Below are 144,179 nucleotides of genomic sequence, written 5' to 3'. Positions count from 1 at the left end.
TTAAACCATGGGCACCTGGGTGACTCGGTTAACTCTCCGACTTTGGCTCAGGTCATGATCTCACGGCTACATGAGTTCAAGCCCCACATCAGGGGCTCTCAGCACAGAGCCTTCTTTGGATCCTCTCTCTGTCCCTCCCTCGTTCGCACTCTCACTCTCTCTCTCAGAAAAATAAACATTTTTTTAAAAATTAGAATTTTATTTTTTAAATTTTTTTAATGTTTATTTTTGAGAGAGCATGAGCGGGGGAGGGGCAGAGAGAGAGGGAGACACAGAATCTAAAGCAGGCTCCATCCTGGCTTTGAGCTGTCAGTACAGAGCACCACACGGGGCTCAAATTCACAAGCCGTGAGGTTATGACCTGAGCCAAAGTCGGACGTTTAACTGACTGAGCCACCCAGGCACCCCTCAAAAAATTAAAATTTTAAACCATGAGATCATATGGTTAATACAGTTCCTAGTCTAGAGCTAGTATATGAAAAATAATATATGTGTGTTTATGTGTGTTTATATATATAAACACATTAACACGTATAAAAATATGCATATAAAGAAAGATACATAAACACACACATATATAGATATGTATATCTATTTCCATATATCAAGGTGCAAATTCCAGTGGGTTATCTGGCTATTCCTCATTTACCAATGGATGAACTGAAATATAAGATGAGGTTCACCTAAATTTACTGAGGAAAGATCAGAAAGGACATTCTGCTTCTTGATTTCACTTTTACATTACTAGGCAACTCTATGTTTTCCAGTAGTAAAAAGTTAAGGATCACTAGACTCTCCTTAAACAACTCTTTGATCTTATAGAGTGTCAAATAACTGATTCATTTTGCTTAAAAGAAACTTCCCACTGGGCAATTCTTTGATCTTCTGCCATCTGCGGAAAAAAGAAACATATATAATGCTTTTGTTGGTACAGACTATAATAGGTTATACTTCTGGGCTTACTTTTAGTAAAAGCACCAAGAAAGTATAATTAGTTCTAGACTAAAGCAGACTAAATTGTTATGAATGTGATACCACCTGCAGTTACAAAAGGCAGCATATTTCTAAAAATACCAGGGAGTTTCATATTTTTTCCATTTTGTCTCATGTAGAGCACCAAAGCAGAAAAACTTAATGATCTTTATTGTCTCATGTTTGCAGATCTCAATCTATGAAATCAGTTACTAGATATCTTCTCCTGTAGGAAGTAAGGAGGGTGGCAGAGTGTAACACTGGAAACCTAAGAAGTGACATTAAAATCACTACTTTTTTTAAAAAAAGGTAATGGAATTGAACTTCAGAGTATTAGAGTATTTATTCACAAGGAAATGCAATCTTCCAAAAATATATGTAATAAATATCCAACTAACTATAATCAGTGAACCTCTCTTCTTCTCAGTGGTAGAGAACAGATTAAAACCACAATGGCAACTAAGCATTCTAAAAATCCTATCTATTATGTATTTTAAAATGTATAAGCAGTGAATTACAACATTTAGATGAAGAGTAAACATTCTTTTAGCCTAGAAGATAAGTCTCTTTGCTTTCCCTGTGCATTGCACTGACTATCCATGAATATGAATTGATTTACACATTGTTCCCTTTCATTCATCACCATTTTCCAGAAACGGATAGGGATATCATAGCAAGGAGCTGAGTTTGAAATGAAAAGCCAATTTTAACTATCACCTCACCCTGGAATTTAAAACATATTCAGGAGGTATTCTTTTTCAATGATAAATTTCTAAGCAAATGAAAAATTTTTTCTCTATAAAATTTAATCCTAAAGTATGCTTGTATACAAACACATTTGCATACACAGTATTTATTGTTTAAAGGGATGTGGGTTTCACTTGAGACCTAGAAATAGAGGAGATTCCCTTTCTAGTGTTTTCTATGAAGGAAAAACAAAAATGCCAAGAGAGTCTATTTCTCCTGTCAGGTATTTATTTCCCCAACCATTTCTTTATGAAGTTCTGTGAGGGCTGACCTGATAAAATCGTAGGTAGGAGGGAGGTTAGGTCTGTAATTCAAGGGACTGGTGACCAAAAAATGAATTAGATACCCATCATTTCATTCATTCTATGCAGGTACATAGAATGAGATAAACATGACTCAAAGAAAAGCAAAAATAAGCAACACTGGGCATCTGTTTTCCCTCTAATTGGATCCCTGGATCCCCTGGGAGAGAGTGTAAGCAAGGGCTCTGCCAGTTCTAATATTACCATTTTGTTAACTAAAAAATCAATCAATCAATCAATATATATATGTATATATGTATGTGTATATATATATATATACATACATATATACATATATATATATATATATGTACACACACACAGAGAGAGAGAGAGAGAGAGAGAGAGAGAGAGATGGATGGATGGATGGGGACTATTTAATCCCTGAAGCTCTTTCCAACACTATTTTATTATTTGAGTTGCTGACAGAGTCAAACTTCAACAGTCCACTCATCTTGCTTCTTTCTTTCTTTTTCTTTTTTTCTTTTCGCTTTTTAGCTGGCATTTCTTTCAACTGTGATTACCAAGATTTGGCACAGCGGGTGAAGCCAGTCTTATTTGAAAATCTGTTGAAGGCAGTCCGTGGGAGCTGGTACAGTAGGAAGCAACTCAAGGGGTGACTGCCTTGTCCCAGTTCTCAAACACAGAGGAAGGCATCCCCAACAAAAAGAGGAAGTGACCTGTATCACCTCACCTCAGCCCCACAGAAGGCTCCTCTCCCAAACTGCTTTTCTGCAGAGCTCTAGCGCCTGCCAAATGACCCTTTTTCTTGAGATAAAGAAATACCCAACTGTAGCCTTTAAGAAGCTGATGGGTGAGTGGGAGATGATGGTCAACAGAGAAAGAAGAGAGACATGTAGCTCCCAGGAGACAGAAAGTTGGAGAAAGGAAGAGCTGTCTCTCTTCTGGGTAGTGTTCCATTTCCCACTTCCAGACCCCAAGGCTCAGCTGAATTAGAAACCAGACTAAAGAAGACATTTGTGGTACACCTTGGGGCATCCCAGTAGGACTAAGCACTTCCTCATATAATAGCAGGGTACTGTTAGTAATGAACTTAAGTCCAGAACCTCCAAGAAAAGGTAAATCTGTATTCACATAATCTGTTAAAGCAAGAGAATACATAATACATTTGAGAAAGCTTTATATCAAAAAATAATTAAAATATTGTAAAAGGGAGGTCCTGCTTTTAAGTATTGCAGTGCAGAATTTTTTGTACCCTCTTCACACACACAAACCCTATATCATCCTCCTCCTCCTGAAATTTTAGAACCCTGGTGACAAGGAGTAAATCTTCTCATTTATTCATACTTTCAACAAATAGCAAGAAAACATTATACCCTCTAAGAAGGTAATGAGTGTTATGGTAAACAGAAAGGGAAGTAAGGTCAGAAGACTCAGAAATGGCAGGGTTCCGGTTGCAGTGTTAAACAGGGAGATCAGGGTAGACCTCATCAAGAAGCTGAGACCTGAGCAGAGACTTGCAGGAGTGGGAGTTAGCCAAGTGGCTGTCTGGGGGAAGATACTGACTTGGTTGCTCCTCACCTCCTTCAACGCAGAGGAAACAGCTAAAGCAAAATGATAAACAATATGTTTAAGGACAGCAGGGGGACCGATGTGGCTAGATGAGAGAAATCAAGAGAGGGAGTGGAGCAGAAAAGTTGAGAGAGGCAGTAGGGGCCAGGTCCTGTACAACCACATGGGTCATTGTAAGGATCTTGGCTTTTATGAGGAGCTACTAATGGGGTTTTGAGTAGAGAAGTGACATGATCTGGCTTATATTTTTTAAACTTTTTTTTTTTAATGTTTATTTTTGAGAGAAAGAGAGACAGAGTGTGAGCAGGGGAGGGGCAGAGAGAGAGGGAAACACAGAATCCAAAGCAGGCTCCAGGCTTGGAGCTGTCAGCACAGAGCCCGATGTGGAGCTTGAACCCACAAACTGTGAGATCATGACCTGAGCTGAAGTCAGATGCTTAACTGACCAGCCACACAGGTGGCCCTGATCTAGCTTAAATTTTTAAAGGATCCCTCTAGCTGCCATGTTGAAGAGCTTTTTATAGTAATTTAGGCAAAAGATGATAGCTCAGCCCAAGGTGGTTATCAGTAGATGAGTGATAAGAAGTTTGATTGTGGGTATATTTGGAAGGTAGAGACTACAGGATTCCTAATGAATTCAATGTGGGGTGTGTGAGAAATAGAGAAGTCAAGAAAGATTGGGCAAAAAGGAATTGCTACCCCGTGGGAAGTCCTTGGGTTGAGGAACTTTTTCCAGGGTAGGTCAGAAATTCAGCTTGGGGGGCACCTGGATGGCTCAGTCAGTCAAGTGTCCAAGTCTTGATTTCAGCTTACGGCATGATCTCATAGTTTGTGAGATAGAGCCCCAAGTCAGGCTCTGGGCAGAGCCCGCTTAGGATTCTCTCTCTCTGTCTGTCTCTCTCTCCCCCTTTCTCTTTGCCCCTCCCCCGCTCTTGCTTTCCCTCTCTTTCTCTCTCTCAAAATAAACTTTAAAGAGGTGCCTTGGTGGCTCAGTCGGTTAAGCTCCCGACTTCAGCTCAGGTCATGATCTCACAGCTCATGGATTCAAGCCCTGAGATCAGAGCCTAGAGCTTGTTTCGAATTCTGTGTCTCCATCTTTCTCTGTCCCTCCCCAAATCACGCTCTGTCTCTGTCTCTCTCTCTCAAAAATAAACTTTAAAAATTTTTTAAAAAATCTTAAAAAAAAATTGCTCAGCTTGGAACATGTTGAGTTTGAAATATGCTATTAGATATCCAAGTGAAGATGTGGAATAAGCAGTTGGATGTATTAGTCTGGAGTTCCACATGGAGGCTCTGGGCTAGAGAGACAAATTTGGGAGTTTTTATCATACATTTGAATATTAAAGTACATAAAGAATTAAAGTAAAGTATCATACATTTGAGAATTATCATACATTTGAGACTGGATGAGGTCACCAAAATTAGAGAAGAGGAACAAAGACTGAGCCCTGCAGTCCTTCAACATTAAGTGGTGGAAATGAGGAAATGGTGAAGACTGAGAAGGAGCAGCTAGTGAGGCAGGGAAAGAACAAGGAGAACATGGTGACCGGGAAGCCATGTGAAGACAGATATCCACACGGAGTGACCAACTGTATCATGTGCTGCTGATGGGTTAAGAAAAACAAGGACAGAGATCTGGATTTAGCAAAAAAGAGGTAGAAGAGCAGTCTTTGTGGAGTCAGAGGGGCAAAAGTCTAATTAAGGTGGGTTATAAGGGCAAAGGGGAGGAGGAATTGAAAACACCAAATAGAGACAACTATTTGAAAGAATTTTTCTGTTAAAGAGAAGAAATAAATACAGCAGCAGCTGGTGAAGAAGTAGGGTTAAAAGAGATTTCTTTCTTTTTTTTTTTTTAAAGTTTATATATTTGAGAGAAAGAGAGGGAGAGGGAGAGGGTGAGAGAGTAGGGGAGGGGCAGAGAGAGAGGGACAGAGAGAATCTGCACTGTTAGCATGGAGCCTGAGTCAGTCTCTAACTCACAAACCGTGAGATCATGACGTGGGCCCATATCAAGAGTTGGACGCTTAACTGACTGAGCCACCCAGGTGTACCTCTTTTCTTTCTTTTTCTCTCTTTTACTTTCTTTCTTTCTTTCTTTCTTTCTTTCTTTCTTTCTTTCTTTCTTTCTTTCTTTTTTAGAATGGAATAATGTTAATGAAATGATCCAGTGGAGATCAAAAATGATTATATAGAGAAAGAGGGGACAATTGTTGGATCAATGTCCTAGAGTTGAGAAGAGATGGAATCTAGTATGTAAGTGTTTTAGTGTAAGAATATGAATTTTCTTCCTATGATAATTGGCAGGAAAATTGATATGAAAGTGCAGATAGTGGATGGAGGTGCAAATGTGTTAGTGGAAATCTAGAGGCTTCCAAAGAACACATAACAAAAGGGGGGGGGGGGGCAAAGAACACATAACAAAAGATAAGGAATAAGAATAGCTTTGAATTGCCCAGTGGCAACATTAGAATCTAGCCGACTGGGTGGCTCAATTGGTTAAGGGTCCGACTTTGGGTCAGGTCATGTTCTCATGGCTTATGAGTTCCAGCCCCAAGTTGGGCTCTGTGTTGACAGCTCAGAGCCTGGAGCTTGCTTTGGATTCGGTATCTCCCTCTCTCTCTGCCCCTCCCTGACTCTCTCTGTCTCTCTCTCTCAAAAATAAATAAACATTAAAAAAAATTATAATCTAGCTGACACGGGGTCAAGGCCTTTAAAAACCTAAGGGAATATAATTAGCAACATAAGAATTTTATACCCAGCCAAACTATCACAAAGTGAGTATAGACTAAATGCATTTTCAAACGTAAAAGGTGCGCTGGATATCTTCCATTTGTCCCTCCAGATCCACTGTCTACCCTTCTCTACCCTTCTTTGTGCTCTTGGAGTTAGACTTGCGTGGACTGCTACACTTGAATTCTCTTGTCCTACACCTTCTGGTTAGATTTGCCCAACATGAGACATTGGCAAGATACCAGGGGGCAGAAACAGAGAATTCAGCACTGTGTTCCTTTACTGAAGTCATAGATCTCATTGAGCAATCCCTTCCTATAGCTGCAGCTCTTTCTGGATTCTAGTCAACATTCCTTCCTCTTTTCCCTTTAGGCTTAAATTTTCCTGCTCTTGCTAGCCCCATTTTGATACTGTTCACACCTTTGCAAATAGTTCTTCTTTAAGCTTTCATTCAGCACTGCCTTAGTAATGCCATTTTTTCCCTGGCTAGACCTTGGCTGGATACACAGGTCTCCAAAAATGTACCCATACACCTTTTCTTACAAAACTAGTGAAGTTCTCTAATAAAATTAGAAGAGAACACAGGAATGCAGCAAAGGGAATCCCCAGAATAATGGCAGGAGAAGATCCCCAGATGACTGCTGTGTATTAGGCACATAGAATAATCAATTCAAATTGAAGCAGTCCAGAATATTCTTAAAGATGTCTTTAAGATGAAATTGTTTGAATACCTAATGAGAAGTTTTACACAACTGGGACAAGAATTTGAAACTGAATTATAGTTAAGGGCATAGAAATTTAAGCAAATGAAAATCCAAATATTACATGTAACAAAAAGTTGGGCAAGAAAGAAAAGTAATCATAGTACAGGAAGTAGCTCAGTTGTAAATACCATTCATGTAACAAAAATTCCAAGGGACTTCTTTCCTTTTATAGTCTTCCTTATATTACAAAGGTTCTCTATGTTTGTTATGTAGAGATTTCTATACAGGCTATTTACCATGACAGCGTCTAAAGTTGCCAGGACATTTATCCTAATGTAATTTGACCTAACCTCTTGGTACAGTGGGAAGTCAAAATCTCAGTTTATCTACCGCCAACCTGTGGGGTAAATTACTTAATTTCACAGATTCTTTACCATGTATGAGGATTGCAAACCATAACACATAGTGTGCCTGGTACATAGTATGCACTCATAAATGACCACCCTTGTCAACCATCTTAATGGGAAAATGCTGCATAGGGATATTATAAAACCACAAGAAATACAACTTTGACCTCAATATAAGTAGGTAACTGGGCATCTAGACGTCATGGGGCATTAGAAGCCTGACACTATTATACACTTGATACTTCCCAGGTTAAGTAAATATGATATGGAACTGACAACTCTGTATATGAACAAAATTGAGGGGGAAAAATGCTCTGACAAGAAAAGATGACTGAGGAAGTAAAGTACAGAGAATGAATCAATTCTCAGAGGGCTAAGAGAAGTATACAGCTCTTCTTTACAGCAGTGACTTTAACAACCAGTTTCCCCCAGAAGTCCCTGTCCTTCCCTCTGTCCCTTACCATAGAAAGCCTAGGATCCCAAGACTGGGTTCTAGTTCCTTTCCTAACCATACAAACTAACAAAAAATGAAGAGTTTTAGCTGCCGGAGTTCACTAGGCCCATCAATTCTAGGGATTGGTCAGATATGAATGGTTTGAACAGTAAAGGAAAACATTAGTCATTAATAATAAACATGTATCAAGCACTCAAGATTTGTCAGTCACTGTTCTAAGCCATTTTACATGAATCATCCCGTTTGATCTTCATAAATTTTCTAGGTCCTTTTATCCCCATCTTACAGATAAGGAAACTGAGACTCAGAGAGGTTAAGGAAATGGCCTATGGTTACTGATAACCTGTCTCCAAAGCCTTCTAGGCTTCTAACTGTACTGTTAATGTAGAACAAATACAGTCTTTAGCTGTGGATTTTTTCACTAGCCTAAGAGCAACGATCAGATTGCATATCAGCAAGTGATCTTCAAATATGACAGCAATAATGTACAAAGAGCTGGACTATTTTAAGCAAAGGCTCTGACAAGGTGTACCAGGACAGAGCCTTAAAACCACCAACTCTTCTGGAGGCAGGGCTCAGACATTCAAATAAATTCAGCCAGTAAAGTTATGATAGAGAGGGGGTTATTTTAGGGCTACTTTAGGTTCTTTTCCATCTGCGTATGCCCAGTGCCAACTGTGCCTGCCATAGTAAGTGCTGAATAAACGTCTGTTGACTGGATATATGGATGACTCACCTACTGGGTCTTGTCAAATCTCACACGGAGCATCTCCTACAAAAACTTCGAGATTATTATTAAAGCAAGCCCTGTCAATACTTTTTCTGTCACGCAGCTGCTCAGGGGCTGGGAGAATCTGCTCCAGATGTGGGGTCAAGACGGAGGAACACGGCGCCACGTGAGATTGCAAAGTAGAGAGCCCAGAAATCTGGGACCGCAGTAACTCTCCGGACACGGGCTGCACAAAGCCTCTTTTGCGGCGGGGCGGCCCGTTCCCATCTTGGCACGGGGTTAGTGTCGGTGTAGGCGGGTGACCGCCGTTCAGTCTGAATCGGGGGTTGGGGGGGGCGGGGGGACAGCAATGACAGTGCAGGAATTCCACGCCGGCTGCGGGGTTTGTAGACCCGACTGAAGAGTGGGAGGGAGCACTGCTCACCTGACACACCCCAACCGGCTGTGCTGCAGCCCACGGCTGCGGGTGGGGGGCGGGAGACTCCTCACTACTCAGAGTTCAGAACTGGGGCTGCAGCGCAACCGCCAGCCTGGTCGCCCGCGCACGCGCATTCCTTACGCGCGCCCGCCAGTCAGCAGCGCATGCGCAGTGCGTCCTCCCTCGCTCCGTCAGTCCCTGCAGGGCCCGCGGCTCCACCTCCGCAGACCCCGCCCCGCTCCCGTGTGCCGAACGCTCCATATCCGGGTTCCCGCCGCCGCCACCGCCGCCGCCGCCGCCGCCGCCGCCTAGCTCATTCAGCTTTGCCGGGAGTGGTGTGATTCCCGACCAAGATGGCGGCTGTGGGGCGAGTCGGCTCCTTCGGTTCCTCTCCGCCGGGATTAGCCTCCACTTACGCAGGCGGCCCCTTGGCTAACGAGCTAACATCGGGCAACGGCGGCGCCGCAGCAGGCGACGACGAGGACGGGCAGAACCTTTGGTAACGACCCCACCCTTCCCCGGGTCCCCGCTGGCACTCCCGGCCCTGCGGATACCTCGGGATCCCGTGCCCGCCGAAGCTCGGCGCCGGGCCCAGGCCACTGCGTTCTCGGGCAGCCCCCACTCAAGCGCGCCGAGGCCGGGTCGTCCCTCCCGCCGTGGGGTCCCAGCCCCCGGCCTCAGCGTGCGCCTTGCTCCCCGCTAGGTCCTGCATCCTCAGCGAGGTCTCCACCCGCTCGCGCTCCAAGCTCCCCGCAGGGAAGAACGTATTGCTGCTGGGTAAGTGTCCCCCGCCTCGCTCCGCCCCGCCTGGTCCCCACCCCGGCCCGGGTCAGGGTCCGCCCGCCCGTTCGCTCGCTTTGTGCGAACTCCCGGGCCTGGCCCCGCCCCGCCCCGCCGCCGGACCGGTCGCTGACAGCTGGAGGAGCAGGGGAACGGGGACCCCGGCCCCGGTACCTTTGGGGACCGCCCTCCCCTGAGCCCTTCCTCCTCCCCTTCATGTGGAGGTGGCCCTGACAGTGTCCTGTGGGAAGGACAGAATGCGATATCGCATCTGAGGGATTGTAGGGGCTTGTGGTTTCCCTAGAAAAGAAGGACGGTTTTTCTTTCATAACAAAAATTAGTAGCAGGAGGCTCTTTTCAAGAGCTCCAGTGCAAATGGCATGCCATTAATAATTAATAGCTGGCTCTTTGTATAATTGACAGGGAAGCTAGAAATTGAGACCTGGGAATCGTGATAAATGTTCTTATTTGATTCAGCTTTTCGGGTACAATGGACGCTTATTGCAGATGCCTTTTTAATTGTCACTTATACTTCTGATATTTGTAAAAGGCGATAGAACACCTTACTATTCCAGTTCCTTCGAGCCAAATGATTGTAATAAGGAGAAATGGTCTAATGTCTCAATTCTCCTGTATTTCCTCTGCTCTCTGGAAGTTATGTATTTTGTTTCTTTACTGATTCTGAGGGTGGGCACAGAGGATATTGAGGGAGAATAAATCACTGATTCACATTTTTGCAGGCTTAGCTTCTGAGTCATTTACAGAAAACCTTTCTTTCATATTCTTTAAATGTGAGATATTGAGTCTTGGCTTATAAAATGATGGTTAAATTTTAAAACTTTGGTGTTGGTGTCTCAAGACTAGTTTTATGTACATCTAAAACAGGAAAGGAAACAAAGAAGTCAATTGCTACTTGATAGGTTCTGCTTTTAATAGAAATGTGTAGGTAGAAACAAATTATTTTTCATGAATACTGCCAATCTTGAATATATGATTCTTGATGTTCTTTAAAGTTGCATGGAGCTAGTTGAAAAATTAGTTTTTACTTTGTTTTTAATGTGATTGAAAGTACCTACTGCAGATTAACCTGGATTCAGTCACAGCCTTATAATCTTAAACAAGTTACTTGATGTCTACAGACTTCAGTTTCTTCATCTTTAAAATGGATATTATAGAAATAATAATGCCTCCCTCTTAGGGTTATGGGGAAGACTGAATGAGATAATACTTGTAAAGTGGTAGCAGCACAGTGACTTTTGTGATGGATTTCTGTCAACTGAATTAGAAGATATTTTATCAGAATTCTTTTTTTAAATATTCAATTAGTGTCCACGTAAGTGATATTTAATAGGGCAGAGATAGATTAGGTTCCAAAAGCAAAAAAAAAAAAAAAAAAAAAATCCCCGAAAGTGTTTTAAGTTTACTAATTTAAACAAATTACTCTTAGTTACTAAACTGAAATGGATTTGCTGTGACCTCATTGAAGTGGATTATTTTTAATTACTCTAAGTTAAATAAGACTTCTTTTCAAATACTGTCATTGTGAGGATAAGATTCCTGCATTTTGTTTTCATTTTGCAAGTTCCCCCTAATTATTCGTATGTGTTAGATACTATTAGATGGTTCTGTTTGTGGTGAAACAAAATTGACAGTTTTGTTCATTTTTGATGTTCCTAATTTGTGCTGAGGTTGCACCATGCTTTTCTTTTAACCCCCTTTTTAACCTGCCTTTGACACTGGATCAGTGTATGCGACCGAGTGTACTTAGAGGCCCCAGACACTTCTATCCTTCCATACTTAGAATAGATTAAATTTCCTTCCTTATGAGCTTAATAGTTTGTAAGGCTCTGTCTAGTATCAGGTTACAAAAGCTTGAAATTTAAATTTTTTCTTTGAGTACTATTGGAATTTTCATCAAAGTCCTTTTCAGCTCTGGAAGAGCAAATTTTTATACTGATTACATAAATAGGATTAACTTTTTAAAATACCTCTAAAGATTTCTTAAAGATATTTTACCATCACATGTTTGGCAGCATTCAGTCTGTGCTGGTGGAGGGAAGAAATGTATAAATAGGGATTGTGGTTTTCTTTGTTCTGAGTTTGAGGGTGCTAGGCAGGAGGATGCTTGGCCCTCAAGTGTTTTTCATGAATTATGGCGATCTCTGGAATCCTGTATTTAAAAAACACAAAAACAAAAACTGAGACTGTAGCAAGGTTTTGCTATTCCAGAAACAACCTGAAATGGGAACAATGATCAAGGTTCATTTATCGCAATGCAAATTGCAGTTTACCTTAGCTTGCTACATGCTTTCTCCTCCCCCTGCCTATGGGAGAAAAGGATTGGGACCAGAAGTGTATACATGTCTATGAGCCATTCTCAAAGCATTTTCATATAAATAAATCTTAGTTTATCTCCTCAGTTGCCCCCTTCTTTCACCACCTCCAAATCTGAGACGTAGATGTTGTTAGCACCAATTTGTAGATGAGATAATGAGTTTTAAAGACCTGTTAGGTGAGTTTTCCAAGGTCACACAGCTTTTAAGACCCTGTGTTCTGTGACTCTGGCATGGCTTCCCAACTTGATATAAGTCCTTGCAAGGGAGAGAGTGCCACATATTCTTCCTATTGCATAACTTTTTTTTTTTCTTTTTTAATTTTTTTTTTCAACGTTTTTTATTTATTTTTGGGACAGAGAGAGACAGAGCATGAACGGGGGAGGGGCAGAGAGAGAGGGAGACACAGAATCGGAAACAGGCTCCAGGCTCCGAGCCATCAGCCCAGAGCCTGACGCGGGGCTCGAACTCACGGACCGCGAGATCGTGACCTGGCTGAAGTCGGACGCTTAACCGACTGCGCCACCCAGGCGCCCCTGCATAACTTTTTAAAAAGGCTATCTTTGAGTAAAAGCACTAGTAATTGTTATAAAGTAAAATCCATATATTTGTTGGATTCTAGGCTGAAGCTTCTTGAGGGACACCACTGGGCCATGACACTTGTGTTTAAGGGGTCATTTAATCTACTGAAGCCAGACCCTTAGTGAAACCCAGAAACACTGTGACATTAGTGTTTAACCATTTTCTTTCTTGAAAGATTTTGAGAATGAGCTTCAGTGAAGTTTTTAATAGTAAAGGCAGAACTTCTAGTGCATGTACTTTAAGTAGGATTTAACTTATAAATTGTCCTTTGAAAAACTATTTTTTCCTCTTTACCCTTTATATTTAATCAACTTTTACTACAGTGATTGCAATTATATTTTAATAGCTGCTTTTTAAAGGGCACTTACTCCATATCTTGGTTACTTTCCTATGTTTTGTTAAGAAAACTCCCTAAGGAAAATAATAGTACCTAACATTATAGAGCACTTATATGTACCAGCTATGTAAAGATTGTTTCCAGAATTTGATTATCCCCTTAAAGATCAAGAAGCAAAACAGAGCTGTAAAGTAAATTGCCCTAAGGTTACACAGCCAGAGCCAACATCAAGAATCTAAATTGTGTAGCCTACCTCCAGAATCAGTATTCTTTTTCTTTCTTTTTCTTTTTTTAATGTTTATTTATTTTTGAGGGGTGGGGCAGAGAGAGAGGGAGATACAAAATCTGAAGCAGGCTCCAGGCTCTGAGCTATCAGCACAGAACCTGACATGGGGTTCGAACTCACAAGCCATGAGATCATGACCTGAGCTGAAGTCGGACACTCAACTGACTGAGCCACTCAGGTACCTCCCCCCCCTTTTTTTTTTAAATGTTTTTATTTTTGAGAGAAAAATAGTATGAGCTGGGGAGGGGCAAAGAGAGATTGAGCCGCAGAATCTGAAGCAGGCTCCAGGCTCTGAGCTGTCAGTGCGCACAATGCAGGGCTTGAACTCACAAGCTGTGAGATCATGACCTGAGCCAGAGTCGGATGCTTAACCGACTGAGCCACCCAGGCTCCTCCAGAGCCAGTATTCTTAGCCTATACATTGGACTGTCTCCCTAAAAGAAAGGAGAGCTTTCTTTGTAGGAAAAGTAGGACGTTAAACAGTTTATATAAAAGAATTTTATGTGATTCTCTGATGCATGTGTTTCACTGCAAAAAAAAATCTCATTGATTTAGATTAAATGAATTCATCATTTTACTAAGATACATTTGTAATCTTGGCCCCCCGGCCCAGTGCCTGGCTTATAAATAGAACATCAGTGTAACTTTATGATTTGAGGCCAACATAAATTAATGAAAACTAGTTGGCCCTTGGGTAAATCAGGTAAGCCTCATCTGTTTCATCTATAAATTAATATATTTGGATTTAGTGACCTCTGAAATCTTGTCTGATACCACATTCTATAATTTTTTTTAATTCCAAAGCTGTGGGTTATTAAATATTTTTAAGTTTATTTTTATTTATGTATCTTGAAAGAGAATGAGAGAGAGAGAGAGAGTGAGCACAAATGGGGGAGGAGCAGAGAGAAAGAGATACAGAATCCCAAGCAGGCTCTGCCCCATCAGTGTAAAGCCCGATTCAGGGCTCACACTCACAAACAGTGAAATGACGACCTGAGCCAAGATCAAGAGCCAGGTGCTTAATGAGTATGCCACCCAGGTGCCCCAGGTTATTAAATATTTTTAAAGAAATATTTTGAGGACTACTGCAGTTGAGCTTAAAGTATTGGGGCGCTTGGCTGACTCAGTCTGTAGAGCATGTGACTCTTGATCTCCTGTTTGTAAGTTTGAGTCCCACGTTGGGTGTGGACATTGCTTAAAATCTTAAAAAAAAAAAAAAATTATTTTTCCTTGTAAATGTGGCTGTTTGATTCCACCCAGGGAAGAAGCCTAGAGTCTATTTTTCCCTGAAGGCACCATTCCAGGATTGTGTGCAGCCAACAAAGCCCCACAAAATGCTGAGCATCTTCAGGAAGTATGTTTGAAACAGTCATTCTTTTCAGGAATAAAATAGCTTCTATTATGCTTGAATTATTGGTAGGAAACCTCAAGATACATGGTGGAACCAGAGATCTGTTCAGAGAAGTAACTTCTGTGTGAGGACTAAATTTGAAAATAATGAGACTATTCAGTCTGAAACTCTTAACTTGTGAGGAGCTGGGATCAAAGATCATCAAAGTTCCAGGACTTCTAGAAAACACAGATTTTTATCAGTTGGAAGTATGTTAATGCTCTTTTTAGGAATGACTGGTTATGGGAATATGATGCAAAGAGTGGAATGTTACCACGTATTGGGTACTGATATGGATGATATTGGATTAGTAATTTTTCTTTTTCTTTTTTAATTTTTTTTTAATGTTTATTTATTTCTGAGACAGAGAGAGACAGAGCATGAGTTGGGGAGGGGCAGAGAGAGAGGGGGACACAGAATCGGAAGCAGGCTCCAGGCTCTGAGCTGTCAGCACAGAGCCCGACACGGGGCTCGAACTCACAGACTGTGAGATCATGACCTGAGCCGAAGCCGGACGCTCAACCGACTGAGCCACCCAGGTGCCCCGGATTAGTAATTTTTCAAGAATTAACAAAATTATTTACTGCATGTTATGTGTTACCACTATTAAAAATATGCCAAATATAGAGTGTTTTGAGACTCCGGTGGCATATTGATATTTTACAGTAGTCAGAGTCAGCAACCTATTATGTAAAGGGCCAGATACTAAATAATTTAGGCTTTGTGAGCTATATGGTCTCTGTTGTAACTATTCAATTCTGCCCTTATAGCCCCAAAACAGCCATAAGTAATTCATAAATAGATGAATGGGTGTGGCAGTGGTTAACAAAACTTTATTTTCAAAAACAGGCAGCAGACCAGATTTTGCCTGTGTGCTGAGGTTTGTAGACTCCTGCTTTAGGGTATTATGGGCATCAGTTTTGTCAGTAAGCACAGATGCCAGTTAATAGAGGTTTCTGGCTGATGGAATATGATGTTTGGTGCGTGATAGGGGCTCAGTAAATAAATGTTGAATGAATGATGAACAGCTTTTATTTACGTATCATTGTTATTCCAGCTAGATGCATAGTCTGAACATAGGTGTAAGAGGTGTTAAGAGGAGTTCATGTATCTCTTCCAGCGCTGAGAGAGAGCTTGAGCACAGGTGAATAAGGGGGTACAGCTTGAGTTAGGAAAAAGAAAGGACCAGTAAGTGAGTGACCATGGTCTGATCTTTTGAGGCTTTATTTTACTTAAAAAATCAGGGGTAAAAACAGATTATGTCTTCTTTCATTTGTTTGTCAAACATTATTAGAATGTGCTACGTATAAAATGCTTTGCTGAATTATTTGTGGAAAATACATAAACAGGACTCCATCCCTGCCCTCTAGGAGCTTATAAACTTCTGTGGGTAAAGACTCAAAGTGAAATAAAATATGTCAGTATGAAATAATTACTAAATAGGTTGCTTAAGATTTTGCAGGAAAGCTGATATCTGAATAAAATTTTGCTAAGAAACGGGGGGGGGTGGGGCGGGAAGAACACTGGGGGCTACAGACTAAGGAAGCATGTTACAGTAGCCAAAACCTAGTGGAATAGGCCAAGACAGCTCAAGTTGATGGAACCTCACCTAGAGGCACCAGGTAGAGCAGCCCCTTCTACCATTTGAAGCTGTGGGATTGTGGATAAATCATAACCTTCTGATCTGTTAACTGAGGTTTTTTTTATACTTGGATTAAAAGAACTAAAAGAGGGGCGCCTGGGTGGCGCAGTCGGTTAAGCGTCCGACTTCAGCCAGGTCACGATCTCGCGGTCCGTGAGTTCGAGCCCCGCGTCAGGCTCTGGGCCGATGGCTCGGAGCCTGGAGCCTGTTTCCGATTCTGTGTCTCCCTCTCTCTCTGCCCCTCCCCCGTTCATGCTCTGTCTCTCTCTGTCCCAAAAATAAAAAAAAAAAAAAAAAAAAAAAAAGAACTAAAAGAGGGGTGCCTGGGTGGCCCAGTCAGTTAAGTGTCTGACTTTTTTTTTTTTTTAATGTTTATTCATTTTTGAGAGAGAGAGAGCGCGCCAGGAGAGGGGGGTGAGAGAGGGAGAGAGAGAATCCCAAGGAGGCTCTGCACTGTCAATGAGGAACCCGGTGTGGAGCTCGAACTCAGGAACCGTGAGATCATGACCTGAGCCAATATCAAGAGTCAGACGCTTAACCAACTGAGCCACCCAGGAGCCTGTGTCTGATTCTTGATTTCCGCTCAGGTGATCTCAGGTTTATGGGATCAAGCCCCACATTGGGCTCTTTGCTGAGTGTGGAGTCTGCTTGAGATTCTCTCTTTCTGTCCCTCCTGTGCACTCTCTCTCCCAAATAAATAAACATTTAAAAATAAATAAAAAGAACTAAAAGAAATTATGTCTTAAAGCATTTTCTTCTCAAAATTGGAAGTCACTATTTTATTTATTTGAGAGAGCACTAGCAGGGAGAGGAACTGAGAGACGGGGAGAGAGAGAGACAGAGACAGAGAATCTTGGGTCTCAATCTCATGACCCTGGGATCGTGACCTGCACTGAAATCAAGAGTTGGATGCTCAACTGACCAAGCCACCCAGGCACTCCTGGAAGTCACTATTTTAAATTATAAAGTAATACATGTTTCTTGTCCCAGTGAGAGAAAAAAATTATGAAGGTAAGAAAATAACACATGATCCTACCACCTGAAGATACCGTGTTCATTTTTTCTATATGTGTGTGTATTTGTGGGGTTTTTTGTTTTTTTAAGTACGCTCCCCGCCCAGCATAGAACCCATCGCAGGGCTTGAACTCACAACCCTGAGCTCAGGACCTGACCTGAGACCAAGAGTCAGACACTTAACCAACTGAGCCACCCAGGCGCCCCTTTATATTTGTTTTTTAAACAAATAGGCTCATATCCTACATACTGTTTTGAAAAATCAGATTTTTTAATTTATGTATTTTATGACAATAGACTTGGTTTCTCCCTTTTAGTGACTGAATAATATATTTAGCTATGCCATAATTATAATTTATGAGAGATTATTATTGTTACATCTAATTTTCTGCTTGCCCAATATTATCTTTGGGATAAATTCCTGTAAGTGGAATGGCTAGGTCAAAAGTATTTATCTTTTGAGTCTTTCTTTATATTGCCAAACAGTCTTTTTCTATTTTTATTTTTTTTTAACGACTCTTTTAGGAAAGTTGTACCATTTGACATTCTTACCATCAGTATAAGAGAGTTCTTATTTGTCTGGCACCATTGCTAACACTAAGGATTATTCATTTTAATCTTATTTGGTAGATAGGTTAAAAATTGGCATCTTAATTTAACAGCAGTTTAACTGTAGAATGTATAGCATATTTGTTGATTAAAAACTATTACTTCAGTGTGACTTTGACCTGGAGCATAGGAACTGTTAATAACCATTGGTATTAGCATTTATTGGCTGTTGTAAATGTTTATTGAATTAAGCTCAGTGGTTTTCAGTTCATGTCTAGTCAGTGTGAAAGTGAGAGAAATAATAAAGGATAAAGTCTATCAAAAAAAAATTTTTTTAATGTTTATTTGTGAGAGAGAGAGAGAGCACAGACGAGCGAGCAGGGGCAGGGGCGGGGCAGACAGAGAGGGAGACAGAACTCCAAGTAGGCTCCAGGCTTTATACTGTCAGCACGAAGCCCAATGTGGGGCTCAAACTCACAAACTGTGAGATCATGAGAACCTGAGCGAAATCAAGAGTCGGATGCTTAACCAACTGAGCTACCCAGGCACCCCAAATTCCACTTTTTAATGTGAATTACTGAATGCTGATACTCAAAAGTAGGACTTTGGCCAACAGATGGGATGGGAACATCGTGTGTTATGCCTGTTACTTGGGTGTTTTGCTTTATTATGTATCATGCTTACTTTTTTACAGAAGAGGGTTTTAAGCCCCAGGTTACACAGCTGAGCTAGGATTCAACTTTGGGCTTGTCTAACTTTCCACTACGCATGTACTCCTTGATATTATGTTAGAGGGATGTAGTCCTGAACAGCCATGCATAAATGTTTACTTACAACCACTGGTTCAGATGCTACAGCTGATTAACAGCATCTCCTCCCTTGCCTCAGCTGGCAAGGGTCATCCAGGTAACCTCTGAAGGCCATGCAGAAGGTAGGAGTCCAAGAGTAGTTCGGTGAAGACCCCTTATGGCTCTTGTCACCAGAGCTTTCAGACAAAATAAGATGATTTACTTTACATCATGCAAGGCCAAATTAAAAAAAAGGTTAACTTCACAATGTTGATATCTCACCTGGACAAAGAAGGAACACGGCAGGCTAGATTTCCTTCTGTTCTGATTATCATGATGCTGTAGACCATGGTGGATCCAATGTAGGTGTGGAGACGTGCAACAAAGCTCTGTGTAGAAAGCAGGTATCGGGCACATAAACTTGTGCAAAGCAAGAAGAGCAGGCACAGTGTGTCAGCCTTCCATGCCAGCAGGAGAGGAGACTGGGAGGAAAGGGAGGCAGAGTACCGCTTATTTTGCCTTTTGGCATTCCTGCTTATCTTGAGTGGAGACGACTAGACGCTGCTCCAGGAACAATGGCAATGTCTGTAGTGTTCAGGAGCATTGCTGGATTCTAATTCTGCCCCTTCTTTAACACACTGCTTGATCTTTCAAATTATGCTATTTACCTTTTAGGATTACCATGTGGATTATATGAGATGATGTTTGTAAAAACACTTCAAACAGTGGCAAACACTGGAAGTGTTCAAGATGGCTATTACTAACGTGTTGTGAGTACGTAAGTGTTTAGCTTTGATAGCTCATTTTCGTGTGATTCATGTTTTTATGGTATCTTTTAATACACTGTTGATGTCTTCTAAAAGAACTTTATTTCTGGTGTATCACTAACCAAGAAGTAATGAAGGATAATAGTTACAGAACTTTAAATCCATCACCATAAATTTTGTCTGGTTTTACCCTCGTCTATTTAGAAGATGGGAGCAAATGGAAATACTTGACTTGTCCAGGTTTACACAACTAGTTATGGTATTGTTACAGTTAGAAATCACATCTTCTGACTCATCCCATTTCTAAGTCTGTTAATCAAATTGTCATTATAAAATTTATGGATGTTACATCTGGTGTTGAATTAGAGATCTGTTGGGGAGATAGAACAGTATTACAAGCACACCTTTACCCCTATATGTTTTGGTGGAGTTTATGGAGATTTTCTTTTATAATCAATTTGGTTTTCTAATTTGAGCTGAAAAGAAGTAAGAATTGATGGCCATTATTGCTTTATGCTAAAACTGAAGTTCTTTTGGGGCACCTGGCTGGCTCAATTGAAAGAGCATGCTACTCTTGATCTTGGGATTGTAGGTTTGAGCCCCACGTTGTGTGTAGAGATTACTTAAAAATAAAATTTTAAGGGGTGCCTGGGTGTTTCAGTCTTTTAAGCATCTGACTCTTGATGTTTGGCTCAGGTCATGATCTCACAGTTTGTGAGATCAAGCCCCGCGTGGGGCGTCGGGCTCTGCACAGGCAAGGAGCCTGTGTGGGATTCTCTCCCTCTCTCTGCTCCACGCCCACTTGCACGTGCTCTTTCTCAAAGTAAGTAAACTTAAAAATAAAATCTTAAAAAAATTAAAAAGTAAAACTGGGTTCTTTTAGTGCTTGGATCTTACAAATCCAAGGGCTCACAGAGTGACTTTTTTGAACAGTTCTCAGACAGATAATGTGCAATACAGGCTTATTTGCTGTGGGGAATTTCACTGTAATCAAATCAACAGATCTTTCTTCCTTTGGTTCATCCACTAGGACAGGGTTTGGCCCATAGGCTATTTCTGTATAGCCACAAACCAAGAATAGTTTATATTTTTAAAGAGATGGAGGGGGGAAAAAACAAAGATGAATATGTGATAGAGACCTTATGTGAACTGCAAAGCCTAAAATGTTTGCTATCTAGGGGCGCCTGGGTGGCTCAGTCAGTGGAGTGTCCGACTTCGGCTCCGGTCATGATCGAGTTTGAGCCCCGCGTCAGGCTCTGTGCTGACCGCTCGGAGCCTGGAGCCTGCTTCGGATTCTGTGTCTCCCTCTCTCTCTGCCCCTTCCCTGCTCACGCTCTGTCTCTGAAAAATGAATAAACCTTAAAAAAAAATTAAAATATTTGCTATCTAGTTCTTTACATAAAAAGCTTCCCAGCACCTGGATGAGGACATGAAAATAGCTCTATTAGAATATAATTAGATCTAATTAAATAGTTCTGTTTGCTTTAAAAAACATCTTTCAAATATGTCCTCTTTAAGAAAATCTAATATAAACCGCAAACTTAGATGAAATATTTAGAGAATAACTTTAACATCATCGCTAAAGGGCTCTTTATAGAAGGACTTTCATCTTAGTCTATTTAAACAGGAACTCTCAGTACTTGTGTAAGTGTATGTTTACAGATCATTAACTGTTTGGCTGGCACACTTAAAGCTAGTATGTCTGTTTCACTGCCAGCTGAAGGCGGAGGAACTGAAGATAAAGCTTTCTTAACAGTTTATTCATGACAGGTAGATGAATTCTTTCAACATTTTTTGAAGTCACACAGGCCCCATTGCCCTACTTGCCACCTTAAAGATATATTAATTGCATAGAATGAAGGACATATGTAGTTATTTTTCTTTTATTTTACTGCTCAAACCATTAGACTCTGTGTTTTTTCAAAAATAACTTGGAATTTAGTGACTTTTGTTTCCTCAATGGTTTGGTCATTAGAGAGAATTTTTATTTTATTTGTTTAGTTTTCTCCATGCTCTCCATGGCTTAGAATTTTAAGCTTTCAGTCTAAGTGATTCTCAGAAGTGTTTATGTGATTTGAGTAGTTTGTGTCATTGATTTATGTACTGTAATGCCCTTTTAGTGTCAAAAAAGTCACCCGAAAATTCCTATATTTCTGGGGAGGTTTTTTTTTTTTGTCTTTGCTCTTTTTATTTATGTATTTAGCATTGAGTACTTTTTTTTTTTTAAGTTTATTTATTTTGAGAGAGACAGAGACAGAGAGTGGGGCAGAGCAGAGAGGGAGAGAGAGATCTCAAGCAGGTTCTGCACTGTCAGCTCAGAACCTGAGTCTCAAACTCAGGAACTATGAGATCGTGACCTGAGCTGAAACCAAGAGTCGGATGCTTAATCAACTGAGCCACCCAGGCGCCCCTGAATGCTTGTTTTTTTTAAATTCACTTTTTGATGCCCTCCATCCATAGCCCCACCCCCACCCCCGCCCCATCCCACAACCACCAATCTGTTCTCTGTATCTATGAGCTTGAGGAGTTTGGGGTTTTTTTTTAGATTCCACGTATAAGAGAGATTATACTGCATTTGTCTTTCTTTATCTGAATTATTTCACTTAGCATAATGCCCTCAAGGTCCATCTATGTTGTCACAAATGGCAGAATTTCATTCTTTCTTGTGGCTGAATAATATTGTGTGTGTGTATCTCACATCTTCTTTTATCCATTCATCCATCAGTGGATACTTAGGTTGTTCTCTTATCTTGGCTGTTATAAATAATGCTGCAGTGAACATAAGGGTACATGTATCTTTTCAAGTTAGTGTTTCCATTTTCTTTGGATAAATTTCCAAGAGTGGAGCTGCTGGATCATATGGTCAAAATACCAAAATTTTTAATTTTTTGAGGAACCTCATACTATTTTCCACAATGACTGTACCAATTTATACTCCCACCAACAGGGCACAGGGGTTCCCTTTTCTCCACATCCTTGCCAACATTTGTTTTTTCTTATCTTTTTGATACTAGCCATTCTAACAGTTGTGAAGTGATATCCCATTGTGGTTTTGGTTTGCATTTTTTTTGAATACTAGTGATGTTGAACATCTTTACATGTGCCTTTTGGGTCTTCTTTGGAGAAATGTCTGTTCATGTTTTCTGCCCATTTGTTAACTATATTGTTTGTTTTTTTGCTAATTGAATTGTATGCATTCTTTATACATTTTGCATGTTAACCCCTTATGAGATATAGGCGTTGGAAATATTTTCTCCCATTCATTTGGTTGCCTTTTTATTTTGTTGATGGTTTCCTTTGTTGTGTAAAAACCTTTTAGTTTGATGTAGTCCCACTTGTTTATTTTGCTTTTGTTGCTTTTGCTTTTAGAGTCAGATTAAAAAAAATAATAATTGCTGCGGCACCTGGGTGGCTTGTTAAGTGTCAGTTAAGTGTCTGACTTCAGTTTAGGTCACAGTCTCACGGTTTGTGAGTTCGAGCCCCACGTCGGGCTCTGTGCTGACAGCTCAGAGCCTGGAGCCTGCTTCTAATTCTGTCTCTGTCTCTCTGTCCCTCCCCTACTCACTCTCTGCCTCTCTCTCATATATAAAACATAAGAAAAAAATTAAAAAAAAATAATTGCCAAGACCAGTATCAAGGAGCTTACTGCCTGTGTTAACTTCTAGGAGCTTTATGGTTTCGGGTCTTATGTTCAGGTCTAACCCATTTTGAGTTAATGTCTGTATTTGGTATAAGATAGTGGTCCAGTTTCATTCTTCTGCATACGGCTGTCCAGTTTTTCCCAACATCATTTATTGAGGAGACTACCTCTTACCTATTGTATATTCTTGGCTCCTTTGTCATGTGTTAATTGACTATATACACTTGGGTTTATTTCTGGTTTCTCTATTCTGTTCCATTGATATATCTGTTTTTACGCCAATACCTTAACTGTTTTAATGACTGTAGCTTGTAATAGAGTTCAGAGTCAGGGAGCATGATGCCTTCAGCTTTGTTCTTCTTTCTCAAGATTCCTTTGGCTTACCCAGGGTCTTTTGTGGTTCCAGACAAATTTTAGGATTGTTTGTTCTATTTTTGTGAAAAATGCCACTGGAATTTTGATAGGGATTGCATTGAATCTGTAGATTGCTTTAGGTTTAAAGCCACATAGTCCCCATTGCCCTAATTGCCACTTTAAAGGTATATTAATTGCTTGGAGTTAAGTATGTAGATAGTTATTTTTCTTTTATTTCACTCTTCAAACTATTAGGTTACTGTTTTGTTTTCCAAAAATAACTTGGCATTCAGTGACTTTTGTTTCTTGAATGGTTTGGCCAGTAAAGATGGTTTTTAGATGTCTGTCAATGCCAGATAGAGGTATCCTGAATTTTAATATGTTTTAATCCTTCTAATTGCATAATAGAATAAAGAGAAAGGGTTCATGATGGACTTTTTAGTAGTGTCAAACATCGTTCATCTTGGCTGGACCAAGGCAGCTGAATACTGCCGGCTCCAATGACTAGAAAGCTTTTCTAAGTTTAGTGAAGGAGATATGTATTATGAGCTTACACAATTAATTGATGTGTTATTGTTGAGAGGTAACCACTTGAGTTTTATAGATACGAGTGAATAAATTATTGTAATAGATTGTGGGTAAAGGCCCAGGACAAGCTATTATAGATGGGGTATAGTTATGAAAATAGAGACTATAGCCGTGATTAAGAGATAATGAATATTGGTAAAGGATCTTCTGACTATATGGTGCGTGCTACACAGTGAATGTGTACCTCTCAAATGAATAGGTTGAAATTGTACCCCACAGGGCGATGGCATTAGGAGGTATGGTATGGTCTTTTATAGATGATTAGGTTATGAGGGCAGAGGCCTCATGAATGGAGCCCTCATAAAAGAGACACCAGAATGCTCTCTTACCTCTTCTGATGTGTGAGGACACGGGAGACAGCTGTTTACGAACCGAGAAATAAGCCCTCACTAGACACTAGATCTGCCAGTGCCTTGATCTTGAACTTCCTACCCTCCAGAACCGTAAGAAATAAATTGTGTTGTTTAAAAGGTACCTAGCCTATGGTATTTTTGTTATAACAGCCCAAAGAGACTAAGACAACATGGTTTTTGTTTTTGTTGAACAAGCAGGGACAGTGCCTGTTAAGAATGGGATAATTTCGGGGTGCCTGGGTAGCTCAGTCAGTTAAGCAAGCGTTGGACTCTTGATTTCAGCTCAGTTCATGAGATCAAGCCCTGTGTCAGCACAGAGCCTGCTTGGGATTCTCTCTTTCTCTCTCTGCCCCTACCCGCCTCATGCTCTCGCTCTCTGTCTCTCAAAATTTATTTTTAAAAACTTTAAAAAAAAAGAATAGGATAATTAAGTATCTTAAATGCAAGGACTTTATATCCTGCTTACTGTTAAGAGAACTTGCTCAAAGAATATTTGTTGAATGAAGGGGACAGACTTGGCAGACTGACATTCCCCTGAAGGAAACCCATAAATGAGCTGACACATTACACTGAAGTGTCTTTAAGTGTGCAGTGTGTTTTTGCGAGTATGAGGAAGAGTGCTTAACCAGACTCGTGGAGGCAAAGAAAGCTTCCTAGAGGAAACTAAATGGAGACCGGAAGGATAAGCTGGGGTTCTCCCAGATGTGAGGGAAAGGGAAGAATATTCCAGAAAGAAGTGACAGCACGTGTGAAGACTCAGAGTTGGGAGACTGCACCCTGTCTGGCTCTGCAGGACCTGGAGACTAGCATGTGGGTTGTGGGAAATGGGATATAGCGAGGGGCAGAAGGATTAAGTGGCTTTTGTAAGGAATATTGGGCTTTATTGCAAGGGCAGCAGGAAGGGGCACCAGGGTGGCTTAGTTGGTTAAGTGTCTGACCGGCTCAGGTCACGATTTCTCAGTCTGTGAGTTCGAGCCCAGCATCGGGCTCTGTGCTGACAGCTCAGAGCCTGCAGTCTGCTTTGGATTCTCCCCCTCTCTCTGCACCTCCCCCCACTGTCGCGCGCGCTCTCTCTCTCTCTTAAAAATAAACATCAAAAAAAAAATTTTTTTAAGGGCAGCAGGAGGACCCTGAGGGTTTTTTCTGACATCCTATGGAAATTCCAAGCGTGTTGGAGGAATTTTGAAGTGAATAGTCATATACCCAAACCTAGATTCTACCGTTAACATTTAACTGTATTTGCTTTATCACTTAAATGTTTCACTGCTCCACCCTTTTTTATGCATTACAAAGTAAGTTCCTGATATTAGTTTACTTCACTCTAAATATTTGAGCTTTCGTATGTTATTAACTAGAATACCCTGAAGGGTCCTAAGAGGCAGAAGTGGCATGAGGAAATTGTTTCAGGAAGATCACTCAAGCCGCAGGATGGGGAACGGATTGGAGTGTGCTAAGAATTTAGTGAATGTTCACTTTTGAGTAGCATGTTTATATAGTGAGAAGACAACCAGGCAGAGGCCAGGGGTTAAATGCTTAAAGATCTAAAAAGGGAGAAAAAGAAAAAAACCCTAACAAATAATGTGATTAGAAGATGTGTATAACAGTAGCACAAGACTACATCTTTGTAATATCAACAGCATTTTCACAGAACTAGAACATCGGTCCTAAAATTTATATGGAACCACAAAAGACCTCAAATAGCCAAAGTGGTCATGAAAAAGAAAACCAAAACTGGAGGTGTCACAGTTCCAGACTTCAACTTATATTACGAGGCTGTAGTAATCAAAACAATATGATACTGGCACCAAAATAGACACATAGATCAATGGAATAGAATAGAAAACCCAGAGATAAGCCCACAATTATCTGGTCAATCTTCAAGAAAGGAGGGAAAAATATACAAGGGGAAAATGACAGTCTCTTCAACAACTGGTATTGGGAAAACCGGACAGCTATCTGCAAACTGGACCACCTTCTTACACCATATGCAGAAATAAACTCAGAGTGGATTAGAGCCCTAAATGTGAGACCTGAAACCATAAAATTCCTAGAAGAGAGCACAGGCAGTAATTTCTTCAACAGCGTCTGTAGCAGCATTTTTCTAGATATGTCTCCTGAGACAAGGAAAGTAAAAGCAAAAATAAATGTCAAAATAAAAAGCTTCTACACAGTGAAGGAAATCATCAAAACTAAAAGGCAGTCTATCAAATGGGAGAAGATCTTTGCAAATGAAATATCTGGTATTAGGGGACATCCAAGTATTGATGACCAGTTAGCAGTTCAGGAGAGGCTAAGGCTGGAAAGAAATCCATGGGTCACCAGATTATAGGAAGTACAGAAGTCGTCGTCAGAGCTTCTCCTGGAATTACATTCAGAGGGAGAAGAGTAGAAGGCTGAGGAAGGAACCCTGGATTGTACAGACGTTGGGTAGGGATGGAAGAGCAGCCTGCAAGGAAGACTCAGGACCAGCCACCTCAGAGGTTAAGTGGTAGAGTAGCAGAGGGCGATGTTCCTGAAGCAGTGACGAGAGAGAGCCTTCTCTGACTTCTGTGTCTTCCTCCTCCTCTCTCTGCCAGCTCCCAACCAAGTCTGCCTTGAGTACAGCTGTCCCCACCGCTATTAACCTTAGTTCAGGCCTACCTCATTTCTTGCTAGGACTCCAGTAATACCGAGTTACCTAGTCTCCTAACTCCTAAACTTACCAGTCTCCCATACTGTCGCCATAGAGGTCTTTCTAAAATACTTAAATACTGCCAGTGGCCCCCTGTTATCTTCAGGATAAAGTGTGCCCTTCTCAGCCTGGCATAAGATGCCCTTCATGATCTGGCATTCTGTACTTGTTCTCACTTTCTGGCTTCTGTTCCCCTCACATCCTAACATTCTTCAAATTATCTGTCCTTTGTAGAAGGACAAACACTTCTTTGCCTCCAGGCCTCTGTATATGCTTTCCTTACTTCCTGGGATGATTAGCTGTCCATGGCTCATTAATACTACAAGACTTGGCTATAGTGTTACCTGCCACCTCTACAAAGTCCTTTCTGACTTCCAGGCAAGACGAGGATATTCCCTGAGGGCTGGCCTCCTGGTTGTTGCGTATCTCCAGTATAGACCTAATGATAGTATCTTGAAATCATCTATTTGTTTTCCCTCTCCAGTTTGTCAGCCTCCTAGAGGACAGTGACTTTGACATAAGGATCTTTGTACTCCTGGTGCTTAATGTAGTAAATGTCTAATGGAGTGGTTCCTCAGAGTGTGGTCCCCACACTAGCAGCATCAGCAGCACTGGTTGCTCGTTAGAAATGCAGATTGTTGGACCCCACCCCAAACTTACTGAATCAGAAACCCAGGAGGGGAAGCCCAGCAATGTGTGTTTAATAAGCCCCCGGTGAGTCTGGTACATTTTTGAGAATGATTAGTCCAGTGAAATGAATTGAAAAAATTCAAATTAGCAATCAGTATAACAAATTTTCTGCAGAAATTAAATGCCAGTGTTGGGTTTAATAGTAGAAGTATTTATATATTCTCTTTTTTACTGGTTAACTTTATTATTTCCATTTAAGCATGATGGGTCATCATGGGTATAATCATTGGCATTATCATAGATATTACTATTTTCAATCCAGTCTGTTATTTTGACGGACCATTTTAATAGTACTGCAAAAATAGTGCTGAAAAAGAAGTACTCATTTAATGACGAGTTCTTCATTGCCTTTTTAAGGTGACAGTTTTTGCTATGAAGTGTTGGAAAATAGTTCATAAAAAGAACCAGTCTTGCCAGTTCAGTTGAATATAGTACTCTCTACTCTAGGGTACTGTAAGTTTGACAGGTCTGTGTGTCTTGTCTCTGTTCTGTCTGCATTACTTGGCCTCAGCTTGTCACCAGTAGGATTATAAACACCTATGCAGAAGTGACTACTGCAGTCTGTGGCAACACTTAGTTATAAAGATGGTCATTCAGAAGATCCAAGACTTACATAGTTTTTTTAAGTTTAACATGAAAACAATTTTTAAATTTTCAAAGAACTCGTGAATGTTCTCCAGGAATAAGTCCTTAGATCTAAGAAACTCACATTTATGAGTACTATTAACATGATACTGCTAATAACGAGACAAGTTCACGGGGCACCGGGGTGGCTCTGTCGGTTAAGCGTCCGACTTTGGCTCGGGCCATGATTTCGCGGTCCATGAGTTTGAGCCCCGCGTCGGGCTCTGTGCTGACAGCTGAGCCTGAGGCCTGCTTTGGATTCTGTGTCTCCTTCTCTCTCCCTGCCCCTCTCCAGCTCACACTCTGTTTCTCTCTCCATCTCTCAAAAGTAAATAAACGTTAAAAAAATTAAAAAAAAAATAACTAAGTCCATGAGATGGTAATAGGTAGTATTTAAATAGATTTATGATATTAAAAAATCTTCACCAAAACATCAAATAGTAGCCAGCCTAGTTTTAAAGTTTTTAAACTTTTGTCAAGTTTAAATCACATAATTTATTGCTGTTAATATTTCTATTAAGTCCTTTATTTTTTTATTTTTTTAAATGTTAATTTATTTTGAGAGAGAGTGAGAGAGGGTGTGCAAGCGGGGGAGGGGCAAAGAGAATCCCAAGCGGGCTCTGTGCTGTCAGTGCAGAACCCAACACGGGGCTCAATCCCACGAACCATGAGATCAACATGTACCTGAGCCGAAATCGAGTCAGATGCTTAACCCGCTGAGCCACCCAGGCACGCTTTAAGTTGTTTGTTTTAATTCCACTATCATTAACATAACAATGTTATATTAGTTTCGGGTGTACCATATACTGATTCAGCAGTTTTATACATTTCTCAGTGCTTGTTATGATGCATGTACTCTTTTATTCCCATCACCTATTTCACCCATCCCCCACCTCCTCCCTTCTGGTAACCATCAGAACCATTTGTTCTCTGTGGTTAAGAGTCTGTTTCTTGGTTTGTCTCTCTGTTTTTTTTCTTTGCTCATTTGTTTTCTTAAATTCCACATGTGAATGAAATCATACAGTATTTGTCTTTCTATGACGTTTTTCACTTAGCATTATACTCCAGCCTCCATCCATGTTGTTGCAAATGGCAAGATTTCATTCCTTTTTATGGCTGAATTATATACATACACACCACATCTTTATCCATTCATCTATCGATGGTCACTTGAGCCACCTCCATAATTTGGCTATTGTAAATAATGCTGCAATAAACCTAAGGGTGCATGTATCCCTTTGAATTAGTGTTTTTGCATTTTGGGGTAAATACCCCATAGTGTGATTACTGGACGGTAGGGTAGTTCCATCTTAAGCTTTTGAGGAACCTCCATACTGTTTTCTACAGTGGCTGTACCAGTTTGCATTCCCACCCACAGTGCGTGGGGGTTACTTTTTCTCTACATCCTTACCAATACTTGCTGTTTCTTGTGTTTTTGCTATTAATATTTTTTCAGTCTACATTTTATTTTTGTCTGTTCTACGTTCCCTGTACCCTTATTCTTACTCAGTTTACTACCTCTACCCCTCCCTTATTAATATTTCTTACGACTTCATGGTTTTGGTGAGGCTATAGCCACAATTCCCCCCCTGGTCAATTTTGATGCATCTTCCATCCTCCATGAGTGGGCCATGGGTGGGCACATGACCCAAACTGGGCCAGTTAAGAGTCTTTACCTGAGATTCTTCAGACTGAAAGCCAATAGAGAGAGTCTTTTGTTCCTTTTAGATGAAACTGGAATGACATAAAAGTTGAACTTCGTGAAAAATACCCACAGAGGAAACCATTTGTAATAGGATAGAACTAGACTTAAAAGCAAGGGCAGAGACACCAGGACAAAGAATCCGGGAGGGGAAGTCAGCATCTTCAACTTTATAGTTACCTAGATGTCTTTCATCAAATTACCCTTTTGGTTGAAGCTAGTGCCAGTTGGGTTTTTCACTTGACACTAAAAAGCATCCTTAAATAATCCGTATTATAATTAAAAAGGATTGTCCTTTTTTACAGGTGAAGATGGAGCTGGAAAAACAAGCTTAATAAGAAAAATTCAGGGAATAGAAGAGTATAAGAAAGGAAGAGGATTGGAATATTTGTACTTCAATGTTCACGATGAAGACCGAGATGGTGAGTGTCGTTTGTATGTAAACCAAGTTTCCTGAGGCCTTTCTGAGGTGCACTGCCTGCTCATTTTAGTCTTTGACTTTTCTTAGTGTGTCATCTTTTACTAGGAGTCCTGCTGTGTCATGCCACTTATGTGTGGACATAACTTTTATTGGCTTGGGATTAGAATTCTTCTAGTGGTATTTTTTTAACATCTTAAGATATTCTAGTGTTCAGACTGTAGCTTCCTTGCCATCCTTCAAGAATCTCAATTTTTCAGTTCGTTTTCCCTCAAATAGTGAAATAATAGTATCCTGTGGTTGTTTTGCCAATCCCTTTTCACCTTCTAATTTTTGACACAAAAAAATGTCATCTGCCTCCCAGCTTTTTTCAATCTGATCAGCTGTTCTTTTCTTGTATACATCACGTGCCTTCTCATTTTTGTGTATGATATCTTGTACGTGCATGGCTCTCTATGCTGATGGTAAGAATAGAAACATGCTATTCAGCCTGTGATTTGGGACTGAGAAACAAGAAGTAGAGGCTGCTGGTGTTTTGTGTTGGCAGTTAGATTATCTTCCTGAAAATTTGTTAGGCCTTTATTAAATTGATAGATGTGATCTAAGAAGTTGAACCTTGTCAAAGGAGCCATCCTTTGTGGAGATGCCCTAGAATACCAAGTAGTATTGTTAGTTGGATAATGACATAACTTAATCCAGTTGCCTTGGTAACTTTTTTTGTCTCTTGTAGATCAAACAAGATGTAATGTATGGATCTTAGATGGAGACCCGTATCACAAGGGCCTCCTGAAATTTTCACTGGATGCCATTTCTCTGAAGGACACTCTAGTTATGCTGGTTGTTGATATGTCAAAGCCTTGGACTGCTTTGGATTCTTTACAGAAATGGGCAAGTGTTATTAGAGAACATATTGACAAGTTGAAAATTCCTCCTGAAGAAATGAAAGAAATGGAACAAAAGTGTGAGTAGTTTAGAAATACGAATATAGATTTCAAACACCTGATATCCTAGCTATTGTAATTGTTAGCAATTTTTGACTTTGAGTAAGATTCAATGAAGGAAACATAATGTGACTACTGTTTTTGAAATTTAATTTGATGTGCTAGGTTTTAATGTAGTTTTAAATTGGAAACCTGTACTATATATAATGGCAGACTCCTTAGTAGAGGTGCCTTTTCTCCTTTGCCAAAGGGCCATAAATGTTCATTTGGGAAGTAGATTTTCAGGATTAAAAAGATTTGAATCTTTCGTCAGCTGTTTATTTTCAGCAGTTTCATTTCTTGGTAAATAAAGCACTCTTATCAACGTTGTCAACATGAAATGTGCCCCAAAAATGTTAACAACGTAAATATAAAAATGTTAAACTGGTTTTATGATTTACAAAGTGTATATTTTGTACATACCCATGTAAATTGGAAGTTTTCAGATAAATTATGATAACAAGGGTTATCTCTAACAAATTGTAAGTTAGTTGTCACAGTTCTTAATTTCATTGAGAGTTCTTCATTTGCCAATGCCTTTGCTTAAGAAAATATGCAGATGGAATCTGCTTTTCTTTGTTATTGTTGACTGATAATAATTTTTAGAAGATTAACAGCTTACTGGAATTTATATGCAAGGAAATAGTAGAGACTTAGGAGAATCTGTGTCCTAAATTCCTGAAAAAGATGTCTAACTGCTTTTAATCTGTACCTCTCTTTCCCTGTTTGGCCATTGCCTATAGGTCTTTTTTTTTCCCCGCTAAGTTTATACTACGGTAGTGGTTCTCAGTTTGTGGTCCCAGGACCAGCAGCATCAGTATCAGTACAGCTGGGAGTTTGTCAGAAATACACATTCTGGGCCCCACCCTGGACTACTGAATCAGTTAACTCTGGTATATGCTAAAAAAAATCTAACACTGTTAGATTTCACCCTTTGATTTGATGGGTAATAGCTACCAGGTCTGCTAAGGTTGTATGCATGCCCCTGTGTTCTTGAAGGAACTGTACTCAACTATTCAAGGTTCCCTCTTCCTTGACCCCATGTAAGTTTAAGATCATTTTCTTCTTTATGATTCTGTATAGAATTCCCTCATACACATGGGGTGCTTGGGGGCTCAGTCAGTTGAGCATCAGACTCTTGACTTGGGCTCAGATCATGATCCCACGGTCATGGGATCGAGCCTCACGTTGGGCTCTGCACAAGCATGGAGCCTGCTTGAGATTTTCTCTCTCTCCCTCTGCCCCTCTCCCCTGCTCGTGCACACACTCTCTCTCTCTCTCTAAAAAATAAAAATTAAGAAAAATTTAAAAAGAATTCCCTCATATACAGTTTTAATCCTATGCTGTGAATCATTTGTTTCCAGATTTGTTATTTTGCTTTTAAACATGGAAAGCAGCCTTATATAGAAATCCTGTATCACTGATTATTTCCTTGAGAATTCCTTAAAGAGTAATCACTGAGTCAAAGTATACATTGTTAAGGTTCTTAATACATTTACATTGAATTTTTGTTAAGTGAAGGTTGTGACAGTCTTGCAAATGAGTTCTAAAAATTTATCAGTGCTGGTAATATCATTAATTTTTACCAGGGTTACAGAATGAATATGGCCCAAGATTGTACCTAGGTGAAAAGGAGAAGACCTGAGTAAAGAGCTTTAGAGAAAGGAAAGTAATATTAGAAAGTCATCTAGGGGCGCCTGGGTGGCTCAGTCAGTTAAGCATCTGACTTCTGCTCAGGTCATGATCACATGGTCTGTGGGTTCAAGCCCCGTGTCGGGCTCTGTGCTGACAGCTCAGAGCCTGGACCCTGCTTTGGATTCTGTCTCCCTCTCTGCCCCTCCCCTGCTTGCGCTCTCTCTTTGTCTCTCAATAATAAACAAACATTAAAAAAAATTTTTTTTAATAAAAAATAAAATAAAGAAAGTCATCTAGGTCTTTTAAATTGTGGAGCACCCCCCCACACACATGCACACCCATTTTTTTATCCTTTCAGTGAGCTTTGTGAATTAGAGAATATAGAGAGGCAAAGCTAGAGTGTGACTTGCCCAAAGTAATTTGCCCAGACAGAACCAGCTTACATTGAACCCTACTCTTTGGAGCCTACTCAATTGTTGTACTCTGCCTCCTCATAATTAATGTGAGTCTGGTGTTTCTGTTCTGTCTTTGAAACAGATTTCTCAAACCCTTCTTGTATCTTCTCTTACATAACACTAAATACAAACTCTCGTAAAATACGTATTTAGATTATGGCAGAAAAAGCTACCTGCTGAAATAAAGCAATTTCTAAACCATGTATTAAATTATTTACTTTGATTTTCAGTGATTAGAGACTTCCAAGAATATGTAGAGCCGGGAGAAGATTTTCCAGCCTCTCCTCAGAGAAGAAATACCGGGTCACAGGAAGATAAAGACGACAGTGTGGTTTTACCTCTGGGTGCGGACACACTTACACATAACTTGGGCATCCCAGTACTAGTAGTTTGCACAAAGGTTAGCTTCCTTCCTAGAGATTCTACTACTGGTGTTAACCGTGGATGAGCAACCATTTTGTTTTCCAGCCTTCTTTTGGAGTTGGCACATTAGCTTTCCTAGATAATTTTTCTTAACAAATAGAAATAATAGTTTAAAATATGGAATGATAATCACATGTTGATTTTGTGATCTTAATCATAGTGCCTTTGAAAGAAAATGTTACTTCACATATTCTGCTTGTGATTGAATTTCATATTCTTAATTTCAATTAGACTTCGTTGTACAGTAAGTTGAGTAGAAATAATACAGGTAAGATGATAACTTCAGTATTAATTTTTATAAAATGTATTTTGCCACATTAAATTGTGATACACTGATATCCTAATATCGGAAGATTATGTACTTAAAATCAACTTCAGTGTCTACCACCACTCATTATGTAAAGTTGATATGCAGTTATCGAGGGTTTTTTATTTATTTACTAAAGAGGTTGTGATAGGATTGCTATTATCAAAATTCTGTTAACTAGTTCTGTCACTGTATACACTTTATAATAAATCAAAGAGGGAAATAGGGAAATGTACAGACTCCCTGGCTATAAAGAGTGTTTTATAGAACTAGAATAGATTTTCGATCTTAAAAACTTCGTTTAGGTCCTAAGTGGTTGGGTCAGCAAGTATTGAGCATCCATTTGTGGGTCCTGTGAGTCTTCATTCTCTATGTACTAAAACTTTCTCTTTGGTATTTTTGCCACATTCAATACACCATGGACGTTAATACTTTTTAAAGAAATAAAATGATTCCTTAGTCTTATCTCCACCTGAAAGAATCTTAGACAGGAGTAATTGATGTTCTGATATTTTGATGGTCACCTTATCAGTGTGATAGTTTTGTGATATTCCCCCACCCAAAACTGAACTATCGAAATCATTATATTTAACTTTGATTATTTAAAGTTAATGCTGTTATTATTGGGGTTTTTTTTCTTTTAATTATTTTCTCCACAGTGTGATGCCATTAGTGTATTGGAGAAAGAACATGACTACAGAGATGAACATTTTGATTTTATTCAGTCACATATCCGGAAGTTTTGTTTACAGTGTATCCTTTTACTACATTGATTGGTGCAGTGTACCTTTCCTGTTTGTTTGCTTATTTCAGTTAAGGGAATTAAATTGATGGACTTCAGAAATTCCATAGGCTTTTTTCCTCCCGCCCTGGTTAGGAATTTCATTTTAGCTCCCAAATCATTTATATCTGGGTATTTTGAGGTATAAAAGCAAGTGCTGAAATCTATTAACTTTGGTTTGCTGTGTTTTAAAGTACTGTGCTTAAGAAAAATAACTATTAGTCTTTTGTGGAAAATTCTAATGAACTGGCATTGAAAACATTCTGATTACAAAGCAGGGCTCATTTATCGGAAGTGGCGGTGGGGCAAGATCAATATTCAGGTTTGTGTGTTCTCATTTTTAATATGTTCAGTGTGTTACCATCTCCACACATAGTCCAAAGCAGTGGTTTCTAAATCTAGCTGTGCCAGCTAAGGCTTGCTGAATTGGGACATTTCAGGGTGAGGCTGAACAATCTGTACTTTTAAAAAGCTTTCTGGGAGATTTTGATAATCACAAGGTTAGGAAACCTGTAAGGAATCTTGTCTAGGTTGCAAGGATTAGAGGAACCACTGAATAACAGACACCAGCAAAAGAAGGGTAAAATGAGGGTTGTACACGAATGCTTTTAGGAGAATTTGCTGTTGAAACCGTGGTCACAGCTTGCGTGCACTGAGGAGAGCTGTAAGGTCACTTGACACTGGCACTTTCCCCTCAGTCCTTTGTCTCTCCGCGGCCCTTTCTTTTCTCCTGTCACATAATGGTTGACTTGGGTTGAATTAAAGGGCATTTGTTTACATAAAGAGTCTTTTAAAAACTTTGTTACTGAAGATTAGCAAATTTAAGAAGTCGTAGTCTCTTTAAACGTTTATTTAATGCTGTTCTTGAAAATATACATGCAGGTATGTAATCAGGAAGGAAACTGTCCCCTAAAATAATCACAGACCTCTAGTAGAGCCCGTTGATTTAAAAAAAAAAAAAGAAGCACTGGGTGGCTCAGTCAGTTGAGCATCGGACTTTGGCTCAGGTCATGATCTCATAGTTTTCTGGGTTCAAGCCCTGCATTGGGCTCTGTGCTGACAGCTTAGAGCCTGGAGCCTGCTTCGGATGCTGTGTGTGTGTGTGTGTGTGTCTCTCTCTCTCTCTCTCTCTCTCTCTCTCTCTCTGCCCCTCCCCTGCTCATGCTCTGTCTCTCTCTCAAAAACAAACATTAAAAAAACAAATAAATAATAAAAATTTAAAAATTAAAAAATTCAAACTGTGAGAAATCACCTCAAGATAGTGAGTTGCATGTGTATGCACGCGTGAAGGCAACAGTTCAAAATCATTTTAATTTTTTTAAATGTTAATTGCAATGCAAATTTTTGCATTCATAAATCGGTTCTTCGTGAGAGATCATTAATGAAAAGTTCACACAGTTAAGCTTTTACTTAAGGTTAGGATGTTTGTTTCTACCAAGTTTTATGACAAGTGATTTTTAGCAGTACTATTAGATTCATAACCTTTGGTTCATGCACTAGAAAATACGAGTCTTCCAGTTCAGAAGTAGAAGTTCAACTATTCCCAGCATCTCCTCTTGGTCTAAGTTATCATCTCTCTTGGGACACAGTGGCCGGTGTTAGAGCATGGTCCTTAGCTGTGGCCGTAGAATTTCTGATGGCCACTCTAACCATATCATCTGTCAGTAGTCACATTACCCCCTTTTGCACAGGCCTTTCTTGATCTTTGGATCTACTGTATCATTTGGATAAAAGGTCGAAGTTAGGGTCTGCTTTGATTAATACATCCTCGTGAGGTTGTATTACCTCAAATTTTGGTCATGAAATCTGTTTTCCTTGAGTCATTCCTGAAAGTTTCTTGGTGGTACCTATTGGTTCGTCTTTTCTCCTTAGTAGGTCTCCTGAACTTTGTCCCTAAAGTCCTAATTCCCGGGACTAGTGAAAACCATAAGACACACTAGCACAAGCCATCTTTTTGAAAAATGCAAGCCAAACAGTCGTTGATAAGTAATATCCATTCTTCATGAAGTTTAGGAAGGTTAAAAACAAAACCAATACCTCTTCTCTTGCTTTAAATGCAGAGATAGTAGTAATGTCAATATTAATCAGTTTACCTTTCCTTTCTTGGCTTAAGGAGATTTTTGCCCCCCTAAATCAAGTCGATTGTGTAAAGATTGTTTTATTTGCATTTTAGTCTGTATGTATTTTACACTTTAGAATTTTTTTTTTTTTATACTTTTGAAATTCTTGAGTACCATATAATGTATCTCTGGGAGTTATTTTTGAAACTAATATGCATATAAATGCAAATGTTCAGCTGAGAACACAGGATTTTATGGCACCTGTTGATGGAGTTTGTCCAAAAGTTTCTTTAATGGTATTATTCAGATGGTGCAGCACTTATTTACACTTCAGTGAAAGAAAACAAAAATATAGACTTAGTATATAAATATATCGTTCAGAAACTGTATGGATTTCCCTATAAGATTCCTGCTGTTGTTGTGGAAAAAGATGCAGTATTTATGTAAGTATACTTTCAAATGTATTATTTTATCGTGTATTATTGCTGCAATTTGATGGTGAATCTGCGTTTTCAGTTTTGAGGTGAAACCAATAGACCTTTCCATGATGAGTAGATGAGAATTTGTTCCTAGATTGTTTTATTTATAACCCATCTTGATCTATTTATCTTTGCCTTTGAGAATTACTGCTGGCCTGAGTCTTTTCCGAAGGCCTTGCTGTTACATATAGCTAAACTGTTGAGTGCATATGTCAATATACTTACTTACTCTTTGATTGGTTTTGATAAATAAAGGAGCCAGTATATAATCTAGACATGCTTTTAAAAAGTTCTGTGAATACATTGAGAGAGAATAATAATTAAGCAGACCCTCCCCCCCAAAAAAACAGCAACAAAACTGCGTTTTTAAAATCAGGAAGATGGAGAACCTTTTTAGGTAAAAAGTAGTAAACTGTAGCTTGAGCATGACAATAAAAAAGCCGATTAATTTTTCATAATTGGTCAGATTTGTTCCCTTTAATATGATCATGGATTTAATGAATGACTATATATGTATATATATATGTGCATGCTTGAGATTTGTCATGTGCATTTCTTTCCAGCCCAGCAGGGTGGGATAACGATAAGAAAATAGGAATATTACATGAAAATTTTCAAACATTGAAAGCGGAAGATAATTTTGAAGACATTATAACCAAACCACCTGTCCGAAAGGTAACAGTTTTAGTATAAAGTCTCAATATTTAGCCTTTTAAACCAAAGGGGGAGTCCGTAATTTTAAGATCATAGATAGAAAGATAAGGGGGTCCTTTCCTATCAAGAGGGTTTCTAAGTGTAATGTGGGTGTTTCTAATGTTCAGTTCAAAATAAAGATCCGTGTTATCAAAACATGAATCAGCTATTCAGTCACAGAGTTCTTACTGAGCCTCTGGCATATTAAAAATACTGGCGCCGATTCCACATTCGAATGGAAATCATGGACTGGTGTGCGTAGTGAGCATATGGATCTTGAAAAGTTTGAATAGGTTGACGCTGTGAGCCTCCAACCTAGAACTCAGCCAGGAGTCGAGCAGACATTGGTAGGATAACTTTATTGGCTTCTATTTGGTGAGGCAGTTATGGGATCTTCTCTGTAGCCATTAGTTACCTGTGCTAGCCCACAACTGTCCAGGAGTTTCTGGCTTAGTCTTAACTGTTCCATGTCATTTGTATGACTATTAAATCTGCTTCCAGAAAGTACTTTCTTCCACATATTTTGATTTCATGTGAAGCAATATGTGATGTTCTATACTTAGATATTGCAGGTGTTTCTGGAAAGTTGTATAAAAACGAGTGTTTACTTACAGTATTTCTCAGTGACTTACTTGGACATGCTTCAGGAAAAATAATTTTGATTTAATATATGATGAGATTCTTTCTTAAAAGTCCAAGTATTGATATTGAGTATCTGTCTTCTCTTTGTGGGTAATTAGAAATAAGAAAAGTAATGATAAATGAAAAATCAATTGGCATGGTATTTGGTTTGAATGTCTATTAAAAGAAATGCTCACATCAAGGTGGGGGAAAAAAGCAACGGTTTTTCCCATTCTCTCTTTGACCAACAGAATTGTGCTATAAGTTGTTTTTATTCACCCCACAAATATTTACTGAGCCACTGTTGAGGTACGAGGTGCCAAATGGCATGCGATAGTAAATCCATGCACCTGTCAGTTCTCAAGTGCTGATAAGTCCTGTGGCAGTAAAGCCAAGTAAGGGGAGAGGGAGTGAGAGCAGTGGGGTGGGGAAGCGAGCTGTTGTGGGAAGTTTAGGGAATGTCTCTGATAAGAGGGGAGAATGCTGTGTACAGAGGAAGCAGAAAGTGCACGTGCCTCAAGGCAGGATGGGTGAGGAGAGCAGAGAGGCTGGAAAAGAGTGAAGAGGAGGGCCAGAGTGGTAGGAGGTGGGAAGCAGTGTTAGGGTCTTGTAGGGTCTTCTCATTTGGCTGGAGTCAGGACTTTGGATTTCATTCTGAGTGGGATGCGATCGGAGGTGGGGGTTGAGCAGAGGAGTGATGTAATCTGCTTAACCTTTTGAAAGGATCACTCTGACTGCTGGGTGGAAAATAGACCATGGTATGCATTGTATAGAAATAGTAGAAGGCAGGAGATACTTGTGCTGCTTTTTGCCTAATTATTCAGCAGGTAGAAAAGTCATTATGTTTTTGTTTCAGAGAAACCAGGGGCAAGTTGCTTTTCACTCAACTGGGATATTAGTGACCCTCTTAAAACACCAAACTGTTGGTTAGCATATTTTATAAGCATGATTAACATACCTATGACTCTAAGGTTGTGCTGTCCTGATACAGTAGCTACTAGTCACGTATGGCCTTTAAATACATATTAAGTGAAACTAAATAAAATTAGAATTTCAGTACCTCCACCACAGCCACATTTGAAGTGCTCAGTAGCTACAGGTAACTGGTGGCTACATTGGACAGCACAGAGACAGGAACATTCTTACTGTTGCAGGTAGTTACTGGCCAGCTGCACTGTAGGGGCTGGGGCAGGGCAGCTCACTCGTGTAAATGTAGGTAACGTTTATACTGAATTTTTTTTAAAAATTAGTCTCACCTAGAGAGTATGTGATTAATGGTTTTAGCATAATATGTTAGACTCGCTCATTTATGCATTGCTCATTTCAGTTTGTACATGAGAAGGAAATTGTGGCAGAAGATGACCAAGTGTTTCTTATGAAGCTACAGGTAGGTATGAAATTACATCAGAAGTAGATTTAGTATGGTTAATGGGTAAACTGTTCATTATATGTGTGTGTGTGTGTGTGTGTGTGTGTGTGTGTGTATATGTGTGTATATATATGTGTGTGTATATATATGTGTGTGTATATATATGTGTGTGTGTGTATGTGTATATATATATATATATACATATATATATATTTTTTTGTTTTGTTTTGTTTTGTTTTAAATACAGCAATACATGCTGAATGCCTAACCTAGAACTCTTTTGTGTTTTTTAGTCCCTTTTAGCAAAGCAACCACCAACTGCAGCTGGAAGGCCTGTGGTCAGTATTACAGATTTGGACAAAATTACTAAAGTGCAGTACATTCTTGGTTTGGCTTTTTTTTTTTTTTTTTTCTTAATCGTATACATGTCTCATATGGGTGTGCTTTGATATAAACTTGAGTTAAGAATTCTCCTAGAATTTGTGAAATTCTAAAGGATAAACTGCACTCCTTCTTAGAATATTTAAATCATAAAGAAGTATTTTGCGGTGTTTGTCATGCACCAGTTACTGAGTGTGGAACCATTTCTATGTGTTATTTTATAAATTGTCACCACCGCCCTGTGAGGCAGGTACTGCCAGCCCCATCTTGCAGGTGGGGAAATGGAGGCTTTGGAGGATGTTACAGCTTACCTGAGATTTTACAGCTGGTAGCTTGCAAGTCCAGACTGGAATTCAGATCTGACTCCCAAGCTTATACTCATAACCACACCCCATTATTGAATACATTCTTTTTGCATGGAAGGGGAATTTGTATTCTAAAATGTGATAGGTCTCTGGTATTTTCTGATCCTGAGGACACAATTACTAAACATTTTTGGCAGTGGCTTGCCGTGTAAAAGTACAGTAGTGCAGATGGGGGACAGTTAAAAAGTAATTTCATTTTCTAATAACTTTTGTGAAGTTGGAAGTTTCAGGTTTTTAGAATTACAGCTTTCCTAATTTTTACATAGGATGCCTCACCAAGAGTCCCAGGAGGCTCCCCTCGAACACCAAATCGATCTGTGTCGTCCAATGTTGCCAGCGTGTCGCCCATCCCTGCTGGGTCAAAAAAAATTGATCCAAACATGAAAGGTACATTTCTCTCTTTTCTTGGAGAAAACAGCACAGTGTATTTTACACTAAAAAAAAAAATCTACCTAGATTCCTACCTTTTCCGTAACTGTTTTCATTTTTGTGCAGTAGCTTCTAATCTTTGTTGTATAATCTCATAGTCATTCAGACTGCAAACCGTTTATTTTATAGTGTAGCCTTAATATATCCAATCTATGAGGTAAGCTTTATGAAAGTTTTGTGTTACATTTAATCCTCCTATGATAGGTCATCAAAGAAATCCGTATGTTAGTTAATAGGTTATTTGCAATCGACATAAAGAAGAAACTATATACATGAAAGTTATTTCAATAGAAATAATTGCCATAAGTGGGATTAGCAGGTCAGAGTTTGTACATTTTTGTGCCTTTAGTAATGTTTTTCAAATGGCTTATTTACATATCATCAACATTGAGTGTTGCAGTTTTGCCACAACCTAATCAGCATTCTTTAAATACTAGTAAGAGCTTTTTCCCTAGTATTTCTTTTCTATTTGTATTTCTCTCCTGTGAATTATTTCTTGTTATCCTGTACTCACTTATCTCTTGGAACTTCTACTGGTTTTCATACAGGATTAAGTAGCTTTTTGTAACACTTGAGGCAAATATTTCTCAACAGTTACACTTTGAAAGAACCGGTTTCAAAAGGGAGGTATAGTAGCATCTAACATTTGTTTTAAATGTTGTTGGTTGTTTTCTTTTTTAAATAATGTTCTAATTTTTCATCATTACCTTGTACTCTTAAAATTTACTCATATTTTGTTTTTATGGAAATGGATTAGAGATAAGTTATCCAGGCTCAAAAGAACAAACTAGACTTGAATTTGGAACACATTTAAGTATTCATTGCTTTCTGTGTGTGATTACTATGATAAAAATTTATAGAAGAATCTAATGTTTTGAGTGAAAGTGTTTTGGTTTGTGTTTTTTATAGCTGGAGCTACAAGTGAAGGTGTCCTGGCAAATTTCTTCAATAGTTTGCTGAGTAAAAAGACTGGTTCTCCGGGAGGCCCTGGTGTTGGCAGTGGTAGCCCTGGAGGTGGGGCTGGAGGTGGAAGCAGTGGTTTACCACCATCTGCCAAAAAATCAGGTATACTTACCTAGACCTTTTATTTTTCTTTAATAGCTTTATTGAGATATAACTATATACCATGAGATTAACTCCTTTGAAGTGTACAATTCAGTAGTTATATTTACAGAGTTGTGCAAACCATCATCATAATCTAATTTTAAAACATTTTAATCTCCCGAAAAAGAAACCTCCTGCCTTTTAGCAGTAACTTCTTTTTTCTCTCAACATCCCCAGTCCTAGGCAACCACTGATCTGCTTTCTGTATCTGTGGGTTTGCCTATCTGGAGATTTCATATAAATGGAATCATACAGTACGTGCCTTGTTTAATGTTTTCAATAACGTGTTCCAAGTCCATCCATATTGTAGCAGGTATCATTATTGCGTTTCTTTTTATTACTGAATAAAATTCCATTGTATGGATATGCCGCATTTTATGTGTCCACTCGTCAGTTGATGGACATTAGATTGTTTCCATTTTTGGCCATTATAAATTTTTTTTTTAACGTTTATTTATTTTTGAGACAGAGAGAGACAGAACATGAACGGGGGAGGGTCAGAGAGAGAGGGAGATACAGAATCTGAAACAGCCTCCAGGCTCCAAGCTGTCAGCACCGAGCCTGACGCGGGGCTCGAACTCACGGTCCGCGAGATCATGACCTGAGCTGAAGTCGGACGCTTAACCGACTGAGCCATCCAGGCGCCCCAGTTTTTGGCCATTATAAATAGTACTACTGTGAACATGGGGTTTTGGCACATGTCTGACAAATGACATATGTTTTCATCTCTCTTGGGAATATATCCGGAAGTAGAATTATTGGGTCATATGGTAATTCTACATTTAAGTTTTTGAAGAACTGCCAAAGTGTTTTTGCAAAACACTGCACCATTTTATATTTCCAGCAGTGGGAAATGAGGGTCCTAATTTCTCCACATCCTCTACAACATTTGTTATTGTCCATCTTTTTGATTAGAGCCATCCTAGTGGCTGTGAAGTCCTATCTCATTGTAGTTTTGATTTGCGTATCCTTAATGGAGAATGATGTTGAGAATCTTTTCATGTGTTTATTGACCATTTGTAGTTCTTTGGAGAAATGTCTATGCAAATCCTTTGCCCATTTTTAACTTGGGTTATTTGTCTTTTTATATTTGAGTTTTAAGTGCTGTTTTTATATCGTGTTTACTAGACCCTTACCAGGTATAGGGTTTGCAAAATTTTTCTCCCATCGTGTTGGTTGTTCTTTCACTTCTCAGTGGTGTGGTGTCCTCTGAAGCACAAAAGTTTTTAATTTTGATGAAGTCCAGTTTATTTTTCTTTTGTTGCTTGTGTAACTGCTCTTTAAACACTTTTTAGGGGCACCTGGGTGGCTTAGTCAGTTAAGCAACCAACTCTTGATTTCAGCTCAGGTCATGATCTGGTGGTTTGTGAGATGGAGCCCCCACATCCAGCTCCTGGCTTATGGCACAGGGCCTGCTTGGGATTCTCTCTGTCCCTTGCTCTCTGCCTCTCCCCTGCATGTGTGCTCTTTCTCTCTCTCTCTCAAAAGAAACATTAAAAAAAAAAAAGACTTTTTAACCCATTCACCTTTTTAATCCCATCTTGCCATCCTTTCCACAAATACCATTGTACAGCTACCATTTTTTGGAACCTTTTACAGGTTTCTGGGTACAAACTGAATTTCTTCTTGGCTTTTCCCACTGCCAATGTAAAAAGATTAAGCTTTCTCAAGACTGCTGATTTAGTTACCACTCATTCATCTTCTTTCTACATTCCAAAATTTTGTTGCTGTTTTCTGTTTTACTGTTCTTATTGCCCTGTGCCTTTTTAAAAGACGTTTTTATGAAATTAAATGATAGGTACTAGTTTTATTTGCATTTGGTAACAGACCCTGTAATTTAAAATGAGGGGATTTAGGGGTGCCTAGGTGACTCCGTCAGTTAAGCATCTTTTTTTTTTTTTTTTTTTTTAGTTTATTTTGAGAGAGAGCCAGACAGACACAGAGATCATGAGCAGGGGAGGGGCAGAGAGAGAGAGAGAATCTCAAGCAGGCCCTACACATCAGCACATAGCCTGACATGAGGCTCAAACCCACATACCTGCTTGGGATCCTCTCTCTCTCTCTCTCTCTCTCTCTCTCTCTCTCTCAAAGTAAGTAAATAAACTTTAAAAAAAAATTTTTTTAATAAATAATAAATAAAATGAAGTGATTTTTTTTTGAGGGGATTTATTTTTAAATTAAAGATGTTTATATAACTTAGCATGCTGGGTAAAGTTAATGAAACCATTGGCAGTTTTTAAATGAAGAAATATTGGTGTAAAAGATACTTTGACTTCTATCTAAATCTTGTTTCTTGTCCTTCAATGTAGGCCAGAAGCCTGTCCTATCAGATGTTCATGCGGAACTAGACAGAATTGCACGCAAACCAGTTACAGTTTCCCCTACGACACCTACATCTCCTACGGAAGGAGAAGCTTCTTGAAGATACCAAATAAAGCCATTTATTCAGTTTTCTGGGATAATGTAAACTTGCCTCTGCCTTCTCCTTCAAAAGTGGAATTAGGGAACTGGAGTGCTTTTTCAGATGGACTAAATTTCTTTTTTTTTTTTTTTTAATTTTTATTTGTGGTTGCCCGTTTTTTATAAAAGGAAGCTATACAGAAGAAAAATTATTCTACATTATGTAGGATTGCTGTTTGCATTGCCACTTTGCATAAGGAAATAATTTTGGATTTTGAAAAACTCAAAATTTATAGATCTGAAATACAGCCACGTGATCATACTCTAAAGGCTATTTAAAACATGGGAGGGTTTAGGAAAAGGCAGAAAATAATATGCTTTGGGCATTTGACTGACTTGGAAGTCCAAACTTATTTTAGTTAAGACTATTAAAATCATTTGAAAAATTATGTATTAGTTTTGCTGGAAAAGAGAAAATGATCAATTGTCAGATTTTCCACACCAACGTAAATATACCACCACACATGGAATATGCTGAGAAAACTATCAGATAGCATTTTATACACTAGTCATTGTTTCGATCCATGATCCTGTAAGTTGTCATCAAAATGGAATTTTAAAATATTGGCCAAGATTCATTCTTTAACTGAGAAGAAAGAAAGCACACTGCCTAAATGCATAAAAGAAAAATGCAGAGGTTATTAAAATGTAAAGAGGTAACAGTCTTTGGATTTGTCTATCTATATCTGTATTGATATATAGATATAGATATATATATGGCTCTGCCTTAATATACCCCTTTTTTGTTTGTGACTTTCAACTGTAATCAGTTAATAAAGTATTTATTCTCTGCATTCAGGTTCAAATAACTTGTTGCATTCTCTTATATATAATTTGTATTTATCAGACCATGCATAAGATTCATTAGTATTTTAAGGTATTTGACTTTATAGGGTTATTAAGCATTCTGATCTTTGTAAGAGACAAGTGAATACGTAAGATTCCTTAAGTTTCCTTAAGTTGGGAGTTTACCTTGATCAACACGTCTTCCCCACAAGCATGTCTTGAACTACAGAATCTTATGTCAGCATTTCTGGTAGATAAAAATATAGCCTTTTATCATTATTTATTGGGCAGAAGCTGTTTAAAAGCTTGGTGAATGCACTAACACGTAGCTCCTCTCTTACAGGTGAGAACACCTGTTGTTAGTAGTTCCACCTGAATTTTCAATACTGTTTTTAAATGCTTGTTGTAGAACCTTCATAAGAACAATTTGACTTCTTACTGAAGTTCGCCTAAAGAACATACGTACATTTAACTTACTGAATCATTACAGATAACTGGGAAAAAATGGCTACTGCCCTTATATTGGCCTTCATTATTACTTTAAAATATATATTCCAAAGATTTTTTTTCAGCAAAAATGTTTAAGGACAATATCCCTACTATCTAACATAATCCTTTCGTTAGGAGTTTAAAACCTTTACTTTTAAATAGTATTTGGCTCCTAATAGTTGAATATAAGTGTTAAAATAACATGAGAGGGTAATGATTTGTTTCAAGGTGGGAAAAACTTAGGTTGTTCATGGGCACGGAAAAACTAATTTGTAAAAACATTTTGTTTGAGGAAATGGAAGATGAAAAATGCCTCTGATAGAACCTTTAGTCTGGAAAGGGTTCTGCAGTCATGGTGTTATAAAGACCAGTTTTTCTGAACAGTACTTTAAGTAAAACTAATGACAGAAAGAAAATTGCTGCCTGTGCATCATGTCTGCTGTGTTTGCATGTCTAGACCAACTCATTTTTCTCTGTGTGACATTGGAGGTGTACTAGAATATCCTTGGAATTGAGTCATCAGCTGAAATAACTGTCAGTGTTCATTTTATATGGTATTCAGTTTTAACTAATCTAAAACCTTGTGTTTACCCTGTTTAAACCTTAAACCAATTTTTGACCCTATTTTTTGCAAGGAAATTTGTTTTTAAACTACTTAATTGTTTCTGTTTTGTTTTTAAGCAGTTTTTATTGAGGTATACAGTACAGAAAAGTGTGCAAATTCAGGTTATATGGTTTGAAATACCTCTTAATCGGCGCCACGATCAAGAAAGATGTTAGTGGCTCCTGTGTTCTTCTGTGTGCCCCTCGTTAGGACCCCTGCCTGCCAAGTGACCACTATCCCAACTTGCACAGGCATAGATAAGTTTTATTTATTTATAATCTTTATGTAAATGGAATCTTAGAGTTGGTATTCTTTTTGTGAAAGGTTTCTTTCAGTATTCTGTGACACATCAAATACATGTAGCAATAATTATCCCTTCTCATTGCACCATAATACTCTACCGTGCAAATACGCTACAATTTATCCATTATGCTACTGATGGAGGTATATCAGTTTCCTATTGCTGCTGTAACAAGTTACCAAATTTCAGTTGCTTCAAACACTACAGTTTTATTATTTTACCATTCTGGGGGTCAGAAGTCCAAAATCAGCCTTACTTGGGCTGAAGTTAAGGGGTCGGCAGGGCTGGTTTCTTTTGGAGGCTCCAAGGAGCATCTCTTCCTTCCTTTCTAGCTTCTAGAGGCTGCTTGCATTCCTTGGGTTCCTGGTCCCTTCTCCATCTTCAAGACATGGCATCTTCAACCCGGTGCTTCCGTCACATCACTTCTCGCCCTGAACCTGCTACCTCCCTCGTGCCAGCATCCGTGTGATTAACTTGGGCCCACCTGAGCAATCCAGTGTAAGCTCCCTCAACACCTCACTCACTCTCCTTACTAGCCTGGTTTCTGAAGAGAAACTGGATATAATTCTTATCTTTGCTTCTCCATAGATTTTTTTTTTCCTTTGGCTTCTTTCAAGATTTTTTGTCGTGCAGTTTGATACACCTAGGCATAGTTTTTTGGGGATTTATCCTTAGTGTTCTATGAACTCTCCGGATCTGTGGTTTAGTGTCTTGACATTAATTCGAGGGAAATTCTCAGTCGTTACTGCTTCAAAGATTTATTTTGTTCTTTCTTCTGTATTATGTATATGTTACATCTTTGTAGTCTTAACAGTTTTAGAATATTCTATTCCATCCCCCCCCCTCCCCCCGGCCTTTTGTTGCATTGCTTTTTCGTTTCGGAAGTTTCTTTTAACATATACTGTCACTCAGAGATTCTTTCCTCAGTCATGTCCTGTCAACTAATTAGCCCACGGAAAGCATTCTTCATTTCTGTTTGTTTGTTTGTGTTGTTTGCTTGTTTGAATCTCTATCATTTCTTTTTGGTTATTTTTTAGAATTTCCATCTTTCTGCTTATATTACCCATCTATTCTTACATGTTGCCTATTTTTTTTGTTAGGGCCCTTAGCATATTAATCATAATTGTTTTTCTTTTTTATTTATTTTTATTTTTTTAATGTTTATTTATTTTTGACAGAGAGAGCATGAGCAGGGGAGGGACAGAGAGGGAGACACAGAATCCAAAGCAGGCTCCAGGCTCTGAGCTGTCCGCACAGAGCCCGACATGGGGCTCGAACTCACAGACTGTGAGATCATGACCTGAGCCTAAGTCGGATGCTCAACTGACTGAGCCACCCAGGCACCCCAGTCATAGTCATTTTTTAATTTGTGGCCTGATAATTCATCATCTCTGCCATATCTGAATCTGATTCTGACACTTGATCTGTCTCTTCAAACTACTTTTTGCCTTTTACTATGCCTTATAATTTTCTGTTGATAGCTGGACATGATGTACTGGGTAAAAAGAAGTCCAGTGAATAGACCTTTAGTAATATGGTGGTAAGATGTTGGGGAGAGGGGAAGCATTCTGTAGTCCTATGATTAGGTCTCAGTGAGACTGTGCCCCTGGTTTGTGAACTTCACAAGTGCTTCTCAGTCCCCATCTCCACCCACAAACCCCTACCCCTTAGGTGGGACTGGATGGCTGGATGGGGAACACCAGGGAGTTTTTCTCTGATTTTTTCCCTTTGAGATCCTGATAGAACTCCTGGAGGTAAAAGTCACAAAAGTGGGGGATTCCCCTAGACCAGGGATTTTTAGTTCACAGAATTGTCTACTCTGAGCCACCAGCAGCTTGTCAACTATAGTTCAGGCTTTCCTACCCCAGTACTGTCTCCCTCAGAGGTTTCTGCTTGGGAGTTTCTAGTTAAACAAGTTGTTCTGTGTCCACTTACCAGTTTCCAATTTGGGGGACAAGGATTGGCCCTGGGACCTCACTTCTCTGACAAATCTAAAAAGAGTTGTTGAATTTTCAGTTCAGCATTTTGCTTGTTAGGGTGGAAAGATGACTTTCAAACTCCTTACTTGTTGGCTTGGAAACTGGAAGTCTGGTTTCACCCTCTCAAAATCCTAATCACATCTGCAAAGTCCCTTTGCCTAATAAGGTAACATTCACAGGTCCCAGGGATTAGGATATGGACGTCTTTGTAGGACCATATTTAGGCCTACCTATAGGATGTTTGGGTGACTTTTAATTTTTCAATTGCTATTGTGAATTGTGCTGTTACCAACACTCTCAAATGTGCTTTGTGGAAAATAAGTTCTCATTTCTACTGAGTATATGTGTAGATGTGGATTGCTGGGTCCATGGGCTATGTGTATATTCAGCTTTAGTAGATAATGCCAAACAGTTTTTCCAAAATGGTTATACGAATTTCCATTCCTGGGGTGCCTGGCAGGCTCAGTCAGTAGAGTTTAAGCCCCACGGTGGGTGTAGAGATTACATAAAAATAAAATATCAAAAAAAAAAAAGTCCATTCCTGGGAGAAAATATTTGCAAAATATATATCTAAAGAGTCTAGTATTCACATTACATAAAGAATTCTTACAACTTAATGGTAAGACCGGTAACCTAATGTGAAAATGGCCAAAGGATTTGAATAGACATTTCTCCGAAAAAGATACACAAATGACAAGCACAAGAAAAGATGCTTATTCTTATTAGCAGGTGAGGAAATGCGGATCAGAACCACAGTGAGGTACCACTTCACAGCCAAAACAAAAAATGAGTGTTGGCGAAGATATGGAGAAATCAGAACACCCATACATCTCTGGTGGGAATGTAAAATGTAAAACCGGCAGCCACTTTGGGAAACAATGTGGTGGCTCCTCCTAAGATTAAACATAGTTACCTTATGACCCAGCAATGCCCCTCCTAGATACATACCCCACAGACTGAGAACATTTGCATCACAGAAACTTGTATGCAAATGGTTACAGCAGCATTACTCATAATAGCCACATGGCGCAAACAACCCAAACATCTACCAACAAATGGATAGACAAAATGTGGCATAGCCTACAATGGGATATTTTTCAGCTATAAAAAGGAATGAAGTATTGATACATGATACAACATGGGTAAACCTTGAAAACATACTGTTAAGGGAAAGAAGGTAGTCACAAAATGTCACGATATAGGATTCCATTTGCATGAAATGTCCAGAATAGGCAAATGCATTGAGACAGAAATAGTGGTCTATTGTTAATTTTAGACATTCTGGCAAGTATACAGTAGGACCTCGTGGTGGTTTTAATTGTATTTCCTTGATACCTAATGCATGTTTTATGTTTATTGGCCATATAGATACCCTCTTTTGTAAAGTACCTCTTTAAGAATCTTAAGAGTCTTGTCCTTTTTCTTTTTCTTTTTTTGCGGGGGGAGGGAGTAGGGGGGAAGATGAGGGGGAAACTATCTGACTTTTTCTTACTGACTTATTCTTTACATATTCAGGATGCTTGTTCTTGTCAGATACATATTGTAAATATCTTCTCTCATTTTGTGGTTTGCCTTTTCTCTCTCTGGTATCTTTTGATGAGTAGGAGTTATTGATTTTAATATTCCATTTGTCAGCTTTTCTTTATGGCTATCGCTTTTATCATCTGTTTTAAAGAAATCCTTGCCTACCCTCAAGGTGATGATATTCTATAATTTTTTTTTTTTTCTAAAAGATTTATTGTTTTACTTTTCTACAATCCTAGGATTGATTTCTCCGCATGGTATGAAGTAGGGGACAAGATTCTTTTTTTTTTTTTTTTTAAACTGTGGGTGTTAAATTAATTCAGTACCATTGTTGGGAGACTCATCCTTCTTCACTTTGCTGTAGCCCCCCCCACCTTGGTCATAATTTAACTGTCCATCTATGTATACTTCTGTTTCTGGGCATTCTGTTCTCTTCTATTTGCCAGTTTGCCTAGACTGTACTGATACTACAGTCTCAGTTTCTGTCCTTTATCTGGTAAGCTAAGGCCTCCGGTATTGTTTCTCTTTAAGATTGTTTTTGCTATCCTTGACCCTTTGCATTTCCATTTACTGGGCCATTGCCCCCCCCCCCCCCACCCTACATTTTGATTGACATTGCATTGAATTTATAGATCAATTTGGGGATAACTGTCATCTTTAAAACATCTTCCAAACTGTACACAGAAATATCCTCCCACTTATAAAGGTTTCCTTCAATTTCTCCTAGCAATATTTATATTTTTCAATGTATCCTCTTGCACCTCCTGTTGGTACATTATTTTTTCCACTGAATTTTTTCGATGCTATCGTAAATGGCATCCTTTTAAAGTTTCATTTTATTTGTTGCTGGTGTATAGAACTACATCTTTGTCATATTATCCAGAAACCTTATTCAAATTCCTTTATTAATGTAATGGTTATGTGTAATTTATTATGTATTTTTCTACACAGAATTATGTCATCTGCAAATTATGAGTCTTATTTCCTCCTTTTTAATGTTGTCTTGCTTTATGACTCCTGTACCCCAGTACAGAATACTGTTGAACCAGTGAGAGGAAGCATCTTTATCTTGTTCCCCACCTCAGAATGAAAGCTTTTAATATTCCACTATTAAGTCTGTTTACTGCATGCTTTTTGTAGATACTCTATCAAAGAAAGAAAGTTCTCTTCTTTCCTAGTTACTTTATATCATGAGTTTTATCATGAATGAGTGTTGAATTTTATAAAATGCTTTTTTCTTTATTGAGATAATCATTTTCTTTTTTTTTTTTCTGTTAATGGTATCATTTACATTACCTTTTAAAAATATTAAGCCAACTTTGTATTCCTGAAATAAATCTAACTTGATCCTGATGTATTAGTTTTGTTATATTGCTGGATTTGGTTTGCTAACATTTTATTAGGATTTTGCACTCTGCACCTGAGAAAGATTGGCCTGTAATTTTCATTTCCCATCATGTTTTTGTCAGTGTTTGATATCAAGATTATGTTGACCTCATAAATCAAGTTGGGAAGTATTTTCTTTTTGTATTCTTTGTAAAGACTTTGTGAAAGATTGGTGTGATACTTGTCAATTTTGTTCCTCAAAACTATCAGACATCAATTTACAAGGCCCTTTGTGGAACTTAATAGCACAAATGGTAATATCCATTACAGTTTTCTTATTTGGGCTTCATTTTTTAGAAAAACTACTTTTTCAGGTTGCAAAATACTGGGATATGGAAGTTCCTCCTTCCCGTAACACCTTTTCAATGTCCTTACCAAATAGTTCTCTATGCTGGAATAGGATTACAGTCAGTGACATCCGGGAACTCTTGCTGAATATGTAGGACTTAACCCTGTGATCATAATTATTTCAGGGACTTTTAGGAAAACATGTAATCCATACATACAATAAAAAATACATGAAGTAATATGAAGAAATACATGGAATTCAAGAATATTTTTCAAGATATTTCTCAAAAAAAAAAAAAAAAAAAAAAGAGGTTAGAGTGGGAGAGAGCCAAAGCATAAGAGACTCTTAAAAACTGAGAACAAACTGAGGGTTGATGGGGGGTGGGGGGGGGAGGGTGGGTGATGGGTATTGAGGAGGGCACCTTTTGGGATGAGCACTGGGTGTTGTATGGAAACCAATTTGACAATAAATTTCATATATTGAAAAAAAAAAGATACTTCTCAGATAACTAGAGAATAGATGGAAATAATCACACTTTGAGACACAAAAGTTGTTACTATCCATTTTCTGAAACTGTGGCTATAGAGAGGGAGAGGAGGAAATACGCACACACGTATATACACACATATACATTTGGGGCAGAGTAGTACCTTGATCCCACTTTATCACCAAAATCTTTTTAGAATTAGTCTACTAATTCTGTCTTCTCTTGCGTTAAGATCTTTTTCTTGGGGTGCCTGGGTGGCTCAGTCAGTTAAGCATCTGACTTTGGCTCATGGGTTTAAGCCCCGCATTGGGGTCTGCTGACAGCTTGGAGCCTGGGGCCTGCTTCAGATTCTATCTCCCTCTCTCTGCCCTTCCCCTGCTCATGCTCTGTCTCTGTCCCTCTGTCTCTCAAAAATAAATAAACACTAAAATATTTTTAAAAATAAATAAGATTTTTTTCTAAAATTCTAATACCACAATTCTCAAATTTTTTGGTCACAAGACCAAAATATGGTGAAATAAAGTGGCCTGTTCAGCGTATAACTATTGAGTAGCACAAATGCTTTTCCTTGAGACACGATTATACTTCAGTATACAGCAGATGTAAGGTATGTACCCTTCCAATTCCCTCACACAGAATTTGAATAGGACTGGTACTAAATGGTTACAATTCAATAAGATAACAATTTTCACATCTTCATCAAGGGAATTCTTAAGTGAAATTGGCACTTCCCACCTCCCACCCTCCCCACCTGGAGTGGTGAAGAATACAATGACCACAAATTCAGTATGGTGCTACTGCCTTGCTTCGTAGTTTTATTCCACCAGCAGGGCAAACAAGTGTTCACACGATGAAAAAGGCAAATGACCTTCCTGTAGTCTTATGAGAATAGTTTTGACCTCGCAGAACCCTTGCAAAGGTCTCAAGACCTCTAGCAGTCCTCTGATCACCCTGAGAACTGCCGTTGGAATCCGATAGCCAAATCACTCCTTTGAGTCTGCCCCGTGTAGACTTAGAATGTAAACCAAGGCTTTGATTCAGAAATTTTGGCTGATGTTCCGTAGAATGTGACTCCTCCAAGCATTTTCTGTTAAAATACTTCTTGTCTGTAATACTGCAGCTTCGCCATAGTTAGCTTGAGTTAGTCTTGTATCCTTCTGTGTTTGGTTTGCGTGCACATCACTCTCCGAGTTTCACTCAGAATTAAGTACTGTCTAGATGGCAGGTATTGACCACATCTTTCGCTGCTCTTCCACTGCTTGATATTTGGAGCACACTGTCAACCTGCAGGGAAGAGACTTACTTCAGCCCTGCTCTGCAAGATGTCTGAGCATCTTGGCCACCACCTCCATGGGAATCTAAACGTGCCAGGCTCGCAGTGCCAAGATGCTGGAACACAGTACAAAGAGCCAGAAGAGCCAGGCTACCCCATTTGCTAATCACATGACTGTGGAAGAGTCATTTGTTGTCCTGTAGCCTTAGTTTCATCATCTGGATCGTGGCGAGGACAGCCTGCTCAGGTGTAGAGTTACGAGTGAGGATAAACAAGATAGAGGCTGTGGAGGTGCTTTATAGACTGTGAAGTGTTACATGAATTTAAGTTTTTATTGACACGAGGGAAGGAATTTTAATTTACATAAACTTCTTAAAATACTAGTCCCATGCATAAATTATTCAAGCAGGCATTTTTAGATATTACCCTAAATGTATTAGTGTAATTAGACCATTTCTGAAAAGCCAACTACCTTGTATGCTTGTTTCTACCCAAAAAAGCCATATATATGGTATTATATATACAGGGTGTATGTGTGTGTGTATATATATATGTATATATGTATATACACACACACATATACACACATATAGGAGATATATATATATATATATATATATATATATACACACACATATAGGATATATATATTTATATATATGGTGTGTGTATATATATATATATATATACATATAGGATATATATATTTATGGTGTGTGTGTGTGTGTGTGTGTGTATATATATATATATATATATATGGTATTAAATCAACTGCTAGCTATTTGTAAGGATGAAATTAGACCCATACCTGACATCAGTTACAAGAATAAACTCCAAATTATGTATCAGACCTAAGTATAAAATATGAAATCATACAAGTACTAAAAAATATATATAAAATATTTTAATATATATTATAAATATATATATATATATATATAAATTCTTTTGCATCTGAGTGGGAAAAGGCTTTCTAACTTTAACTCAATCCCCATGTAATAAGATAAAAATTTTAAATTCAGGGACATAAAAATGATTGAAGAAAAAACATGATGTCAAAAAGCGCCATAAGCAAATCCAAAAGGCAAATAAAATGTGGAGAGAAAATATTTGCAATTTATCACGGATAAAGGGCTAATATGCCTGAGACATGAAGAACTCTTCTTTTTTAATTTTTTTAAATGTTTATTTATTTTTGAGAGAGAAACATAAAGTGAAAGCGGGGGTGGGGCGGGGGAGGTGGGCAGAGAGAGAGGGAGACCCAGAATCCAAACCAGGCTCCAGGCTCTGAGCTGTCAGCACAGAGCCCGACGCGGGGCTTAAACTCACAAACTGTGAGATCGTGACCTGAGCCGAAGCCAGACCCTCAACCAACTGTGCCACCCAGGCGGCCCTATGTGAAGAACTCTTAAAATAGGTGTGAGAGAAGCAAAATCCCCCTAGACTATAAATAAATAGGCAAAAGGCATGAACAGACAAGTAAAAGAGAATGTAAAAATAGCCCTCAAACATATGTAAATATGTTTAACTTTGCTTAGAAAGAAACGCAAATCAAAACTACACTGAAATATTACTCCTTATTTGAATGAAAAAAAAATTCAAAAGCTTGACAGCACTTTGCTGCAGAGGTGATGGAGAAATAGGTGTCTTCATGTGCTGCTCCTGGGAGTGCAAAACAATACAACCTCTTAGTGAGGGACATTCGTAGTATTTAATAAAACTGTACACTCAAACTCAGCAATCACATTCCTAGGAACTTACCCTGAACATTCATAGCCGACAATACAAAAATAGTGTTCACACAGTTAGTCACTGTGGCATTATTTATAATTGCAAAGTATTGGAAACAAATGCCTGTACATAGGAAATTGGATGAATAAACTGTGGTACAACCACACAATGGAGTACTGTGCAATTATTTTGGAAAAACAATGAAGCTGATTTCCATGAACTGATACGGAGCAACTTCCAGGATGGTATGTGTCTCTTTTCACTAAAGAACCATGGGAAAGATAACCAGAAACAATCACAGTTTGTTACCTGCAGAGGGAGGTGGGGTGGGAATGAGATGGAAGGGACAAAGACTGAGCAACGCTTCTCTAAGTGTACCTTTTTGTATGTTTTTCCTTTGAGATTTTTTGTTAATGTTTCACATTTGCAAAAAATAATATTTAATCAAAACGAGGAAAAAATTCTCAGACGGTTTTCTATCATCTTTAATGACACTGTGAGGCATGTTTTTGTGTTAAGGGTTGCCTTGTGATGACAGGGACTTCCTGTTATCCAAATCCCAAACTGGACCCCACGTTCGTTCTCTCTTCCCCAAGCAATCGGAAGTTTCTCATTTCTTCATCGCCTCTCTCACCCAACTAATCAAACCATCCTGTACTAAAATACCCAACTGATGAGAGCAAGGAAGCTAAGTGATCCACAGTTTTTTGCCCCCCAAACATTACTGAGGAATTAACTGTAGAGGGGAGAAACCCTGGACCAAAAAGCATTATAAACATTCCTTTGCCCTTGCAGCCCTCTGCTGGTATAAATGAAATGTGGAGATTGACCATTCATTGCTTATCCTCTCTATTCTAGTTTTGTTGGGAGAGGAGCTTGAAAAGGTGTTATCCCTAGATCTCTGATCCAAACTTTTCTTTGCATATCTGGCAACCTCATCCACTCTGGGGTGTTTGGAAATGTTGGCAAGGAAAACGTTAAGACTTTTTCTTTGCCTTCCAATGACACCACTTAACTGTGTTCTCCCCCTGTGTAAACACTCCTTTATTTCTCTGCCTCCTCCTTACCTTCTCTCCCACTCCTTCCAAAGTTCTAGCCTCTGTAGGTGCTTCCCTTTAACATTTGTATGCTTCTGTCAGTTCTATGAGTGTCTCCCAAATGACTTATCTCTTCCAATGCTCCAGATCCATACTGGAAACGATTGGTACCAGGAACTCCACTTGATGCACTCTGGCATTAAAACCTCGGTCCTAATCTGAGTTCTTCATCTTCCTTTGGTTAAGACAAATGATCCAAAACCTGGAAATAAGGCCAAAGGATTATTGAGTGCCCTTTAAATGCCATATATCATATTAGAGTAGTGGTTCTCAAAGTGCGATCTTGGACCAGCGGCATCAGCATCACTGGGAACTTAATAGAAATACAAATTATTGGGTTCTGCTCAAGATCTGCCAAGTCAAAAACCGTGGAGGTGAAGCCTGTGGTGAAGTCTGTGGTTTGACAAGTCGTCCAGGTGACGAAGATCATCATTCAATTTAGAGAGATACGGAACTGGAACAGGGCCGGCAAGCCACGAGCCAAATCCAGCCCAGGGCCTGTTTTCTTAAAGTTTTATTGGAATATAGCTGCATTATGGCATGTAGTTATATATCATTTATGGCTGCTTTCAACCCACAACAGCGGAATTGAGTGGTTGTCACAGACTTACATGTCCCTCATAACCTGAAAGACCTACTATCTGTCCCTTTACAGAAAAAGGATCATCACTGGTCTAAGGAAAGAAAATTTTATGTGACTTACTATTTATTATTGAGTTAGGCCCAGAGTCTGTGAAGTAAGGTATTCATTATAGAAGATTGATAAGCTAGGGGCTCCTGGGTCGCTCAGTCGGTTAAGCATCCGACTTTGGCTCAGGTCATGATCTCACCGTTTGGTTTGTGAGTTCAAACCCCACTTCAGGTGAGCTCAAGTCCCGCTCTGGGCTCCGCACTCTCTCTCCCTCTGTCTCTGCACCTCATGGGATTCTCTCTCTATCCCTCGCTTACTTGCATACTCTCTCTCTCAAAAGTAAATAAATAAATAAGTAAATTTTTTTTAAAAGGTTGATAAGCTACAAGTGGATTTTGTCTGGTAGAGGTGAAAATGATTTCTCTCTGCTAGAGTTAATCACAAAGGCAACAATTTTATTGTACATTTAGTGATTTTAGCCAGTTTTGGGTCTAACCTAGAAACATATTCTAGCATTTTTTCCCTTTCACTGTTTACATATATACACACATATATATTTTTTTAATTTGAGAGAGCGTGTGTGCACGAGTAGAGGAGAGGGGTGTAGGGAGATCCCCAGGGATCATGAGCTGAAACTAAGAGTTTGACACTCGACCCACTGAGCCACAGTTAGGTGCCCCTAACTGTATATTTGTTAACACTGTATACGTATGTACATATATATATATACATATATGCACATACCAAGGCCTCGCATACCCTCCTCTTAAACAGTTAAATCTTTGAAGCATGCTTGTGTGAGAGTCATCTTTTTAACTCTTTTTAACTCTTAACTCTTTTTAACTTTTTAACTCTGAAGTATATACTTTGACACTTACAAGAGTTAATTACTCCTTAGGTTCTCTGTCTCTGTCAGTACCCTTCCTTCAGTCTCTTAGTTACATGGGCTTGAAACCCTAGCACCTGTTTCAATTCCTCCCTCCTCTTCAAACAAATCAGTCTCCATATCTCACTGGTTTTACCTCCCACAGCTTCTCTTCAAGCCAGCCCCTCTCCTTTGTGTCCATGACTACCGTCTGAGTTTAAGGCCCGGTGCCTTCTTTCCTGAACTTTTACAACAGCCCCTACATGGCTCTTTGTAACCTATCCAGTGTATATGAGGCTGCCAGAAAAACATCCCCAAGGAAGAGCTCTGGTCATTTCACTTCACTAACCCAAACCCCTTTGGTGGATCCTCAGTATTCAGCTAATAAAAGGAAAGCCCCAGTTCTTTAGCCTGATTTTTCAGGCCCTCCAAAATTTGACTCCAAGGTTGTCTTCCTTGACTAGTCTTTGTCCTTCCTCCCTTCCATTCTCTGTGCCTGTGTGCACTCCCTTTGCCTTCTTTCCCATTGCCTTTCTGCCTACAATACCTTCTGTCCTGTTTCTGCATGTCCAAATATAAGTATTCTTTTTTTTTAAGGTTTTGTTGTTTTGTTTTGTTTTGAGAGAGAGAGAGAGATAGAATCCCAAGCAGGCTTCATGCCATCAGCGCAGATCCTGATGTGGAGCTCAAACTCACGAACTGAACTGTGAGATCATGACCTGAGCTGAAATCCAGAGTCGGTTGCTTAACCGACTGAGCCACCCAGGTGCCCCCCAAACGTAAGTATTCGTTTACCCCCAGCTTGAAGCTCCACCATGCTGATCCTTTCAGCTGCAAATTATTTCTCTCTGCTCTGAATTCCCAGAACATTTAATTTGTTTCTTTTTTTATGGCATATATCACTGTTTTATGACATGGTCCTTTATGGACGTTTCTGTGGCCTCATTGTGGGACTTCATCTATGATCCAACTTTGTATCCACATTATTGCCTAACTGTACTAATATAGATAATAGGGACAGTGAATGTTTTTGAGTAGGGGCTGCTGAACAATCAAAATCTCAACTGAAAAAAGTAGCACCACATTATTTTTTGAATGTCTAAAATCTCATCAAACTATACTTTCCCAACCAACTCTTTTGTGAATATTTCCTAATTCTTCATTTAAAAAATTAACTACTTAAAGGAGAAAAATGAATAGTCTTCAAAATTGAAATGAGGCTTTTTTCTCTTTGGTATATCTTTTCTCCATAAATAAAAATTTTCAGTTCAGTGTGGCAAGTCTCAGCATTTAACTATTCAGTGTTGTTTACCCATGTACAAACATGACACTTTTCCATGTGGATGTGCCCATCAAATGGGCTCCCTAACACAAGCGTTTGTTCACAAAACCCTAAACTCTTCAGTTGGTCTTTTACTAAGAAAACATAAGTGATGCTCACGTTTCCTTTTGTTTGCTTTTTTTTTTTTTTAACCGGGAGGGATATTAGTGCCTTAATCTAATTGATTCGGGCACCCCCCCAATCAATCAAGACAAAGTAAGTTATGGTACCTCTGCCGTCTCCTACCTAATGTCTTTCATTCTTATCATACTTTAAAACAGTGTGTCTCCATATGCATGGATTTCTCACCAGTATCCTCTGGAGAACGTGTTACAAAAGTATATTTCCAAGACCCACCCAAATTCAGAAATTTGGGGGTAGATCTCCAAGAATCTTTATTTTTAGTTAGCCTCCCAGATGACTCTTATGGATCCGAAGTTTGTGAATCACAGGCTAAATGATTATCCTCTTCTAAATTCAGAGAGAAGCAGAGACCCATTATAGCATTGCCCAAGTGCACCTTAAATAAACCAAGAGGGTTGAGAGAATCTGTCCATCTTCTTTCCTTGCTCAAAGTTTGTTTTTTTTTTTTTTAAGGTTTATTTACTTATTTTGAGAGAGAGGGAGAGAGAACAAGTGGGGGGAGGGGCAAAGAGAGAGAAAATCCCAAACAGGCTCTGCACTGTCAGTGCAGAACCTGATGAGGAGCTCAATCCCACCAACTGCAAGATCATGACCTGAGCCAAAATCGAGTCGGCCACTTAACCAGCTAAACCACCCAGGTGCCCCTAAGTTGTTGTTTTTAAATATAACTTGCCCTAAATATTTTATTCTGAAAATGTTCAAACACACAGAAAAGTTGCATTAAAAAAAAAGGACAGTGGACACCCATATACTACACTACTAACATGTTACTGCAGTGGCTTTATCACAAGTCTATCCTTTTATCCATCTCTCTGCTCATCAACCTGTCTTGGTTTTTTGGATGAATTTCAAAGTAAGTTTCAGACATGGATAGTGTGTAATTTGGGATGATGGTGAGTTGAAGAATAACAGGGCAGTGAGTCCTTGTAGTCCTGGTGAAAACACAGTGGCCTCGTTTGCTTGAACAGGATTGGTGGCTGCCTGGTCTCTGCAGGACATTTAGAATACATTTACGCAAAGACAGAAGGGTAGTTTTGGGCTGGCTATACACAGCCCCCACAGAGTAGTATCTATTTGTCTCTATTCATTTGAATAGAAGCTTTTGTTCTATAACAGGAAGAAGAAGGAGAGGTTTGGGGCCACAGAGAAGAGGAGAGATTAAATATGGAAGTAGATGACGGCAGTGGCCTCTCTCCTCTTCTATGGCTTTTAAGGCCCTAATGGAGTTAGAGGCAGAGGTTTGCTGGGTTCGTGGTTAGCAACAAAGGTTGTGAGTCAGACTGCGGAGACCTGCATTCCAGCTACCCCAGGCTGTTTGAGCTTGGATATATTCCGGTTCTTGGCCTCAGTTTGCTGGTCTGTAAAGTGAAAGTAATGATAGTACCTACATTATATTGTCGAGGAGAAAATATGTGTGCCTGACGTGTAACTCAATCAACTTCAGTTGCTAAAATATAATTACATTCCTTGATGAGTTTCCTTAAATTTACACAAAATTAAAATATATGACTGTTGGAGCTGGTGAACAAGGAAGAGACAAGTAATCTCAGTGATTTTGACAAGTAAGCCTAAAAGGAATTCAGAGAGATGCAGGAGGGAGCAATCCTGAAAGTCCTTTCAGACAATCCTTTGCGCTTAAAATGAAACCTAATTGCTTTCCTTGCTCCTCAAGGCCTCTACATTATGCGGCCTCTGCCTACATCTCCAGCTTTATCTCCTCTCCTCCTTTTACTCGGTCCTTAGGACAAACTGTTCTCTTTGCAAGAAAAGTCTCCAGATGTTTACGAAGTTTGATAAATGGATAAGGCCTAGGGCGGCGGGGGCGGGGCTAGAGCGGGGGCGGGGGCGGGGCGGGGCGGGGTGGGGCGGAAGCGGGGGCGGAGGCCCAGGAAGTGACGGCCCGGCCGGTGGTCCTTCTGGAGTCGGTGTAGTTCGCGGCGCCACCTGTGCGGCCTCCGCGTTCCTGGGCGATGGAGAATGGAGCGGTGTACGGCCCCACCACTGAGGAGAACCCGGGCCCTGCCAGGGGCGCCCGGAGCGGCCTGGCCGCCTACTTCTCTCTAGGCCGGCTTCGGTTGCATCGGCGCCTGTTCAAAGTCTTGCAGCTGGTAAGTCCGCGGCCGGGGTGGGCGAGCCTGGCCGGGGCAGAGGGGGTCTGGCCCCGGGGTCGCCGGCCTGCGGGCTTGGGAGGCTGCCGAGCTGCTTCTCCTCGACCTGGTTGTTCAGGAAGCGGCGGTTTCCACACCCCCAGTTCCTTCTCTGTCTGCTGGAAAGGGGGGCGTTACCTCCTGCCGCCGGGCTGCCTCTCAGCCCCAGGGTCTCCCCGGCTGGGTCCCCGAGGACGACCTAGGGCCCCGGAGCGTGTTACGCGGGTCCAGGAAATGCGTCGGAAAACCCAAGTCAGCCGCTTAGACTTCTGTCCCTCCATCATCTGTTACGACCTTCGTCTCCTCTCCCAGCTGTTACTCTGCAGTATCGTCCAAAATGCCTGTGTTTAGACTACGACGTGCTTTGTGTTTATCTTTCTCTGGTTCTTGCGGTTTTCCTGGTACGAGCCCATGGGGCAGTTTAATTTGTTGAACAAAGTCTTCCGTTACTCCTCACGGTATTGAGATGTGTGTATTCAGTAAATTGTCTCCCAGATGTCTTATGTTGGCTGGAAAAGAATTACCTCTGAAGGAGCGGTATGTGTGTACGAAGTACAAAGTGAAAGGGACAGCTTGTATTTGTGTGCAGGTAGCCAAAGTAGGGCATGGTATACCTCTCCCTCAATTTTATTGAGTTTCCGTTTACTTTAGGCAGTAAACGCGCCTTAACCTAGTAGTGAAAATGTCAAAACACCTTTGAATTTTAATTCACATTACACACATGCTGACATCCCAAGTTCTGTTTTAACCAAGGTGACCATTTTCTGGAGGAGGAAAAATCAGACTGCCTAGAACGTTTGTAAGTTGGTTTTGTTTAATCATCTCAAGTAAAAATAGCCAGTTGGTTTCCTTAGGAAGAACTTAAGTTCTTAGAATTCCGATAACCAGAACTTAACATTCTTGGAACTCAGATGGCCTATTTTTATTAAAGAGAAAAAGAGCTGTCAGAAAACCGGCACTACTTATGAATCATCAAAACGATCACATCTGGGAATAGTTTGGGAATCACTTGGAGGCAGGTGACAGTGTGGCCTGTGGATCCCAAGAGGGTCTGGCTCTCTCTCTTTCCAGCTTCACTTTGGGTAGTTCACACTGGAAACCTTTCAGTTCTTACCGGGCATCAGGGGTTCCCTCCAGCCATTGTTCCTTTGTTATCAGCTGTTCCTTCTGCCCAGAAGTGCTGCTTTCTGTTCTTTTGTCAGTTAGAACAGGACTTTTAGATGTCAGCTGTGTTCCTCTGCAGTAGAGCTGAAAATGTTTCTACATAAATAGTAGAACTCTGTAGAACAGAAAAGAATTAGTATTCATCTGAAATATTCTTGCTGCTCTAAGGACATCATCAGTATTGGTGTCCTGCCTCTTAAATCTCCTATTTTCAGTTCTGTTTTTTTCCTGTTTAATCAGAAATGGCAAAGCTACAGTAAAATTTCTCATTACCTTATTTATACTCTAATAAACTGTATTCCATACCCCTGGAAAAGAATACAACCAGAAATTTTGGTGATAGACTTTTTACTGGGTTGTGGAGAAGAGGAGCAGATGAATTTGCCTCGCAAAAGTTGGTAGACTATTCCTGCTTGTTCTCCATCATACCATAAGGAGAAGAGGGAAAGAATAAAAACTAATGTCTCTTTTTGAAATCCATTTACAGGCATATCTCAGGTACGGTGGGTTGGGTTCCACACTGCCGCAATAAAGGGAATATCGAGTCTAATGAATTTTTTGGTTTTCCAGTGCATATAAAAGTTATGCTTACACTATACTGTAGTCAGTGAAGTGTTCAATAGCGTTGTCTAAAAAATATGCATACCTTAATGTAAAATATTTTATCGCCAAAAAATTCTAACCATTATCTGAGCTTTCAGTGAGTTCACTGATCACCATAGCAAATATAATAATAATGAAAATGTTTGAAATATTGCAAGAATTACCACAGTGTGACACAGAGACCTGAAGTGAGCAAATGCTGTTGGAGAAATGGTACCAATAGACTTGCTTGACTCCTTGTTGTCACAAACCTTCAAGTTGAAAAGTGCAGTATCTGCAAAGTGCAGTAAAGCAAAGTGCAGTAAAATGAGGTATGCATTTATTTCTTTATGGGGAACTTGTAATGTTATATGAATACTTTCTCTTTTTTAAAAAATGTTTATTTGTTTTTGAGAGTGAGTGTGTGAGCTGGGAGGGGCAGAGAGAGAGGGGGACAGGATCTGAAGTGGGCTCTGTGCTGACAGCAGCGACCCTGATGCAGGGCTCGAACTCACGAACCACGAGATCATGACCTGAGCTTAAGTCAGACGCTCAACCGACTGAGCCACCCAGGTGCCCCAAGAATGCTTTCTTTAAAACAGATTTTAAAAAATATTTCATTATTGCTTTCCATTTTGATTGTTGTCTTTTAGTTCCTGCTTTGTTTCAATAATGTCCTTAATCTTTTCACAACAGTATATTGTAGGAGTTATGCAGAAAGTGCCAAGGAAGTTATATATGAAATAAAACTGTCATCCAGCTTGGGCAACAGGCAAAGTTTTCTTTGCTAAAGTAGAAGTACATTCTTAAAAGCCACATTCTGCCTTTAGGTTGTTTTACTTTAGATAACTTTTTATTTATTTTATTATTTTTTTAAAGTTTATTTATTTTGAGAGAGAGCACGGAAGCCGGGAAAGAGAGCGAGAGAATCCCAAGTAGGCTCTGCACTGTCAATGCAGAGCCCGACTCAGGGCTCAATCTCATGAACCACAAGATCATGACCTGAGCTGAAATCAAGAGTCAGGCGCTTAACTGACTGAGCCACCCAGGCGCCCCTAGATAACTTTTTTTTTTTTTAATTAAGTAGCTTTGCAGAGCTCCAATAAGGAAACTACTGTAATGGAGAACCCCATAATTGGGAGAGGAGGTACTTTAACAAGGGAACTGGAAGTCATGTGACATTTTATCCAAAATGTGGTGCATTTCTGTGTTTGTGTGTGTTATTCCAGGCCCCCAAATCTTACCAGATTCTGAAAACCCCAAAAGAGAAAGGAATCTTACTCTAAAACTTAAAAATCAGACTCTGCATACTTAGGACATTCCTAGAGTTAAAGGAGACTGAATTAGCTTTCCTCCGAGGTTCTTTTCACTGTGTTAGATTTTTACAAATCTCCGGCTCTGGGGGGTGCTGGTACAGAGCTGAACGCCAAAGGGGTACAAGGGGAGCCTACAAACGGAAGGAGAGGTCAAAGATAAAAGAGCGTGACTAGCTCTTGAGTTAGATACTTTTGGAATTACATAGCTGTGTCTGCTACCATTCCTTTAAAACTTTTATTTTGTCAAAGGCTTGTCCAGAATATAAGCATCCCTTACCTACCAACTGCCCTTCCAGAGCTAAAGAAGAAATAAAGACTCAGCTGGGAATGCAGTGTAAGGAGTCATTGCAGTCCTAAATTTATGCAGTTTATTTATCAGTGTATTTTATCCTTAGATTGGTCCTTATGCTAGTGTGTGTGTGTGTGGGGGGGGGGAGTTGTTATTTTTGAGGGAGTTTGTTTTTGTCTTAAGGGGAACATTGCCATTGGCCACCTGATTCCTTGCTAGTAAGCTGGTGCAGTGATCTAAATCTGTGCAATATTCTCTCTGCAACAGGCTGGCACTGTGTGCATGGTACCAGTTGAATGTCCTGATGGCTGCACAGTACTGTGATTATAATGACTCTTCAAGCAAGTGGTTTGCTTTAGAATTCACCAGTGATTTCAATTTATCAAATTATAAAATTAAGTTATACTCTGTAGGTCCCAAGAAACAAATCACCTAGAAGCAGTTTATCTTATAATGGTGTCCTTTTCACCATTAAATGTGAAAATTGATCTGTACTAAATTGAAATGCTATATTTTTACCTTGAGGAAGATCCATAATGTCAGCAAATTATATCTTTGAACCTTTGTGAGAGTCAATATTTGCCTAAGGCAAGGGAGGCTTAGCTGAACTTCAGGCTGACAGATTTGTTTACTTGGATCTTACATATGACTACAGGTTGTTGTTTTTTTTTTTTTTAAACGTTTATTTTATTTTTGAGACAGAGAGAGACAGAGCATGAACAGGGGAGGGCCAGAGAGAGGGAGACACAGAATGCGAAACAGGCTCCAGGCTCCGAGCTGTCAGCACAGAGCCCGACGCGGGGCTCGAACTCACGGACCGCGAGATCATGATCTGAGCCGAAGTCGGACGCTCAACCGATTGAGCCATCCAGGCGCCCCTGACTACAGGTTTTTAGTAGCAAGGTCATTAATTCACGAATTAATATAATTTTGTAGTTGGAGCCTTATAATGAATGCTGAACATTAAAACGTTCTCTTTAGGGCGCATGGGTGGCTCAGCCCGTTGGGCGTCTGATTCTTGGTTTTGGCTCAGGTCGTGATCCCAGGGTCATGAGATCAACCCCCCCCCCACCCCCCATCGGGTTCCATGATGAGCATGGAACCTGCTTGAGATTGTTTATCTCTCCCTCTGCTCCCCTCCCCTGCTCATGCTCTTTCTCTCTCTCCAAAAAAAAAATTTTTTTAAGTTCTTTTTATGAGAAATGCTTTAGTTGTAGACTGTTAAAGACAAATGGTAGAGACTTAGTGTTTAATAACGACTGTTAATTTTAAGGAAGACTGAAGTTTCAGAAAGGGTAGTGAAACTGAAACGGAGAGAGACATAGGGTAGTCATTATTTGAATGTTTAAATCACCAGAACTGTGAGTAAGCCATGTCTTAGTCACTAAGATTTCCCAAATGTGTTGACCCTAGCACGTTGGTTTTAATGTAACATTTAACAGCAAAAGGGGAAATGCACAGAACTCTGATTGTAACTTCGAAAATCCAGTCTTATAGGGGAAGCCTACACAGATATACATAGTTGTCAAATGAACCTAATAAGCAGTTTTTATGCGGCCGGGGGGGGGGGGGGTGGGGGTGGGGGTGGGGGGGGTGGGGAGAAAGTACAGAGTGGGAGTCAGGAGACCTGGGTTTTTGGCTGTGCCTGGCCAGCGTGGGACCAGGCCTGTCCGAGATTCATTCCATCACCTGTAGACACAAGGGTAGGAGACTGTGCCCTCTAAGAGGCTCCCAGCTCCAAAAGCTTGACAATGCCCATAGTTCTATTTGGGAAAATTTTATGTTATTAGAAGAAGCGGCACTGGGCATACTGTTGTTAGGTACTTAGTATTCATTAAGCAATATTTAATGTGAGGTCTTCATGTTACTGAGAGTAAAACTTTACCAGAAAATAATAATTGAGCCTTTCAACTTACTTTTTTTTTTTTAATTTTTTAAATTTATTTTTCAGACAGAGAGAGCATGAGCAGGGGAGAGGCAGAGAGAGAGGGAGACACAGAATCCGAAGCAGGCTCCAGGCTCTGAGCTGTCAGCACAGAGCCCGACGCGGGGCCCGAACTCACAAACCGCGAGATCATGACTTGAGCCTAAGTTGGACGCTCAACCGACTGAGCCATCCAGGCGCCCCTTTCAACTTACTTTTAACATTCATCATTCTTTCATTACCCAGTTCAGTGACCTTACCTCTTTTCTTATCCCTAACCACTTTGGTATTTAATGCTGGGGACTACACATTTCTTGAAATTATTACTTCTCTTAACTTTCACATTAAAAAAATTTTTTTTTTTTACAAAGTGTTTGTTTACCAAAAAATATACATAAATTAGAAAATATGATTAAAATAAGCACCACTTTACTACCACCCCCTTCACTTTGATTAATGATTTGGAGTATGTTTACTTGCTTTTTTTTTTAAGTTATATATATATATATATATATATATTTACGTTATATATATATTTTAAGTCAGGAAGGGCAGAGAGAAGGAGAGAGAGGGAGAATCCCAAGCAGGCTCTGCACTGTCAGCACAGAGCCGGATATGAGGTTCATGAGATCATGATGTGAGCTGAAATCAAGAGTTAAATGCTTAACCCACTGAGCCACCCAGCTGCCCCTGTTTACTTGCTTATTAAGGAGTTTTCCTAAGAAGTGTTATACTTCCTGTGACTTGTTTGTCAGGTGCTAGTTTCTCTTTTCCTTCCCACTCCTGAACTGTGATACTCTTTCACGCCCCACCCAGTCCTCTGTGCCTCCTGCCTTGTAACCAGCTAAACCAGGCGGGCAGTCCCTGTTGCTTTCATCCAGAATCCATACTCCCTGGCCAGATCATCACATAACCTAACCCCTGGCTCCTTAAACATTTTTATTATCACTCCCCACCCAGTTAGGTCAGTTGTCCTATTATTTCTGCGGGGCTTACCATGCAAATTCTTGCCTTCATGAATCTGTTCTTTTCTGTCCCCCACCTGGAATGTCCTCTGTCTGTCTAGATCGTATGTGTCTCTTGGCCCTGCTTTGAGTCTCACCTTTCCACTTACCCTTCTCTAGCCACTATTAGGTGGATCCAAGCATTCTCCTGAGATTTCCCGAATTTACAGATAATGGATGTTCAGTTATGAGGTGTATTGTTTTCTTATGCACTGATCTTGCTGCTCTGTCCTTGTGTTCCTATACATACTACAGTGTTGGATCAATAATACTCAAATACACTTTTTGAAAAAGTTTTTTAAAATTGAGATATAATTGACATGTATCAGTTTCCGGTGTATAACATAAAGGTACCGTATAGCGCTGTCGGAGATTATATATAGGAAGGTTAGGGGCATCGGACAGAGATGGGGAGTCAGGAGTAAACTTCATACTGAATATAGTTTGTAGTGCCGATCTCTTGGCCTTTAACTGGGAGTAGGAACTAGTAAATGCCCAAACTTGGTATTGTACCCCTTTAGTCTCTCAGGGTGTCCGTGCAGAATCTGCCTTTTAATACCCATCTGAGGCTTAAGGTCAGTGAGAATGACTCCTGTTAATAAGTTTGGAACAGGATTGGGGCACCTGGGTGGCTCAGTCGGTTGGGCTTCCGACGTCAGCTCAGGTCACGGTCTCACGGTTCATGGGTTTGAGCCCCTCATCGGGCTCTGTGCTGACAGCTCAGAGCCTAGAGCCTGTTTCAGATTCTGTATCTCTCTCTCTCTCTGCCCCTCCCCGACTCGCGCTCTGTCTCAAAAATAAATAAACATTAAAAAAAAATTTTTTTTTTTAATAAAAAAAAAATTTTTTTTTAATAAAAAAAAATAAGTTTGGAACAGGACTTGTAATGAAGACACTGATTGCTGCTACCTGAGCTAGATCCTGCCAGTGTCTTGCAAAGAATAGACAAGCAGTCTGTATGTCTCTAGAAAAGATTTTACTGTCCTATAGGCTACACAGATGGGAGTGTTCCTGATAATCTAATTTATTGTAATAAGAATGGCTCCCGATCAACTCTTCTCAGACCCCAGTTAGAGTTTTAGGCTGAGATCTTCTCACAGTTAATTGACTTGTGTACACCTGAGGTATATTTTGCAAATTTCTCATAGAGAAACTGCGAAAAGTTGGATAAGGTTTAACATAGAGGCAAGAATAAAGCAAATGGAATATTAGACATTTAGTATTTTGTTATACTGGAGTCGTGTACAAACTCATCCTGTAATTATAATTTCAGGAGATTGGGGAAGTACCTTTACACAATGGCTTTCTGGGATTCGTCTTGCTGTGTCACTTTGTATCCCGGGTGCAATGATTGGGAGTGCCTTACCTGACCTCTCTCTGAATGAAGTTGTTTGGGATATGCTGGACTATTTTATGACTCACTAACTTGTAGGAAATCCTAGCAGTAAGATCTGTGTTTATCCTTACATGCATTCTTTTCAGAATTTCGTTGGAGGGGAGAAATCCCTTAGAGGCCTTCATACCAATGTAGGTTTGACCTTTTCCTTTTTAACTTTTTTCTTTTGAAATAATTAGATTCACAGGAACTTGTGAAGCAAAATGTACAGGGAGGGCCTCTGTACTCTGTGTGTGTGTGTGTGTGTGTACATTTCTCTGCAGTTTTATCACATGTGTAGCTTCCTAGAGTTGCTACCACAACTGCTCCAGAACCCGTCCTATCACCATAGGGTTCCCTCATGCCACCCCTTTACAGCCACACCTTTCCCCTCTCCCCTGGCCACCACTAATGAGCTCTCCAGCTTTGTAATTTGTTATTTGAAGAAGGCTATGTAAGTGGAACCATGTAGTAGGTAACCCTTGCGTTTTGGAATTTTTTCCACTTTGCATAATTTGCAGATCATCTAACTTGTTGTGTATGTGAAGTTTGTTCCTTTTTATTGCTCAGCAGTATTCCATGTTATGGGTGTACCACAGTTTGCTTCATGGTGGAAGGACATCTGGATGGTTTCCGGTTTCCAGAACTATTTTGAATAAAACTGTTATGAACATCCATGTATTGTTTTTTGCCTAAGCGTGAGTTTTCATTTCTCCTGGAGAAGGTAGGAATGCAGTTGCTGGGTCATATGGCAGTCGCCTGTTTAGTTTTTAAGAGACTGGTCAGCTGTTTTCCAGAGTGGCTGTGCCATTGACTTCTTCTTGATGACAGTATGTTGTAGGTCAGCATTTTTATACTATGCAGTGACATGTATCTGCTTCTTTTGGTAGCACTCTTGGTGCCATTAATATATCTGGTTGCTTCTGGCCCGAGGGGCAAAATGGCATTTCCCGATAGGCTTTGGTTTAGGTCACCAGTCATCTTGATGGTCTTAACGCTCAAAGGAAACTCCCCTCGCTTTCACAAAACCCACACAAACCTGCCCAAGTGAACCTCTCTTCTTTGTCTTCTTTCTGTTTCTAGAGGAGAGTTAGCCCCAAACCTGAGCCCCAAATCCTACCTATAGAGAGCTGCTTTTCTTCCTCGTCTTGAGACCCACCCGTCTTACTGGTTTCTGCCTTTTTAAGCATGCTCAGTTCTCTCTCATCTTGAAATTCCCATTCCTTTGACCTTGTCCACTACTCCCCTGTCTGGCCAGTCTTTCCAAAGTACAGCTTGTGACTGTGCTGGCTCTATCTCACCGCTTTGTCCTCCTCTCACTTCTCACTGTGCAGTGCTGTAATCTTAGCCTCCCTGCCTGACCACACTGCCATGGGCTTGCTGATGTCACCAGCAGCCACCTGTAGCCCAGTATGATGTAAGTGTTTCAGTGTCGTTCTTACCTGACCTCTAAGGAGCATTCATTATTCTTGATTACTTTCTCTTGGTAGAAATCCTTTTTTCTTGTTCTGCTTCCCGCTTGGAATGCTGTTCCTGATTGTCCTTTGCTGGTGTCTCCGCCTCTGCCTATCCCTTAAATCGTGGGGTTGCTCAGAGTTCTGCACTAAGCTAGCTTTCCTCCTTCTGGGGGATCTCACTGGCTGATGCCCACATCTTCGTCTCCACCTGCGACCTCTCCCCTGGGCTGTAGACCTGCGTACCTTTTGCCTCCTAGGTACCTTCCTTCGCTCTCTCACAAACCCCTCATACCCAGGATATTTAAAACTGAATGGATTCTCTCCCCAGCACCCTTGCCTCTTGCGTGCTTTTTTTTTTTTAACTAATTAATTAATTTTTAAAATTTACATTCGAGTGAGCATATGACTTCAGGCCCTCTTGAACACTCTCGCCTCGCCATCAGTCGACTTGTGTTATTCGCAATACTGCTAATTACGCTTTCTATCGCCAGACATTTAACTAAATATCACACAGACTAAAATTGAGTGTGGAAAGGAGTTGTTTCCTGTGAAAACGAAGTTGTATGCTTTGGCAAGTCCGAAAAATAAATTACTAAAGTATTTGCTGTGGAATTAAGTTAGAGCGAGGCGCCTGTTGTAGAAGGCTAGTAAAACTCGTCCAAATCTAGAAGGATTCTGCACTCTGCTTCTCAGGTGTCCAAGGCCTTGCTCCACTTCACCTAACCGTTGGTCTGGAAGTGGTAGTTACAGATGAAGAAAGTGATGAGTGCAGAAAACATGATGTGGAGTTGCAGTCAGTAGGCTCAAACTCCAAGAAAAGCCCAATTTCAAAAGATTGGTGAATAAATGTGCTTTTTCGTTTTAAGTGAAAGCGTTCAAGTATGTTATTTCCTACTCTATTTATTTGTCTGTCTGTTTATTTATTTATTTATTTATTTTTAAGTTTTTTTAAATGTTTATCCATTTTTGAGAGACAGAGACAGAGTGCAAGTTGGGGAGGGGCAGAGAGAGAGGGAGACACAGAATCCGAAGCAGGCTCCAGGCTCCGAGCTGTCAGCACAGAGCCTGACGCAGGGCTCGAACCCCCAAGCTGTGAGATCATGACCTGAGCTGAAGTCGGGCACTCAGCCGACTGAGCCACCCAGGCACCCCATTTATTTATTTATTTGTTTGTTTATTTTTAAAAAAAATTTTTTAATGTTTATTTATTTTTGAGACAGAGAGAGACAGAGCATGAATGGGAGAGGGGCAGAGAGAGGGAGACACAGAATCTGAAACAGGCTATGGGCCCTGAGCAGTCAGCACAGAGCCCGACGCGGGGCTCGAACTCACGGACCACGAGATCGTGACCTGAGCCGAAGTCGGCCACTTAACCGACTGAGCCACCCAGGCGCCCCTTATTTATTTATTTTTAATGTTTATTTATTTTTGAGACAGAGAGAAAGACAGAGTATGAGTGGGGGAGGGGCAGAGAGAGAGGGAGACACAGAATCTGAAACAGGCTCCGGGCCCTGAGCTGTCAGCACAGAGCCTGACGGCGGGGCTCGAACCCACAAACCATGAGATCATGACCTGAGCCCAAGATGGATGCTTAACCAACTGAGCCACCCAGGCGCCCCTTTCCTACTCTGTTTAAATGTGTCCTGATAAGGGCTTCTACTGCGTCTTGCAATGATATCAGACTACTTGCAATGATTTCCATTACTACTACCCGGTCACTGTCTTGCCCTGATTTCCTACATCACCTTCCCAACTGGATGTCCATCCCAGGATCTGCCCTTTCCCCAGTCCCTTCTCCATGTTGTAGCCAGCAAGAACTACTAAAAGCATAGACCTGATTGTGCTGCCCATTTGCGTGAAAATCCTTAAAATCCGATTTTTAATAATAAGCGAGGACATTTAGATCTAGCCTCTGCTCACCTCCCTAGTCTGGTTTAATCATTTTTGTGCTGCGGTCCCCTTCCTTCACACTGGATAGTTGAGCCATGCGGACTCAACTCACTGCATGGTTCAGTGGGGCGGGGGGATATATGTATGCATTGGGGTGGGAGGGGTACCAAGCGCTTACACCTCCAGGTCTTTCTGTGGACTGCTTCTCTGCCTCGAGCTTCTTTCCCTGTCTTTTACCCCCGAGGCTGACCCTCCTGTCCTTCGGGAACCCTCTCCTGACCCCCCCCGAGTGGAGGGCCTCTCCTGTGTGCTTTTATAGCAACACGCTGTGTTTTGCCCATTCTGGCCTTTAGCACTTGGTAGTTAATTATTTGCGTACTTGGATTCCCTTCAAGGCAACCGGACTGTAAGTTCTGTGTGGATCAGCTGCATTTAGTAATCGTGTTTGCCCTGGTCTCCACTTCACAGATAGTTGCGTGGACCAGTATGTTTTCTGAATACTGTAGGCTTCTCCGGAAAACACTTAAGTGAAATGTTCTGTTTCTTTTGTAGTTGCTGTCTCTGCTGGCCTTCGTCTGCGAGGAAGTCGTGTCACAATGCACTTTGTGTGGAGGACTTTACTTTTTTGAATTTGTGAGCTGCAGTGCCTTTCTCCTGAGTCTCCTCATTCTGATTGTGTACTGCACTCCAGTTTATGACAGAGTCGATGCTGTCAAAGTCAAGTCATCGGTAAGCATGAAGACCTGTCATCCCTCTATGAAGAACATAGCTGTTTGGAGCCCTGTCCTGTTTTATTGTTCAAACTAGGGATGCTTGCAACACTCAGGAGCAGAAGACACTATCCATTGTTCCAGTTCTGCCCTTCGGCAACTCCATTTTCCCTGCCAGATGGTGGGGGAGACGGGGAAAATGGAATGAGAAGGAGGACGGACACGGCCGGGAGTTTACAGTTATGGGTGGTTTCCCCTAACTTCCGTTAGGTATTTTTTAAAAACTAGGATTTTTGCCACTTTTGATTTCTCACATTTCAGGGTGTCGCTCGTGGGCTCTACAGTTTCTCATTGTGCACCTGTCCTGTGCCAGGCATTACGCTGGATGCTAGAGAGAGTGATGAACTCATGTGACGTATTTCTGGAACTTTTAAAATGAAACCCCACACAGGGGTGCCTGGGTGGCTCAGTCGGTTAAGCATCCGACCCTTGATTTCAGCTCAGGTCGTGATCTCAGGGTCACGAGGTCGAGCCCCACGTCAGGCTCCCTACTGAGCACGGAGCCGGCTTGGGATCCTCTTGGCTCTGTCTCCCGGGCCCTCTCCCGCCATGTGTGTGTGCACGCTCTCAAAAAAAAATAGTAGTAAAAAAATGTTTTAAAATGTGACGCCACATAATCCTACCTGTGGTTTTGACTTTTATTACAAAGAAATTTATCCATAAGTGGATTAAGGAGACATTTGTGGAATTCATTGTTCAGAAATTTCCCTTTTAATGAAAGTGCACATTGGAAATTTTATTTTCACAAAATCAGTGATACATAACTTTCTAAACCCGGTCTGCTAGTGCATGTTTTTATTTGAGCATAGTGTGGATTTGTGAGATGACACATGAGACGATTCACACACTGACTGCACTTAAGGAAGGAAGGAAGAATTGAGCATTTTACTTCTTCAGTAGTATTGGAGTGAAACAGTAGTGGTTTGTGAAGAATTGTACATGTCAGGGTCGACATATGTAAGAATTCACATCTCTGAGGGAAAAGATAAAACTCAGGGTAAATTTTTAACTATTAAGGTTAAGGGATAGGGGCACCGGGCTGGCTCAGTCAGTAGAGTGTGTGACTCTTGATCTCGAGTTTGTGGGTTCAGGCCCTACACTGAGGGTAGAGATTACTTTAAAAAAAACAAAACAAAACGGTGTAACAAGATAAATACAAAGCAGTAAAATTCTGTTATTGTTTTGAATTAATGAGAAGTAAACATTGGGTCACATATTAGTATACACCTAAGATACTTATTTTTATCTGTACACCCTTTTGTACTACCCTTTATAATTTTGTGCTGTAAGATCTGTTACCTTCTTTTAAAAGAATTATTTGAAGGTTAAAAATCAAACAAAAAATTGATACCACAATAGTTAAAAAAGTAACTTTGAAAAAAACAAAACCAAACAGGTAGAGTCTGAATCCCATCCATCAAGTCTCTTTGATGAGCACATACATGCGGATCTTGGTGTGGCCAGTGTATGACTGTTCCATTACCTTCCTTGGTGACAGCTGCTGTCAGCACAGACTCGTGTCAGATCCTGTATATACTGTGACTTAGAATCCTCATATGGTAATGCTCCATTTTTCCAGTGAGGAAACTTAGATTCAGGGTGGTTATGTAACTTGTCCAAAGTTACACAGCTAGGGTAAAAATAAACCGAGATTGCAACCCAGAAAAACCCTCCACACGCTGGATTCCGTTTTGTGGCCACCGCTGAATCCTGTTGGAACCAGTGCCCAGCCAACTTTAGATGCTGTCATGGCCGATATCAGCCCCCGTTATCTAGATCTCTATATAATGATGACAGTAACAGAGCCTATTTATTGTATGGAATACGCATATTAAGATGAGGATACAGAGAATATCTTCGAGCTTTTGGTAATCATATTTGTAATCTCTAAGTCCTTCCTTTCTGCAGACAGGTATGTGGTAAGATTTGGGGGCAAGTGAAAAGTTAACTTGTGTCTGAGCTGATTGATTTTTAGTTCCAGTGCATGAATTTATATTTTAAACATTTAAGATTGAAGTGATTTTTTTCAGTTTTTACTCTCTCCACAGCAAAACGGTATCACTGTCCGTACGAATATTTTTAGAAATGTTTAAACTTTAGTGCTGCATCTGTAGTGTTTAAGAACCTTGATCTTTTTGACAAGAAACAATATTACAGTATTTTCCAGTTTAATGGTCTATAACTAAACAAGATGTGAAACATTTATGACATCTTGAGCATTTAAGTTATTTTAGAGTAAGTGCTGATCTTAAAATGCTGGGGGGTAGGGCAAGGAATAAATCAGTCATTTCATCCTAAAACAGCCTTTGTAGATATTTTACAAAAAAACTGTAAATATTTTATTTCTTTTGGGTGTTTCGTGTCTATTCATAGATGATGATGAAGAGTTACAGTCCTATATGTTGTACTTTTCACCTAACACTGTAAGGATTCCATGTTTGTTTGAAAGGTTTAAAAATCACTTTTACTCCTGACCTGTTAACGGACTCAAATACTTTTTTAATGTCAGAGGTTTTCTGTTTTGAGTGTGTGATGGGTGGTGATGGTGGTAGTGTCTAGGGAGGACCAATAAGCTCTTTGAAGGGAGGATCGTTTCTATTCCATGCTACTGTGGCTCACGTTCTGTCAAGAGTAATAGTAGCCAAAAGTTGTGAGACACTTACCGTGTGCCTGATACTGGTGGTCTAAGCATTTTCCACAGATTAACTCAAATCTTTAGAATCACTTATGAAGAGGATACCGTTCTTATTCCCATTTTGCAGATGGAGAAACTAAGGCACGCAGGTAATTAAGTGACACATTCAAAGTTATACAGCAGAAAGTAGTGTAACTGGGATTTGAACTCAGGTGGTCTGGTTCCAGAGCCCATATTTATCGAACAGTAAATTATTCTGTCTCAAAATGGTTGTCCTGTTTAATACCTCCTTGAATGAAATCCAAATATTAGTAAATGGAGCTTTATATTTGTGTGTCGCCGATTTGAAATAACATTCAAAGGAATAGGAAAAGCAAAGTATTATAGAAAAACACCTCTTTTAGAAGCAAAAAGAAAATCTCTTAAATTTTTTGGTGAATGTTACGTGAACAGCGGACAGTCTGGGAATTCTGTGTTGGGTAGTTTTATCGATATTAGGTTTACTGGAGATGCATCTCAGGAAACTCTGAAAGTATCAGACTTAAAACCCTGAGCAATGGCTGTCATTTTACCGGTTTCTCCTCTGAATCAAGTGCGTGTCAAGTGCTGTTTGCAGTTGGCATCTGAGAGGGAGCCTTACCAGATAATGCCAGAGAACTTCGTGTCGTGAGCTACATTATGATGAGATATGGAAGCTTCTATAGAGCAGATAAGCTCATCATACAAGCTCATTTTGGGTTACTTACTTGGAACGATTGAAAGCAATACGTTATTCCAGAAAGTTTACGTGTCTAAAAACATACTATTGGCATAATTTTATTTGGTTAATGACGGGTGGTTCATCTGATTCTCTCTTTTCTAGAGTGCTTTCAAAGCACTGAAGTACTCTCAGAGAGGCCATCCTAGCATAGAATCCTGATCTTCCTTAACTTATGACGGGGTTACATCCCGATAAAACTCATCGTAAGTTGAAAATACCGTTAAGTCGAAAGTGCATTTAATACACTTAGCCCCCTGAACATCATAGCTTAGTGTGCTCAGAACACTTACTTTAGCCTGCAGTTGGGCACAGTCATCTCCCACAAAGCCTGTCTGATAACAACGTGTTGACTCATGTCATTGAATACTGTCCCGAAAGTGACAAACGGAAGGGCTGTGTGGATACAGAAGGGCTGTCAGAGTACGGTAGTTTACCCTCGTGATCGGGGGCTGACCGAGAGCCGCTGCCACAGCCCAGCAGCACGATGGAGGGTCATCCCGCGCAGCGCCAGCCTGAGAGAGGACCCACACCCACAGCTGGAAGTACAGTTCCTACTGAATGCATAGTGTTTTGGCACCAGAGTTAAAAATCACAAGCGGAACCATTGTAAGTCAGGGACATCTATATTTTGAAAGGGAAGAAAAATTTTTTTCTTTCTGGTTTTTCTTTTTTTGTTTGTTTTTGTTTTTGTTTTTGCTGGAAGTAAGATGGCATGTAATAAATGGCTTTGGAAATTTTCATATGTCCTAGAGAAAACGACACACACATACACACGCATGGCCTTTTGGGGAACTGCTTTTATTGAAAGATTATCTTGTGATGTGTTCTGAATATGCCCCATCCAAAGTATGGATAGCATTCCTTTACAGGATAATTAATGAATGCCAAGCTTATGCAAAAGTTAGAAGCTGAAGCATGTAAATTTGGGTTGCGTGAAAAAGCTGTGTCACCAAAGTTTTTTAAAAGTAAAAGCCAAAAACATTTGTTTCTATGAACCTAACCCTACTGTATTCTTTGTGCACGTGTGTAGGATTTCTATATTACTTTGGGCACAGGATGTGTGTTTTTGTTGGCATCCATCATTTTCGTTTCCACACATGACAGGACCCCAGCTGAGACAGCTGCCACTGTGAGTACCTTGTATTTTGAACCCTTGCTTATTTTTGTTTCCTTAGAAATATGGAGCTTGGAAAGTACTAAAAGGTTATACAATAGGGGAGCATTGTTCATCTTTTAACTTATTTTTCAGTGTAATTTTGAACGGAGGACCTAAGAGCAAATAAATATGATATAGCAACCTAGAACCTGTGTTTAGAATTTGACCAAGTTTTGTTAATAAAAACCTAATCACTCCACATATGAATGTGTTCCTGCTAATGGAAGGGGTAGAACTGACTTTGTTATCTGACTTCCTTATCTTCTTTTCTCCTTTGCAGTGCGGCAAAAACATGCATACGTGGCAGGTGTAAAATAAATAGCCACACTATTTTAGAGAATAGTGTAGAGAATACACAGGAGAAATGATCGAAAGGTTCAGCCTGATAGATGAGATCGATAAGGAAATGTTTTTATCTGAAATCCTTGGAGGACCAGATTTTTTTTTTTTTTTAATTCAGAATATTCTGGATTTTACAAAGGCAGTGCTGCAGAGGGCCTGGGGCAGACCCTGTAATCCAACATGTTAATATTTCTGAACCATGAATACTCATAGTAAAGGGGATAAAGACTGTAAGTAGTTTTGCCTGGTGTCACTTTTGAGCCAAGTAAATCATGAAAACGTTTGAGTTTTTGTAGCTTTTTGGATTTCAGAATTACAAATCAAGGGTCATGTCGTGGATTTGTGAACACAAACGACTGAAAATAACAAATCCTCTTGCAAGTCAGCTGGATTCCAATTAATACTTTGTTCATAACAAATTTGAAGTTATAATTAATTGAGTTGTCAGCTAATAGATCATTAAAACTACTCTCAATTATAGAAAACTTAAAAGGAGTTCAGGGACTTGCATGGTTATATCTACCTGTTCATGTGAGCAATTTGTTAGCACACATGTCAAAACAAAACCGAAATTAAATCAGTGCTGAACCTTGACTCATTCTAGCAACAAGTAATACTTATGCCTGAACCATAATCATAAATACATGAACCAATCGGTACATGAAGAGAAAGATCTAAGTTTTAATGACCCTTATGGTTAATTTCAGTTTATATACATATTTGTATTGCAGAGGAGTATGATAGGGTGATCAGTGAAATGTTTTAAGGTATAGAAGTTCATTGCTCTAAAATCCTTAGAGGAAGTGAAATAGAATTGAGGAAAGTTGAGTTGAAGAGGGGGAAAAAAGCATGGCATAAAATTCCAGGTTGTTAAAACAAAGCTTATCTGTATAATTAGGTGATGTGTTAGACTTACAGTATTTAGATTTCATTGGCTATATTTAAGAGTGGTAATTTAAAAACTCAGTATTTATAATAAAAATAAAAATTAAAAAAAACTCACTATAATATGCTGGAAATTACCTTTTGCAACTTATTATGAAAAAAATTTACAGACTTAAATGAGTAAGGGAGTCCATTAAAAAAAGAAGAAAAAATTGAAAAGTATGTGAGCAAAAGATCGGGAATATCATTTGTTTGGATGCTATGGCATAGAGGGCCCTGCATGAACTGGGGCTCTCGAGGGGGTCAGGGATGGCTTCACAGACACAGTGACATCTGATCTGTCCTTAAAGCGTGTAATATGTTTGCCCAATAAGGGGATAGATGCCATCAAGCCAAAATGAAGACTCCAGAGGGGAGAAGCGACTTGGCTTCAGAGATGTGGGATTGATAATTAAATTTAGGTTGGATATGTTGGGGCTATTTGGGTGAATTGATGAATTTGGAGTTCAGTTTGCTTTATAGTGAAATGAGGCAGGATGCATATTCTTGAGGGGTTGGGTGTGAAAAGTCAAGAGATTGGAGCTACAGCAAAATATGAAAAATCAAGAACAAACTGCTGGGGGCGCCTGCGAGGCTCAGTCAGTTAAATGTCTGACTTAATTTCAGCTCAGGTCATGATCTCACAGTTCATGAGATTGAGCGTAGGGCTGTGTGCTGACAGGGCGGAGCCTGCTTGGAATTCTCTCTTCCTCTCTCTCTGTCCCTCCCTGGCGCGCTCTCTCTCTCTCTCTCTCTCTCTCTCCCAAAATAAATAAATAAACATTAAAATAATTTAAAAAAAAGAACAAACTGATGGTTACCAGAGGGGTAAATAGGTGATGAGGATTAAGGAGAGCACTTGTCGAGATGAGCACCGGATGATGTATGGAACTATTGAATAACTATAGACCTGAAACTGACATTACACTGTATGTTAACTAACTGGAAAACTTAAAACTAAAAAAAAAAAAAAAAAAAAAAAAAAAAAGCGATAATAAAAAATCATGGCGATGGGGTGCTAGAGGTGGAAGGGACTTTAGCCATCACATACATCAGTTTTCTCTTTTTACAGAGCCGTTCTTTGGCCCCCATTTCTTTAAGGGTTTTGCTAGTGAAGAAGATTTCTTCTTAACAGAGTTCTCAGAATGCTTGATCGTATGTTAGAGGAGTGCAATGAGGAAGTGATTTAAGGAAGAGGAAGTAGGTCGTGGTGTCATGTTGCTGTGTCATGACAGGGTGACAAGTAACTGGAAAATATTTTTTAGGTAATTTAACCTAAAAGTATCTTCGAAATAGAATTTCTGTTTTGATAGTGATCACTTTGTGCCATTTTCACTCCCTACTCACGTATTTCTCTCATCTCACCTGTGAGTCAGTCTAACCATTGCCAATAATCCTGTGTTTTGTATCATTTTCTACGATTTTGTTTTTCATCTATTAACCTTAGTGTCACAGGTTTGGCACCCCACATCCCACATGCACACATAAGGCAGGACATCTCTCTTTTGTGGAACTTCAACTAGTAGCCATTATTCTAGAATTTTTTTGTAACTTCTAGTTTTCTGATGACCTTAAAAAGTCTTTTATTACCAGGGGTTGAGAATAACGTGTATAAGATAAAATTGACGAATCGTGTTGCTTGTATAAAACGCTTTCAGAGCCCATTAGGAAATGTGAGATTACATTCCAAAACTCATCATACAACCTTCGCCCTTTCTTCTCCCCAGGTGTTTGGATTCCTAGCAAGTTTTATGTTCCTGTTTGACTTTGCCAGTATGGTCTGGGAGAAGCAACAGGAGTCCCAGATGAGAAAACCTGAGGCTACCAGGAGGACAGAGGCCACTGAACCACTTAATGCTTAAGGACCTAGGGAATAGGTGTTGCATAAGGTATCAGCTGCGTAATGCCTGAGCCCTGGCACAAACTCTTGCAGAATTTATGTAATGGTTAAACCACTTCTTTGGGGGAACAAGGGGAAGGGCAGGAAGGCACTTTTATCAATATTGGACTCTGTGTCAGTCACCACAAATTAGGCCAGAGAACTTTTTGTTTCCAAAAAAAATTTATTTAAATAACAGTTAAAACTTCTGTCAAATGAAATGGTTTTGTTTCTGTTTCGGAGGACAGTTGTTTCTTTAAATCACATAGCTCAACTGATGATCTTTTATTCTGTCATTGAAATACCCAGGCTTTACTGTATCTCACTCAGCCTTAAAATTATATTGTAATGTTTTAGGGTAATTATTATTAACTCTTTCTGAGACCTTTTCTAGCATAATAGAAACTGTATGGGAGGTGTTGTTATTTTATACGTATAAAAGAAACAATATCAAAAACCCTATGTTTATACTGCACTTTGTTGTTGATAAGCGAAAAAAAAAAAGATTTTTTATATAATATAACACAGAAAAATGGAAGAAACTCTCATGGCTAAGGACCAAAGATAAAAAAAGATACACTTCTTGAACAATACAGTGATTATTAAAAACAGGCTTCAACTGCTTACCACTGTCTGAACAGATAAGTTCACATTGGGAGCTAGGAATTGGTCCATTCCCCTGTTGATATATGGCTCTTCCTACTGAAGTTAATACAGCTGTATCAGTCTGTTCAGCGTTTTCTTTGAAGCCTACCCTCTTTTCAAAACCCCAGCTTTTGATTTTTCATCTATTTGAGATTCTCCCTTTTCTCTTTATCCACATGGTCCATACACTGTTTCATCATCTGACAGAGAGGAGTCTCTGGCCGATGGCGGTTGTCTTTAGGTAGTCCAAACTTTGGGGCCCTTCTAACTGCACAGAGTATGCAGCGGGATCTTTAGGTTTCTCGTTCCCACGTCGGGGATTACTCTGACTTCTCTTTGGGGGAGACCTTCTTCAGGAAGTATCTAGCAAATCCTGCCCAGGTTAACCCTGAGGATGGTGTAAGGGGCAGCCCAGCCATTCCGCTTCAGACTCGTTCTGACCGTTTGCAAGAATGGCCTCTTGCTGGCAGGCTGTCCTAGAGCCAGCCGGCCAGGGCACTTGGTCCTTTCTGAGCAAGGGGTTCACAGAGTAGATCTTTCTTGTCCTCCTCTTAGAATTTTGACTCAGGACTCTGGTGTGAAGGCAATAAGCCCACGTGTCAGGTACTTCAGGACTTCGGTGGAAGTCTCCGGGGCTAGGTGGACCCGGTGTCCTTCTGAAGGAGTGGAATCGTGTTCCCAGTGAGACCATTTAATGACCCTATCCGTTTGAAATTTCTCATTTGTGTGTGTGGATGTGGCAGGTGCGGTGGTCAGAGTTCAGCAGCACGGCCTCCCACGGCTGCTGCCCTCTCTTGCTGACTCGGGACTGTATCCATTTGTTCCCAAGTTTGGATGCTAGCGCCCGTGGTGCTGTCACCACTACCCGCCTAGGGGATAATGAACCCGATCACGGATGCTGTCTTTACTGGGCGTACCATCCACGAGAGGAGAAATAGCTTGGGTCCTGGGCCCAAGAATGAAGAGTGGTTCGAAGATAAGTAGCCTGGAATTTCACCCCTGACTGTACACTGTCATTTTAAATATCATCCAGACCCAGCTGGGCTTTCACAGCAAACCATCCGGGCTACCTCAGGGTCCCCGCACATGCACGGGCTTCGTTGAGTTTGATGGGACGTGTCCCAGCTGGCCACCTCCGCACAGCACGTCGGCATTGAGCCGCAGCGCTGCTCGCTCTGAGGCTTGGCTTGCGTCTCTCTTATTGGTGCATAAGTGGGCCTCTTAGCTGCCACTTAACCTTCCCTTTGCAGAAAGATAATATATTTGCTGGTATTTTGGGTCCCTCTGGAACTTTTCTTCATCCTGTTTCTATGGGACCCATGACTGATTGGCCCCCCTCTTCTACTGTAGAAGGAATTAGAGTGAAAAGACCACGTGGTGAATAAAAAAAGTTCAAGGAAAACTTGGGACCAAAACCCCTTTGATGTCCGAAAAAGGGCAAACTCAATAAACTGAAATGTCACATAATTTTTTATTAACAGCCATGTTAGATTTGTTATATTTTATACAAATAAACTGTTTAAAATGGTTCTTAAAGATTTTAAGAGAAAATGCATACAATGTAAGAATTTTATAACTGCCATACTTAAATTATGTTCTGCTTGGGGACTGGGAAATGTATTTTTACATTGTTTATAGCCAATCGCTTTTGTATTTATCAATTTAAATCCTGTGGGTCTCTCTTTTTTTTTTTTTTTTATCTCTCTCAATGTCAAATTTTGTAGTTTTCTTTTTAAATAAATCCATTTTGTTGTCTACACCTCTGTAGTTGTTTCATTATCACAGAAGCCTGATGTTGAAGATGAAAACTTTCTCTAGAGTTCTAGGAGTTGGCTGTACCATCTTGGTAAGTACTTCGGTGGGATACTGGACTGTGCGTCTGCCCAGGCGTGAGGCACAGGTAGGAAGTTGGAACACACGCTGAGACCGCCTTTGTTGGGAGCCATGTCTGAAGAGTTGCAAAGGAACGTTACGGACTAAACACCTTTAAATACTCTCCCTCACAATTCTCGTTGTGGCTACACAATGCTAAAAACAAAATAGGCACATTCTCTTTCAGACTGTTCAGTGACAGAGAAAGTGTGAAGCAAAACTGGGGTGGTTCTGGTAAAGCTGCAACTATTTGTGTGGTTTGCAGAACTCCCGCCTCCAGTCTGTGTGAGAACAACAAGATCTTTATAATCAGCAGGAACTCACTGGAATTCGTACATTCTTCAGAGTTTTGTGTTTTGTTTTGATAAAGAGCATTGTCTTGGGGCGCCTGGCTGGCCCAGTTGGTAGAACATGCGACTCTTGACCTCAGTGTTGTGAGTTCAAGCCCCATGTTGGTGGAGAGGTTGCTTAAACAAATGAAACAAACAAAAAAAAAGGAGTTGTCTCAGTGTGCCGTCAACTGCAAGGAGCAGAAAACCTAAATAAATAGGTCTTAAAGAGTAAGGAAAATGTATTTCATAAGCCCAGGTAGGGCCGTTCTGTGACTGGTCGACGTTCAGCGTCTCAGCAGTATTATCAGGGACCCAGACTCTTTCCATGTTTTTCTGCCCATGCATCTTCTGCTGTGAGTCTTTATCCTCAGGATTGACCCCTTATGGTGTAGCAAGACAGGCGACATCTCCAGGCATCGTCCACTTGCACAACAATGTCCAAGGCCCAAAGAAGAGATTGTGCATTGCTGTGTCTCTAAGGTGTTCTTTTTTCACAAAAGCCCCTTGGTGGACTTCACCTTCTTGTCTTACTAACAGACTTTAAATGCCCATTTCTAAATTATTTACTGACCTGGAGAACGGCATTACTGAAATTGGCCTAAAGCAATCCAGATTCCTCTCCTCAAGTGGTGAATACCCTTTGAAGCAGATAGAGTCTTCTGTTACCTGAACACATTGGTTCTGATAGCAGGCGCCATGGGCTTGGGGTTCAGCAGTGTCTGGCATAAGCATGTTAAGGATTGGGCCCCAGCTAGGGAAAATAAAATTCCCAGTTTAAGAAATTTTTGTAGGCCTGAATACCCCCAAAGCAATGTAAAATAGAAAAACTAACAGTTCTGACGTTTAGACTAAACTATAATTGTTCAAGTTATGTGTACCCTAGAAAATTGGTCTAATAAAAGGTGGGAAGTACTGTTTTTTTTTTTTTTTTCCTGTCACCTTCATATTTGGCTACTTTTAATTTTTGAGAACTGTCGAGTATTGGAAGCACAGAAGATAACACCCATTTCAGACACCACCCAGCTTTGATAGATCATAACTTTTTGCCACAAAGGCCCTTGTTTAAGAAAGAAAATGAAGTTTCACTTCTGAAACACCACCACCTCCAATCTTACTTTTTACTTTCCCAAAGGCACACATGATCTTGAATGTGGTATCTGTCTTTCCTGTCTTTATTGTCTGTACTATATAGAGAGATGTATCCATAAACAATGTCCGACATGGTATTTATGCTAGATTTAGCCATTCGTAGGTTGCTTTTTCCAATCGGTAGTATTTTGAAATTTATCTGATACACGCAGCTCTAGTTCATTCATTTTAACTACTATTTGGCATCCCGTTGTACGAATTTGCCAGTTTACTTACCTTTCCTCTGTTGACAGAAAAATTTTGATGTGGTTTGTTTTTGACCGTTTGAACCAGTGTTCTAGGGAACAGACATCTTTGAACATCTCACGCACGGGTGCAAGAGTTCTATGTAGGTTGTGAACTTAGAAATTGTTGCATCGCAGGATGTGTGGGATTCCAACGTGGCTAAATATTTCCAAACGGTCTCCAAAGTGGAGACTTCGCGTCAGCCGTGTACGGGGGTGCTTTGTTTCCTTATTCTTGTCTTGCACTTAGTATTAGTTTGGCTTAAGAGTTTTGCTGATCTCGGGCTGAAATGGTCTCTCATTTTCTTTTACACTCCCCTTATGACTGGTGAGCCTGGGCGTCTTCTCATTCGGCTGTTGACTTTGTACGCTTCCCCACATCAGTGAGTTGTTCGTTTATATTCTTTGCCTTTTTTTCACCCTGATGTGCGTTTTTGTTTCTGTTTTTTAACTCATTTGAGAGTTCTTGACATATTATGGGTGTTATCCTTTGTTAGTAATGTGCCTTGGAAATATCTCCTCAAAGTCTGTAATTTATATTTTAACTTTTCTTCTTGATACTTTGTCTCTTTGCTTATCGATTCTTGTTAGCTCAAGGTCACAGATGTTCCCTGCCGCTTTCTAAAATGTTTAAAGGTTTGCATTTTACATTTAGTACTTGAATGTACCCTGATTTCTGTATGTGGTAGGAGCACTCCGTGACTCTTTGCTCCTCTGATAGACAACGGCTGCTTCTGTCATCTACCAAGTTTATGCATATGCGTGGGTCTGGGGCTGGCTTCCTTAGGCTTTTTTTCTATACCTATGCTAATACCATAGTCTTGATAAAGTCGTAATAACCTGAGGGCGAGTTCAAAATTGTTGTATTCTTAACACTTTGTTATTTGAAACACTTTTTCTTTCTTTCTTTCTTTCTTCCTTTCTTTCTTTTTTTGAGCTGGGGAGAAGGTCAGAGGGAGAGAGAATTTTTTTTTTTTTAATGTTTTATTTACTTTGGAGAGACCTAAAGACCGAGTGAGAGTGGGGGAGGGGCAGAGAGCGAGGGAGACAAAGAATCCGAAGCAGGTTCCAGGCTCTGAGCTGTCAGCACAGAGCCCAACATGGGGCTCAAACTCACAAACCACGAGATTATGACCTGAGCTGAAGTTGGATGCTTAACCAATGGAGCCAACCAGGTGCCCCTATTTTAAAGACTTTTTAAGAATAGTTTTAGGTTTGCAGTAAAATTGAGAGAAAGGTTACTTTACTTTTTACTATAAAGATACTTTTTACTATAAAATTTTAAGATTGATTTGGCAAGTTCCACAAAAAGCCCTTGTTAATTTTTTCTTGGAATTGCATTGAATTTATAGATTAATTTGGAGGAAAATGATTTATGATTTAACTTAACATTCGTGAATCTAGAATCTCCACTGATTTGGGTCTTTTATTGTTTTCCAATAAAGTTTGTGGTTTTCTTCAAAAAGGTCTTGTACATCTTTTGTCAGATTTGTCCTAGGTACTTTATTTTTGCAGGTGTCCAGAATGGGATCTTTATTTTATTTTATTATTTTTAACACTATTTTATTTTTTAAATTAATTAATTTTTTATAATTTACATCCAGATTAGCATATAGTGCAACAGTGATTTCAGGACTAGATTCCTTAGTGCCCCTTACCCATTTAGCCCATCTCCCCTCCCACAACCCCTCCAGCAACCCTCTGTTGTCTGTATTTAAAAGTCTCTTATGTTTTGTCCCCCTTCCTGTTTTCATATTATTTTTCTTTCCCTTCCTTTGTGTTCATGTGTTTTGTATCTTAAATTCCTCATATGAGTGAAGTCATATGATATTTGTCTTTCTCTGGCTAATTTCGCTTAGCATAATACCCTCCAGTTCCAGCCACGTAGTTGCAAATGGTGGGATCTTTGTTTTAAAGATGACGTATTCTGGGGCGCCTGGGTGGCTCAGTCGGTTAAGCGGCCACTTCGGCTCAGGTCATGATCTCGCGGTCCGTGAGTTCGAGCCCCGCGTCGGGCTCTGTGCTGACAGCTCGGAGCCTGGAGCCTGCTTCCGATTCTGTGTCTCCCTCTCTCTGACCCTCCCCCGTTCATACTCTGTCCTCTCTCTGTCTCAAAAATAAATAAACGTTAAAAAAAAAAAAAAAAAAAAAAAAAAAAAAGATGACGTATTCTGATTAGAAAACTGAAAGATAGCTCTGAAGGCTTGCTTAAATTGAGGTCAGTCTTTTCCTTTTTTTTAAGGTTTTCCTGTGGGTGATGGCGCGTGCCTCCCGCCATCCCGCACGAACTGCACCCCAGTGGTCCAGATCCTGGCACCTGATCCCTCCCACCATGAAGGTTCCCGTCAACCTTTTAGTTAAAAGTTCCCATCCCTTGGCCTTTCTCTGAATCTGTTATCTGCGTTTACAAAACGGTGACTGTAGTTCCTGCCACTTTGATCAGCTAAAATTCTGCAGTGATACATTTTTAGCGTGCATATTTGACGTCAGGAAAACAAGGGTAATCAGTACTCCTGCTCGGCTCCCGAATGACACTAAGACGTGAGGACTGATGCCCATCAGTTCTTCCCACCTACTGCATTGTTATTGCCTGGTAGTTTTTACTTTATCTTGTTTTAACACCTCCCGCACCTTCCACATGTTCCTCTAGGTGCTTTTCTCTAGATGTGGTTGCTTCATATGACCACGCATGCAACTTAAATATTGTGTCTGTAATTAAATAGCTGTGTGTTTCTGGGGGTGGAGGACGCTGCACCCGATGTATGGTATGTCTTCGCCAGCCCAGTCCTGGGTGGCCCAAACACCTGACCACACAGGCCAGGGGCCAATGTTACAGATACTGTTTACTAAATCTTGGGGTGGCGCACTCTGGCCGGAAGTGCCCCGTGTTCAGCCCATTGCACGGGGTGTCCACTGCGGTGGGCCCTGACCCATTTACCATCCCTGGATGGCTGCAGCATCGCAGCGGACCTGCTTGTGCCAGTGGCAGGGGTGGGGGGTGGGGGAGGGCTCTTTCATCACTGATTCTCGTGGCAGGCAAGTCCTTTATTAAGCCAGCAGTGCATTAGGGGAAAACACTGTTTCTGTCCGATGGGTGGGCGACCACTTGTTGGTGAAGGTGGTTACAGGCTCAGGGGCTGGGCTGGGCCCTGCATCGGAAGATCTGTTTTCTTCTCACGATAGGACTTTCTGGAGCTTGCCCCACGTACGAACTGGAAGATGAGAATGTGGAAGTGGACACTGTTTCATTTAGGGCTCAGTAACGCGGGCAGTCGACTGTCAGCAGCAGGAGGAGGTTCTCAAATCCAAGAGGTCGGAGGCCCGGAAGTGGCGGAGGTTTCACTGCGAAAGGTGCCAGTCAACGGCGCCGTGACACCTGTAGTTCCCTGCGGGCTGAGGGGCCGCCGTGACACCTGTAGTTCCCTGCAGGCTGAGGGGCCGGAGGCTCTAGGGCGGGGCATCTTCTCCCGCCTGAATGGCTTCCAAGATGTCAGTGTTCGGGCCCTCGCTCCAGTGGACGCATGTGTGATGACTCGGGGTGGGGGCTGCGGGAACATCCCCAGGTTTGGAGGGACGGCCTCCGACAGCCAGTACGCGCAGCGGCCGGTCCTGGTGCGGGGCCGCTTTCGTAGTGGCGGCTACGTTTGTCCTAACGTGACCGGGAAATAGCTCCCCGAGTCGTGACACAGCTTCCAAGATGGTGGCGCGGAAGGCCGGACGCTTGCATTCTGTCCTCATTTACGGTCCCTCTGTCTCGCGTCAGCTGTGCTTGGGTGGCACGTGATGAGGCAAAAGCAGGTTTCTCGGTGGAGCCATTACGGAAGAGCTTGCGTCACCACCCGGCGTTCAGGTGACACTAGCCGCGTCCGATACGCTGATGCTCGATCGCCGGAGAATCCAGAGCGATAAAAATGTACGCTCCACACCCCTGCCCCCACCCCTAGAAAGGCGATCTAAAAACAGTGTTAGCAACACCCGAGGCCGCAAACCAAGAGCCAGGCATGAAGGCAGCAACACATTCATGCGCTTTGATGATGTCGGGCACTGGAAATGGACACGACCACGTTCTTTAAGCTTCCCTGCTCTACAGTAACGCCAGCTGCCGGTGGCCGGCAGGGGTGTTCAACTTGAAGCTTTGAAGCTTTGCACGGCACCCCTGGCTCTGTGAAACCTTGCGGGAGAAGACAATGTACTTTTTCTGCTCCCAGGAAAAGGCATTGTTTCCGTTGTTAATGCTTGGCAAGCTTTATGGGTAAACGCCCTTTTTGGCTCCGCCTCTGCCTTGTATGAGCCACCCAAAGGGGTCGCAGTGTGTGCATCCTGCGAGCAGTTTGTTGCAAAAGACCAGGGAGCAGAGTCCAGACCGAAAAACAAACGTAACGCCCACAGAGCCACACGACTACAGCCAGTATCTAATAAATTTAGAAATATGTGGGGCTTCCTCGGGGTGGGGCTGAATCTGGAGACCCGGTCTCATACCCGATTCTTGCCCCTCCTTGTCCTGCCGCTAATTAGTGCAGTCCGGGCGCTATCAGCTCAGATGAAGGTCTTTGCTCCACAGGAGCTGTGAAATCCACTCCAGGTTTCACTTCTGCTGTTTGTGCACCCTCACAGCCCCTACAGCCCCGCCTGGACCTTTAATTCTGTGGGTCCCTGAGCTTTTAATCATACAATATACGCATATGTGCAGGGGTTTTCTCTGGGCTACTTTTTTTCCGTGGCATTTAGTGGCCTCATTATCCAGGATTTTTATTTCGTAGGAAATCCACGGATTGTTCAAATGACTTGCGTGGTTGAGAATTTTAGTGGCTTCCTGCCCCATCCACCCCTCGGGGCCTTACTGGTCTTTCCCTTTCTAGGCCCCTGGCCATTCACCTGTCCCCAAGGCTGTATATTTTCTCATTGGGCCACTTCCACCAAAGTAGGTGATCAGATGCCTTGCACAGGGCTTTGGCCATTGGAGTTATCTCCCTATTCCCCCTCACTCCTGTCTTCCAAAGCCATCCCTGAGTAAGGCTATTCATGCAGCCACCACATATTTCCTGCCTGTACCCACATATCCAACCGAACCATCTGGAGTGAAGCTGAGAAGGAGAGCGCTGATATGAGGATGTGTTACTGAGTGGGTCACCACTCGGTGTGACTGTTCCCTTGGTCCCACGGAACTGTCCCTGGAGAAGTGGTGTAAAACTTGCCTTAGGACAGTTTGTCCCAGGAGAGAACAGATGTATCCACTGACTCCTGTGTCCCATTGGCCAGTGTTCCACCCCAGGGCAGGAAGTCTCCTGCACTTGCCGGCTGCACACGTGTGGGTGCTGGGTGGGTCCCTGGGCAGCATCCACAGGACAGTCAAGAGGCGCCAGTGGAGGCCTGGAGCACAGCTGTGTGGTTACAGTGGCATGAAGTTGTCACAGTCCTTGCAGGACTGGCACTGCAGTGGTGGCTGAATGAAGAGAGATGTGAGGCCCAAATTACATACAGCATGGTGACTGTTTCAATTAATTGCAGATAACTACCAGAGACTTCTTTGCACTTTCTAGGCAACCCATGTAACTGCCGTAGAGCTACATATTAAGAAAAGCAAAGATGCGGTGGATGGAAGGATCTGGAGGTGATGCTGGGAGAGGAGCGACGGGAGGGGTGGGGCAAGGGGAAGCACAGCCACAATGGTTGGTTAAATGCCGCGCTGCGCCCCGCTGCCACAAGAGGGCGCGCGCTGCTAGGCGAGGGCGCGCAGGGCGGCCACCTGCTCGTCAGGGTTTTGTTTTCGCAGAAGAAAAGTTGAGGCCAGCTGCGACCGGTGGCAGCGCGCCAGCAGGCGACTCTGCCGGCAGGGGACCCCGGGGAGGGCCCCCGCCCCGCGCACTAGCTTGGGGTTTCGGGAGGAAGCAGGTGCTGGCCTGAGAAGCCTCCGCGCGCTCCGGCCTCAGCCCTGACTTCCTGCTGCCAGACCACCCTCCTTCCCGTCCCCAGAACCACCGGGTCAGGTAGGGTCGCAAACCGAGGGCTCGCGGGCTGCACAAAGCCTCGGCACGCATTTGGCTCGGCCTGAAGTGTATCTTTTAAAAGTTTATTTAGCAACCTTTATTTTTTTTATTATTACTAGTTTTTAATGTTTTTACTTATTTTTGAGACAGAGCATGGGCAGGGGAGGGGCATAGAGAGAGGGAGACACAGAATCTGAAGCAGGTTCCAGGCTCTGAGCTGTCAGCACAGAGCCCGATGCGGGGCTTGAACTCACAGACTGTGAGATCATGACCTGAGCTGAAGTCAAACGCTCAACTGACTGAGCCACCCAGGCGCCCCTATTTGGCAACTTTTAAAACTCAAATGTTTAGCCTAAAAATTCTCTCCCACACTTGGGGCATTGGCAGCCCTGGGCTGCCCTCCACATGCACCCCTGCCCTCGCAATGAGTTTTTAACAGTTTGGGTCAGGTCGATATTCAGCGTCACCATTATTCTGGCTGTTACTGCTCTACAGAACCGAGCCAAAGGGCACCCTTCACACCGCGATGTTACCTTTTTTGCACAACTCTGCATGGAGCTTATCGTGGTCTTTCTCATTTGCATAATTTTCATATACACAGAAAATGACAATAAAACCCCAGCAAGCCACCGGTTGCCTCATTGGCCTTACAAGGTCCACAGGCTCCAGTTACTCGCCCGGTGGTCTTCATGAGAAAGCCACTCAGTGTCTGGCCGCCTCCAAGCTGGGTGCATTGCTCTGGCCCGGCAGCTTCCTTCCTGTCAGGGACTTCAGAACGTGTTATTTTTAAGCAGAGAAACCCACTTTGTCAATCTAGATCATATGAAACTCTATTATATAAAACAGGAAATATGATGTTAACACGAATGATCAATTTACATTTATAACATTTACTTATTATAAAGTCAGTCCATAACGGGGTACCTGGGTGGCTCAGTTGGCTAAGCGTCATGATCGTCCGCTCAGGTCGTGATCTCACGGTTCGTGGGCTCGAGCCCCGCGTCGGGCTCTGTGCCGACAGCTCGGAGCCTGGAGCCTGCTTCCGATTCTGTGTCTCCCTTTCTCTCTGCCCCTCCCCTGCCCGCGCTCTGTCTCTCTCTCAAAAATAAGTCAACATTAAAAAAAAGTTTTTTTAACTCTGCGTAACCACTTTCTAACCACTTTCACAGCTTTTAGGTGCAGCTCATCGGCATTACATTTATGCTGTGCAGCCACCACCACGTCCAAGAACATTTCCGTCTTCCCGCTTGCAAGCTGTGCCCATTAGACACGAACTCCCCATCCCCCCACGCCAGCCCCCCGCTCCGGCAACCATCCTTCTACTCTGAATTTTAACTGCTCTAGGAATCTCCTGGAAATGGAATCATACAGCATTTGTCCTTCTGGCTTATTTCACTCGGCACAATGTCTTCGGGGTTCATCGATGCTGTAGTAGGTACCAGAATTTCCCTCTTTTTCTAAGGCCACTTGTGCTGCTTGTGAGTAGTGCTTTATTAGGTCTTGTGTGAACAGTACTGGCTTCCACCCTTAACATCCATTTACTCTGAAAATATGCAAATCTTGAGGGGCCAGGGTCTTCTGCATCCTTTAGTGTTCTCATCTCTGGGGAGGTGGGGGGGGAGGGGGAGGGAGGCCCGGGGGTGCATCAAGTGCTTTCCCATGAGCTTTGTGGGCCCTGTCACGTGACTCCTGGTTTACAGCTTTCTTGTCCAATAAGAAATTGGCCAAGTCAATATTTTTATTACAAAACACATGCACACACGCCCCCCTCCACACATGCCCCCCCACACACTCACAGTGGTAATTAAGACTGAGGCCTGCAATGCGGGCTGACCACACAGTACATCTGCAGGCCCGCCTCACTTAAGAAAGAGGGTCTGGTCTCAAGAGGGCCTTCTTCCCAAGCTGGATAAATTAGGAGATGGCTTTGTTTTTCCGTTAATTTTTTAATATATTTATTTATTTTTGAGAAAGAAACAGAGCGTGAGCGGGGAGGGCAGAGAGAGAGGGAGATTCAGAATCCGAAGCAGGTTCCAGGCTCCGAGCTGTCAGCACAGAGCCCGACACAGGGCTCGAACTTTTGAACCGTGAGATCATGACCTGGGCCGAAGTGGGAAACTTAACCGACTGAGCCACCCTGGTGCCCCAGAGAGAGCTTTGTTTCTATAAGAGGACTTAAGGCAGCTTCATCCCCCTGAGGAATGTGGAGTAGAAGCAGATTTAGGCAGGAGTATTCAGAAACCCTCCGCTGTGGTAGGTAAGTGGGGTCATCAGTCCCTGAGACAGTTGGTTCTAAGAGCAGGAGGAAGAGACCAGATTTCCCCGGAGGCTGCTTTCGTTCCCAGGCGGCGAGGACTATTCTCCAAGGAAGACCAGAAAGGCTGAGAGCGGCTCAGGAGCCCAGGAGGACGCCGAGGGCCCCTCTTGTGCCCAGCAGTGTGGGCAGGGCTTTGGCACAGGAGCAGAGGTTCAGAAGCCCGCCCTGGGCGCCGGCCCCCCGACGCTCCCGTCTCAGGCCCTGCCTCGGGTCGGGGCGCAGGGTGTCCTCAGACAGCGGCATCTTGGGAAGGAAGCGGCAAAGTTAGGACGGCGGGCAGGGCAGGCCCACCCAGAAGCCACACATCAGGAGGCTGCCCCCCAGCTCTGCTCAGAGCCCTTCCTTCCTCCGCCCAGCAACAACTACCATTGGAATTCGTTTTTCCCTTCTAAATACACTTCTTTTTTTTTTTTTTTTATGTTTATTTATTTTTGAGACAGAGCATGAACAGGGGAGGGTCAGAGAAAGAGGGAGACACAGAATGTGAAGCAGGCTCCAGGCTCTGAGCTGTCAGCACAGAGCCCGACGCGGGGCTCGAACTCACGGACCGTGAGATCATGACCTGAGCCGAAGTCGGCCGCTTAACCGACTGAGCCACCCAGGCGCCCCTCTAAATACATTTCTAACAGAAAAGAAAAAAATTAGTACGGGCGGGGGGACAGGGGGTTTCTATCCTTCCTCTTCCCCACCCAGGCCTATCGTCACAGGGACTCTCATTGTGTTTGCGGTTTCTTTGGGCTCTTCCTTCATGATTTTAAGTCATAATTTTCACCTTCAGATGTTACCCATAACTGTTACATTCTCTACTTTTCTTCATTGGTTTTTTTTTTTAATTTATTTTACTTATTTATGTATCTATTTATTTAGAGAGTGAGAGGGGCAGAGAGAGAGGAGAGAGACGAAGCAGGCTCCACACTCAGCGCAGAGCCCAACACGGGGCTCGATCCCACGACCACAAGATCATGACCCGAGCCGAAGCCAAGAGTCAGGCACTTAACCAACTGAGCCACCCAGGCGCCCCCTCATTGATTTCTCCCTTAAACAGCTTCAGCGAGACAAAATCTACCTACCGACAACTCACCCACCTCAAGGGTAGGCTTCATGTCCACAGTTTCCGTGTACTCACAGGACTGTGCGAACACTGACTGCCATACTTCTGGAATATTTCATCCCTTCCAGGAGAAGGCCCACACCCGTCTGCAGTCACCTCCCCAGCTCCTGGCAACCTCTGATCTACTTCCTGCCTCTTTGGATGTGTCTCTTCCGCCCGTTTCATGTAAACAGAATCCCACAGCCTGTGGTCTCTTGTGACTGCCTCCTCTCCCTCAGCTTCCTGTTCTCTTTTTGTCAGTGACTTCTAGAGGGAAACGGAAGCTGGTGGAAACGTTTCTTCGGGACAACTCAGACCATGTACTGTACACACTCTGATATGCCTTTAGTTATTTTTTTAAGAGAAAGAAAAAGAACGAAGACGGGAAGGGCTGGGCTAAAGAAAAAGGCGGATTAATCAAAATACCTGGGTCAAGCTCTCAGCAGTGTTACCTCCAGGAATGCATTCTAGAGGTAGAAGATATTAGGGATGAGTATGGGGCTATATTTACAAGTGTGTTCTTTACAACACTGTTTAGTAGCAAAGAATTAAAACAAAATACCACAGTGACCCCAGACAGGAGACAAGTAAACTATGACACAGACATGCCCTGGAGTCAATGCAACAGCACAGAGCCATTAAAAGTGATGGGAGAGAGGGGCGCCTGGGTGGCTCAGTCGGTTAAGCGGCCGACTTCGGCTCAGGTCATGATCTCGCAGTCCGTGAGTTCGAGCCCCGCGTCGGGCTCTGTGCTGACCGCTCAGAGCCCGGAGCCTGCTTCAGATTCTGTATCTCCCTCTCTCTGACCCTCCCCCGTTCATGCTCTGTCTCTCTCTCTGTCTCAAAAATAAATAAACGCTAAAAATAAAAAAATAAATAAGTAAAAGTGATGGGAGGGACACGTGGGTAGCTCAGCCGGTTAAATGTTCGACTTCCGAGCAGGTCATGATCTCACAGTTGTTGAGTTGGAGCCCTGCATTCGGCTCTCTGCTGTCAGCACAGAGCCCGCTTCAGATCCTCTGTCTCTCTCTCTCTGCCCCTCCCCGGCTCGTGCTCTCTCTCAAAAATAAACACTTAACAAAAAGCGATGGGAGAAGAGGGGCACCTGGCTGGCTCAGTCCTTAGAGCATGTCACTCCCGATCTTGGGGTTGTAAGTTCGAGCCCCAAGTTGGGCACAGAGATTACTTAAAAATAAAATCTAAATACGTACATACATAAAATCTTTTTTAAAAATGTGATGGAAAAGAATCCCCAAACAAGTGGGGAAAATGTCTGATAGATGGTTAAGTACGAGCATGAGAACAGGTTACAAATAATACCTGAAGTTTGATCGTTTAACAAAAGCAACATATGTATCTATACATCTTTGTATCTGTCCATCTATCCATCCATCCATCCAACCAGAGAGAAGAAATACTGGAAGGACAGACACCCAGTAGGTGCTATTTCTGGGTAGTGTGATGATAGACGGTTTTCATTAAAAATATTTTGTTTTTCTTATTTGCATTTTCAAAATTCTCTACACTTTATTTTCGTCATGAGGGAACTTATTTAAAGAAAATGCTTCACCGGGCCCCTGGGTGGCCCAGTTGGTTAAGCGTCTGACTCTTGATCTCGGCTCAGGTCATGATCCTGTAGTTTGTGAGATCGAGCCCCGTGTTGGGCGCTGCGTTGACAGTGTGGAGCAGAGAACCTTGGGTGACACCTTTCCACCTTGGCCCCCCCAACGCCTCACGGTGGGTGGCCCTTCCCTGTTGCTGAACTCCAGACCAGGCCGTCCTCCCGTTCCCCAGCAGAGGGAACTCTACTTTTAGAGATCATCTGTGTTCGGGCAACCAGAACTCACCTGTTGACTGGGTCACACACGAGATCTTGTAGGACAGCCATATGCTCGCCAGGCAGAGGAAGGTGGCCACGAAACCGAAGATCTACACAGGAGAGAGAGCAAAGGAAGTTCCCAGGCCGAGGGCCAATCACACAGGCTAGCCGCCCTTTGTTTCTCATCCCTGCGCCTGTTTCTGGACCAGCTGTGGCCAGGAGGGAGCCCCGGGGAATCACGGGAGCTGACCACCTGGTCCCTGCTCGGGTGCAGGAACGAGGCCTTGTGTCCACGGCTCCCCCAGCAGGGGCCCTAGCGCAGGCCTGGCAGCCAGGCTCTGGCTTTCACCTCCTGGCTCTCCTCGCTCTAGGCAACTTCAGGGCCCACGTTTGGGTTTGTGTTTACCACTAAGCTGGGGCCCAGACACTGGCCTGTAATTACCCGGGGCTAATGAAAGAGAAAAAGGTGAAGTTGTGTATTTTAATTTAGGTTTTTAAATTTCTAATGTTCAAATGGATCTTACTGATGTGGCAGCATTGCATTTCATTCATTAATGGCTTTCTGTTCTGTGTCACTTTATAGCCAGGTAAGAGCCCGAAGCTGAAGCCCTGACAGGCAGTTTCATGTCTGCAAACATTTAAATAGTATTAGCCTAAAATAAATAGGGCAGTGCACCTTTCTATTCTGAGGCTCCACTCTGTGCTCAAGCGGCTGACCTAGCTTATCTAGGAAAGCTGACCTAGCCCAGTCCAACCTCATTTAACGATGAAGAAAGAACAGGGAGCCCAGAGAGGAAAAGGGTCTCGTGTGAGGCTCCTGATGGTCGAAGAGACTCTGCTGTCTTCGTATGAAACTTTGAAGCCTGTAGCCATTTCCTTACTTGCCAACAACACCAGCAGCTGCAGCAAGGATAATTTATTGACCACTTGCTATGTGCCCGCCCGTGGTCTAAGCCCATTAGGTGTGCTGATCCTTTAAACTCCTACCACGTTTCCGGCTGGGTGATGCGGGTACCCTCCCCTCCCCCTCATTTGGCAGCTAAAGACAAGGAAGGACAGCAAGTCAACTAGTTTGCTCAGGGCCACAGAGATAGCGAGGGCCAGACGTGGGATCTGAGCCCTAGGAATCAACAGAACCCTGCTCTGTATTTTTGCCCAAATGTTCCCAGACTTGCACATGGCCTCAGGTTTGTGGCGCGGCCAGAGCCACGGCTGACACACAATAGGAGGAGCCCAGGAGCAGCCAGGCCACGGGCAGGATTTCCAGGGTTTGGTTTTCTTTTCAGGCCCGGCCTCTGGTTTACATAAGCGGCTGCCCCCACAGGCCCACACCGGCTCCCCTCCCCCAGGTCCCTTTCCTTGGCTCCCTTTGTACCGATTGTCTGCACCACATAATTAGCCTATTGGAGCCTGTCCTAGCCCCTCATTGTCTGTCCTGCACAATTAGCACATTATATACTATCTCGGTCCCCAACTGTCTGCACTGCATAATTGAACAGTTTATTATATCGCTACATAATGCTATTCTGGACAACAATGCCTTGTTTGCTAATTGTTTCATGCGCCTTGGCCTTGACTCCTGAACTAGATTACCATTTTCTCATAAGCAAGGTCCGTGTCTTTTTATTTCTTCTGGCTCCCTCATGGCCCAGGCTTTGTCCTAGGCACAAAGACGGTGTATGATAAATGGGGCTTATTGGAATTCTAAGGCTAACAGACACGGTTATGTGCAACCTGAATCCTAAAACCCAGTGGGAGCCTCCCGTGTGGCTCTGACACAGTGGGCACCAGCCGGCCTGTAATCAAGCAGGTGGTAACCTGTAGGTAGCATTCACTCCCGTCCTTGGGGATTGCAGGGGTGGGGAGGGGTGGCTGCGCGAGGCACCGAAGGCCCATGAGTGTTGAGAGGCTTGGCTGCCCCCCTCCCCACCTTTGCAGGACAGACCCCACCCCTCAGTGGAACTCCAGGCACTAAACCACTCCCAACCCAAAGTCTGGAGAATTTTGTTAACAGGTACATGAAAGAGTGACTGTCCCGTGCAGCTTTTCTTAAAACTCAAAATGAGGCAAATCCGTACTGGCCCACAGGCCACCAAACTGTAACCAGTGAGCTAAATCAGAAACCAGATTGCAGGAATCTATGCATCGTTAAGTAATAATAAATGCAGGGGCGCCTGGGTGGCTCAGTTAAGTGTCTACCTTCAGCTCAGATCATAATCGCATGGTTTGTGAGTTTGAGCCCTGTGTCCGTCTCTGTCCTGACAGCTCGGAGCCTGGAGCCTGCTTCGGATTCTGTGTCTCCCTCTCTCTCCGACCCTCCCCTGCTCGTGCTCTGTCTCTCTCTCTCTCAAAAATAAATAAACATTAAAAAAATGTTTTTAAATAATACATATATATGTATAGTATACACACATAAGAAAATATGTGTGTGTGTGGGTGGTAAACACAGCCCCACAGCACTCTTATTTTTATACATTTCCATGGTTCTATTCAGGCTACCAGATCGATCAATTCTCACCTTTGAAAGGTCTAAAAGTGTTACTTCCTGGCCTGAATATTGTTATAAATCAGGACCAGCAAAGCCAGGACTCGTGACAGGTATCACTAACTGACCATATCCTCTTCCCGTGGACCCTAACGTGGCCTTGGAATCTTTGCCCGCACAACACTGAGGTAGCCACAAGCACATGACTCAAATGCGCATGTGCGTTAACGCCGAATGGCCCCCTGGTTTAAGCAGTGGCTTCGGGAGAGAGAGGGCTGGGCCACAGGCCATCTGTGTATGCCAGAAGCCCTGACGGTCCACCTGCTGAGACCCTCTGCTGTGGGCCCAAGTTTAAGGCTCTTTGGAGACTGCTGCTGGCTGGATCGAGGCGGGTACCGATGGGTACTTTTCTAGGAAAGAAAGTCCCCGGGAAACAATCCCTTCGCTGCCCATCGGGAAGAAAATGTACTAGAGGTGAACTCGTTCGTGAAGTGTCCCCCGAGACCGTCCTCACCGCTCCGGCTACCAGTCCGCTCTGGCTGTAACTCTTGGAGGCTGCCACGATGGAGGCGATTAGGAGGAGCAGGGTACCGATTAAATAGTGCAGAAGTTCCTGGGGACAAAAACAAAGCAAAGCAGTGGGTCGGGAGGTCCACTCCTGGTTCTCAGAGGCAAGTGGGCACAGAAGAGAGGAACTCTGACCACAGCAGTTAGCTCACAGGCAGCAGACACGGAAGGCTGGCCAGGATGAGGCCCTACAAGACAGAAAAGGAGCCGGCAGGCAGCCAGAGAGGCAACAGAGAGAAAGGACACTTGTTGCGTGAGGAAAGATATCCACTAAGGACGGCTCCACTCCTGAGAGCAATCTGTAGACAATATCCTGACGTCTGGCGAGAGCGAGAGCAAACAGGTCCTCATGGCTCCCAGGCTGGAGAGTTTAAAGGCAGCTCCAGCTCTGAGAGGCAAAGCCCCTCAAAGAGATGTGTGTCTAACGCTTCTGCTTCCGAGAAAGTTCTCGTCTAACAACGGGCTGGCTTTGGTGGCGGCCTGGGGTGCCCACCCGCCCTGTGAACAGTTGTAGGTGTGGACTTGAGATGCTCGGCCCCTCAGACTTGGAGTCGGAGCTTAGAGTGAGGTCAGGGCCCTTCTGTGATGTGCTTGTGGGGGTGGGGGAGCCAGCTTTCTGGCACCCGAGCCTCCTGGTTTGGTCCTCATTTCATCACACTCTGCTGAGGAGTTGGTTGGCAGGGCAGACTCCACCGCTGCTTCCGTCCGCCTCCACCCCATTCAACCCCATGCTTAAAATGGCATCTCCACAGACCCTGAATGAGGCTGAACCTCCTGCATTCAGCAGCATGACTTCCATCCACCTCCTCCTTCTTTCTCCCCATGACACCAGATCAGAGGGGAACGGGGGCTGAGGGCTGGGAGAGTACTCCCGCTGGATCCAGAGTGTATTCACTTTTTTTTTTTTTTTTTTTTTTTTTTTTCAACGTTTTTTATTTATTTTTGGGACAGAGAGAGACAGAGCATGAATGGGGGAGGGGCAGAGAGAGAGGGAGACACAGAATCGGAAACAGGCTCCAGGCTCCGAGCCATCAGCCCAGAGCCTGACGCGGGGCTCGAACTCACGGACCGCGAGATCGTGACCTGGCTGAAGTCGGACGCTTAACCGACTGCGCCACCCAGGCGCCCCTGAGAGTGTATTCATTTTTAATTGTCATCGGTGAGAACTTAGAAATTAGTCCTTCGTGAAGTTCTGCCCATCAGGGTAGTCACCTATTAAATTCTGGAAAAGCGTTCCACTTTTAAGCAGCAGCTCCTCTGAAAGCTGGGCAAAATCAAACACCCAAATTTCCCCTTTACGGACTAGAAAGGAATTATCAGAAAGCAGATCACAGAGATTTTGAATGAAGAGCAGATTAGTAAGTGAAGTTCCCTCCCTCCAAGATTCTCACCCAAAAAGAAAGAGGACTATGACGTGAAAGGACTATGACATGGGGTACGGAAAACTGACTTGAGAGAGTCCTAAATGGAAGATGCCCTGATAGCGCCCCATCGAAAATGTGGGGCTGAGCTAACCCCTCCAACATTCTCATTCCCTTCTCAGCCCACCCCTATTCTTGTCCCCAGCTTTTATTCCCTCCTCTGCTTGTTCATTATCAGTATCGTTATCAGAGGAGCTTTTTCTCAAAAGAAGCAGAAAGGTGTCATAACTTTGAAAGGAGCCTTATAACTTAGGAACACAAAGGAAAGGTCTCTCAAAATAACATAGCAGGTAATAATATTAAATGTGAATAATTAAAACAGTCCAAACAAGAAGCAGAGGTTGTCAGGCTGGATTTAAAAAAAAAAAAAAAGATTCAACTAGTCTACTGGAGAAAACCTTATATTCAAAGATACAAACAGATTGAAAGTAGAAGCTTCCATTCAAACAGCAACCAAAAGAAAACTGGAGGGGTTACACTGGTGTCAGACAAAATAGATTTTAAAACAAAAAATGTTACCAAAGATAAAGAGGGACATTTTATAATGATGAAAACGTCAATCCGTCAGGAAGACAGAAAATTATAAAGACGAATTCACCTAATAACAAAGCAACACATGAAGCAAAAACTCAAAGAGATGAAGGGAGAAATAGATAATTCAAAAATAATAGTTGGAAGCTTCAATACCCTACTTTCAATAATGTATAGAACAATTAGGGAGAAGATCAACAAGGAAATAGAAGACTCAATACTATAAGGCAACTAAACCTAACCTAACATCTATAAAACACTCTACCCAACGACAGAATATACATTCCTCTCAAATGCAAATAAAATATTCTCTAGGATACACTACATGTTAAACCATAAAATAAAACTCAATAAATGTGAAATATTGAAATAACATGAAGTATGTTCTTCAGCTACAACAGAATGAAATTAGAAAGCAATAGCAGGAAGAAATTTGGGAAACCCACAGATATGTACAAAATAACACATTCCTAACTAATGGGCCAATTAGAGACAAAACCACAAGGAAAATTAGAAGATACCTGCAGATGAATGAAAATGAAGACATAATAGACTAAAATTATGGGATGCAGCTAAAGCAGTGCTCAGAAAGAAATTTATAGCTGTACAGACCTATACTAAAAAACAAGAAAGGCTTCAAATTAATAACCTAATCTTTACCTTAAGACATTGGAAAAAGAAGATCAAACTAAATCTAAAGCAAGGAGACAGAAGGAAAAAAAGATGGGAGCAGAAATTAATGATCTAGAGAACAGAAGAACAATAGGGAAAATTAGTGAAACCAAAACTGGTTCTTTGCAAAGATGAAAAAAACAGCCAAACCTTTAGCAAAACTGATCAAGAAAAAAAAAAAGGGAGAGAAAAGATGACCAGATTCAAATGACCAGAATCAGAAATGAAAGAGGGGACATCACTACAGACCTTACAGAAGTAAAACTGATCTTAAAGGAATACTTGAACAATTGTATGTCAGTAACTTAGAAAACTTAGATGAAACAGACATGTTCCTATAAGAACATACCACTGCAAATGACTCAAGCAGAAATAAACAATCTGAAAAATCTAAAACAAGTAGAGTTTATATTAATAAGAATAATAAATCACCCATAAGAAAAACCCAGGCTCAGATGCTTTCATTGCAGAATTCTACCAAACATTTAAATAAGAATACCAATTCTTCACAAACTCTTTTAAAATACAGAAGAGGTGGTAACACTTCCCAAATTATTCTATGAGACCAGTATTACAGTGATAGCAAAACCAGACAAAGGTATCACAAGAAAACTACACACTGGTATCTCTTACAAATACAAATATAAAAATTCTCAGTAAAATGCTAGCAAACCAAACCCAGCTACATATAAACTGAATTACATATCATGACCAAACAAAATGTATCCCAGGGATGCAAACTTTAGTTCCACATATGAAAGTCAATGTAATACACTATATTAGAAGAATATTAAGGGGGAAAACCCATGATTGCCTCAACAGACTAAGAAAAAGCATTTGACAAAATCTAACACCCTTTCATGATAAAAAAAAAAAACCATTCAACAAAGTAGGACTGGAAATTAACTTTTTCAATCTGATAAATCGCATCTGTAAAAATCCACGGCTAACATTATATTTAATGATGAAAGATGGAATGCTTTCCTCCTAAGCTCAGGAACAAGATAGTGATGTGTGGTCTTGCCACTTCAATATTCAACTAATTTCTTAGTTGAATAAGAACAATAAGATAAAAAAATGATTGGAAAGGAATATAAAACTATCTCTACTCATAGATGGCATAATCTTATATCTACAAAATCCTGAAGAATCCACTAACAGTCTATTAGATCTAAAATGAGTTCACCAAGGTTAAGGATACAAGATCAATATACAGAAATCACTTGTATTTCTATCCACTTGGAATGAACAATCCAAAAATGAAATTAAGAAAATGATTACATCTGAAATATCATCAAAAAAATAAGGTACTTAGAAACAGATTTAAGTTCCCCCGTGCCAAATGCACCAAAACTTACACTCTGAAAACTATAAAATATTGATGAAAGAAATTAAAGAAGATCTAAATAAATGGGAAAACCTCCCATATTCCTAGGTCACAAAACTTAATGTTAAGATGGCAATACTCTCCAAACTGATCTCTAGATTCAGTGCAGTTTGTATTAGAATCCCAGCTGACATTTTGTAGGAGCTAAAAAGTTGATTCTAAAATTCATATGGAATTGCAAAACTCCAAAACAATCCTGAAAAAGAACAAATAGAAGATTCAGAATTCCTAATTTCAAAACTGGCTACAAATCTACAGCAATCAAGACCGTGTGGTAAGATCAATGCAACTGAGAGTCCACATATAAATCCACGTGTTTATGGTCAACTCATTTTCAGCCAGGATGCCAAGACAATGCAACGAGGAAAGAACAGTCTTCCCAACAGATGGTGCTGGGACCACTGGATATTTACATTTCAACGTATTCTTTCCTTCAAAAGAATGAAGTTGAATCCTTACCTCACACCAGACACAAAAAATTAATTCAAAATAGACAAAATACCTAAATGTAAGAGCTGAAACTATGAAACTCCTTAGAGGAAAACACAGAGTAAAATCTTCATGATCTTGGGTTTGGCAACGGCTTTTTAGATTTTATACCAAAAACATCATTAACAGAAGAAAAGTAGTTACATTAGATTTCATCAAACTAAAAACCTGTGCTTTAATGAACACTATCAAGAAAGTGAACACTATCAAGAAAGTGAACACTAGGGGTGCCTGGGTGGCTCAGGCAGTTGATCATCTAACTCTTGGTTTCAGCTCAGGTCATGATCTCACAGTTCGTGGGTTCAAGCCCCTCTGTGCGGAGCCTGCTTGGCATTTCTCTCTCTCTCCCTCTCTCTCTGTCCCTCCAGGCTCATGTGCACTCTCTCTCTCTCTCTCTCTCAAGAAATAAATGGATAAACATTAAAAAAAACTTAAGAAAGTGAAAAATAACCAATAGAATGGGAGAAAATATCTGCCAATCATTTATCTGATAAGGAACTTCTAATTAAAATATACAAAAGACTGTGAATTCGGTAATAAAATGACAACCTAGTCAAAAATGGGCAAAGGATCTGAATAGACATTTCTCTAAAGAAGATACATGAATGGCTAAAAAGCTCACCAAACGATGATTGACATCAACAGTCATCAGAGAAATGCAAATCATGAGATACCACTTCATACTCGTTAGAGTGACTAAAATCAGAAAGTAAGAAAATGACGAGATGACGAGTACTGATAAGGATGTGGGGAAATCGGACCCCTCCTACACTGCTGATGGGAATATAAAATGGTGCGGTCACTTTGGAAAAAAGTCTGGCAGCTCCTCAAACAATTAAACACAGTTACCACGGGAACCAGCAATTCCACTCTCTGGTATATTCCCTAGCGAAATGAAAACACGTCCACGCAAAAAGCTTGTACGTGAATGTTCACAGCAGCATTATTCATGATAGCCAAAAGGTGGAAACAACCCAAATGTCCATCAGAATAAACAGAATGTGGTATATCCTTTTAATGGAATATTCCTTGACTATTAACAAAAATGGAAGTACTGACCCCTGCTACAACATAGAAAAACCATGAAAACACTCTCGGTGAAAGAAACCGTGACAGAAGACCACACATATGCTTCCATTTACAGGAAATGTCAAGAAGAGGAAGATTCATAGAGACAGAAAGTAGATTAGTGGTTGCTTAAGGTTGGAGGGGATGAAAGGTAGGAGGTGACAGCTAAAGCATACGGGGTTTCTTTTTGAAGCGAGGAAAATGTTCTAAAATTGACTATGGCGATGGTTGCACAACTCTGGGAAGATAGCAAAATCTGGAGAATTGTACACTTTAAATAGGCAATGGTCCGGCATGTGAAGTATATGTCAACCAAGCTTATAAAAAAATAATAGAGGGGCGCCTGGGTAGCTCAGTTAAGTGTCCGACTTCGGCTCAGGTCATGATCTCTCAGTTCATGAGTTCGAGCACCACGTCGGGCTCTGTGCTGACAGCTCGGAGCCTGGAGCCTGCTTCGGATTCTGTGTCTCCCTCTCTCTCTGCCCCTCCCCTGCTCACGCTCTGTCTGTCTCTCAAAAAATAAATAAAGATTTAAATTTTTTTTTTTAAATAACAGAGTGGAAAGAAAAAAATCCTGGAAACTTCTGAAATCTTTCCTCAGACTCTGCCGGTCCTTTTAGCTGATGAATCTTACCATTCAGCACTCCCAACAGTATAAATCCCCATCGCCTTTAGGAGCTTCTTCCTCCAAACTCACACACATGGCCCGTTTCCTGCCACTCGGGGAAAATAAACACTGAGGCAGGAGGCACAGCAGGACACAGGCAGAGATGTCCGGCAGACATTGGGACGTGCAGGGCCACGGCAGGAAGAGACGGAGATAGAGCAGGCGGACGCCAGGGGGCGCAGTTGGGACGGATTCTGTTGGGTCTCAATGCCTCAGCGAATACCCTGACTTCCGGGTGCCCAGAATCGGGCCCGGCCACTCCCTTACCGACAGGGGCCAGCTGATGCAGGTGAGCACGCGGTAGAGACGGAACAGATGCACCAGGTAAAAGACGAGGATCATTATCAAGTTGCAGATGGTGACCACTTCAAAGTAGCTGTAGGCACTGTACCTGGTCCACACAGAACTCCTCACGCAGATGAAGGCGATCAGCAGAGTGACCTGGGACAGAAATACAGGCACGTCAGAGAAACGCCCGGCCAGGCCGGCCACCCAGGGAACAAACAACAACAGGACGTTGAGGAACCGCTGCGATTCGGGTTATTTCCTCACAGACTGGCTGCAAGGTTGGGAAAGTGCACTTTCCCATAGCGCGAGCCTTTAAAACACGCCGGTCGCGGGGCACCTGGGTGGCTCAGTCGGTTGAGTGAACGACTTCGGCTCAGGTCAGGATCTCACAGTTTCGTGAGTTCACGCCCCCTATCGGGCTCTGTGCTGACAGTGCAGAGCCTGCTTAGGATTCTCTCTGTCCCCGTCCTGATTGTGCGCCCGCTCTCTCTCTCTCAAAATAAACAAGCTTGGGGCGCCTGGGTGGCTCAGTCGGTTGAGGGTCCGACTTCAGCCAGGTCACGATCTCGCGGTCCGTGAGTTCGAGCCCTGCGTCGGGCTCTGGGCTGACGGCTCAGAGCCTGGAGCCTGCTTCCGATTCTGTGTCTCCCTCTCTCTCTGCCCCTCCCCCGTTCATGCTCTGTCTCTGTCTCAAAAATAAATAAACATTAAAAAAAAAAAAAAAGTTAAAAAAAAAACCAAAATAAACAAGCTTTAAAAAAAAGGAAAAAAAAAGAAAGAAAGAAAATGTGAGTCTCTCATGAGCATCAAATCACAAAATGTATCTGACACCGGTTCAAGTGGTGTGAAAAATGCTCTATTTTCTCAAGCCCCTCATTTCTAGCGTCTGTCCAACTGCTCCGAACAGATACGAAGGCTGGGAAAGACTCTGGCATGAAGAGAGTGCTCTGCTTGTCAAATCCAAACAGCGGTGTGCAGAGGGACCCTCGACATTTGCGTATTCCCCTTTGCTAATGAGCAACAGGAGTAATTTTCATTTTTTCGGTTCCTCTCAAGCCGGCCAGGCTTGGTAATAGAATGATTCATGCCTTGAGGCTGTTTTAAAGCTCTGAGGGGAGCTCTGCTTCACTCGGGACTATGCGTGATCTCTCCAGGGCTCTGCTGATTATCAGTCCCCATTTGCAGGCCTCCCGGTCTATGGGTGTCCCCACCTCCTGCTGACCCCTTCCGCACTCGGGCGTTCAAGGCCTGCCTTAAAATGCAGCGAATTCAGGATTATGAGGCGTGATTCCTGGGTGAAGAGGCAATTTTGTGCTTAACTGAATGCAAAGATTAGAATAATTTGTACAACTCTTCATTTGTGACAGAGCCACCTCTTTCCCATGATGACACAGAGATGTGGGAGTTTCCCAGTGAACAAAAGGGGTCCGGGCAGGTCTTCCTCTATGAACTCCCAGGGCCGAGGACCTTCAGCAGGAAGGACATTATCGTTCTACCGCAAACCATCGCAAACCTCTCTGCGGAACATGCTTGTAAAGTAAGACTTCCCGAACCCTGTTCAACTGGCCTAATGCCACCTACCTACTGTGTGCTCTTCTTCTGGGAATCCCAACTTTGGAAAATCACATTTAGACTCCAGATGGTATGTACTAATGCATACAACTAAAAGCTTCCTTTTTGCCCAATAATTCATGCATCCCTACTTTAAATGGCTAGCATCGCAGCTAATGCGCTCTAAAAAAAGAAAGAAAGAAAAGAAAGAAAGAAAGAAAGAAAGAAAGAAAGAAAGATCTGACACCAAACTTTTCAGAACTTTTCTAAGGCCAGCAGGTAACCTCTGCAAAATGATGGAGACCCCTGAATCCTCTAGATCGATACTCTGGGGGCAGCCAGAAAGGTGAAGCAGAAGAATGAGCAAGCAAGAGCATGGTGGAGAAAAGGCCCTGGGGTGCTCATTCTCCCCCACCCCAACCACGGCCCCCTCAGACCTCTTCTTGTTTCCAGCCAGAGAAGCAAATCAAACACCACAGCAGAATTGAGACAAACTGAAGTAGGAGTTCTGATTTCAGGGCTAAGGACGGCTGGGAGGCTTCTGGAAGGCAGACGTGATTCTGTGTAGAGTAACTTCAATGTGATACCGTCCAAAGGAGTAATTCGTGCTCTCCAGCTCCTCTGATAAAGGCTCGTCCTTTTATATCAAACTGCCATTGACAGTTGAAAATAAAATATCTAACACAAACATCCAGAGGTTTAAAAGTAATGTTGCAAGCACCCCCAACTGAAAGCCAGGGTCTCACAGACCGGCTGTGGCACTGTTCAGAATCCCCAGAATCATCTCAGATTAGAAACCACCCCTTTCTCCCCCAAACTGTGTCGTTTCTGACTCTATCAAAATGCTTACTAGAAAGAAGAGATGATTTTTGTGAAAGCAACAGAGGGTTTAAATTTCACACCTGGAACAGGCTGACATCACTTGAGAGAAATGAATGTCCCTCTCCTCCCCCCACCCCCGCCTCTCCCCCCCCCCCCCACCCCCAACTCTGGAACTAAAACATCCTGGTCTTAACTCTACAGCAGGCGCCAGGCAGCCTCCTCAGGTTCTCAGTCTGGGTGGGTGTCCCTCAAGGGAGAAAAAGCATTTTGAAGTCTAAGATGGAACATTTCTGGAGAAGACTCAAGAGGCAGGCTTCAGGAGAAGCGTTCTTCTGAGCTGGGCAGCAGAAGCCTCCGGTGGTCTCGGGGGCCCTGCCACCTGCTGCCTGCAGTCTGTGCTCTGGAACATTCCCTCAGGAGGCTTGGTCTTCCTGTGCTCCTGCCGGAGTCTGGTCTGCTGAACACGCCTGCATCTGGCTGAAGATGGCACCAGACACCTTATGTTTCGAGAACCTCGGGCTGGATGTGGGCAGGTCACCCAACCCCACCTTCTCGCAAGGGTTTTTATCCTGACCTTGGAATAATGTATCAGCCAGGAAGACAAGCAGGGGAGAGAGAAGTCGCTGATGAAAGCCAACATCAAAAGGTCTCAGACCCAATTCTAAGAGGCTTTTCTGGAAAAGCCCAGGAGATGAAAGCCAGGCTTGTTCAAAAAGTCAGAGATGGGGCGAGTCCGTGATCGCAAAGTGCGCAAATCTGCAAGGAGGCCCATTAATGACTCTGCTTGGCTGTGGGCCGGCAGAAGAGGGATTTGATATGTTTCTAACTTTGGCTGAATTCTGCCCTGGGGTGGGAGGAAATTTACCCCACCTCCCTGTTAAAGCCCCCCGGGGTCAGCACCACCAAACAGCCCTTGTGGAACCTCACTGACACCCACGTGCAAGAGAACCCTCGCCCGGCTTATTTCCTCTGCGTCCTCCTTTCACTCACCAATATATCATCAGCCTTTTGGTTATAGGCTCCTTCCCACCCTCCCAAACCCCAGCACACAGTTTTGTTCTGTATCCAAAAATAAAAATGCCCTTGAAAACACAAGAGGCGAGGGGGAATAACCTAAAAAACGTTATGTCAGGGGTCGTCAGGTGCAGGCCGCTAGCATCCGGCTAATTAATGCACTAGTTTCTGAATCTAACCATGCAGCAAAATACCTACAGCTTATTAAAAACCAAATATGCTTGTCTGTGCTGGGACTATTTCTGGAAGGACACATAAGAAACCGGTAACAGTGGTTGCCTCTGGGGAGAACTGATCATTTAGTGGTTTTTTAAATTTGCTGTTTTCTTTTCTTGTATTATAAAAATCACACATTAAGCTGTAAAAAAGCTAATGACATGTCTTAGAGATCTTTAATGGCACATGTATAGACTTACCCTTTTCTTCCAACTGGCTGCGGATTTATTTGACCCAGTGTTTGTCAACCTCAGCACTACTGACATTTGGGGCTGGGTAATTTTTTGGTGGGGACTGTCCTGTAGCACGGTTAGCAGCATCCTGTCCCCCACCCACAAAATGCCAGGTGCTACTAAGCACCTCCCCAGGCACAATAACCAAAAATGTCTCCAGATGTTGGCAAAGATCCTGGGGGGCGGGGGGGGGGCACCCCCTCTGGTCAGGAAGTACCACCTTACACAATCTTTTACTGATGGGCATTTGTCACATCCCCAGCTTTTTGCAAGTACACATCATCCTGCAAAAGAATATTCTTAGACAAGCTGCTTTCTGCATGTATGTACATTTCTGAAAGGTTCTCAGAAGTGAAATGAAGTGAAAGCATATTCACAGGCAAGATTTTGATATTTGCTGCCAAAATGCTATCCAAAAAAAAAAAAAAAAGATGAGTTCCCCCGCATAGGGAGCCTTGCTCACATAGATTATTATCAGTATTTAAAAAGAAAGGAAATGATATTTTTTATTTAATCTTAATTTCCCTGATAACTAGTGGGCTGAATATCTTTTCATAAGTTTATTATAGATTTGATATTTATATTCTGAATATTAACCTATTGCCTGTTGCGGATACTGCAAATATATTCTCTCAGCTGCCTTTAGTTTTTGTCTTTTCTATTACTGAGATTAAAATTTTTTATGCAGTCGAATCTACACATTATTTTTTATAGCTTCTGGGTTTTGTGGGGTTTTTTTGAAATGCTTATTTATTTATTTTGAGAGAGAGTGAGTGGAAGAGGAGCAGAGAGAGGGAGGGAGACAGGATCCCAAGCAGGCTCCGCACTGTCAGCACAGAGCCCTAAGTGGGGCTCGAACTCACGAACCGCGAGATCATGACCCGAGCCGAAATCAAGAGTCGGATGCTCAACAAACTGAGCCAACCAGGCGCCCTGGGGTTGTGTCTTAAGCTCCACCTGCAGGTTCTGGTCCCAGTTTCTGCTGCTTCTCTGGGCACACTGGGCTCCCAGAGTGCCTCAAGGGCTGCCCCCCCTCAGGTGGGTCCCCAGTATTCTCTCTGACGGAACCTTTGCGATTGTACTAAACTTATTTGGTGTTTGGTTAGATGTGTATTTGCTTGTTGGTCACCTTGTTTACTACCCTTCTCCCAACTACTCTAGGGACTCTGCTGGTTTCACTCTTACTCTCTCCTCCTAGCAGAGTGCCCTGCACATAATAGGTAGGGAATTCAACACCGAGGGAATGGATGGTTTCTGGGGTCATCCTGCCATCCTCTGTGCCAGCTCTGTGACACTCTATTGCATTAAACAAAAACAAAAAACCACGTCTCCCTCCCTTACTGGGCTCAAGCGCTTTGAGAAGAGAATCGCGCTTTTTTGTTAAACTTCACTTCGGGACCTAGCACAAAGGACTTTTGGAGGCTGCTAACACCTGTCAAAGTTGGCTGATGGACTCATTAACTGCCCCAGGAGGTCTGGCATCCAGGATCTCCAGGGTATCGGTGAGTATGGTTTGTGAAGGAGCCAGAACATTCTCAGCGTGTTATTGAGGCCAGGCCATGCTCCCCTGTCCCTAATCAGTTTTGCACCACAGAGCCCGGACGGCAATCTGGGCAACATCACGTCACCCACGTCACCACCGCTCTTGGCTAGCAAAGGTCATCAGGTCACACTCAGACTACGGAGACGGAAAGCTCAACTTGTCAAAAACATCATTATATCAGAAAGGATCAGAAACACCACTGACGCTTATTATGTAGCAAACTTGGTGGTTCGGTCCTTACATTGAACCAAACTGAAATGGCAATTTTTTTTTTTTTGCAAGTAGTAGTTTCTCTAGTTTGTTTCTCTTTCAGTATCCGACTCGATTTCCTAGTCTCTGTTGTGGCTGATTCAATTTCACGAACGAAAGCAACGTCCTCTGCCGCTTGCTCCCACCATGACCGGGGGAGGGGAGGACACGCGGCTTTGCGTATGTGCGGGCGGTAGGCGGCCACCTCCCCGGAGAAGTGGGTCAGCAGAGGGGACCAAGGGCAACTGAGACAACGTGGAGATGCCACAGGGAATGGGGGATTCAACCACAAAGGGAAAGGCCTATTGGCACCGCTCCTCGTGAGCCAAGGAGGCCGAGGTACAGAGACGGGAAGCACTCGGCACCAATCGCCCCCGCTCACACGTCTGAGCCGGGCATGGACACAGGCTGGCCCGCTGCAGCACGCTCCCCGGCGTCCTGTTGCCATGGCAGTGATGGCTGGAGCCCTGGAGCCCCAAAGCCACGTCTCCCAAGGACATCCCAGCCTGAACGCTGGCTACTGAATGTCTGTCGGCAAAGCGAACGGGGAGAGAGAGGAATGGGCGGGGTGGGTCTTTTTGTTCCAATTTACTCTCCTTTCTCCAATTAATTCTCCAATTGAATTGATGACAATTCAAAAACCATTTTCTGCCTACTTTGTGCTAGGGACTAGCGACAATCATCAGCGGAACAGACACAGTCCTTGCCCTCCTGGAGCTCACGGTCTAAAGGAAGAGATCAACACCCACGTCCACATGCTCACAAATTCTTCACCATAAACTGAGATAAGCTAAGAAGGAAAGAATGCACAGGGTTTTCCAAAGATCGCAAGAAATTTAGAAGAACTTGATGTAGCTTGAAGGGTCTGGAGTTCACTCCCACGGAAACCGCCGAGGGGCGAAGGGAGCACTGGCAGAGGCAGGCCACGCTAACTCCTGTCACCCCGGCAGCAGCGCCCCCAACAAACACGGCCAGGCAGCACTGTGCCCCATTCACACATCTGAGGACGGGGAGGACCAGGGGTGGGTCACTTGCCACGGATGGTCGATGGTGGGGCCAGAGCACAAACCCAGACTCCCAAGACTCTGTGAGTGTGTTCCAGGGGGACGGGCTGCCATGTCTCAGAGGCTTCAGCTTGGACCCAACCCACCCAGGGTCATCACGTCTGTTCCCAAGTCAGCAAGCAGGAGTCCTCCTGCAGAGACGTCTGAGAAGGTGGTGACCGGAGGGGCTACAAAGAACGAGCCCCCTCCATGGAGGGGAGGCATCGCCCACCTTTCTTCCTCTCAGGTTTCTTTAAGGAACTTTCTCAACGTTTGCTCTGGAGAAATCTGAACTGCATTCCTGCTCAGCAGCTGGCCCTCAGTGAGACCAGTTCGAGCGGTGGCACCAACGGAGGAGGGACAGTTGGGACAAATCCCCGGAGCTTTTGGGGGAGAGGGGAGGGATACAGGGGATGGTACCCAATGAAAGGACACGGGGCTTGGCCAGCAGGTTGAATCCAGTCCCCACAGCCACCTCTTCTCTGTTTCACATGTGGTTTTCTTTCTGCCATGTCTTCTCTGTCACCGTCGCTGATAGCACACTGCCCTCCTTGACTTGCTCTACAAATGACAGGTACTACCCTTTCTGAGTGCTTACTCTTCCTCTCTCCGGGCACTGAGCTAAGGACTCTTCAATTTTTAAACAAGTTTACCCTCACGACAGTCCCAGTACTGTTATCACTGTCCTTTCACGAGGAAACCTGAAGCACAGAGAGGTTAAGCAACTTGTTCAAAGTCACACAGTCAGGCGGAGGAACCAGCTGGGCCCCTGGCATGGCCCTGAGGTCTAACCACTGCACTGCTCTGCCTACAGGGCCTGTTCCTCTTCACAGCCCCCTCTCCCAGGTTTTGGACTCTGTTTTCAGCAAGGACTTGAATCCTTTGTCCTGACCCCCTGGGAGCAAGCACCGAACGTTGCCTGGGACTCTGCATGATGGAAGGGAAGCCCTGCTCTGCCTCAGCTTCCCTCATGCTGGAAGCAGGGCTCTGGGGCTCCAACTCAGAAATGGCCTGTAAGGAATGGGATTCATGTCAAGTCTCCTGCTTAAACCAAAGATACTCAAAGGTATAATCAACACTGTTCATTACAGAAAATCAATTCATGCAAGTATCTATTTAAGAAAATAAAAATCAGGGGCTCCTGGGTGGCTCAGTCGGTCGAGTGTCCGACTTCGGCTCAGGTCATGACTTCATGGTTCATGAGTTCGAGCCCCGCATCGGGCCCTGTGCTGACAGTGTGGGGCCTGGAACCTGCTTTGGATTCTGTGTCTCCTCCCTCTCTCTCTGCCCCCTCCCCCGCTCATGCTCTGTCTCCCTCTCTCTCAACAGTGAATAAACATTAAAAAAATTTTTTTAAAAAGAAAAGAACAATCACCTATCATCCCGTTTCTCAGGGATAACCACCACCCCTGGCATTTTGGAGGATTTCTTTCCACCTATGTGTGTTTAAAGCATATATGTATTATTTTTCCTTTTCAAAGATTGGCTCATACTGCATATATAGTTTTATATTCTGCTTCTAAAAAGGTAATTATTTTATCATTTGTAGATGCTACTTATTCAGTTATTCTGCTTCAGAGACCTTATCACTGCCCAGCAGTTTATTTTACCTGTTTATTATTATTATTATTATTATTATTATTATTGTCTGTCATCTCTGAATGTAAGCCCCACGATGATGGGGATTTTAATCTGTTTTGTTCACTGTTATTTCCCCAGTGCCAGGAACCCTGAATGGTACACGTGTTGTCCGTGGATATTTGGTAAATACGTGAATGAATACATGACTGAATGCAATTTGATGTCCGTTTCCTGAGACCTATGTTCCAGGCACTGTGCTGGGCCGCATTCTCGTTCACTCATGCCCAGGAGGGGAGTGAGATGGATGGGGGAGGAAGGTAAAAGCATCACTCTGGAGAGGCCCCACTTTTACATGTGGGGTGAGACATGTAGGACTCACTTTTATCCTGTGCATCCTAAAACGAGTAGGCGCTTTAAACCCAGAAGCCAGGGCCCATCAGGAAACTGTGTGAATTACAACCTGCATGCACATGTCCAGATGTAGACCGTGCCACAGCAAAGCTTTAGTTTGAGACAAGCTGACTATTAAGCTCATATCCCAGCCAAGACTGCCTCTGCCCGCTGTACGCCTACTTGTGAGTACACAGGCAGGGACCCGGACTCAGCCCCTGCTGCATCCCCAGTGCCCAGCCCCAGTGCACTGGCCTTGAATGGTAAACGCAGACCTGAGCTTGGGGTTAGGCTGGATTCTCAACAGCAACCTTCGGGTAAAAATGGCTGGCAGGCTGGGGGCAGCTTCTTTTCTGTAATCATTTCCCCCTCAGGCTCTCCAGGGTTTATAGAAAGGCAGCACTGAATGCAGGGCTTTGCTCTTAGGCATAAGCAGAAGAGAGGCTGCCCGAGCAGATGCCAACATGGCGAGCGAATGGGATGCCCAGCAATTTAGACACAGACTGAAATATTGAGGGGTGAGACGAAACACAGTAGAAGATCTGCTCTACAATAATATGGGAGCAAATGGGCTCTGTGCTGACAGCTCAGAGCCTAGGGCCTGTTTCAGATTCTGTGTCTCCCTCTCTGTCTCTGCCCCTCCCCCACTTGTGCTCTCTCTCTCTCAAAAACAAACATTTTTTTTTAAAAAAAAGGAGGGGGGTGGAACGCAAGGCAAAGGCAGGTGCTCCAGGGGAGCCGGACTTGAGGCTACAGTGAGTAAGCCACCCACTCAGGTCACCTCAGGTGACAGCGTTTGTCGTGAGGGCACGGGGAGCCGCCTCAGCCCCTCTCAGACAAGCCTGGGGACGCGCTGGTGGGCCCTTCTCCTTGCTCAAGGTACAGCCTACAAGTGGGCACCCTTCTCTCCACCTCTCTTATCACACTCTCCACAGGGAACACCCCCATTCACCAGTCACCTCCCAGAACCAGGCCCCTGCACAGGCCCAGCATCTCCCTATGTCCCGCGGACAATGTGGTCTTTCTTTGCTGCAGCCAGCTGGATCCAGGGTCAGGTGCCCAACAGAATTTTCCATGATGATGGAAATGTTGTCTCTACCTGTGCTGCGCAATACGACAGGCAACGGCAAGAGCGGAACACTTGGAATGTAGCAGACGTGACTGAGGAATTGAATGTTTAACGTCATTGATTTAAATTTAAATAGCCGCGTGTGGCTAGTGGCTACCGTGTCATACAGTTCTAGACGGCCCACGAAGCATTCTCTGCCCTTCTGTTCCCTGGACTGAAGGGGCCTCTCCCTCCACCAACACTTCACTCCCATCCCTTTTCTGGCCTCTGCCATTATCCCCGTCCAGGTCCCATGCCCCCGAGAAGAAGAAACCTCTTTGTAGATCCAGGCAGGGTCTGGGCCTCCCTGGATCCCACAAAGCAGCCATTCAGTGAAAGAACTCACTCACCAGTGCTTGTCCTAGTCAGCTGGACCAGGCCTTTGCCCCTCCTTGGATTAAGTATCAGGCTTCTAGGAATGGCTGTTCGTATAGTCCAAAGAGGTTGGTGACCTTCCACAGATAGGAAGAGAGTGGATGCTCCAGCCATCAGATGTGTTCTATAGAAATCCAGTTATATTTCTGAAAGGCAGCTTGCCTTTGGTCCAACCGCCTCAGCTCAGTGGCTGGTGCCACGTCCCAGCTGCGTGGCTTCACTTTTCTACGCCTCAATTTCTTCATCTTTCTTCATTCTTACAAGTGTACCTTATAAGGATGTTGTGAGGGCAAAATGCATTAACACATGTGCAGCTCTGTGCTTGACCCAAAAGAAGGATGTAACAAACAGTGAACACAATGCGTTTCTGTAATTCTAATTTGTAAGCCCCCCCTCCCCAGCGCCCTCCCTCAAGCACAGAGGCCTTGATGCTGCTGAGATTGGAATGTAATTTACATAAGATTAGTGTGTAATCGGGGCGCCTGGGTGGCTCAGTCGGTTAAGCATCTGACTTCGGCTCAGGTCATGATCTCACGGTCCCCGTGAGTTCGAGCCCCACGTCGGGCTCTGTGCTGACAGCTCAGAGCCTGGAGCCTGCTTCAGAATCTGTGTCTCCCTCTCTCTCTCTGCCCCCTCCCCTGTTCATAATCTGTCTCTCTCTGTCTCAAAAATAAATTTAAAAAAATTAAAAAAAAAAAAGATTAGTATGTAATCTATCCTCCCCCCCAGCCCCTCCATTCCAAAATCAGTGGTGAGTCTTACAGTCAATAAAGTCTTAGAATCAAGGCAACCCAACATATTAATTCAGAAATGGGAAAACATAGAAAATATATTAAATGCTCTTTTTTTTTTCTTTTTTTTAAGATGGTAAATCCTAGAAAACTGGATAAAATCAGATGGGTAAAACCTCCGTGTGTAGCCATGGTCTTACAGGCAGAAGGAGCTAGTGTTTCCCAGAGGTTCCCTGATGAGGTGATTAACAAAATAAAAGAGTATGACTGCCAAAGAATCTTCTCCAGGACTGGTGGGAGCAGGACGGGCTTAACAGCCCCTGCTGGGACATGAGCGTTTTTTTTTTTGTTTTTTTTTTTTTTGAAGTTACTGAAATAATACTGGTATGATCACTATTTCTGCACATGGCTAGTTTCCTTAGGCGTGGGGGTAAGTTCTATTATTACCCCCATTCCACAGATGAGGAAACTGAGGCATCTGGAGACATGTGGAAAGATTTTATGACTATTTGTCATAGAGCAAAAGCTAACTCCTACATCTGGTTTTAGAGTTTCCCTGGTTTCCCAGTTAGACAAGCCTTTTTTTTTTTTTTTTTTTTTAATGTTTATTTCTGAGAGAGAGAGAGAGGGAGAGAGAGAGAAAATGATCGGGGCAGGGGCAGAGATAGAGGGAGACACAGATTCCGAAGGAGGCTCCAGGTTCTGAGCCATCAGCACAGAGCCTGACGCGGGGCTAGAACTCACAGACCACAAGATCATGATGTGAGCCGAAGTCGTATGCTTAACCAACTAAGCCACTGAGGCGCCCCAAGCCTAGTTTTTATTTATTTATTTATTTTTTTAATTTTTTTTTTTTTTAACGTTTATTTATTTTTGAGACAGAGAGAGACAGAGCATGAATGGGGGAGGGTCAGAGAGAGGGAGACACAGAATCTGAAACAGGCTCCGGGCTCTGAGCTGTCAGCACAGGGGCCCGATGCAGGGCTCGAACTCACAGACCTCGAGATCGTGACCTGAGCCGAAGTCAGCGCTCAACCGACTGAGCCACCCAGGCGTCCCAAGCCTAGTTTTTAAAGTGGAAAGAAGAATCAAGTTATTTATTCAGTGATTATTTATTAAGGATCAACCTTGTAGCAGCCTTGTGCTCAGCACAAGGGACACAAGGCTACATTGCTTTCCACTTTGCCAAAGACGATCCCAAGGAAACCGTGATGCAGGGGAACTACTCCGTAATTTGGAGGCTATCCTGGGGAAGTAAATATTTGGAGAAGCTGTGGGGCCAGTCCCAGCAGGAAGCCTGGCATCCAGCCCTGGGCTCCTGCCAGAAGTGAGTGCCTGCTGAATTTGAGAATGTGGGTGTGGGAGGCCTTGATTAAAAACAGAGGCAGCGTAATGCCAAAAAAGTGCCAGCCTGGGGAAGAAGAAATTAGTCTGGGATAAAATATGACAAAGCAAGTATACAAGAACCATTAAGGGATTGCAAGCATGTGTCGCTGATGGAAAACCACAGTTGTTAAGGATGTATGATCATCATACGGTACCCAGTGAGGAGTGGAGAAGGAAGTCTTGAGTGTTGGCCAAAGGCTGGTGCCCAATTAGAATAAGTAGAGCTGAGTGGGAGCAATAAAGCATGGTCAGCAACTTCTCACTCAGCAAACACAATTACCAGCGGGCCAGTTAACCGCTCTGCGCCTCAGTTTCCTCATCTTTGCAAGGGGGATAATTAAACCTACCACACAGTGTTGATACGAGGATTAACTGAGCCGATTTGCGCCAAAACATTTAGAACAGCCTGGAACGTCTCTAGTAAACATTCACGAATGCTAGGTATTAAAAAAGTTCTTTTGGGGGTTTGTTGGGAAGAATAAATGGGATGTTTGAGAAGTTCTTAGCACACAGTGGCTCTTGAACAGTGACTGTCGGGGCGCCTGGGTGGCTCAGTCGGTTGAGCGTCCGACTTCGGCTCAGGTCATGATCTCACGGTCCGGTCCGTGAGTTCGAGCCCCACATCGAGCTCTGTGCTGACAGCTCAGAGCCTGGAGCCTGTTTCAGATTCTGTGTCTCCTTCTCTCTCTGACCCTCCCTCATTCATGCTCTGTCTCTCTCTGTCTCAAAAATAAATAAACGTTAAAAAAATTTAAAAATAAATAAATAAATAGTGACTGTCCTAAGTGCCGTGTGCTGTCACCAGGTGATGACAACAATGTTAAGGACAGCTTAGACACAGGCCCTGTCCTAAAGGAGAAGGAGCCTCAGACCCAGACACAAGTACTGTAAAGGAGAACGAGCTAAATGCCACCAGGGAGGTGCGATTTATAAGGAAGGTCCTTGGAAAGGCAGGTGAGGCATGGCCTCTGCAGGGGCAGTCATGGCCTTAGTGAGGACTCTGTGGGAGACCGGATTTGAATATACAGAGAAGAGAAAATGGGGGCTTCCAAGCAGAGGAAGCATGACAAAGGAAGGCCTCGGGGTGCAAAAGCCCAGGGCATATTTGGGACTAGGCGACTTGTCCATTTTGGGCAAACCCCACATGTGTGTAAAGGGGCGTGGAGTGGGCATCAGATTCCAGGCTGAGAGAGTAGTTATTATGGATGGACAATGGGGAGCCAGTGAAGGTTACTGAGCAGAGAAGAACCACAGGCAGAAGTGGATTTCAGGAAAACGAATCCAATCACAGCATGCTGGAGATGGGGGAGAAGAGACTCAGGACTAGACTCGGCACCAGCCAGAGGGGACAGGTGGGCGAGGAGGTGGCCTCCGATGCACCAGACTGCATGATGATACGGGGAGCAGGCCCCCCTCCAACCACCAGGTCCCCGCAGCTGGTGAGTTCCAACAGGAAACTCCCCTTGCTGGCGCTTGCTGGCTCGGTAGGGAGGTGGCCGCCTCAGATTCCTCAGCCTGCTGACAAAATGCTGGAAAGGAGCTGGCAATTCCATCTGTCCAAACACTTCCCCACGCGAAACCACAGATTAAAGGAAAGTATGCCAGGCCTCCCGCTTCTGCAGGCCATTAGCTATCGCCTCTCCTGCTCTCTGACCCAGTTCTGGAGAACGGCCTCCCAGAGAGGACCTCTCCTGCCTGCCCTCTGGCTGTCTGTGCTTCTGGAGAGCAGAAAGCCTGCCCATGGTGAACCTCCCGCTTCAAACAGGCAAAAGTGTGTGTGTGTGGGGGGAACACCTCACCCTTTCTTCCTCCCTCCTCTGGCTACCCTGTCCCCAGTTCAAAGGCTCGGTTAGGGCGCCCTACGACCTGCGACCCCAGGTTCAGAAGGCAGGTGTCAGGCAGGCCCTCCTCAGGGGTCTGCATTCTCCTTTGATCTCTCACTTCTGAGTCATCTCAGAGCCAGGCGAAAACACAGACCTCCCTTCAGAAAGCCCTCCGCCCCCTTGGCCTTCCCTTATTAAAAATAACCTCGGAAGGCTGAAACCCAGCCGCTCCCTGCGTTTCCCCTTCCTTACCGGACCCTGAGTCCTCTGTGCTGCCGCAAAAGCCACCTGGTGGTAAGACAAAGAGGGCCTTTCAGTCTCCACCAAGAGGCCCTGCTCCTGTCCCTGTCTGGGTGCCTTTGGAGGAAGCAGACAGTGTGTGTCCTAAACAAAGCCTCCCCTCCTGCACCTGCCAATGGGGAACTAGACCACTCGGATACATCCAACACAAACACACTGCCTTCCAAGGGCACTACTGGTGGCAGGGCATTTAGGATCTCAGGAAGGTGAGGCAAACCAACTTGAATCTAGCTATGGGCTCGAATGCTTCTTCCTAAATCCCGTTTCTGAAAGGAGTTTCTGGGCAGAAGTGAGAAACATGCAAAGCCAAAGAGAACAGCAATCACAGAAAGGAGAAAGAGAGACAAGGATTCAGAGAAACCCACATCAGACTATTAGTATGTGAATGTCTCAGAGGGATGGACTGAAAGTGGGTTGGGTCATGAGTAAGCTTAAGGATAAATTCTTTCTAGGCTATCAAAAACCCTCAACAAAATATCAGCATAGCAAATCCAACAATATATAAAAATATGCAGGTGCACAACAAGTAACTAAAGTTTATTCCAGGAGGCATGGCGGGTTCAACATTGGAAAATCAATGTAGATACCGTATTAACAGACCAAAAGAAGAAAAACCAGGTATGTGTATCAGCTGATGCTGAAAAAGCACTTGACAAAATTCAATACCCATTCATGATAAAAACTTCCAGCAAACTAGGATAGCAGGGTAATTCCTTAACCTGATAAAAGGCATGCACGTAAAAATCTACAGCTAATCTAAGACTCAGTGGTGACAGACTGTATGCTTTTCCCCTAAGGAACAAGGGAAGGTTATCACCTCTCACCAATCCTATTCAGCATATTTCTGGAAGCTGCAATAAGGTAAGAAAAAGAAATGAAAGACTGAAAAGGAAGAAATAAAACTTTTTTTTAAAGTATTTATTTGAGAGAGAGAGAGAGAGAGAGACAGCGCACGTGACCATGAGCGTGAGCAGGGAAGGGGCAGAGATAGAGGGAAAGAGAATCCCAAGCAGGCTCTGTGCTAAGAGCCCCCCACGCAGGGCTCGAACCCCCAAACCAGGAGACCATGACCTGAGCCTAAATCAAGAGTTGGGAGCTGAACCAACTGAGCCACCCAGACACCCTGAAACTTTATTTGTAAACAACAGGGTACCGGTGTAGAAAAAATCTCCATAAAAAGATCTAAGAGCTAATCAATGAGTTTAGCATTATCAGAGGTTGCAAGCTCAATATACAAAAATCAATATATTAACAACAAACCATTGAAATCAAACGTTAAAAACACATAGGACTATTTACAGTAGCATCAAAAAAGAAAAAAGGAAATATTTATTAGGTAAATATATAACTTTAGAATATGCTGAAAACTACAAAACACTGATAAAAGAGGGGCGCCTGGCTGGCTCAGTCGGATGAGCATCGAACTTTGGCTCGGGTCATGATCTCACAGTGAGTTCAAGCCCTGTTGTCGGGCTCTGTGCTGACAGCTCAGAGCCTGGGGCCTGCTTTGGATTCTGAGTCTCCCTCTCTCTCTGCCCCTTCCCCACTCTACTCTGTCTCTGTCTCTCTCTCGAAAAGAAACATTAACATTTTTTTAAAAAATACTGATCAAAGAAATCAGAGAAGACTTACATAAATGGACAGGTATAACATGTTCATGGACTGGAAGGTGCAACATTACTGACATGCCAATTCTCCCCACGTTGATCTACAGACTCAACGAAATGCCAACCAAATCCCAGCAGGCTTCACCGGTACGTACTGATGAGCTGTACATGGTAAGGCAAAGGGGTTACAAGGTGGGGAGAAGGACCGACTACAAAGGAGTGGCACAGGGGCATCTGGGGGGATGATGGGACTGTCCTCTATCTCGCTGTGGTGATAGGGACATGACTGTGCACTTGTCAACACAGAGCTCTTCGAAACTTTCTGAAATTGGTTGTGGTGATGGCAGCACATATTCTGTGAATATACTTAAAAACCACTGCACCTTTTATATGGCTGGAGATGGTGCGGCCAGACCGCACAGTGGGAGAAAAAAGTCAGAGGCCCCAGCCCTCACTATGCTTTGCAAAGACCTCACTGCGGCATTTCCACAGTGGTTTCTCAGAACTCTGACTTTTCTCTGCCCTGGAATCTTATTGATAACAGAAAAACCGTCCAGAAACGCCCCTGCTACAGGAATGACACAGCCCCCAACACTCACAGCTCACCCACGCCAGTGCCCAGGCGATTTTGGACTTGCCCAGTGGTTCGCATTCTGACCCAGCACACACGTCCGTATACATAACAACTAGAACAACGGGGATCTTGAACATTGTCCTCCTACTGCACAGGAGAGAAATTTGAGACCAAGAAAAGAAACGTGATTTACCTAGGGCTACTCAGTTGATAGTGGCAAAGGCAAGGGCCAAGCCTATGCCCTTTCTTCATCGCTCTGACACCTCTCTGTCGGGTCAAAAATACGAGCCTGGCACATAGCACATGCTCTATGCTGGATAGCTAAGTGCAAAATAAAACTTTTGCATACTCTGAATGGGGGTGAGTAAGTTCTCTCCACATGTTGACACTGACCTTGCCAATCTAACTTTCCTATCAAAAGGACCAGCACAGACCCCTAGAAATAAGATGGGGACAGGCAAAGGGGAAAAAGAGGATGAAGGCCTTGTAGAAAATAGGACTATTATAAGTATGAAGAACAGATCCCATTGATTTCTGGGGAAAGGATTAAAGATCTCACTAGGACACCAAGAAGAGGTAGCAGAGTAATAACTAACATTTCCTCAGAGCTCAAATACTTCATACAGGATCTGCACAGTAACCTGGGGAGCAGGTAATACCATCATCCCCATTTTGTAGATGAGGAAACTGAGGCACAAAGAGGTTAGGTGACTTACCCAAGATCTCACTCCCACAGTGGGAATTTTACTAGCTGTGTGACCTGGGACAGCTACATAACCTTCCAGAACCTCAGACTTCCCATTTGGAAAGTGGAGATGAAAGATAGAACCCCACTTAGAGGTAATACCAAAAAAAACAAAAACAAAAACAAAACACTGAGCACAGCACCGGGGCAAATTACATGCTCTACATATACTGAGGGGAAAAGAAAACCCTCATGTGGTCCATGGAACAATTCTATTATGGTAAACCATCTGCGGGCCTTATCTCGCTACATTCTTGGGTTATCATTGCTTCTTCCTTCACTGACTTTCCCGGAAAGAGTCTTTTTCTGCGCATGAATTAGAAGCTAAGTAGAAACCACTGCTTCATCAGCCTCCCTTTTCTTCCCAGTGGAGAGGGCTCTTTCAGCCCTGCTTGGCCTGTATTTTTCTTCACCTCTCTCCCTGGCCCCAAGGAACAGAGATTGACATTGACTTACAGTGGACATCTGTTCAGGGGCAGATGGCCTGTGTGATTTGAATATTTATTGTCTCAGTAATTTGTACTTTACATCTTCCGAAAGTAAGAAGGCAGCCTTAGTAAGAAATGCCAAATACACAGGGAGGAGCAGAGATCTGCACCAGATAGGAACTGTGAACACAGGGTTGAAGTACCATTACCAAGAGCAACAAGTAAGTACACACTTTCAAAGTCGATGCAAAGTTAAGAATAAAAATTGAACCAAGAAAGCTTAGGTTGGTCATTAGGATTGAGGGGGTGGAGAGAGCTCCCTGGAAATAAACTCTGAAATGTGTCCCCTGCCCAAACTGGCAATTGTGGGGCAGACACTGAGGAGAGAAGAAAATAAATTATCACGTGTTACAGAACCCCATGCTACGACTTCTAATATATACTGTTAAATTATGACAGCAAGGTGAAAAGCATCAAAATAACAAGGTGCCCACATTATAATGGAGGGATCAGGATGACATCAGCTAAGCCCACTCATCAATCTTAGTGCCATGAAAACAGAGCTAACCAGACATCATGCACCTCCTGATGGAAATACACATCACCACCCATGATGTGGCCTTGCAACAAACAAACAAGTCGAAATCTGATGAACCTCTGTATCTAATTGACAATTTGTAGAAAATACGGAGGACTGGAGAACTTGTTAACGACACCATAGGGATGCATTCAGACACATCTACTCAGTAGGCATGAACCACAGGAATGAATGACTAGATTTTTATTCAGGTAATAAATTGTAAGGAAAAAGAAGGAGGGGGAGGAATGCACAGATTAAAAGGGCGCCTGGGTGGCTCAGTCAGTTAAGCATTTAAAAACATTAAAAAAAAAGAAACTTGAGAGACACATAAATGAAATAAAATGTGTAGTTTTTGTTTGTATCCTGATTTGAACAAACCAACTGTTTAAACACACACACACACACACACACACACACACACACACACACACACACACCTTGTAATTTCAAGGAGAGAGAGAGAGAGAGAATAGAGAGAAAGCAGAACCTGTGATTATAATCACTTTGATTTCAGCCGCAAACTTCGTGTATACACTCAGGCAAGGACCGAACAGATCATGTTTGGAACTTGTGTGATGGTGGGGCCGTGGGTCAATTCTGTTTTTTCATACCTTTTTTTAGATCTAACTATATTAATGTTGCTCTGAGCATATATAGGTGATAACATAAAACGTCAAAAATAAAATGCTAGATCTATAAAATATCTTCAATGCAAGATGCAGGTAAAACATAAATTAACAGGCTCATTGCACCATTAACTCCTCTGGCAGTTTCTAGGAGACAGAGGACAACGAGGGATTAGTTGTCAAAGCCTAACAGAACCACAACTAACTTACTTCTATGGCTGGCAGCAATTCCACATCCCAGCACTACCGAAAAGCCCATTTTGTGAACTGACCAGGAAGCTTTCCAACCCTCTGCCCTCTCTCTCAACTCTGGGCCTCTGCAAAGGCTGTTCCTTCCTCCAGCAACTCTCCCGCCTTTTCCTCCTGCCTTGCCCATTCCCACGCTCAGGTCTCAGCCTGGAGGTTCCTCCCCTGGGAATGTCTGTCTGCAGACAAGGGAGGATCCCTGCCTGTGATCTGTGCGGACACTAACCAGACTTCGGATTCAAAGGTGCTCTTCCTTGCACATTTTTGCTTCCCTCTGGTCAGGGGAGTAACTTACCAATGCTGTTGGCCAGACCAGGGAGCGGTTACCGCGTGACAATGTGCCAAAGTCAAACCTCGCGGAAGCGTGTCAGGCACGCGGAGCATCATTGCCAAAGTGGGAGGAGGCAAAAGCCAGCGTATGAGCCCAGCGCCGATGGCTTTTACTTCTTTTATGGACTCTTCCAAGGAATGCTGCATTGCTCACACCCTTGATGGCATGAAAGATGACAGGGTGTATAAAAGTACTTTAAAAAAAAAAATTCAGAAGAGAAGGACTCTGACTGTAAAGAAGTCGTAGGAATATCTTAGGCAATTTATTTTCCTTCCTCAAGTTTTCTTTTTATACAGCCCCAAGAGCATGTAAAATCTCAACGAAGTTTAAAAGAGCTCTTCTAACGAGCATACAATAAAAATTCTACGTAAGAGATCTGTCATCACGTAATTAACATTTTTCTTTCTTTCTTAGCAGTGCCTAAAACAACGGTGACGAAGCACGAGGCTTGTTCAAGGTCCACATTTTCTGCCGATGGGGGAGGGGCTGGCCTGCCTCGTTCATCGCCGTAGCCTCGGCCACTGGCAAGGGGCTGGGACAGAACAGGCGCTAAACATCTGCTGAGGTGACCTGAAGCAGGGCCTCTGCCAGGCAAAGGGGCCGTGACCAGAACCACACCAAGGGTTAGCACCTGAGCCATAAACAGACATCCCAAAGTGGGCCTGCCCTGTCTGGCCTTGGATTCCTTTCACCTTGAATCCGAAACAGTAATGCCCCTGTTCTGTGCTTCCTGGTGTTAAATTAGGAGCCCTGTCCTGACAGCCTGACAAACTGAGACACTTCTCTCATCCCGTGGCTTGTCTCCGATTTGCTTTGGCACAGGAACCCGCTGTTTTGACTGTGTGGGTCCGTGGAAACCTGTCAACTCAACTACGTCAAAACGAAAGGTGCTTTCACACTGGTGGCCAGGACAGCGGCTGTAACTTTACCAGAAACTCCAGGTGGGCATCCCAGCCTCTCCTTGCGAGGGTCCCACCTGCATCTTCCTCGGCCTCTCCTCCCTCGGGAGGGAGACCCCCCCCCCACCCCGCCCTGCGCCTTTCTGGCCTGCAGGCCTGAAGTTAATGCCCCAGGCACCCCGGTGCCTCCAGGCTTGGCAAAGGGGCCCTCCCACACCGGGCCCGCACCCCACCCCTCAGCAGGCACTTCCCCACGTAGCATCACATCTTCTGAGGAGGATCCAAGTCTCCAGCATTTCATCCAGGCTTTAAATGTTTATTTTTGAGAGAGAAAGAGAGAGAGAGAGAGAGAGCAAGTGGGAGAGGGACAGGGCGGGGGGCAGGGGGGACAGAAGATCTGAAGTGCTGACAGCACAGAGCCTGATGTGGGGCTGGAACTCAAGAGCCGTGAGATCATTACCTGAGCCGAAGCTGGAAGCTTCTGACAGAGCCACCCAGGTGCCCCTGGCAGGCTTTTTTACTTAAAAACATTTTTTTAAAATATTTATTTATTTTTGAGAGAGAGAGACAGGCAGAGTGTGAATGGGGGAGTGGCAGAAAGGGAGACATAGAATCCGAAGCAGGTTCCGGGCTCTGAGCTGTCGGCACAGAGCCCGAAATGGGGCTCGAACTCACCAACTACGAGTTCACCACCTGAGCCAAAGTCACATACTCAACCAACAGTGCCACCCAGGCGCCCCGGTTGACTTTTTAAAAGGAGTGTTATTACCAGGGGCTTTGTCCAGAAAATACGCTTTCGATCATTTAAAACAAAACAAAAACTTGTGAGTGCTTTCTATGCTCCAGGCACTGATGTAGGAGCAAGGCATCCTGAGGTGACCCAGACAGAAAGGTCACTGTCCTTCTGCAGTTCAGATCCCGGTGAGAAGACCCACCATGAATGAGACGTGACGTGAAGAAGTCAGAACTGGGCAACGGGACAGGGTGATGGGGTTAGGGTGGCGTTAGGGGGATGACTTCAGATGGGGCCTTTGGAGAAGACCCCTCAGAGGCAGGACAGGAAGTGGTCCAGTGGGGAAGCAGGCAGTCTCCACACATGGATGTTTCCTTATCTATAAAATATGAAAAACAGGGCCTTGGAGCCTCCACACGGAGCTGACAGAAAAGGCAAGAGTAGAGCATCCTGCCTCTTAAAAGCTTCAGACAGAAGTGACAAGTATCTCTTCTACTCATTCCTTCGGTGAGAACCCGTGGCACAGCCTGGCTGAAACAGAGACGGCAGGAAACGTCTGGCTGCACAGCTGTCAACCAGGAACAACCCCACACCGTGAAAGAGGGAGCATGAGTTTTTGGTGAACTAAATATCCGTCATCGAGTGGAACCCTGTACGCAGTATCCAACCACATAACTACCGTGAATTCAGACGCTTGGCGCGAAATAGGAAAAACAGTACTTACAGGATAGGGCTGTCAGGAAGACTAAATGAGGCAATTCATGTCAAGTTCATAGAATTGGACTTGGTAGGTGATGGGTCTTCAATACATTTTAGCCATTGCCCCAAGGATGTGATATTTGAGGTAAGTCTGTAGGTTTTCCTTCCTTCCTTCCTTCCTTCCTTCCTTCCTTCCTTCCTTCCCTCTCCCTCCCTTTTCTTTCTTTTCTCCTTTTCTCTTTTCTTTTTTCTTCCTGGTAGGTTAGATAATAGTCTGGTGTTGTTCATTTCCTGATTTAGGTAACTGTACTGAAGTCATGGAAGAGAAGGTCCTTCTTAGGAAATGCACGCTGAAGAACGCTGGACAAAAAAGCATTATGCCTGCAACTTACTCTCAACTGATTCAAAGAAAAAATAATATGTACATAAATGGAAAATGATTAAACAAACATATTAAAAGGTTAACAGTTAAGAGGCGTTAAGCATCCGACTTCGGCTCAGGTCATGATCTTGCGGTTCGTGGGTTCGAGCCCTGCGTCGGGCTCTGTGTCTCCCTCTCTCTCTGCCCCTCCCCCGCTCACACTCTGTCTCTCAAAAATAAATAAACATTAAAAAAAAACTTTGGGGTGCCTGGGTGGCTCAGTCTGTTGAGTGACCGACTTTGGCTCAGGTCATGATCTCATGGTTGGGACTTTGAGCCCCATCTTGGGCTCTGTGCTGACAGCTCAGAGCCTGGAGCCTGCTTCAGATTCTGTGTCTCCCTCTCTCTCTGCCTCTCCCCCACTCATGCTCTGTCTCTCTCTGTCTCAGAAATAAATAAACATTTAAAAAATATTTTTTTAAAAAGATTAACAGTTGAGAACCTGGGGGAAGGGTATACGGGGGGGGGGGGTGTCTCTGTACTGCTCCTGCAAAGTTTCTATAAATCTGGAATTATTTATAAATAAAAAATACAAAAGTATATACATATATGTACATGTATATATACATATATATGTAATTTAGAGACTGAAGTCATTGGGCACTTCTACAAACATTTTTAACAAGATCAACTATTTCACAAGCAGATTAGGCAGGGCTAATTCAACTGCCTTAATACATATTTGGGGGGCTGCAATATCTTTAAAGATTCTACTAGAATGCTGTAGAATTTATTTGGAATCTAATGGTTCGGGGGAACTGGGGACACATCATTCAATGGCCACAGAAAGCCAGAAGCAGCTCTTCTTTGGAATGTACTTTTCATCTTTTGTCTCTACTCTGCCATCCGACAATGACTCTCTGATGTTCTCTTCATGTTTGCTCTGTCTTTAGGGTTCTGCTTTTCTCAGCAGAAATTCAAGGACTGCTTCTCTTTTTGAATAAGCTATTAAGGAAAACGATGTACCAAAATAAAGGAGATTGAGATATAACTGTCATCCAGAACAGCAGACGATGGCCATCTCTTCTCTGAAACACTGTTCCTGCACATGAGCCGTTGCTACTCAAAGGAGAAAATATTCAGTGCCTACGACCCACCATGTGGACGATTTCTAGAATCTGACCAAAATGGAAAGTCTTGAACGGGTTGTATCAGTTTCCTGCAGTTGTTGTAAAGCACTACAATAAAGGTGGTGGCTTAGAATAACAGAAATTTCTTCTTTTACAAGTCTGTAAGTCAGAGGTCAAAATCAGTACCACTGGGCTTAAATTAAGGTGCTGGCAGGACTGCGCTCTCTCTGGTGACTTGAGGGAGAATCCATTCCTTGCTCCTTCCAGCCTCTGGCGGCTGCCCCGGTGTTCCTGGGCTCACGGCCACGTCACTGCAATCTCCGCCACATCTTCACATCACTGCTGGAGAAGGTCATCAAACAGATGTGACCACCAGCTGACCTGGGAGCTGGACCTGGGTCCTCAGAGGTCCTCACTGCCTCCCCCGTACCATCCGTGGAACTTGGGGTTCTGCTTGCCTTTCGCACTCCCAGAGGCTACTCCGAGGACCGTCTTGAGATAGTGATGCAACGTTGAGAACACCTGCACGGCGTATGGGACTGAATGCAGTTAACGCCTCTATGGAAACTTTTAAGATTTGGTGGGCATGCGCAGGAATCCATTCATCTTACTGCCGCCCAAGGCAAGCCTTGTATGTAAGCTCCCTTTGCTTATTAAATGTGCCGCCTGGTTGGTCTCTCCCTGCCTTCCCACTATGTGGGACTGGTTTCAGATTACACCTGGGAAGCACCAAGAAGGTTTCAAACCAACACTCCCCATCACCTTCTCCTTGGTGGGTCTCTTTCAAAAACACCTGTCATTGGATTTAGAGACCTCCCAGGTAATTCACATCATCATTTCAAGACCCTTAACTACATCCGATAAAACCCTTTGTTCAAATAAGGCCACGTTCACAGGTTCCTGGGATTAGGATGTGGACATAGATTTGGGGGGTCATCATTCAACCCACTACAACTGGAAAGCAATTTTTCATCCCTAAACCACACTAAGACAAGTGTATGTTGAAGCAGCGATCGCATCCCTAAATACGGGATTGATGTCACCGTAAGCGGTGAGAGTAAGCTTACAGTCAGCAAGGGGACCCCTATTAGACACAAGGGGTGCATATTGTGCTGCAGAGTTTCATTCTCTGCCTGAAGTGGAAGTCGGTAAACAGGACACACTGCTCAGTGACAGTGACACTTGACAAACCCTTGTAAAACCAATGTCACATTGTCAATACAAGGGTTAGTTGTGTCTCTTTTACCTTTTCCAAGTGAAACTCACAACCGTCTGTGTCAATAAGGCCTCACCTCAGAAATCAAATTTCTTTTCTCCAGGAAACTTTCTCTGTGGTTACATTCTTAAGTCCTTCCCAGGAGTTAAAACAGATACGGTCAGGTTATTCATACTACCATGACATTGCTTCTGAGTCCCTTGTAAAAGGTTACAGAAATAATTTTGCTCCGTTATTGATTTTATTTTCCATGCAGTACACGCTGATTTGCTTTCTTCTCCCCTTGTTTCAAGGGGGAGTTAAAAAATAATGACATGACTCTTTAAGTGGACAGCAAAAAGCAACATCAAAAGTCCTGGGTGGTCTGAAAAGCTGAGCAGCCTGGCAGAGATCCAAAGGGACTGGGCAAGAATATTGATAAACCAGTTTTGCGGGTGGAAGGAGTCAGGTTTGTTAAGTCCCCAGACTGCATCCGCTTCGAGCCTCACCAGAGATCGGAAAGACGGAAGCAATTCCAATGTTCCTGAGGAACACAAGCCGGCACTCCATTGCGCGCTGCTCAACTACGCTACCTTTAACCAGGTCAATGCACCGCTGCCCAGGTACTGCAGGGGGCGCTGCTGCTAACTCCTCCCACCTGCAAACCCTGTGCCAATGATCTTCCCCTCTACAGCTACAGCTGTCTGGCTCAGAGGTCCCTGGGAGTTTATCTACTCCCTTCCCTGGTCTGTGGCCAATGAAGGGGACAAAAGCCCAGCTCCAGTGCCTCCAAACAGGGGAATCTGTGATGCCCCTCACTTTACAGAGGTCCCTGCAAGATCAGGCTGAGGCTTAGACCTCTAAAATCCACCTTTGTCTAGCTCCTTCTCCTGCCCGCGCCTGCCTCCCTGACTCAGAAAACCATGTGCACAAGAACCCCATCTCTAGCTTTACTTCTAGGGAAGCTGATTTCAACACCCCCCCCACCCCCCGCCACCGTGATGGATACTGGGAAATTCTAAGAAAAATGCTGGTCACACAAGTTTTGTTCCTAGACTTCCCTGGTTCTTAGTATCTTAAAGTTAAGTGGAACTCTGAACACCCAACACTAAGTAGAGTCTTCCTCAGTCAATGGATGTGGAAGATCCCTGAAACCCTGAGGAAGAAGATCACAAGGTGTGGTCTGCAAATCTGAGTTGCAGGACAGATGAAAAATTCCCAAGATGAGGCAACACTTGGTCCGGAAATTCCATTTCTAGGGATTTTTCCTTCTGATATTCTTGTACACATTCAAAACTACGTTATGTACAAGGGCATCCACCATAGCCCTGAGAGAACAAATCATGATAAATAACCTAAATGCTGTCAGTGGGGGACTTGTTTAATAAATTATGGTAAATCCATTCTCTGTAAGGCAATGCAGCTGTTAAGGAGAATGAGAGCACCTTCTGAACGGATGTGGAATTATATCCAAGATGGAAAGTTAAGTAGTGAAAGTACAGAACAGGGTGTGTAAGTATGTTCCCATCTGGGGTGAGAGGGGGGCATACACACACGGAAGCACAAAATAATTCCCGAAAGATGCACGAGAAACTGGTATCACTGGTAGCCTCCAGGGAGGGAAAGTGGAAATTGGAGGACTTTTTGTACTTTTAAAATCTTTTTTTGTAAATACAATTTATTGTCAAGTTGGCTAACATACAGAGGATACAGTGTACTTTTAAAATCTTGATCATGTTGTCTATTTTTTAAAAAGTAAACATAATTTGGGGTGCCTGGGTGGCTCAGTTGGTTAAGAGTCTGACTTCGGCTCGGGTCAGGATCTCATGGTTTGTGAGTTCAAGCCCAACATCTGTGCTGAGCTGTCAGCACAGAGCCTGGAACCTGCTTCAGATTCTGTGCCTCCCTTGCTCTCTGCTCCCCCACCCCCAACTCGTGCTCTGTCTCTCTCTCTCTCTCTCTCTCAAAAATAAACATTAAAAAAATAAAAAAAAGAAAACCCATAAACATATTTTTAGCAATTACACAGCCATACTTTCTGTTTGGATCAGGGTTTTTATTTTTTAGAATGGCTCCGGCGGGCGGGGGCGTGGTGCCTGGGTGGCTTAGTCAATTAAGTGTCTGCTTTTGATCTTGGCTCAGGTCATGATCTCACGTTTCATGGGTTCGAGCCCCACATCGGGCCCTGCACTGATGGCGCGGAGCCGAGTCAGGATTCTGTCTCTCCTTCTCTCTGCCCCTCACCTGCTTGTGCTCTCTCTCTCTCAAAATAAATAAATTAATCTTAAAAAATCGTTCTGGGAGGGGACCCTGGAGGGGAACAGGATGGCTGGGAGATAGAGGCAGTTGTTACAAGCCTAGAGGCTGCAGAGAAGGCCCCGCATGTTTCCTCACCTGTAAAATGGGAATACCGACACCTAGAAAGGCTATAATGCTGGGTGAGTTCTTGCATACCACGCATGCGGCACAATGCCCAGAGCAAGAGCTCAACAGGTTTACTCCACAGGAATTCAATGATGTAGGGCCACAGCCATGTACAAATTATCCGGTTTATTAGAAGAATGGCAACGCACCTTCTGCCTTCTGCTGCCCCATCTTTCCTCGCCAAGGAACGGCCACAAGAGTGCCAGATCTGATGCAGGATACGTGGGCTTCTGTGGGTGCAAGAGTATGTACCGCTGTGTAACAAATGACCACAAACTAAGTAGCTTAAGAGAACACTTAGGCTCCCAGGCGAGAGTCCTCTGCTCTAGGTCTCAAAAGGCTGCAGCCATGATGTTGGCCAGGCTGGGGTTTTATCTGAGGCCTGGGGTCCTCTTCCGAGGTCACATGATTGTTGGCGGATTTTAGTTCCCTGCTGAAACAGAGGTCTTTGGTTTTTTGTTTTTCTGGCCGTCTGCTGAGGGCTGCTCTTAGATTCCAGACACAGCCCATAGGTGCTGGGCAGGTGGCCCTCTGCCAGGCTCTCGCCCAACTCCCTCAGCAGAGTTTACTTCTCAGGGCCAGCAGGAGAATCTCCCTTTTTGGGAAGGACCCAGTACCTCCTTTAAGGACTTTCACATGACTAAGTCAGGCCTACCTGGAGACGATCTCCTTTTGATTAACTTGGAATCAACTGATTTAGGACATTAATTACATCTGCAACATCCATTCACCTAGGCATCTGACATGACATAACCACGGGAATAACATCCATCACCTTTGCTATACTCTCTTGGCTAGCAGCAAGTCATAGGGCCGTCCCACGCTCCAGAGGAAGGAATTACACAAGGTTGTGACTCGCTAGGGGTCACCCTATGGCACGTCTGCCACAGTGGGCTAGCCTGGAGGGTCTGCTCACCCCACATGGAGAGATGGCACACCACCATAGAAAGGCTAGGCCTTGGCCTTACCCGGGTTCGAATGCTGGCTCCAGAATTTAATGGGTATTTTCAACGTTGGGCAAGTTACAAAACCTCTCAGCCTCCGTTCAACCAAAAAAAAAAAAAAAAAAATGGAAGATAAGTAATACAGAGCCACTAACAGGGTTAAAAGCACGTAAAATTGCCTGACACAGTAGAGCAGGTACTCGCACCTTAGTTCCCCTCTGTTCCCAACCCTTCCAGGAGGAACTTGTGACTTAACAAACGAGAGGAGTAACAATGGTTTCCTCTTAAGCCTTCCAGCAGCCCTGTGGGTAACATGTGAATATGCTTTCTAAAATACTATACACACACTGTCCAATACCCCAGTGAGGGGTTTTCCCTTGTCTGGCCGATTTCATCTCTGGCAAAGGGTGGAACCGTCTCTAAGTACCCGCTGTTGCTTCTCACAGCGCCTCCTTTCAGATTGGCCACAGCCTGCCCACCAACGAGAAGCCAAATGGATAAATTATGATACAACCAAACAAAGGACTCGGATGCAGGTATCACATCGCTTTCAAACAGGTTTAATGACAAAGGAAAATACTCATGGTGTATTGACATTGAAAAAGAAAGGACCCCAAATTGTCCTTTGATGAGCTCAACATCTGGACTCAAGCTGTCTGGTTCCAAAACCCAGCTTCACTCTTTATGGCTATGACTTTGGGCAAGTTACCTAACTTCCCCGTGCCTCAGTTTCCTCATCTACAGAATGCAGATAATGACAGGACCTACTTATCATGGGGATGAAATGAGGTAACACATGTAGAACATCGAGCCTCGTGGCTGCTACCTAAGGAAGTCAATGAGTGATAAATGCTATTATTATTATTATTATTATTAAACTACCACTTTTATCATTGGGGAGGAAAAGTTAAAAAAAGACTTCCTCAGGGGAGCCTGGGTGGCTCAGTCGGTTAAGCATCCAGCTTCAGCTCAGGTCATGATCTGATGGTTCATGAGTTTGAGCCCTGCATCAGGCTCTGCACTGACAGTGTGGAGTCTGTTTGAGACTCTTTCTCTGCCCCTCCCCCGCTCGTGTTCTCCCCCCCCCCCCAAAATAAATAAACTTTAAAAAAAAAGGCTTCTTCATAAACAATTACTAGCATTGCTGCTGAATAAAGAAAACCTATGAGGAAAAGTGAGTAAATACACATTGAGGTCACACGATAGTTCTCAGCAGGTTCCAATTTACTCTGTACCTGAAAGCATTTAATTAATTACTTTTTCCTGCCTTCCCATCCCCTTCTGAAGGAACTGTGTTTTCTCTATCTTTAAAAATTTGGAGAATACCGCTCTTTCACAGCAATCCTTTCTGTGGGTAATATGTGGAAACCACTTTACAGAAAATTTCTCCTCCTCTATCAATCTACCTATCCTTCTAGCTATCTAAAGAAGGAAATAAAACAAACAAACAAACAAACAAGAGTGTGGCCGCTCCAGGAAAAGGAAGGGTCATGTCATCATCACTGCTGATTAAAACACAAGCCAGCTGAACTCCGTTTTCTGCAGGGGCTGAGTAGCTCCTCTGTTCCTGATTTCCACCAGGGAGCTGGGGTGGGCCGCGGTGGTGGGGAGAGATTCCTTCCCGTCCTCCTTTCCTCCAGGAAGCCCCTGGGGCTGAAGAACCGGCAGCCAGGACCTGGCTCTGGGCCAGGCCACCGATGCCAGGAGTTGCCGAGGCCCCAGCGAGGAACGCCAGAGAGTGAGCAGCCGGCGAGGGCGACGCTGAGCCAAACTGGTGACAAAGACGGCGAGCATGTGGCAGGCGGCGGGTCAGAGGGAGGCTCCCGTGGGCAGCACGCCTGGGCCAGCGCGGGGAAGGCAGATGGCAGGGGGAGGAAACAGATGGGCGTCCAGTGGCGCTGGGCAGGAAGCCTGAGAAGGGGGGGTGGGGGCGGGGGCTGGGAGGAAGGGAGCAGAGAAGCCCTTCCCTGACACATGGATGTAACTAAATACGCCGACCCACACAGGGCGTCCCCCGCGTGAGGCCCAGGATTGCCGTGGAGGGTCTGGAATGCCCACTGTGACGTCCGGAACCTGTGCGACTCCCGCGGGACCGCACGCACGCACCCACTCATGCTCCCCAGTGGCCTTCATCAGCACCGTCTCCTTTGGCCGCCGGTTCCCAATCCGGGGGCAGGTGGTTTTTAGGGGGCTCTGGAGGGGAATTCTTGCCAGTAGTTAAGAAATCTACATACTCTGCAGCCTGAATAAATAGGTGTGGTAAGATCATTCTTCAAATTTATGCACATGCTGGTCCCATTACTTAAATACAAGTGCATTTAAAAGCACTACAGAATCCGGGCGCCTGGGTGGCTCAGTCCGTTCAGCGTCCGACTTCGGCTCAGGTCATGATCTCACGGGCAGTGAGTTCGAGCCCCGCGTCGGGCTCTGTGCTGACAGCTCAGAGCCTGGAGCCTGTTTCAGTTCTGTGTCTCCCTCTCTCTGACCCTCCCCCGTTCATGCTCTGTCCCTCTCTGTCTCAAAAATAAATAAAAAAAATTTAAAAGCACTACAGAATCTTCTAGCCCATCCATGTCATTGTTCCTTTTCCAAACCATCAGACACCAAAAATACTATCACCACTTAAAATATTACCATCACATTCGGCTCCTGGAAATTTCTGGATGATAAAGGGACATCCAATAATTTGTAGATATTAAAATGTTCAGATAATTGTTTAATGTCACCATGCTCTGAAGGGCAAGAAGCACTTCCATTTCCTCTCTGTAAAAGGTCACTGCCATTTATCCTGAGGGAGAATTTACGGATTTGTACACCAGGATGTCTCTACAAGGAAGTTCACCACAGACTTTTCCTACATCGACAGAATCGGGAGCTTTTTAAGCCACAAAAAGCGGGAGGGGGCTGGTCACACAGACAATAGTACACCTATGACTGACTACAACAATGCTGTTAAAAACCAAATCGCACGGGGCACCTGGATGGCTCAGTCCATTGACTTCAGCTGAAGTCATGACCTCACGGTTTGTGAGTTCGAGCCCCGTGTGGGGCTCTGTGCTGACAGCTCAGAGCCTGGAGCCTGCTTCAGATTCTGTATGTGTGTGTGTGTGTGTGTGTGTGTGTGTGTGTGTGTGTGTGCGCGCATGTGCATCTCTCTGCCCCTCCCCCACTCGCACTCTCTCTCAAAAATAAACATAAAACAACAACAAATTGCAGGCAATCATTAAGTGACACGAGAAAGCATTCATCACATTTATGCAAAAAAAATTTTTTACAAAATAGGTACAGATCATCCTAATTTTCTAAACAGAAAAAAAAATAGAACAACCTCAAATTGTACACGTCTACTATGAAACTGCATAAAATCTTTCTTAAAATGCTAATCTTGGAAAACAGAGAGTCTACTACTTTCTTTTTTGTGTTTCCCCCAATTTAATGAGCAAGCATTACTTGTGTCATCGGGAATAAACCCCATAACTTGTTATGTTTTATTGTAGTTTCCTGTTCTTGGATCAGCTTTGGGTTGGGAGTGAAAGAATCTTGGCAGTGAGGTCCCTTGCTGCCTTTAACCCTCCGGCTTCCAGGAAGCAGGACATGGGTGTGCAGATTGCATTTGGGACCCAAATCTGGTGCTCTCCCCTGCTACACAGACCTAAAGCAGAACAAAGAGGGGTGGATCGTTCTGGGTTATGCTGGGTCATTCTCCACGCATAAGTCTATTCACGGCTATACCAGAGGCTGAGCTCCCCCGCAGTCCAATTCTATTTGGTAACTGGGCTGTGAATTTCCAGAGTGAAGTCCACAGTTGCCCCAGCCTGCTAGAGGGTATTTAGAATGCTCTCTCATGCCAGAAAACTTAGTGTGCTCTCCCCAGATTCACACACCCACTCAGCTTCCACCCAGCCTGAGTAGTAGGCTCCTTTAATCTTATTTCAGATAAAACATCTCTTTAGGATACTAAATATTTGCAATGCCGTCATGACTATCCCGAAATGAGTAAAATGTACACATAAAATGATCCTAATCCTGGACAACCAAAAAGGAGTTTCCATCAAGTTCCAAAATAACCTCTAGGGGGCAGTACAGCCCTGGTTTGAAACCCACTTCAACAGCGATCGCGACGTGATGCCTCCCTGATATTCTTAGATTAAGGATCGTAGGATGATCTGGCAGGCCTTGCATATTTCTCGTCTCACGCAAACCACTTCCACCTTTGTTCCCTCTGCTCCAACCACAGCAATACTCCTTTCTCTAGACTCAGAGTCATGGTCTGTGCTTTTCCTTCTTCTGGTAATGCCGTTCCCTCATCCTTCAAATACCCCTTCCTTCGAGAAGCCCCTCCTCATCTCCCAGACAGGTCAGACTCCTAGTTAATTCTCTTTGATACTGAGTGCCTCTTTTTCAGAGCTTTTGTCCCAGTTTATGGTTATAGATTTATAATCATTTTATTAATGTTTATTTTCCTATTTGAGTATTAGGAGGAGGACAGGGGCTGATCTGCCTTATTTATTTGCTCTTCTTTCCACAGTATTCTAGCATACACTAGGTGCTCAAATATTTGCTGAGTAAATGACTGGAACTTCTGGAAGACATTTAAGTTTCCATCTTTGCTGCTTGTGAAACCACATTCCGATCCTCCTTCCATATGGTTCTGCAAATGTCACAGTCCTTGATTCCCTGCACAGGCAGAAAGTTGTCTAGTTAACTGCTGTATTCCGCACGCCTCACATGAGAACACAGCAGATTTCTAATAAAAGAGATGACACCTCTTTCTAGACGTCAGGGGTACAGAGGTTAATAACTGCCCAAGGACTGACTCACATCCTGCTGTATTTTCTTCCATTCCACCACCCCCAACATATCCCTTGTCTCCAACTTAAACATGCTGAATAAAGGCAGTAGAGAGGGAATAGGGTGCTCCTGACCTCACAAACCCATACTCCTCTCTCCAGCTTCAACTCAAATGTAACCTTCATCTTCAAGCCTCCCCGCTTCCTTCCTAAGTGTAGGCAACCATCAGAGCTTTTACCTCCCAACCAGTCAGTTCTGGGACTTGTCTGTCGCCTCAATGAAACCACAGACTTTCTTGAGGGCAAGGGCTTTGTCACAGCCTCCTGCTTCTGCAGAAATGAATATGAACTCTTAAATATCTGCGGAACAAACGAACTGACGAGGAACGTTGGCGAGGTCACATACAGGAGCACCCGGACCCCTTCACCTTAGGGCCCCTGCCCGCCCCCGACAAGGCTCTTCAGCTCAGATTCTGTGAGGTCGGCAGGTGGACGCTCCTTCCTGTAGTGGCGGATACGGGGAGACACCAGGGGGATTTCCTATAGCCGTGGCCCTCCCACACCCAGTGGCTTCACGCAGAGTACCCCGCTCCAAACTCTCCCTAGATCTATTTCTTTTTAACAGCTTTCCTGAGACTCAATCCACACATTTGAGGTGGATGATTCAATGGTTTTCAGTATACTCACAGGGCTGTGCAACCATCACCATAATCCGTTTTAGAACGTTCTCACCAACCCAAAAAGAAACCACCTACCTCTCAGCAGCCGCTTCCCAAAGCTCCCAAACTCCCCAGCTCTAAACCACTAATCTACTTTCCGTCTCTATCAACTTGCCTGTTCTGGACATCCCATGTTAAGCGGAATCATACAATATGCGGTCTTTTGTGCCTGGCTTCTTCCATTTAGCATGTTTTCAAGGATCATCCATGTTGTCCGTTCCTTTTCCTGCTAGTATTCCATCCTATGAATAGACCACGGTGTTTTTTCATCCCTTCATCAGCTTACGGACATTTGGGTTGTTTTCACTTTCTGGCTATTATCAAGGATGCTGCCATGAACCTCTCCGTACAAGTTTGTGTGTGGACGTGTGTCTTTACTTCTCTTGAGTATACACCCCGGAGCAGAAATGTTGGATCACATGGCACCTCCATGTTTAACAGTCTGAGGAGCTGCCAGACTGTTCGCCAAAGCGTCTGCACCATTTTACATTCCCAGCAGCCAACTGGCAACGTATGAGGGTTCTGATTTCCTCACATCCTCTACGTCATACTTATTAGTATGGCGGCTTATTAGCATGTCTTTTCTCTTGTTGCCATCAGACTGGGTGTGAAGTGGTATTTCACTGTGGCATCGATTTCCCCAGATCTGTTAACAAGCAATAACTGTGCGGGGTCTTTGGGGACATGAGGTTAGTCAGGCCTGGGCTGGCCCCACCTCTGCCGCTGACAGCTGTGTGACCTTTACTAGTTTAACCTTTCAGTCAGTTTCCTCTTTGTCAAAACATGGTACTTCGCTGGATTCTTACAAACAGTTAATGGCACATACATGGTATATAGTGTAGAATCCCTGGTGTATTATTAAGTAGTAGGACCCCCCAAAAATATAGCTATTAACAACAACAAAGAAACACAGTTCTCTAGGGCCGAAAACTGTGACGGTCTCTGGTCTAAAGAGGAAGACCAAAGAAAGTCAACTATCGTGGCCACGGGATTATAAAGATTCACGCAAGTGACGTGTCAGGTCCCAACATTCACTGAGAACTCGCTGTCCTCCTATTTTCTCTCCTCAGGTTCTGGTAGTGGTGGAGATTCAAAGCAAGATTCAAAGCAAAGAAAGGAAGTTGTTCTCAAAGAGAACAGCCTTTTCAATGGTTTCTTAAAGTAGTACGTTGACAGGTCTGTTGAGCAGACCATGAGGAAAACACTTTACGGGAGGTGTAGGACATGAAGGTCAGCCTACTCAGGATGCGAGTGAGACACCAAGAGTCAAAATCAGAGACCCATGGATACGGTGTCCAATTGTGGCACCACCTCAGCTGCCATCTGCCCTTCCCCCGGTGGTGTTAACTCTTGACCCTGCACGCGTGTTCCAGCAAAGAAGACAAGAGAACATCAGATGTCTACACAGGCACCCCAGAAGAGAGGAAGAGGAGGAGAATGGGGAAGAGTGAGACAAGAGGCCCAGCTAGACAACCCTAAATAGTCTCTCTATTGTAACAGGACCACCCTGCAAGGGCAAGTTTACTTTCAAGGGGTCTGTTCAAACCAGCCTGCAATCACCGGGGATCTCCAGGGGAGGAAGAAAGCATAAGAATCCGGCGAAGAAGGTTTTAAAAGAGGCAGAGAAGCATCTCTCCAAGTCTTTGTTCTCTTCTACGGAACAACAGGCCCCATGACTGTCACCTGCAACCTGGCATAAGGGCCACAGGCAAGAGCCTAGTTGAGGAGCTTACAATGAAATGGAACTTTCTCTTCTCCACAGACATTATGCCCCAAACTCATGGACCAACATGGAGCCTTCTTAACCCCATTACCTTTGTCCATCAAACTCGTGGACCAGATGAAGGGTTTGATCCCAATTTTTGTCCACTGAACTCACTATTGATTCATGGTATCTCTTCCAGTGCCGCATTAGGGTCTGTCTCACCCCACCCATCTTTTAAGAACGAAGAGGTAGGCTGGTCCCCTCTATTTAGCTGATTAGAGGTCTTACCGTGAGCCAAAACATGTCTTGCTCAAAATCAACACTGCTCAGAACAATTTGTTGTTGTTATTAGTAGTAGCTAATACTTCCTAATTTGGGGTCCATCTAGCACCTTTCTTAGAGAAAAGGGAACTCAGTCCCCCTCCCTTCAGATCTGGCCCAAGCAGGAAATGACAGCCCTCTGTACACACACCAGAATACCAGTGGTATGGATTCAAGGGCAGCTCTCACTCTGTGTCCAGCCCCACCTTAGCAGACGCCAGCTTCTGGATGCGTAACCTTGGTTCCTATTCCCACATCCCTTTGTCCACATCCCTGTTCAAAACTACCCTCCCCCCCCCCCCACAACTCTTGCTGCAAACATTACGAGTGGAGTCACAAACAGCCCAACCTAGTTTCGAAACATATTAAACAAATGGGAAAGGTGTTTAAGATGAAATTTTGTTTAAAGAAGAAATGGGAAAAAAGAAAAGAGTGGGGAACAAGAGAACAGACCAGACAATATCAACTTTGGTGGAAGGTTCCTGTCACTGCACTGGTCATACTCAGACCTCAGAACCTCCAGCCTGCCTACCTATCTCCACAGGTGACTCTGGCTCCCCCAGTGAGTTGCAGTAATATCCCCCCCCCCCCACACACACACACAGTTTTGCTTTCTGTGAGTTAGGTTACCCACAGCCAACCATAGTCCTGAAGCAGATGGCCCTCTGCTCTGCTGATTAATCAGAAGATCAACAGCAGCCTAATGCGATGTCACAATGCCTACATCATTCATCTAGCTTGATCTCATCGGGCAGGCATTTCAATCATGTCACATCATCACAAAAAGGGTGATTACAGGACAGTAAGGCATTTCGAGAGAGACCACATTCACATACTTTTTTATTACAGTATATTGCTATAATTGTTCTATTTCACTACTAGTCATTGTTATTAACCTCCTACTATGCCTAATTGATAAATTAAACTTTATCATAAGTATGCATATATAGGGGGAAAAAACAGGAAAGACAGGGTTGGATACTTCCTACAGTTAGTAGGGAGACTAGTGCGCAGGCTCCACAGAAAAGACGTTCCCCATTGATCCTCCGCCTTCCGGCAGACCCCCTAGACAAGGAGGCTCCCTTGAACTTGAGAGGTCAGGGGTCCAGAACAGTTGCCCGGAGGGTCCCAATTCCTCTTGCCTACCATGGAACTGAGAACTTCGGACTTCCTCCTCTCTGTGAAACTGCGCCCTGAGCAGTGGAGCCCTGTGCCCTGGGGTGGGAGGAAGAGGAGGCCTCCAGGGGGAGAAGGTCGGGTTGCGCCGCCTCATCGCGCCACCCGGGCCACTCTTCCACCCCCGGCTCGGGTGCGAAGCGGCGCGGCCCAGAGAAGAGGAAGGAAGACGAAAAGCAACTTTTGCCTGGGGTTTCTGTCGGAAAGCGGGTCGGGGCCCGCAGAGGGGTGGGTGGAAAAACTTGGGACCTCTGGAGATACGGGTCCGCGGGAGCAACGGTGGCGCCGGGGCTGAGTTCCAGGGCCCGCGCAGCGCAAGCAACTTTCCGAAGCCCTCCCCGAACTTGCCGGTGGCGGCGCAGTCCCCCGCCCCGCCCGCGGCGCGATGCTCCGGAGGGCCCCGCCCGGCTCCCGCCGCCCGGCGCGCCACCTCCCGGGTCCCCTTCCCGCCCGGCCTCTCCAGGAGCCCCCGGCCCCGCGCCCCGGGCCTCTCTTACCATCTGCGCCACTTTCAGCAGGGCCCCATAAGTGCGGGGGTAGACGGGGTCCAGCGGCCCCTCCGAGGGCCTCGCGCCGGGCTGCCCGGCGCCGGCCCCGGCCCCGCCACCGCTGCTGCACGTGGTGCGGACGAGCCCGGCTCCCTGCGACCCCGCGCCGCCCCTACCCGCCGGCAGCCTCCCCTGCATGGCCCACCGGCCAGAATAGCGGGGCGGGCCGGGGGCGGGGCCGGGGCGGGGCCCGGGCGTGCGGTCGCGGGGCACCGGTGGGGGCGGGGCGCAGGCGTCCGGGGCCCGTGCGGGGACCCCGGTCCGGCCGGACTCGGGCGGGGGAGGGGCTGTCCGGCGCTTTCCGGGGAGGGAGCGGCCTTCCTGCCCTCGGCGCCGCGCGGAAGTTGGACTGGAGGGCGCGGGCCGACGGCGCAGAGGCCCTGGCGGAGCGGGGCCACAGCTGGGTCTGAGCCTCCTGGGGTTTCGTGTGGGTGCGGCCGCGTGTGCTAAGAGTA

General features: G+C 43.1%; 3 protein-coding genes across 8 annotated transcripts; 2 read left to right on the top strand and 1 right to left on the bottom strand.

Annotated features, from left to right (window-relative positions):
• The first annotated feature begins 9,222 nt into the window (after window positions 1–9,222).
• Window positions 9,223–48,345, top strand: DYNC1LI1 (dynein cytoplasmic 1 light intermediate chain 1). The gene is made up of 13 exons (XM_042955021.1): window positions 9,223–9,496; window positions 9,701–9,774; window positions 30,393–30,509; window positions 31,236–31,466; window positions 33,806–33,975; window positions 34,965–35,058; window positions 37,454–37,589; window positions 38,189–38,300; window positions 40,267–40,326; window positions 40,602–40,646; window positions 41,321–41,441; window positions 42,393–42,548; window positions 44,897–48,345. Exons 1-13 carry the CDS (start codon window positions 9,351–9,353, stop codon window positions 45,007–45,009), a joined length of 1,575 nt encoding a protein of 524 aa, XP_042810955.1. The 5' UTR covers window positions 9,223–9,350; the 3' UTR covers window positions 45,010–48,345.
• A 13,501-nt stretch (window positions 48,346–61,846) lies between these two features.
• Window positions 61,847–84,497, top strand: CMTM6 (CKLF like MARVEL transmembrane domain containing 6). The gene is made up of 4 exons (XM_042903141.1): window positions 61,847–62,062; window positions 73,655–73,831; window positions 78,298–78,396; window positions 81,417–84,497. The coding sequence occupies exons 1-4, from the start codon at window positions 61,925–61,927 to the stop codon at window positions 81,549–81,551; spliced, it is 549 nt and encodes a 182-aa protein (XP_042759075.1). The 5' UTR covers window positions 61,847–61,924; the 3' UTR covers window positions 81,552–84,497.
• A 9,542-nt stretch (window positions 84,498–94,039) lies between these two features.
• Window positions 94,040–143,889, bottom strand: CMTM7 (CKLF like MARVEL transmembrane domain containing 7). Of its 6 annotated transcripts, none has more exons than XM_042903135.1 (6): window positions 143,674–143,889; window positions 106,558–106,731; window positions 99,958–100,101; window positions 97,032–97,113; window positions 95,180–95,651; window positions 94,251–94,337 (listed from the first exon to the last, which is right to left on the bottom strand). In XM_042903135.1, the coding sequence occupies exons 1-5, from the start codon at window positions 143,860–143,862 to the stop codon at window positions 95,602–95,604; spliced, it is 639 nt and encodes a 212-aa protein (XP_042759069.1). In that variant the 5' UTR covers window positions 143,863–143,889; the 3' UTR covers window positions 94,251–94,337; window positions 95,180–95,601. The 6 variants fall into 6 exon arrangements, with proteins under 6 accessions (XP_042759071.1, XP_042759072.1, XP_042759069.1 ...); XM_042903136.1 differs by having other exon boundaries at window positions 94,253–94,337; window positions 95,165–95,651; XM_042903139.1 differs by having other exon boundaries at window positions 94,253–94,337; window positions 95,165–95,651; window positions 100,003–100,101; window positions 143,674–143,886.
• Between the last annotated feature and the right edge of the window lie 290 nt (window positions 143,890–144,179).

Source organism: Panthera leo, chromosome C2 (assembly GCF_018350215.1).
Source record: "Panthera leo isolate Ple1 chromosome C2, P.leo_Ple1_pat1.1, whole genome shotgun sequence".
NCBI lineage: Eukaryota > Metazoa > Chordata > Mammalia > Carnivora > Felidae > Panthera > Panthera leo.
The sequence above is the reverse complement of the archived record's forward strand: the minus strand, read 5'-3'. Positions and strand labels throughout refer to the sequence as shown.

Bases quoted from the DNA above. Each gene is read 5' to 3' on its own strand.
- DYNC1LI1 (XM_042955021.1), top strand. From the start codon at position 9,351: ATGGCGGCTGTGGGGCGAGTCGGCTCCTTCGGTTCCTCTCCGCCGGGA. The intron at 31,467-33,805 runs GTGAGTAGTTTA...TTTGATTTTCAG, and splicing joins GAAAGAAATGGAACAAAAGT to TGATTAGAGACTTCCAAGAA. The intron at 42,549-44,896 runs GTATACTTACCT...CCTTCAATGTAG, and splicing joins ACCATCTGCCAAAAAATCAG to GCCAGAAGCCTGTCCTATCA.
- CMTM6 (XM_042903141.1), top strand. From the start codon at position 61,925: ATGGAGAATGGAGCGGTGTACGGCCCCACCACTGAGGAGAACCCGGGC. The intron at 73,832-78,297 runs GTAAGCATGAAG...GCACGTGTGTAG, and splicing joins CTGTCAAAGTCAAGTCATCG to GATTTCTATATTACTTTGGG. The intron at 78,397-81,416 runs GTGAGTACCTTG...TCTTCTCCCCAG, and splicing joins CAGCTGAGACAGCTGCCACT to GTGTTTGGATTCCTAGCAAG.
- CMTM7 (XM_042903135.1), bottom strand. From the start codon at position 143,862: ATGCAGGGGAGGCTGCCGGCGGGTAGGGGCGGCGCGGGGTCGCAGGGA. The intron at 100,102-106,557 runs GTAAGGGAGTGG...TTTTGTCCCCAG, and splicing joins GCATCAGCTGGCCCCTGTCG to GAACTTCTGCACTATTTAAT. The intron at 97,114-99,957 runs GTACATTTTCTT...TCTCCTGTGTAG, and splicing joins CACGAACGAGTTCACCTCTA to ATCTTCGGTTTCGTGGCCAC.